The 122743-nt window shown below is 42.2% G+C and overlaps 3 protein-coding genes across 5 annotated transcripts; 1 reads left to right on the top strand and 2 right to left on the bottom strand.

Moving 5' to 3' along the window:
* The first annotated feature begins 3312 nt into the window (after positions 1-3312).
* Positions 3313-34538, top strand: mkxa (mohawk homeobox a). 2 transcript variants are annotated; one of them, XM_020507372.2, is made up of 8 exons: positions 3316-3859; positions 4764-5065; positions 7907-7957; positions 8160-8319; positions 10712-10865; positions 12493-12834; positions 30846-30879; positions 31905-34538. In XM_020507372.2, the coding sequence occupies exons 2-8, from the start codon at positions 4881-4883 to the stop codon at positions 32098-32100; spliced, it is 1122 nt and encodes a 373-aa protein (XP_020362961.1). In that variant the 5' UTR covers positions 3316-3859; positions 4764-4880; the 3' UTR covers positions 32101-34538. The 2 variants fall into 2 exon arrangements, with proteins under 2 accessions (XP_031652788.1, XP_020362961.1); XM_031796928.1 differs by lacking the exon at positions 7907-7957 and having other exon boundaries at positions 3313-3859.
* Positions 34539-59121: 24583 nt separating this feature from the next.
* On the bottom strand, positions 59122-72388 carry rab18a (RAB18A, member RAS oncogene family). The gene is made up of 7 exons (XM_020507369.2): positions 72165-72388; positions 69366-69421; positions 65532-65593; positions 65035-65107; positions 64345-64463; positions 62201-62267; positions 59122-61137 (listed from the first exon to the last, which is right to left on the bottom strand). The coding sequence occupies exons 1-7, from the start codon at positions 72230-72232 to the stop codon at positions 60965-60967; spliced, it is 618 nt and encodes a 205-aa protein (XP_020362958.1). The 5' UTR covers positions 72233-72388; the 3' UTR covers positions 59122-60964.
* Positions 72389-74069: 1681 nt separating this feature from the next.
* Positions 74070-117285, bottom strand: LOC109909598 (integrin beta-1-like). Of its 2 annotated transcripts, XM_031796380.1 has the most exons (16): positions 116927-117285; positions 97680-97746; positions 89791-89876; positions 89299-89518; positions 88656-88826; positions 88156-88394; positions 87514-87669; positions 86485-86580; positions 85634-85723; positions 85246-85386; positions 84824-85026; positions 84338-84576; positions 83800-84022; positions 82467-82696; positions 81187-81353; positions 74070-75593 (listed from the first exon to the last, which is right to left on the bottom strand). In XM_031796380.1, exons 2-16 carry the CDS (start codon positions 97744-97746, stop codon positions 75528-75530), a joined length of 2394 nt encoding a protein of 797 aa, XP_031652240.1. In that variant the 5' UTR covers positions 116927-117285; the 3' UTR covers positions 74070-75527. The 2 variants fall into 2 exon arrangements, with proteins under 2 accessions (XP_031652240.1, XP_031652241.1); XM_031796381.1 differs by lacking the exon at positions 89791-89876 and having other exon boundaries at positions 116927-117258.
* Positions 117286-122743: the final 5458 nt, after the last annotated feature.

A 122743-nucleotide genomic window follows, 5' to 3' on the forward strand; every position in this document is an offset into this window, starting at 1 on the left:
TTCCCTTATCTGCTTGCCTTGGCCTTGTTGCAGCTAAACTCAAGTGACTTTTCTTTTCTGAGTCCATTGTCTGTGTAAGATCATGTAGAAGTGTCAGTGACATTGGCTTAGAGGAAGGTGAGACAGTGTAATGGTGAAGGTTAGGCCCCAACCTTCTATATGGACCATTGGAGTTCAATTGCATGAATGTGAAAATCTAAAAATATTCAACTTTGCCAAAAAAACAGAGGCTTTATTGGGGATCTTGTAGGTTTAGAAATAGTGTTGAAAGGAGGAACAACTATACATGTTAATGTCAGGGGGGATATGTTGACCTTTAAAGGTGAGTCCTAAAGGTCATAGGTCATACCAGGAGCAGGTAAAGTGAGTTACTTGACCAAAACCTTAATTAAAGTTATTACATGAGAGACTCATTCATAGCGTGTTTGCATAAACTATTTGCAAAAGTTCTTCACCCCCATTAAATGAAAATAAACACAAATAAACGATAATTACATGGGTCTCTAAACCTGCATATAGGTTTGCTGCTTAGTCATATACAGGGAATCACTACCTTGGATAAACCCGAAAAGGACACACACAGCTCAAGAGCTCAGCAGTTCTGACTCAGGCAGAATGGCCTTAAAGGGGAAATCTGGGATTCAAACAACAACAAAGTGGTCTCCTGGTTTCAAATTCAAAACATGTAGGTACCAATTACAGATTGCCCCTTTAAAAAGCGACAACTTGTGCAATTACAGTAAATGAAAGGGTTCATCAGTGGTAATCAGTGGTAGGCTATCTATAAAAGCACATTTTTCCTGAACTCCTTACCGCAAATTAGGCCTAACAGAGAACTCTTTAGATATGCTATTTCAATTAATTGATCTGTTTTTCTTCAGCAGGGCTGCAATGGTGACCTTGTAAAAAAGAAAGGAGCATCTTAGGTCACCTAAAAATAGTGTTTCCAAAAGTGATAAAGGTTGAAGTTATATTTAAGCATATTTTGTTAAAAGTACTTTTAAACTTGGTTAAGCATAGCCCTAAGCTATACTCTAAACATAAACACTCATCTGGAGGATCGTGAGTAAAATGGAAAATGCTCAATAAGAGGTGATGTCTGGAACAATTCATGTCAAGGCCATGATTGTAAATAACCTAGCGTTTTACGTGGGTAAAATCACTGGGGAAGCCAGGAAAAAAAGGCATATTACAACCTATGTGTTGTGACAATTGCATTGTTTGCTCTATAATCTGTTAGTTTATATGCCCTGTGACTGTGATACAGAGGCCTAAAGGCTGCGACAATAAGAAGACAGTGGCAGAATAAATTCAACCAAATCTTTAGTTTCATCACAAAGCCAGAGAGCAACATCTGTCCTGTGAAATCCACAAAACATAGGCCTTATTGCATGTAACAAACAGTTACATGACCTACAGCTGATGTTGGGCAATTAGGCCTGGCTCGCAGTCGGCGTTCCAATTCATCCCAAAGGTGTTCGATGGGGTTGAGGTCAGGGCTCTGTGCAGGCCAGTCAATTTATTCCACACCAATCTCGAAAAATCATTTCTGTATGGACCTCGCTTTGAGCAAGGGGCAATGTCATGGTAAAACAGGAAAGGGGTTTCCCCGAACTGTTACCAAAAAGTTAGAAGCACAGAATCTTAGGGGGCTAGCTAGCACAAACCATGTAAAACAGCCCCAGACCATTATTCCTCTTCCACCAAACTTTAGAATTGCCCCTATGAACTGGGGCAGTTAGCATTCTCCTGGCATCCGCAAAACCCAGATTTGTCCGTCGGACTGCCAGATGAAGCGTGATTCATCAATCCAGAGAACACGTTTCCACTACTCCAGAGTACAATTGTGCCAAAGCTTGGCATTGCGCATGGTGATCTTAGGCTTGTGTGCGGCTGCTCGGCCATGGAAACCCAATTCATGTAGCTCCCGATGAACAGTTATTGTGCTGACATTGCTTCCAGAGGCAGTTTGGAGCTTGGTAGTGAGTGTTGCATCCGAGGACAGACGATTTTTACGCGCTTCAGCACTTAGCTGTCCCATTCTGTGAGCTTGTGTGCCTACCACTTCGCGGCTGAGCCATTGTTGCTCCTGACGTTTCCACTTCATAATAACAGCACTCACAGTTGACCAGGGCAGCTCTAGCAGGCCAGAAATTTTCCGAACTGACTTGTTGGAAAGTCACTGATCTCTTCAGTGTGGGCCATTCTACTGACAGTGTTTGTCTATGGAGATTGCATGGCTGTGTGCTCAATGTTATACACCTGTCAGCAATGGGTGTGGCTGAAATAGTCAAATCCATTCATTTGAAATGGTGTCCACATACTTTTGGCCATGTAGTGTACCAAAAAACAATTTAGTCCAATCAACGTAAGCTAAACATGATGTGGCTGTCCATGGTTTTGATTTCTGTGCGTGTGTGTGTACGTGCTTGTGCGCTCATGCAAGTAGAAAAAACATGTTGACTCACCCTACTTGTAGAGAAACACCAATACCATCCTCCTCTCTCTCATGTTAATGAAACGGTCTATCACTCTGTCATACAGTACACTTTTATTTATTTTTTGTCCTAGGCTACCTGGCTAAAATGCTTGCTTGCTAGCCTAACTTTCCTTCATGGGCATTGTTAGCTAGTTAACATTAGCCTTCTACATCTACTGTAGCTATATATTGAACTTCCATCCTGTCAGGCCAGGGGCATAATGTAGTAATTAATGGTTGGATCAGACTCACCATTATAACCATTGGCTAGTACGGATGATTAAGTCCAAATCTCTATCTCCATCCATGGCTAATTTAGGAAAGGGTCAATTTTAGCAAGCTAACTAGCCACCGGAGGACAACAACACAACGAGATGCAACAATTCAATGTTTTTCTGTCATTGAGGTATGCTCTCGATTTGATAGGAGTGATGCCAAATCCAAACTGGCTTCCCTTTACCCTTTTTTTTTGGTGCGTCAGGACCATTCACAGTTGAGCTCACTCAGTTGAGCTCAACGCTGAAGGGCTATTATTTTATACGTTTTTTCATCAAGGTAGGCCAAACGCTTGCCACATCCCTTGCATTCAATGCTATGGGCGGCAACAATGTCATACTCTTTTGGACCAGACTGCATCAGATAGATGGCCTACAAATACAGAGACAGAGGGGCGCTGTTTCGCTTGCTCGGATCCTTAATCCTGTGAGACACTTCAGCCTCTTGCGAATTGAAGGGAAATGATGAAACACAGAGAAAGTTAAATTATTTCGTTTTTTTCTATTTTTCTTGGTAATTTTTGGGGGGGGAAGCCTAGCATCCCTTGGCATCCAGGAATACACGCCAATGTGTTTTACAAGCTCCAGATGAGTGCAATCTATCACTAAACACACGAGCACCTGCACAGAGTCAATTGACCAAACCAGGGAAACGTTTTTCGGTGAGATTGTATTGCATCAGGTCAGACTACTCCGCGCTACTTTCTCAAGAAAACGTGCGCACACACAATGAAGCAAGCATCTAACTGATATACAAAGCAAAGCACAGAAAAGTGGTATCGTGCAATAATAGACAGATGGAAAAAGTCCAGACGCAAACTAGCAGTGAACCACTGCAGCGCTGTATCCCTGATGCGTGCCGCGGAACAGGCATAGAGTATTAACTTTATGTTCGCAGGCTGGGGCTCTGTGCTAGGAAACATGAGAAGGGTGACATATTCAGCTTCTGGGGCTGAGAATCGGAGGCCACTGAATAAAGCAGAGAGGCGACTGCGGTTCGTGTGGTTTTAGCTCAGGAACTTAGAACGGGAACATGTGAGCAGGGAATGGACAACTGGAAGCAGGATTACAAACTACACCGAGAAGCAGGCGGGCTGCCGTACAGGTAACTGAGAATGAGATATCGTTTGATGTGGTTTCTTACGTGTGACTACAATGGCAAAACTACTGCCTTAACTTTAAAGCGCATAATGCCTCAGATGGGATATATCTGGCAACATTGTTCCACGCTGATGGCACAGTATATCCCTTGACTGGAGTTATGATCATGTTATGACATATTTTGCGGTATGACAGTAGGCTATTGTAACTGTAGCTAAATCATAAACATTACCGATTTGAACCAAATAGAAGAAGAACAATAACCCAACTATAGCCGAAATATTTTGTCTGTCAGAAAGTGCGCTCAATTGCACATCTGACATTTCTATCGAAGCTCTAGAAATTTCATGGCAACACGCAGTGGTGTGGAATGCATTATATATTTTTTTAATCTGGGGAATAAGGGTGTTGGAATCACATTATGCACGAATGAGCCCGTGCGACTGTGAACCCATTTATCGTATTGGACCGTATTTTGTCTCGATGTATTGAGATGCTCTGTATGGTGAGGTTGTGTTGTCATTGTTGTCAATCTACAGTGGTAGCCTAGTGAGTAAAATATGAAAATATCACTCACAGGAATGCCTATTGGATGCATGGTACCGCACCGCGCTGCAGACTGTTTTTTATTGAGATTGCATGAACTTCATAGTGATCTTGGAGTATAGTCAAGAGCACTTGGTAGAAATCACCCTTCTGCCTTTGTGGTTTCAATCAGGCTTTCGCTTGGTGCGTAAATTGATCCACCATATAATGAATTAGGATAAAATACAATGAATGCACCTTTGATTTTGGCGCATCGTCATAATTACAAAATCATAAACCCGACTTTAGCAAATGATGTACATCTGAATCGGGTAACCCCAGCTGCATGACTTTCTCATCTCCGTTTTCCACTTGTTTTACAGGAGACTCACCGGGACACGGGTGCAGCAGCAGCTTCAATAAGAAGTCAAGTGCAACACTTTCGAGAAGACAGACAGACTTTTACGCAGCAGATCATACGGAGGAATACCGAACCAAAGATGAATACTATTGTGTTTAACAAATTGAGTAACCAGGTCCTCTTCGATGAGAAGGCGAAGGAGGCCGAGAGGAGCAGTAGAAATTATTTAGAGGTAATAGATGGACAGCATCCGGACCTTCATCCAGACCTGCTATCAAGCAATCATCAAGTTATCAAAGACAACAACGGCATCAGACACAGGAGGTAGGCTATGTCACTCATTCAAACCTAAACAACAACAAAAATCAGACAACAAAACTTGCAACAGTGTTTCGATTTTTCCATTATTGCAATTTGATTTGCATTGTATAGTCCTATCTGGGTAATGGGCCCACTGAAGACGGAGTGATACAGACTGTGTAAAAGGTTTAAAAGTCGATGCTGCAAATTTAAATTGTGCATATGAGTTTCTTAGATTATAGTGACCCCAAATAACCAAGTGTGCATAGTGCGTAAGTATGCGTTTATAATGCAAGTCGTAGGCTTTTTGAAAGCAATGTCATCTAATAATATTTTGGATATGTTCTAAACAATAATCTCAATTATAAATTCAGACAAAAGGTTGTCTAAAAACAATCTAAGCAAATATGACTATCATTGCACCGAATGCAGCCGAAATATTAACCAAATTAGGAGGTTTTACATGCATATTTCATTTTTCCATCAGTGCAATATGATCTTATTGTTTTAGGGAAATTGCATGATATGTATATCTGCTATTGCAACCTGGTTTGCATTTTAGTGTTGATATTCACATAAAATCTACAGATGAATCAATCAACTCAAATTGTATTGGTCACATACACATGTTTAGCATATGTTATCGCGGGTGTAGCGAAATGCTTGCGCATCTAGCTCCGACAGTGCACTAATATCTAACAAGTAATATCTAACAATTTCACAACATATACTCAATACACACACGTCTAAGTAAGGAATGGAATTAAGAATATCTAGGCCGTCCGTGTTCAGTAGCATGTTTAAAACACATCCTATTCTGTTACTAATAGCCTATATAAATGTGCACTTGGTTCAACTCTGTGGTCTGGTAGTCAATATTGGCATTTTTTTAAAGACAGCGAGTAAAATGAATCATGTCAGAACTCCTGATTGTCCCCTGTACTGTTACAATCGATTCAACGCGCATTTTATTTACAGTAGTCTGATATATGCGTGGATGGGCACCAGCATCGAATGGAACGGTAGGTAGCCTAGTGTTTAGAGCGCTGGGCCAGTAACCGAAAGGTTGGGAGATCGAATCCCCGAACTGAGAAGTAAAAAATCTGACGATCTGAACAAGGATTTTTAACCCACTGTTTATAGGCCGTCATTGTAAATAAGGATTTGTTCTTAACTGACTTGCCTAGTTAAATAAAGGTTACATTTTTTTTAAATACAAAAAACTCGATGCTGTGTGAAACACGAATCCATTTAAGCAAACATCCTACACACCGACGGTCTCCATCTGCGCTGGAGTTATTGAACCTCTGTGTGTAAGGAGAGACCGAGGGATAACACAATGACAGTGAGGTGCCGCTTCCGGGGGAATATCTTTACTAATTAAGAATATTAAAATAAATACGAGGTGTGTGTCGCCAAAATTCAGCACAGGGGAGTAAATGTTCTTTAGGTTGTTCATACAGATCTAGATTACAAGGAAAATATTTGTAGAACATGAACCTTACTTTAGGCAGACTTGAGGTTAGGAGAAAATATGTTACATCTGCAGGGAAGCTTCGGAGAAATAAGACAAAGCAGGAATATCGCAGCGCCATAGTGACATCTACAGGTTTAAAAGTCATAGGCAGCACATTAGAAGTATCAGGAACAAATTTATCTCATTTGGAATTCCTTTAATGATCAATGAGAATTTGCTGTTACCAAAATACATATTGCTCAATGTGCTTGGCTGAAACACGCCATTGCGTGTTGGTGAGTAGACTTGACAGCACTACTGCACCACACGACCATAAAAGTTAGCCCTACTTGAGGCACATCTCCCGTGGGTGTAAAATTGAATGTTATTATTTGTTTCATTGCGACGTTTTCGTGCTTTGAGTAGAAAACAAGCAACCAATAAAACGCTTCTCTGCCCCAGCTTAATTATAGCACATTTTGGTGACAAAATTACATAGGCCTACTTTCCAACGGTCATTTTACGTGTCATGACTCAGGATAGCCATTCTTCTTCAAGTAAGGTTAGAAAATGAACGGAACATCCACTTTAGTCACACTTAGAAAATCCACTTTAGTTAGATACTATTACATTTGGTCATGTGTAAATAAACAACTATATTCTCTGTCCATTTTCTGGGACAAAGTCAAATAGCATTTTGGCTAGAGGGTTATCCTAGGAACCAAAAATGGAGAAACCAGAGGAACCTTTTATGTTTCATATATTCATTATGATTAATAATAGTAATAATATTAATGACAAAAATGCTATTAACAATAATAATAAAAACAACATTGAGTGGCAAACTTGTAAAGTCACACTTGACACGTTTTTAAAAATGAATTTATTAACTTTACATCAGAAGTCAAAATAAATATGCAGTCAATAAATAAATAACGACCTTTAGCACATTGTCAACCATTGATGGATGCTGATATTGCTCATATACATGTCTATCTTGTTGTCACAGGGTGCGTCGCTTCTTAACAACCTGTAGGCATCGTTAAAGTGCAGGTGGTTTAGCTAAGCTCAATGTTATTCATTTGTGTTGACCAATAGCGTCCGTGTCCCATTGCCTTCCAGTAAAACCACAACATTATATTCTATAGAACTATTATCCCTCAAGTAGTCCACGTATGCACAATGAATGAAATCCTTAATTAGACCTAAATGTAATCATATTACCGAATTAGTCTTGAATAATAAGAAGTGTAAAAGTTGTGCGTCACTGATCAAGTCTTGGTCAACAGCTTTGCACAAAGGGAAAGAGAAAAAAAGCATTTCCACATGTTACCAACAGTTTTCATTAAAGCAATGTTTTAATAGTTTCTCTAAATTCACTATTGTTTCATTATGTCAATTTCTTATAGGCCTACAGTCTGCAACCTTGACAACTACGTTATGAAAACAAAATCTGAAAAGTATGTACTACTATTCCCCATAAATTCCACATCAAGAATGTATTTTGTTCTCAGTAGGTTTGTTTTAGAATTACATTTTTGTATGTGCATGGGCCTCAATTCAAATTTTCGGCCTATTTTCTCTAGAGCAATGAGTGACACACTTGTTGCTCTCTCTCTCTCTCTCTCTATTTCTTTCTCTCGCTCTCTCTCGGTTGTGCAGGGGCCGTCAGAACGGTGGGAAGGTGCGACACAAGCGCCAGGCTCTACAGGACATGGCTAGGCCTCTGAAGCAGTGGCTCTACAAACACAGGGACAACCCATACCCCACTAAGACAGAGAAAATCCTGCTAGCCCTCAGCTCTCAAATGACCTTGGTCCAGGTATTTATTTTCTCTTATTTTTAAATATTTCAGGAAAGTTCTATTTAGAACAACCGTTTAACCACGATGACATTTATAATCTGATTGTTGTTGAGTTGATATTGCATTGAAATTAAAATACTTATATAGATAAATAATTATAATAGTGAAAAGGCCTCATTACAATGTAGCCTAAATCATTCTAGTGTACCTACGTTTTAATTTGTCACAGAATTAATTCTGTATAACTTCGCCATCTCTATTTAACCTTATGGTTTTCATTATGGACAACATTGACCTTGGCATCATCTCCTCAAGTTATAGCCTACTTGTCTTTGAAAATAGGCAGCTTGTACTTAGGTGGCCTTTTAGTTTTATGAGTCATAGTGCATGGTGTTCCTCTAGATTACTGGGTTTTCATCATAAAGTGACAAACCCCAGAGAGAGAGAGCCAGAGAGAGCCAGGGAGAGCCAGAGAGAGCCAGAGAGAGCCAGAGAGAGCCAGGGAGAGCCAGGGAGAGCCAGAGAGAGCCAGAGAGAGCCAGAGAGAGCCAGAGAGAGCCAGAGAGAGCCAGACAGACAGACAGACACAGACAAATAGAGAGCAGCAACAGTAGGCTACAACTGTCAGATGTTGAGCTGAGCTCCTCCCTACAGTATGTTCTGTCTGACGTGGGACTATGCTGCTATATCATCTGGACACAACACAATGTCATTCATTTGAGAGAGAGAGAGAGAGAAAGATGGGGAGAGAGAGGTCTGTCTCTGCGTCGGTTGCCTAATCTGTTTTTAATTTAGGTCCTAATGAAGCCGTTTGTTTTGGGAGTGTGAGCACATCACAGAAGAATGCTTTACATGGAACACACACACACACACACACACACACACACACACACACACACACACACACACACACACACACACACACACACACACACACACACACACACACACACACACACACACACACACACACACACACACACACACACACACACACACACACACACACACACACACAGGCCCACCTCACTACACACCCCATACGGGCGGGGTGAAAAGTCAGGCTATGTTCACTCTGTCTGTGACCAGTCTGTATGCCACAGGGCAGGAACAAGGAACAAGGTGATGAACCATGTGGTGGCATAACACTGTGTTTGATGTCTGTGGTGGGAACCCCGGCATTCTGACTGTGTGTGCGTCCAAAAATGCCCCCTTATCCCTACATACTGCATTACTTCTGACCAGAGCCTAATGGGCCCTGGTCAAAAGTAGTGCACTATATCGGGAAATAGGGTGCCATTTGGGATGCGAGCCACCCACCCATCCTCCCCCAGTCTCAGTCTTAGTGACAGACATCTTTTCTTGCAGGCTCATTAGCCTCAGACCTCTATGCTCTCTTAGTGCTCTCTCAGTCTCTCTCAGCCCTCTCCAAGCCACATGTGGATGCTTCAGCTTAGGCCCCTGGTGTGACGTGCCCTCGGCCAGAGACAAAGGCGCGTGGGACTTGATTCGTTAACGAGAAACATGATACTGGAACACAGGAAAGATCAGAAAAGAAGTAGTCTAGCGTACTGCCGGTCCAACTCTTTCATAAGTCGCTTGAAGTGTATTGAGCATGAAAAGTTATTCCAGTATAACTTGTAATGGTCTCTGGTTCTTGTGGAATGAAGAAGGCAGGGTTGAGTATCATTTTATTGCATTAAAAAAAAGTATTATTAGAAGGAGTTTGGTGGAATCCAGAATAAGCACGTAGGACTGGGTATGTTGGGTTGGAAATAACTTGATGAATCTTTCCATTTGCTGGGCCTGTCTAGCGTTTAGGGTTGTTGAATGGTTGTGAATGGCATTTTGAAAGCCATTGATATGGACTAGAGGACTATAGAGGACTAGACTAGATGAATGTTGCAGTGTTTTCTTGCTGATTTTTCTCGATCCATTTCCCCTGCGTGTCTGGGATGTCTCAGAGACTTCTGCTTCTGCGTTATTATGGGTATCGGGGTCCGCCGTGTTGCAACCCGACTCTGTCTCTCCGCCTCTCTCGTACCCAGGGTAAGGCCGGCCGGAGGGAGGGAGGCACAGCAGACATTTTCCTAAAGGATAGTCTTTGTTTTGTCATGGATGTGGAGGTGTTTTGTATCCAAACAATAATAGCGAGTTCTATTTTTCTTCCCTTTTCTCTCTGTTCTTCTCTCTGTTCTTCTCTCTGTTCTTCTCTCTCTGACTCTCCTCCTTGTACTTTGCTCTCTCTCTTTGTTTCTCTGTCTGTCTCGGTTCCTCTCTTTCCCCTCCCTCCCTCCCTCCCTCCCTCCCTCCCTCCCTCCCTCCCTCCCTCCCTCCCTCCCTCCCTCCCTCCCTCCCTCCCTCCCTCCCTCCCTCCCTCCCTCCCTCCCTCCCTCCCTCCCTCCCTCAGGTGTCTAACTGGTTTGCCAACGCAAGGCGGCGGTTGAAGAACACAGTGAGACAGCCAGATCTGAGCTGGGCACTGCGCATCAAACTCTACAACAAATACGTCCAGGGCAACGCAGAGAGACTGAGTGTCAGCAGCGATGACACCTGCTCAGAAGGTAGGCTAACGCTCTCCTCGCCGCCAACCTGTCGTATTACAACATCGTATGTCTATCTCATGAAGACATCACCCTCAATGTCAGTGCCCACTTATCACATATCTCATATCGTGTCTCTACCTCGGGAAACGAGGTCAGCCCAACACAACCATTTCCGTCCTCCTTACTACTGCCTCGTATCTGACAGCTCCAGCGCCGAAGTAGGATCCCGTTATGCAGGGACATGCACTGGCGTTTATAAATGGCCTGTCTGTGGCTGTTTCTCAAATTGCACCCTATTCCCTATGCAGTGCACTACTTTTGACCAGGGCCCATCTCATTTGGGACACACGCCGTGTGTCCTGGTAGAAAGATGCTGACGCTCAGAAGCGGTGACACACTGTCATTAAGACACCCTACGGGACTAGCAGGGCTGAAGACTAGCTTCTCTTCAGATCCCAGCCTGCAATTGGTAATGAGAGGCTCTGTCATACGTGTATTTATTGCTCTCTCTCTCTCTCTCTCTCTCTCTCTCTCTCTGTCTCTCTCTCTCTCTCTCTCTCTCTCTCTCTCTCTCTCTCTCTCTCTCTCTCTCTCTCTCTCTCTCTCTCTCTCTCTCTCTCTCTCTCTCTCTCTCTCTCTCTCTCTCGCTCACAGCTCTTTTCTGTGACACAGAAAAACACCCATGCACTGTAATGTGGTGTCACTCAGTCCTTTAAGCCCTAATTAGGTTTGTTCAGGAGGAGAGACACAGTGTGGGCAGGGTGGAATGTCTTTATTTTGCAGTCTTCAGTTTGCATGGCGTTGTAATAAATTGTTTATATAGGGCTTTGGTCAAAAGTAGTGCACTATATAGCCATTTGGGATGCACGTACTGTTGCTCCGGGTGTTAGTGATGTGACTAAGGAGACGATAACCCCAGTGACCCTGTAACCACTCAGTCAGTCTCACTGTCAGGATCTCGCTGTGAGACACGTCACCTCAGTGTCAGCGGGGTTGCCATGGCAACGTCTCAACAGGAAGGGGTCAGGCTGAGGGAGGTTAAAGGTCACCTGTAGCTCAGGTTTATGTCTGACATGAAAGAGATGTCTCAGGCTTAAAACCTGAGGATTTCAACATCATTTTCAGATGTACGATGTACACCTCGAATATACACCTGAAACATCTACCTCGGGAAGCAGGGGAAGGAAAGCAAATATGTTCATGTGGTTCTGATATAAGTTATAATTATAATTTAGCCCAGATTGAATCCTAACTCAGACCTGCCCGAATCATTTTCAGTGGCCCTCCCTTGATTTCCCCCCTCCCGAGAGGGGATCTGTTTTTCAGCACCGTGTTATATTTTCTGTATTTTTTTCATCAGGTGGGGGCCAATATTTTAATTCAATCTCGGCTGCAAAGAGCTCCCTGGAAATTATTTATTTCTGCAAAGGATAACAGCAATGTGCTTTTGATAGAGAGGAAATGGGCTACCATCCGTCATGGTTTGGTAATGCCTTGGTCTTAAGCTGACGGCTGAGGTCTTCACTGTAGCTGGTTGAAGCCCTGCCAACTGGAGGGCGTACAGACAGAGGAACTAAATGTGTTTTTCATTTATTTCGCTCTTCGTTGTCTGGATTCTCCCTGGTGGCGCCCCCTGGTGTTGCAGACGGGGACAACACTCAGCGGATGCAGACGAGCGGCGGCGAGTTCAGCAAGCCCATGTACCAGAGCGTCATCAAGAAAGAGGGTGCCACCATGATGGGGACGGGGCTCCGAGCCGCTGACGCCGCCTCATTGGCCGAGGACTACGTGACTCCGCCTCCTAAGTACAAGAGCAGCTTGCTTCACCGGTACCTTAACGACTCACTGAGACACGTGATGGTGGCCAACGGCGTCATGGACGCCAGGAAGAGGAACCACTCGGGATCCTTCAGCTCCAACGAGTATGACGACGATCTCCTCTCCCCGTCGTCCTCAGAAACCGAGGCAAACTTTGTTTATCGAGCTGGTAAGAATCCGACATTCCTTCTCACATTCTTTCCCTAATATTTAGCTTCTGCCTCTCTCTTTTTCTCCTTCTCTCTCCTCATCTGCACATTTTTGATTTAATTCTCCTGCCCTCAGGCCCATTTGGCCCGTTCATTGTGAGGAAGACGTTCTTAGGCGCTGTGACGGTGTTCCATTGCTGTTCCACTCCCTGTTGTCTTGTTTCACCAGCCTGGTTCTGGTTTTCCCCTTATAGAAAAAACAATATGATTTCATGTGAAATTTTTTTGCACGTGTGAAACTGTGTTTTTGGAACACTTCACGTGATGATATTTCATATCACCTTTCTCGTGGGTTACATTTTTCACTCGTGAATATTTTTCACTTGAGATTTCCCAGGTGATGCCCTGAAAACAAAAAGGAGTCATTCGTATGCACACACAAACAGTGCTTTTAACATACAGATGTCCCCGGAACATCGCACAGTCAGTGGTTTTAACATACACATTTGACATACATGATTACATTGTGAATGTTTATTTATACAGTAGGTATTATTCAACATGTCCTCACCTGGGTTTTGAACTCACAACCTTTTGGTTCACGGCACTCTGATCTTCCTGCTACGCCACCATGTCTGATTTCACCTGTATTCCAATACTTTAGAAAAGTAAAGTAAATCTCAACTTTGTTAAAAATACACTCAAGGAAAACGATTATATTTATCAGGGTGATTCAGGAGTAACATTAAAACATGTTAATATGCCTCACCAACAGACTATACAGAAAACCTACAAATTGTTGAAATAAGTCAATTAAATCAATAATGAGAGAATAGTCAGAACAACTGTTAACTAAAACAGCAGTGCAAATGGTATTCTTTCGCTAAGTGCAGAGATGTATTACAGACTTTGCGATGCTGCAGAAAGATCAGTGTTCCCCAAATCCAGAGGGTGTGAGTTCAAATCCCAGGTGGGGTCATATTGAAAAGCTAATACTAAGTGATAATGTCATATGCAATCATATTGTCATTGATTAAGAAAACCCATAAACTATTTGTGCTATTTTTTACATGTGAAATAGCTGTTTTCACATGTTGTGCTAAAACGTTCACATGTGGAAATCGAACTCTCCCATGTGGAATTGTATCTTCACAAGTGAACAACGTTTGCATCCCCATGTTGTCACATTTACTTCACATGAGCTCATGTTTTCACGCGTGCCCAAATGTGTAGTTTCACGGTATCACATGTTGAAATTTTGCATCCCCACGTCACATGTATTTTTTCATGTGTAGTTTCATGTTATCACGTTGCGTTCACATATGATCCCATGCAATCACAAGTGATCACATGTTCTCCCTTTATTCTCACACTCTTCTTTCATTTCAGACGTGTGAAAGTTAATAAGGTACTTGTGGCTACTGAAATGCACCTCCTAGGTAGCTATGGCATATGATTTCCCTTTTATTCAAAGCTTTCTCTCTGTTCACCATGCACCTGCAAAAAGATAGCTCTGATGTGGGAGTGCCTTTTAGTATGTTGGGTATGAGGTAACAGAATATTCACTTTTAAAAGTGATATTTTCACAGGACGGTAACTTTAAGTCCATGTTGCAAGTTGCTCCCTATTCCCTACTTAGTTTGGGACCTTACCTACGTCTAATATACCGCTCTCTATGTGTTCCGTTCACACCAACAGAGATAGCCTGGCCTCGCCCTCTCTTAGGTTTGCCTCCTAATGTCAAGTACACTGTGGAATTCCCCCGAACTCCCCTTCTCCTCTAACTGGGTTTTAGGGTTTAACACTAGAGACACAACAAGACCATGTGTAACATGCTCACACTGACTACTGTTTGGCATGAGTGAGAGAGAACTGGGAAGACGTGTGTGTGTGTGTGTGTGTGCGTGTGTCAGCGTGCCAGCGCGCGCGTGTGTGTGCCAGCGTGTGTGTGATCGTGAGCAGGGGCTCAGTGCAAATAAAACAAAAACCCAAGCTAAAGTAATACAAACCAGTGGCGAGGTAGATAAACGAACAAGTGTGCGTGGGAGTTTTCTTCTTGGCATATGCATTTTTCACAGTGCAGTCCCTTAACCCCTGGTTTTGGTGCCTGTGGGTTGGCCTTGGATATCAGAACGGCTGTTTGTGCTGCATGTTATGAAGGGTTCATGGTGTCATGGCGTTTCAGCCACAGCTTGCAGGTGCTGTTACCAATCAGACCTAATCTCACTGCATGGAGTTCTGACAGTTCTTCTTCAGTTCTAGAACAACTGGGCCTTTGTTCCAAAGAAGACTTCATAACTGATAATAATGTTTTCACTATTCTGTGTATACAGTTCAGTATTAAAAAGTGCCTGTAGGGAATTCGGATTGAGGTGGAGGAGTGGGGGGGGGGGGGCTAAACGTGTTTTGCATTATCTCTGTGCGAAGGAACGGAGAGGAATTTGAAGTGATGTATAAGCCGGATAGGGGAGGCTGTCCAATGAAACAGTCCACCGATCGCGACTGTTACAATCTTCTGTCCCGATCAGATCCTTACAACTCCCTGACCCGAAACATCTCTGTCTTTCACTAAGTCACCTGCTGAGCACGTCAGTCACCAGCCAGACACAGACCGAGATAGGCCGAGAGAGAGATAGGGACAGACAGACCGACAGACAGAGTGGCTTAGCTTAGGCTTCATCACAGACACCCCAACCCACCCCTCCCTCCCACCCAACGATTTAATAAGAAATAGTAAGAAGGAATCATTTACCTGGCCCGCATAATGTTTTAATAGAAAGTAACTATTTTATCTCCATGGTAAATATAATGTCTTGGCTCTGACGTCTTCCTCTTGGGTTTCTGGGCTGGCCAGCCAGGCATTATTGTGAACGGTTTCTCTTCTGTTACATGCGAGAAGAGAAGGGAACTTGAATCCTAACACATGGAAAGTTCCCGGAGGCGTGGTCTCAGGGGAATTTTCACGCGAACACCTGCTAGCCCCTCTTCATTAGTGAGTGAAAGAGAGAGTGAAATCGAAATAGCTGTTATTGTTTGGATTCAAAACAACTCCACAAGTTAAGCTCCAGTTTGCATCATTTCCTCTGGAGATTTTCTCCCCTGTCTGAATATTCCAGATTTTTTTTGTAGTGAAAGAATCCCTCAGCTTTTTGACAATTACAGAGTGTCTGAAATATCAGGCCTGAGCTGAGCTTCCCGGGCCGTAGGTGTGTTTGTGCGTCAAACCTAGGCTGTAGGAGAAGGAGAGAATTAACTCTCTTGAGTTCTTGGCACTGGCACATTCCTTATAAGCCCCTACCTCAGCCTCACTTCTGATTCGCATAAGCCAAAGTGCCGTGCCCACCGATTGGGATCCCGTTGGATAAATGTCCATTAATGGGACAATTGGTGGATGTCTGGCATCAGCCCTGGGATTTATCTATGACTTCAGAGAGCATTCGAACGTGGCAGGAGATGGTGAGTGTAGATTTACTCTGTCTGCATTCCAAATGACACCCTATTCCCTACACCCTGGCCTATTCCCTATGGGCTCTGTTCAAAAGTAGTGCACTCCATAGATAATAGGGTGCCATTTGGGACGCACATTGACTTTGTCCCGTACTTAGTGGAAAAACCAAGCCTTTTTATATTTTTTTGCTTGATGATAAAAAATAAAAGATCTCTGTAAAAACCCTGTTGGTAATATTATTGAAAACAAGAAGCAGTAGAATTCCAATGCACATGCCAAGGGTTTCATGCCAAATTACCCTTTAATGGCATATTAAATGGCATGAATCTAGCTGAATGTTTTTCTTATTGCTCACTGCCAGATTTTGCCCTGTCCGATATGATATAGATCATTATACGGCAAATCATTCTCAACGTTTCTGTGAAAGGGGAGAGAGAGAGGTCTGGGGTAGAGATTTTTCAGAGGTTTGACAGTGGTACATTTTCTCAGGTTCAGTTCTGCTTGGGTCTAATGTACTGTACAACTAAGCACATATGATATATCACCAACATTTGACTTAATTTGTGCTTACTTAGTTTTTTTTACTAGTTGGTCTCATTAAGATAATGGTGGTCTTTTTTGTTGTTGTTTACTAAACACTTGGTTTGTTCAGCCAAGTTTCCTAAAAATGAGCTTTTATAGGTTCTGTTTTAGATTAGATAAGTGGATCGATCAAGAAGAATAAAATGATAAATTATTGTCTATTTCCCTAATTGTGTCATTTCAATTTCAAACTCTCTGTGTTTGGATTTTAATACCATGACAGCATTTGACTATTAAATAGTGATAAATATGTTTTATGTGTTTGCGATATTTCAGAGGGCCAAAACGTCTCAGTAATTTCGAGAAGAACACACTTTTTCCATTCGCCCATTTTCTCAGACAGATAGGTTGCTCAAGACGTTTCCAGGACACACACGGCGTTAAGATTGAAGCTCACCTGTATTTTATAGCATTAAAGTGACTTGTTACAAATGCTAGCAGGCAACATTTAACGATTACAAAATATGTTAAATGAAAACAGTAGTGTTTGACAGGACCCCGGGGACTCATAGAGGGTTGTTGAATTAGGTCACAGCAATGCAAGACAGTTATTCAATCCAGGAGAATTGTACGGTAGTCTATGTGTGTATGCTGTTTAAAAATCTGTTTAAAACGCACTTATGAATCCCATCTCCCTAAATGGAAAGGGTTAGTAGTTTAGTAGCTTAGCTACCAGCCCGACTCGGGAGGTGCTTTAGAATGATGACAGAGAGAGAGTCCACCATCTGTAATGTTTACTGTTTCACACCGTTTAGGTTATATCAGGAAAGAAAAAGAAAAGGTCATCATTATCAGTGGAGCTGGTCAGCTTTTCATCTAGTCTATTGAGCTATAGTACTGTATATGCAGTTTGAATCCTCCATTCCTCTCAGCTCGTTTATAAAATAAGCAAGGTACTGTAATGCTTTATACAACAGCAGTACAATTCCGTTGAACGGGTGGAAATTCGGAAACATTAGATTTTTAGAAAAGAGAAACGCCACGGAATGTTGCATTCGTGGAGTGATGGGACAATATGTCATTTAGATGAAGCTAGCGTTAGGCGGCCACAGCGAGCTGAGAATACAATACTTTACTGGGTCTGCAGGGTGACAATAAGCCTCTGTGTGACATTGATGGATGTGGATTCCACTTGCAGTAGATGAGACTCGTCTTAGGAATCCAGCTAGCGCAGGCAGGGACGGGAGGACTGGCCACAGATCCTTCTTTCCACCCTTTCGTAATAATAAAGGAGGGATGAGGAGGGAGGAGGACAGAGGCTGTTCCAAAAGAACAACCCAGCAGCCAAGACTCACTAAGGTCGTGTGTGTGTGTGTGTGTGTGTGTGTGTGTGTGTGTGTGTGTGTGTGTGTGTGTGTGTGTGTGTGTGTGTGTGTGTGTGTGTGTGTGTGCGGGCGAGCAAAATATCTTAACTTTTAGAATAAGTAGAAAAGGGGGGATCCCATCCCTCCATCCCTGGCACTGACCTTTCTCTCTTTATCTCTGTCCATCAGTCAGTGGTTTTCAGTTGAAAGGCTGGAATGAGTGAGTAAGTGCTGATGTGTCCGGTAGAATACAGCCTTTTCCACACAAAGACTAAACCATCTCTTCTAGAACATTCATAATGCGATGTTTAAGAAGTGAAGTAAATCAGGTCCTCTCCAAAAAGCAGGGCCTGCTGTAGTGTAGAGAAGAGAATCTACTGTAATGTAGGTGTTTGCATCATTGTATCTCTGTGGGCGTGGTGGGTAGTGCTGATGGTGACAGACAGAAGTGGAATCCTGGCTAGATGCTGATCTTTATCTTGGCTTGATGTTGTGGGTGTAAGAAGGGGTGTGTGTGTGGATAAGTACATGGAAAGAAATGGAGGGCTGGGTTCGGTTGGGTTGGTTTTATATTTATGAGATAAATGTTAGCCGCCACCAACTAGACAGAAACTGGATGTGATGCTAACAGAACAGAAGAGAACAGAACGAGCCTGGTTCATTCAGACTGGAACAATCGGTTGCATCGAGAAGTAAAGTGTGAACGGACAACCATCACCCAGGCTCTGTTTATAGTGAAACTCATAACATAGACGTCAGGAGTGGAGATTAATGTGAGAGGCATTTCTCAACATGATCGTTTTTAAGTCATCAGCGTCAAGGTTTGAGAAGCACCCAAATACACGCAGGCAGCAGAACCCAACAATCAGCAGATCACAAAATACAGCTGGGTTAACTGACTCACTCACTCCGAGTCCACACAAAACACAAATTGGTTCTATTTATAAAAAAAAATTAAACAACCTCATGTCTAAAACAATTGTCCACAATAGTGTTCTCATGGGACGGCTGCGGAATCTTTTTAATGACAGAGTAGAAGGTGTGACCAGGAGTGGTCTGAACGGTCAAGGCTCTCTCATGGACATACCACACACACACACACACACACACACACACACACAAACAGTGTGTGTGAGGGCCTTGAGTTTCAACCCACTGTGAGGAAATTGCAACGTAATGATGCTGAGAGTGCACAGCAAACATATCATTTGTGTTCTAACTCCAGAATGGACTATTTTAGTCCAAGAAAACACTTAAAAATCCCAAGCAAATTGTGTTTACACAAGAGTTTGGTGTACATTCTTATTTATTTTTTTTCTGTGTTTTTTTGTGTACTGCAAACAACTTCTATTTGTCTTAAAGGACCAGGATTATTGAGAAAGACTTGGAGCGGAAATAACTCCAGCTCTGTGGTTCAGAGCATCGTGTTGTTTTGCATGTACCTGTCCAACCCAACAGTGGATAATGATAAGGCATCTGTTGAATAGTTTCACCATGAGGCCCGTTCTGAGACTCACCTCAACCACTCGCTCAACGTCATCGGGGGATATCGTTACCATATTCATGCGACCCCAGCGACCCATACTCCTCTTGTAGTTGTTCGGTCAGTGTTTTGAAGTATGCACGTACTGATCCACAGTTATCAGACATGGCTCTGATAGAGCTCGTGTACAAATCTAACCTCAATCTCTAACAGCAGGAAGAGTGGAGCTCGCTGACGTGATGACCGTTTCCATGCCAACCATCTGCGGCAGGCAGACATGTATGAATCTCTGTCACGCTCATCCCTGCCCAGGTTCTGATCTTCCAAGGTTCTGATGATGATGGTTGACGTTTCTCTTTTAGTTCACATTGCCTGGCAGCACACACACACACCACACAAAAGGAGCACTTTAGTTAACAATGTATTTACTCTCTGATTGAAAGGCGCTTCTCTCGAACCCTCTCATTTGGCTGGCGATGTGACTCTGATTAGCTAGTGTTTAAGCCACTGGTAAACACTCAGACTCTCTGAGACACAGCCATGTTTAAACACACCAATCACTTAGTATTCATTCATCTCCAAAGACAAAGTGTGATTCCCATTTTGGGTATGTTTTTATCCCCCCATCACTGAATGATGCATCGTGCCGTGGTCCGTGTCATCTGCTTCGCAGACGTCGTGGAAAAAGGACAGACCAAGCTATACGAAAAAGGACAGACCAAGTTATACGAAAAAGGACAGACCAAGCTATACGAAAAAGGACAGACCAAGCTATACGAAAAAGGACAGACCAAGCTATACGAAAAAGGACAGACCAAGCTATACGAAAAAGGACAGACCAAGTTATACGAAAAAGGACAGACCAAGTTATACGAAAAAGGACAGACCAAGTTATACGAAAAAGGACAGACCAAGCTATACGAAAAAGGACAGACCAAGCTATACGAAAAAGGACAGACCAAGCTATACGAAAAAGGACAGACCAATCCGTTTTAAAAGAGTTCTACAGGGAGCATATTTCTGATATTATAGTTGATGTATCTAGCTGGATCTGGGATTGTTAATGTCTATTACATCTAAACTCAGATAGCCTGGATGTTATTACTACTACTATGTTATTAATAGGTACCTGTTATTGCATGCACCTACCTACAGCAAGATCTGTGGTTCTTACCAGAAAGAGGACAATAATGTAACATTTACAAACTAGCAAGTATTGTTTACAGTGACTTCTGACCTGAATCCAGGCCTGTGCTCCAAATGGAACCATATTCCCTATATAGTGCACTACTTTTGACCAAAGTCCTATGGGCTCTGGTCAAAAGTAGTTCATAACATAGAAAATAGGGTGCCATTTGGGACCATTCCTCCCAGTACAATGGCTCCTCTGTGGCCATAAAGTGACGACTTACCAGAGGATTATTCAACTCAGCGACATGCTGCAGCCGTGATAGATTTATGGGCTGAAAATCTGAAACCTAGAGTGCATCCCACGCAGCAGCTTATTCCCTATATAGTGCACTACACATTAAAAAACAAATGGTTCTCAATTGTGCCAAACAATGTTTATTTGGCTTGTAACCATAATGTAACCCTTTTTGGTGCTATATGGAACCTTTTTTTGAAGGTTCTATAAAAAATCATCCTCATAAGGTTCTAAATGAACCTGTATGCTATAAAGAACCATTAATTGTATTTAGCACCAAACAATGGTTCCTCTATGTTTACCACCCTTTTTGGTGCTATATTGAACTGTTTTTTATGGTTCTTTGTTGAACCAAACAGTTTTTGAAATTCTGATCCCAACAGATTAGATCGACTGCAATGACACACTCACTCACTGTTACACAAAAAGAGCTGTGAGAAAACCACGCCCCAAAATATTATAATCAGCCGCCGCCTCCACATTAGAATGATCACTACAAGAGGAAGGAACCATTTTCTGAACTGCAAAGAGCCATTAAAGGGCTTCGGGTCAGTGTGGTTCCACATAGAACCATCACCCTTCCCAAAGAACCCTTGTGGAACCCTAGTGTGTACTTTACTGTGGACTTTTGATCAGGGCCCACAGGGCTCTGGCCAAAGGTAGTGCACTATGTAGGGAATAGGGTGCTATTTGGGATGGATCCCTTGAAAGGTGAAACGGACTGGTCTGGTTTGAATGCTAATACTCTGTAATATCGCCTGCTAGTTTGGATTAATGTACTGTACCTCACTGGAGTATAAAAGTTTATGCAAAATATAAAACAATAGGATGCCATATTTTTTTAATACCTCTTTTGACCTTAGTCACTGGTTTTGTGACCTTCTTTAATCATTTACCATTTTTTAAAGATGTAATTGTATCTTGTATAAATACAATACAAAACATCCACATACATACAAAGGACAACATTGTAGAAACATCTACTACATCACACTTACCCAGACCCACAAGCAGTCACCCCCATCTCCAGCGCCAGCATGCCTTTCTGCCACATGGCCTGAAACTGCACCATTTTCTTTCTCTCCGTAGCCGACGCACTTTCAATATTTTCCATTGTGTTAATGAAACTCGATTTCCAAGTTTTTAGTGTACGATTTTTCAAGATGAGTGATAAGAGAATCGTCCAGCCCATCGGGTATCCCATTACACCCCCACATGCCATATCTTGAAATATGCAGACAGACGGATTAAAAGTAAGTTTACATTGTAATACTTCTGACTGCCAACTGTCTAGCTCCGTCCACAACTTCCGGACTTCATAGCATTCCCAGAAAGCATGGATTATTGAGTCATTGTTAATTCTACACTTAAGACATGATTCTTCCGTTGAACTTCCTTTTTACGATGTTAAAGTTATGAACTTAAAGCCAAGGCATTGTAAGCTAAGTAGGCAGTGACGGCTAATTTTCCATAATCTTTCTCTATGTCGGAGTGTAACTGTCTCAGTGTGCCCCTGGGCCCTGGCAGGCCAGCCCAGTGCCAGTAAGGGCCCATGAATCCCCAGCCTCGGAGTGGATCGTTGCCCCAGAGAGAGGCAGGGAGAGAAGGAAGGAGGGAGGACCAGAGGAGTGCCAAGACATCCCTAACTTCATTCACAGACTCCCCTTGACATTATATAAAAAAGAAGAGACCATTTGAAACCACCAGGAAAAGAATAGGGAAAGGCCAAGCCCTCCACCGTGTCACTAGTGACAGTCTATACAGTATGTCTGTCTGTGTTTGTCTGTCTTACTCCCTTTCCTTCCTTGTTTGTTGTTTGAGAAGAAAGGTAGGGTCCATATAGTCGTTTTTTAATGTATGGGTAGAGGAAGATGTATTTTTCCAGCTCGGCTGCAACAATCATGACTGGACAAAGTATTTGGTAAATTGTTATCTGTGCAAGAACTCCTATTGTCTGCACATTCACCTTATTGTAAATGAACCGAGAGTTAGGTTGTCCCATAATGTTTCCTATCCAGTAAGTTGTGCTGAAAGATTGGTTGTGGTCTGAACCGTTTCTTCTCTCTTCGAGATGGGAACAGTCAGAGTTACTCATCTCTATGCATGCTTCCCAAATAGCACCCTTTTCCATATGTAGTGCACTCCTTTTGCTTTGGTCGAAAGTAGTGCACTATGTAGAGAATAGGGTGCCATTTGGGACAGAAGCTAATAATGTAACTCCTGAGTCATAGCTCACTGATTGGCCTTCTCCAGTCACCAGGGTCACATAATTGGGTGATCATTGGGCTGTCCAGCTCTCTATTGGTCAGTTGACCTCTTGGCATCAGTGGGGTGTCTGTGATTGTGTCCGTCCCATCTGAGATGTGTTTCTCGCTTCTCTTTCGTCTGGCTGTCGGGAGCCGAAGGGGGAATAGGCTGAGCTCATTGACTGCGTGTGCGTGAGCGTGTGTTTTTTTTGTCTCCTAATCTAGCGCAGCCTTTGGTTTGTGCACCAGGGGCCAGTGTGGTGTGTTTATTGTTGTGTGTTGCTAACAACAGCAGCAGCTGTTTGTGATAAAACATACCCATCCTCTCTAAGCAGGTGTACTCTATTCCCTCTCTCATTTGTCAGTTCGTTGTTGCTTGTTTTTGCTTGTTTTGTTTCATGTTTTTTCACTGTGTTCAACCTCCTCTATTGCCCACCATGATGTTAAGTGAGCAAGTGTTTTTGGACTTGAAACCATCACTTCAGTATAACAGAAAGGTAGCAGCAAAGTAGACTGCATGACTTTCGGTTCCTTAGCAAAGCAGGAGAAAAAAGTCCCAAAAGAAAATACAAATAAATAAAGGTTCCACTATGATTTATTGACAATTTATAGTTTCTTTGGCACCGTTTTTGTTTTAAAAAATCAGAGTTTTAGATGTTTTAGGCAAAGGCGGTTGGAAGTGTGCCTGCTCTGGATGTACTCTGCTCTATTGTACTCTGGCCGGGTCGGGGTCTCAGGGGGGATTCTGGGTAGACGACGCGTGCGACCACACCCTCCGCTCTGCTCCGAGGCTGCAGGAGGCCTCACACAAACATGTTTTTTTTTTATGGGACATTGGGGGGATTGAACAGCATCTGGACACTGGCTGCCCTGCTCTGAAACATACTGAACTGGAACCCACAGCCGCTTCACAGCCTTGCTGCTCAGAAAGAGCTCTGCAGGCCAGACCCGGTACTGCATCTGCTTGATTTGAGTGTGCCTGTTGCAATGGAAACAACACAAAAGACAGATTAAAGAAACTATAAGACAAAGATATCTTTTTATTTTATTTATCACTATGACACCCTAGTATTGTTTTTGTTGTCTTTTTGTTGTCTGTTGTATGGCTTGTCGTCATTGGCAACCTATCAATAGGCCTTCCCTGACTCTCTGACACGATAGCAAATATTGAGCTGATATTTCAATTCAGTAACATAACAACCTCCAACACATGAATACAATGTAATTGGGATGTAATTGCATAGCTGTTATTATACAAAATGAATAAACGGAGCATATTTGAATCGGTCTCAATCCTGTCTCTAGCACTGGTATTAATCCGAGAGAATAGATTGAGATACATGGAATATGCTGGAGTCGACAGCACTAGCTAGCTACGTACATTAGCTTAAGCAATTGACACCTGAGCAATAGAGCAAACCAAGTGCCTGCTCGCCCACTATCAAAATAGGGGAAGCAAGCTTATGTTATTGTGCCTCCACTGTTTCTAACCAGGAAATTATCGAAATCCATTGGGAAATTTTCACTAAGTAGTAATGTAGAGTAGACCACTGCAAATTCTTGTCATGTATTACACCAGTCTATCAAAGTAAGAGAATGAGGCCTAATATTTGTCAGATAGAGTCAGATAAAGTCAATCTGGTCAGAAGTCAGAGAGCTAGAAAGGGAGAGGAAGGAGAAGAGGGGGAAAAAACGCTGTTATAATTTCAAGGCTTTTAAATGGCCTGTGACGCCGTGGAAGAAATGCTAGTTCTTGACATATAACAGATCTAGTTTTTCCTTGTGAAATCAAAGGGAGAAACATAATTGCATTTGTTTTGGCTGGACTGCTTGAGAAGGGTCAATCTGAAGCACCTTAAATCTAGCGTGTTACTGCAAGTCACTTCAGTCAGAGGAAAGACAGAGAGAGAAGGAAAGAGAGAGAAAGAAAGAACACCGTTGAGACTGATAAAGAGAGACGGAATGAGTGAGAGGGAGCGTGAGAGAGAGGAGGAAAGGCGAGAGATGAAGCGAGAGATAAGAACCAAAAGAGAGAAAGGAAAAGAAGGAGAGAGAGATTTGGCCTGACAAGTGTTTGAGGATTTTTCTGGGATGTGCTAAAGAGTTGAAACCTGAAATCCAAGCGGTGGTTTGTTCTATTTCTAATCTCTCTCTATTTCTAGATGTTCATCTCCCTCTCTATCTCCATCTCAAATCAAATTGTATTTCTGACATGCGCCGAATGCAACAGGTACCGTGAAATGCTTTACTTACAAGCCCTTAACCAACAATGCAGTTTTAAAGAGTTAAGAGTTCAGAAAAAGTTTTTAAAAGTTACACAATAAAATAACAATAACGAGGCTATATACAGGGGGTACCGGTGCTTAGTCAATGTGCGGGGGTACAGGTTAGACAAGGTAATTGAGGTAATATGTACATATAGGTAGGGGTAAAGTGACTATGCATAGATAATAAACAACGAGTAGCATCAGCGTAAAAAAAAAGAGGTGGGTTCAATGTAAATTGTCCGGGTGGCCATTTGATTATTCAGCAGTTTTATGGCTTGGGGATAGAAGCTGTTAAGGAGCCTTTTGAACATAGACTTGGCACTCCGGTACCGCTTTCCGTGCGGTAGCAGAGAGAACAGTCTATGACTTGGGTGGCTGGAGTCTTTGGCCATTTTTAGGGCCTTCCTCTGACACCGTCTGGTATAGAGGTCCTGGATGTCTGTAAGCTTTGGCCTCAGTGATGTACTGGGCCGTACTCACTACCCTAGTAGTGTAGCGCCTTGCGGTCGGATGCAGAGCAGTTGCCATACCAGGGGGTGATACAACCAGTTAGGATGCTCTCAATGGTTCAGGTGTCAAACTTTTTGAGGATCTGAGGACCCATGCCAAATCTTTTCAGTCTCCTGGGGAAGTTGTGGGTGAACAGAGAGTACAGGAGGGCACTTAGCACGCAACCCTGAGGGGCCCCCGTGTTGAGGATCAGAGTGGCAGATGTGTTGTTGCCTACCCTTACCACCTGGGGGCGACCCGACAGGAAGTCCAGGATCCAGTTGCAGAGGAAGGTGTTTAGTCACAGGGTCCTTAGCTTAGTGATGAGCTGTGAGAGCGCTATGGTGTTGAACGCTGAGCTGTAGTCAATGAACAGCATTCTCACATAGGTGTTCCTTTTGTCCAGGTGGGAAAGGGCAGTGTGGAGTGCAATAGAGCTGGCGTCATTTGGGGATCCGTTGAGGCGGTATGTGAATCTGGAACAGCTAGTGTTCTCATGCATGCTTTAGTGTTGCTTGCCTCGAAGAGCGCATAGAAGTAATTTAGCTCGTCTGGTAGGCTCGTGTCACTGAGCAGGTCGCGGCTGGGCTTCCCTTTGTAGTCCGTAATAGTTTGCAAGCCCTGCCACATCCGACAAGCATCAGAGCCGGTGTAGGAGGAGGATTCAATCTTAGTCCTGTATTGAAGCTTTGCTTGTTTGATGGTTTGTCAGAGGGCATAGCAGGATTTCTTATAAGCATCCGGGTTAGAGTCCCACTCCTTGAAAGCAGCAGCTCTACCCTTTAGCTCAGTGCGGATGTTTCCTGTAATCCATGGCTTCTGGTTGGGGTATGTACGTACGGTCACTGTGGGGACGACAAATCTGGTGACTGATGTGGAATAGTCCTCAATGCCTTTGGATGAATCCTGGAACATATTCCAGTCTGTGCTAGCAAAATAGTCCTGTAGCTTAGCATCGCGTCATCTGACCACTTCCGTATTGAGCGAGTCACTGGTACTTCTTGTTTTAGTTTTTGCTTGTAAGCAGGAATCAGGAGGATAGAATTATGGTCAGATTTTCCAAATGGAGGGCGAGGGAGAGCTTTGTAAGCGTCTCTCTGTGTGTTGAGAAGAGGTGGCCTAGAGTTTTTTATCTCTGGTTGCACATGTGACATGCTTAAATCCGTTTGACCTAATGTCTATAAGTTTTCCTGCATTAAAATCCCCAGCCACTAGGAGCACCGCCTATGGATGAGCATTTTCTTACTTGCATATGGCCTGATACTTATTGTTGAGTGCGGTCTTAGTGCCAGCATCACTTTGTGGTGGTAAATAAACAGCTACGAAAAATATAGATGACAACTCTTGTTAAATAGTGTGGTTTACAGCTTATCATCAGATACTCTACCTCAGGCAAGCAAAACCTTGGGACTTCTTTTAATATTAGATTTCGCGCACCAGCTGTTATTGGCAAATTGACACAGACCACCATCCCTTGTCTTACCAGAGGTAGCTGTTCTGTCTTGTCGATGCACGGAAAACCCAGCCATCTGTATATTATCCATGTCGTTGTTTAGCCACGATTTGGTAAAACTTAAGTTATTACAGTTTTTAGTGTTCCATTGGTAGGATAGTCTCGAACGGAGATCATCCAGTTTTTTCTCCAGTGATTGCACGTTGGCTAATAGGACAGATGGTAGAGGCGGGTTACCCACTCGCCGAAGGAATTCTCAAGGCACCCGGACCTGTGGATATTGGCCTGGTCCGGTATCAGCAGTAAATCCTTTGCGTCCGACACGTTAAAGAAAACATCTTCGTCCAGTACGAGGTGAGTAATCACTGTTCTGATATCCAGAAGTTATTTTCGACCATAAGAGACGGTGGCAGAAACATTGCGTACAAAATAAGTTACAAACAACGTCAAAAAACACATTAACTAGCACAATTGGTTAGGAGCCATCCCCTCCGGCGCCGTTCTCAGGTGTCCAGCCAAAACTGAAAAAAAAATAAAAGTATATACTGTATATAAAATTGAACATCGCTAGCAACAACATCATTTAAAAAAATTACATACCTTCAGTAGAAAAGAGGAGAATATCTTCTTTCTAATAATGTCAACTTTATTTCTCAACTCCTAACATTGAGTAAATTACAGTCACTGGAGCCAATTACACTCACTGTAGTATCTGACAGGCTTTGAAAAAGCACCCGTGAATAGGCTACTTGTGTGGCAAGTGCCGCTGGCTGCTGGTAGGTTTTATTGACTTGGACGTACATTTTTGCCAACACATGGCTAACCTTTGTTTAACCTGCTAAACAGCTGCTCTTAGTGAAAATGTGTTTAGAGTTACCTTTCTAGCTAATAGGCTACGTTAGAGTTTACACTTCCTCTTCCAACTCTAATGTGGGGAGGTCAAAATAATGAAAAACTATCTACCAAATCTATGCATTTAAAAAATATTGATTACTTCTCCTTGCCATTATCATTCACTTGATGGTACGAAAATATGTGAAAATGTCACTTTGTATGATGGGTGGTATGTATGATGGGGGGTTCCTGGGTCGCCGGTTTGCCTGGGAGGGGGTTCCTTCGGCAAGAAAACTGTAGCATTTACTATAGTGGTTTTGTGGACATTATGGAAGTATTTACTGTAGTATTTCTGTTTTATTATCTTTGACATGAAGTGGGGTCTTTCCCCTTGAGGAAACCTACCTGACAAATACAGAAAGAGCTAATGTTCCACAACTTATAGGAAGGTAGATAGGCCTGGGGTCTGAACTAGCACAATATCGTCTATACTTGGTATGTAGGTTTCTCACTTATGGGTGGCACAAATTGGGATATGCGGGAGGGGAATGGGCAGGGTATATGCAAATTAAATACTGTAGTATTACTACAGTTAAAGAATGTTGTTTTGTGGACTGTAGTGTTCCTGTAGTATTCACTACAGTTTCTTTTTAATGTTTGTGGGGGGGGGGGGGGGATACTGTGGCCCTGCAGGATTCTGTATTCCTTGTCTAGACTCCACCGCGTGTCCTTTCTCCGGTGTCGGCCAATGAGGTTCTGAGACCCTTGCAGGAAGAAGCAAGGACATGGTTTTCCAGCTCTACAGCTGTGTAGGAGAATTGACTTTCTCTAAGTAACCTAATAACTCTGTCCCCACCCGACCCTCCTTCCCTCGCCACCTATAAGAAACGTGGGTACAAATTCCAGCGGCAAATGTGTGGCTGAATTTTCATTCGCGTAAAAAAGAAATGGTCAAAACACCCAGTCGGCGATGATTTGCAGTGGTGGCGGTACGAGTGGCTGCTCGTTAAAGGGACTCGTACATGTTACGAACATTTTCTTTACGGGAAATGTGGTGCGAGGCAAGCGTCTGTCTCTCCTCCCTGCCTCTGTGTCTATAGGGCAATCTGGGAGGGCAATCATCCTGAATGAAAGCAGCTGGCGTCAGAGAGAGACACAGAGGGAGAGAGAGAGAGAGAATATTACATCTTAAATGTCTGTAATCTTTTGGACCTTTTGTGAGTGTAATATTTACTGCACATTTTTTTATTGTTTATTTCACTTTTGTTTATTATCTATTTTACCTTGCTTTGGCAATGTAAACATTTGTTTCCCGTGCCAATAAATCCCTTAAATTGAAAATGAGCGAAAGAGAGCCTTACCTCACCTCCAATCAGTCGCCTGGTTTTGCCTAATGCTCAGCTCAATTATAATTATTTTTTACCTTTAATTAACTAGGCAAGTCAGTTAAGAACAAATTCTTATTTTACAATGACAGACAGACACTCACAGGTTGCCTCTTAGTTTTGTCTCCTTGCACGCTCCCTCCTTAAAGCAGCTCATTGGCCCTGGCTGTATGTTTTTCGAAGGGTGTGCCTGGAGGCTTTATGAGCAGGAAATCCAGATCTCTTTTAATGGAGGGTGCCAAGCCAGTCATCATCATCACTGGGTTCACCGCTAGGCAGAGGCTGCTGTAGCCCTGAGCCCAAACCTGCCCCCCTCACATCACCACTCTACCCACTGCCCCCTCTCGAAGCTCTCTGCAGCTTGGCAGGTGGTAAGAGTACAAGAGGCCTTCTGCGGCTGTGCCACCATTACCTCAACGCACGCGCACGCATGCACACACACACACACACACACACACACACACACACACACACACACACACACACACACACACACACACACACACACACCACCATAACTGCCCTTCTACCTAAAGGTCTGGCTGGTGAGAACACAGAACATTAGATGGACCTGGTTTTCAACAGACTGGTTGAACTGAAAGCTTTCATTGTTTACTGACTTTGATGTTTTATTCCTGACCAATGCTTTTTCTATGAGATATAAACAGCTCCTGTGTCTGAATGTGGGAAGTCTCTTTCTTAATTACTTAGCTTTTTCTCTATTCCCCCTTTCTCCCTGTCTCGTTTTTATTCCTATTTTCTCATTTCTATCATATTTTCTCAGTCTAATTTGTTTTCAAATGAAAATACAAGTATATGCAATTTGATATAAAAAAAAGATTTAAGAAAGTGCAGTTGTGTTATTCATGTCAAAATTTGAGTGTTAACGGTGCCTTTTTAGTTAAGATTTGGCCATTATTACATGGCTACTATTTGTTTTGCATCTGAATCAGAAGTGGAAACAGAGAAACACATGTTACTGCAGCACAGATTTGACCCCACACACACACCCCCATGCACTCCTCACCAGCCCTCAAACTAGGTCCTTAATTAATCCTCATTGACCCCAAGGTGTACATCGTTAAATGAACCTCTTTTTCTGTTGTGCTTTCAGAAACCATGGACCATGGATCAAGTAAATGTGACAAGTGAGTGTATTTTACAGATTCCTTCTGTATGTTTTCATGCTCCTTCGGACATCTCTTTTTCTCTTTCTATGATTATTAACTACTTGTAGAGCTCCCTCTCCTCCTTCAACTCTGCATTTGTTCTCTCTCTCTTCTCTCTGTTTGTTCATCTCTCTCTCTTCTCGGTGTTCATTCATCTCTCTCTTCTCTCTGTTCGTTCATCTCTCTCTCTCTCTCTCTCTGTTCATTCATCTCTCTCTTCTCTCTGTTCGTTCATCTCCCTCTGTTCGTTCATCTCTCTCTTCTCTCCTCTGTGTTCGTTCATCTCTTCTCTCTCTCTCTTTTCTCTGTGTTCGTTCATCTCTCTTCTCTCTGTTCGTTCATCTCCCTTTCTTCTCTCTTCTCTGTGTTCGTTCATCTCTTCTCTCTCTCTCTTTTCTCTGTGTTCGTTCATCTCTCTCTTCTCTTGTTCGTTCATCTCTCTCTCTTCTCTGTGTTCGTCATCTCTCTTCTCTCTTTCTCGCTCTCTTTTCTCTGTGTTCGTTCATCTCTCTCCTCTCTGTTCGTTCATCTCTCTCTCTCTTCTCTGTGTTCGTTCATCTCTTCTCTCTCTCTCTTTCTCTGTGTTCGTTCATCTCTCTCCTCTCTGTTCGTTCATCTCTCTCTCTTTTCTCTGTGTTCGTTCATCTCTCTCTTCTCTCTGTTCGTTCATCTCTCTCGCTCTTCTCTGTGTTCGTTCATCTCTCTCTTCTCTGTGTTCATTCATCTCTCTCTCTTCTCTCTTCTCTGTTTGTTCATCTCTCTTCTCTCTTTTCTGTGTTCGTTCATCTCTCTCTCTCTTCTGTGTTCGTTCACCTCTCTCTTCTCTCTGTTCGTTCATTCATCTCTCTCTCTCCTCTCTTCTGTGTTCGTCAATCTCTCTTCTCTCTCTGTTTTCTCTGTGTTCATTCATCTCTCTCTTCTCTCTCTCTCTCTCTCTCTCTTCTCTGTGTTCGTTCATCTCTCTCTAACTCTGCGTTCGTTGTCTCTCTGTGTGTTATGTTCAGTGGGGGTGTTCAGAAGGAGAAGGTGCGGGGCAAAGACGAGACGTACTGGAAGGAGATCAACGCAGCCATGGCCTTGACTAACCTGGCGCAGGGAAAGGACAGCGGCGGATCAGGGACGACCAGCTGCATCATCCAGAAGTCCTCTCATATATCAGAAGTAAAGACTGTCAAAGTGCCTCTGGTGCAGAAGTACTAGCGCCTATCACGGAGTCGTGTGTCTCCAACTCATCTTCCCTTCTGCTCTCTATGCAACACCAACCTTCCCTCTGAAAATTCACTCGGAAGAGACAGTCAAAAACAAGAAACAAGTACTCTCTTTTTTCTGTCTGTAAAAATGCAGCAGAACTGAAGACATCCTATTTCGTGTGTGGGTTGTGTTTTGACCTGCATCACATGCATTAGACAGGTGTTGACATGATCATCGTTAGCTGCATTGTTCAGTTCTGAACGAGACACTTTTGTTATGTTAACTTATTTGATGTATCTGAATTTCATTTTTTTTTTTTTATACTCCGAAATTTGTATTGTACTTTTGCCAAAGTGCCTTTTTGGAAGCAAAGCATCACACCCGTTGTGGTTAATAATGTACAGAGTGCCTCTGGGAACATAAAGGACTATCTGAAGAGGCAAAATAATATGGTCTTATAAGCTTCTTCTGAAGGACTCCCTCCCTCCATGATATGTGCCTTACAACGTGAATGAATTTAGCTGACCTTAAATAATATCTGTACTGTTCTAATTTATCAAGACACACACAAACACACACACACACACACGAAGCAGTGTGTGACTAAATTAAATGAAACTAAACAGACAATAACTGTGAATATATATATAAAGTCCACTCCAGCCAAACACACTAACACCTAGCACTTGAGGGTTAGAATGGATAGGATACCAGCAGATCTATTGTGCTGTCGTTAGTCACAACCACCATCATGTTTTCCACAGCTCGGCCTTGGGAGTTTTATTTCTGAGAGGGGATGGATCCTTATCAAGGTTTTTAAACTGGAAAGCGCAAGCAAATGTTGACCTAGCACCAGCACACAGGCATGCTCACGTGTACACACACGCAGGCTGACACACACGCAGGCAGACAAGCAGACAGACGTGTACACACGCACACGCACACACACACGGTCGGGAGGTTTAGTCGGCACAGTGCTATATCTGTTTAATCAAAGAGGGCTGTGAACTAAAGGGATGTTTTTCTGTCTGTTATCAGTGTAGTATTATATGAAGTACCGTGTTGCTCCCTTACATGTTTTCGTTTAGAACAAGGTACGTCAACAGTGTAAAAAAAAGACTAGGAGGTCAATTTAATCCAACCCGGATTGCAGTATTTATGCAGTGGTTATTTTTCCAATGGTCAAATGAATTCACAGACTGGTCTTGGGTTATGTATAAAAACCTACAACTACGACCAGGGTGCCCCCCCCCCCCCCCCCCCACCCCTCCCCTGGGATGGATATTGTACATAAAGACACTGAGTAAACATTGCTAAGGCGGGTTTGATTGAATCCCGACCTAGCTCACCATGCCATTTAATCCTACACTCTTTCCTGCTTAGCTGTTCTAAATCACACTCAATGTGCTGTTTACAAGAAGCCAGAGAGAGAGAGAGAGAGAGACTTGCTCAAAAAATGACAAATAAATAGCCTTTTCAGTATTATCTCTTTGTCAGCCAGCAAAGCAATTGTTCAAGTATTTGTTATTGTGAGTTTGTTTATCGCAGTGGTTGTTCTGCTGTATCAAAGTTTTACTTAACCGTAACGCATTGTGTTCCTTTTTGTGACCGAATGGAAAGAATCCTCCTTAAATACTTCTAAAGTATGTTATTTACATTGTAGCAACCCAATGCCAAGTACACAACTGAGAGAAATCAAGTTGGACTGTTATAGTAACTAGTCAGCCATTTTCTGCCGACTCACTAATTGTTTGTATATCTTCAAGGTACTGTTTATGTGTCAAAATCTACACTTAAAAAAAAATAATAATCTCTGTGCTGTTTGGGCCCATTGTTTGACAACCTAGACTGTGCTTGTGGTCAAGGGGTGATTGAGAAGAGCTGAACAAAGCTACTTGTAGCCATGACTCTTATTCTTGAATGTGCAAACTGTTAAAAGCTGCACTTTAAACTCTCTGTTCTCCAGTAGGAAGAAACAGAAGAAAAGTGGTAATTGAGAAGTTATGGGATGGATTTGAAGGAGGAAACAGGAGGATTCAGAGGCACAAAACAGCCATTGTTTTACCTGTACACCCTGTAGGGACACAGAATCAGTCGGCAAACTAAATGTACCCCGAGTCTTCGGTCCTGTACTGTACATTTGTTTCTGTGCAGAAACTCGTGCTTTCAAACAGATGCTGACAAACGGAAAGCAATTCACTTTTGTCATATTTTAGAAAAATCTATAAATTATTAAGGATTGTAAAAAAATAAGTTGGTGAGAATAGTCTGTTTTTTTTATTGTTAAGTTATGAGTTAAAACATTTTGATAGAGACTGGATTGTTATCCAATGACCAAATGCATAATATCTCATTGTATTGTCTGATTTTGCTTTTATGTAAACATTTATTTTGTTAATCTATGGTTACTTCCACAAAACAATGAATAAACCTTGGTAGAAATTGTATGATATTGATATTTTTGCTCAATTTGGGACTCTATAAAACATACAGTATATATTCATGGGAATTATATAAACTTTTATGAATCATTTTTGAACCATTGAGTTATTTTTCTATCAACTTTAACACATGAGAAAAAAAACTCATTTCGCTTTTACTCTGATCAAAAATATGAAACTCTTGCATCACTATACCAAAACTTTACATTAAAAGATATATTTTTTAAACAGCACTTGAAAATAAATCGGAATTCACCACAGTTTGGTTTTGCAACATTAACTCCTCACTGTTACCTGCTAAAAACACATTTAAACCTGTACTTTTGGCATTCTGGGTTAAAGAGGTCCTTCCCAGCCATGTGTTTGTTTGACTGGATAATTCCCGCAACACAAAGCCTCGCAAAAATATGATGTAGCAATTCATCTCTGATTGAGCCTCTGTTAAAACAGAGTGTTGACGTCTTTCGCTTTCTTCTCAGAATTATTCTGAATAGGTCACCCCATTAATTACGCTAAATACAATTGTCTTTGGTTTCTGTTTAGTACATACTGAAACCCAAAAGACATACAAGCCCCGAAATAGAAATAGATTTAAGGGACTAGAGCAGGAATAATGTAATGTAATTTCCTTAGTGAAAACACGTCACCCGCCCGCTGTTGTAAAGGTCTTAATTCCGATGATTAGGTCACAAATGGCATGCTTTTCCCTGTATAGTGCACTACTTTTGACCAGGGCCCCAGAAGCAGCGCAGTAGTGCAGAATAGAGTGTCATTTGGGATGCAAACCATGATTCAACAGCAGAAACACAAACAGCTCCCAATGTGAGACATGTTTATTTACAATACAGGAGGGGTGTGGCTTTCTAAAGAGCATTTTCAGAGCTAAACCAACAAATCAGACAACCCCTCTTTTACAGCTCACTGTTTACATCAGTGGGATGTCTCTGTCGCCGCAGATTTGCAGTTGAACTGGGCCCCTGTGTTTGGTATCAGTGGTATTTTTTGACTTCATTGGGATTCTCAAACAGTGCCTTAAGACAGTTGTGTGTTCTTTGTGCATTCTGCAAATCGACTTATTACAATATGGACTAATGGAGATCTGGTTTCTCTATACAGATCACAGTGACTAACTGTGGCGTTGTAGTTGTACAATGCTTTTGATACAGTGTGCACAACCAAGCCTTTGTGCAGGGATCATGCAATAAAGTTTGTCTCCCCTCCACAGTGAAGTTGGAGGAAGCATGAATTCGTGGCAAGAGACGCTAGGTGTGTCCTTGTCCTCAGGCTTTGGTGTTGGCGGCAGGGCCTACACCCTCTCCTCGGCTCTCCCCTTTAGCTTCTATTAATGCCTCTACCATGCCATCGCTCTGCTCGCCACCCTATCCTGAGCCCTGCCGCGGAGCCAAGGCCCTCTCACTCCAGGGACGGCGCGCGAGAGAGAGGGGAAGAGAGGGGAGGTAGACAAAGGGAGATGACATAAAGTAAGAGAGAGAAAGAGAGAGAAAGAGAGACATACAGAGAGAGAGAGAGAGAGAGAGAGAGAGAGAGAGAGAGAGAGAGAGAGAGAGAGTATACAGAAACATAGAGTCCAACGGAGTCCTTCCCAAGCCAATGGCAGTGAACACAACACCACAAACTGCATGATGCTGCCTGGCCCTGGAAAGCCCTTCGCCGCACGGTCCATCTATCAGTCAGGACCAATCAGGCCAGGGCTCTTTGAGGGGCCAGCGGCTCAGCAAGGGACCACTGGGGATGTACTGGATCCCTGAGCCAACTGGAGCACAGCGCGCTCTCTCTCCCCCTCCCTCCATCCATCCCCCCTCGATCCATCCCCCCTTCCCTTTCTCTCTTGTCTCTCAGGCAGCTATCCCGGACACGTCCCAAAATAATTCTATCAGGTGTTTTGACCCGTCTCTCTGTTCTCATCTCTCATTAAGTGGCCTGGCAAACATCCACATCTGAGCAATAGTTTCCATCGAAAATATTAAGCGATATTCCATCATGTTTTCTTTTTTTTCCTGATAAGTCCCAAACGGCACCCTATTCCCTATATAGTGCACTAGTTTTGACCAGGACCCATAGGGCTCTGGTCAAAAGTAGTGCACTATGTGGGGAATAGGGTGCCATTTGGGAATCAGGTTTGGTGTTTGTCTGGAGGATTTGAAGTTGAAGACTCGCATTTGCTGAAAGATTTGAAAAGCGTTGCGGAACTAAGAGCTGTTATCTCGGAGCGCACGATCGAGAGACGGACAAGTGAAGAGATGTTAGACGCTTGGCAGACAACTTTACTTGACAGACTCCAGATCACCTTGTTTTTACCCAGCCAGAAAAGGAATGGAACTCAGAGGAAAACCACACGGGATGAAATCCAAGAACCAAAGACTTTATTCCTGAAAATCATTTAAAAACAAATTGTAAAGTATTTCTTATTTGATGAGGGACTCTAACCTTCACCACACTGAAGTAATTAGTTACCTTGCAGAGGAGAGGATGCTTCAACAGTACGTTCAGTAGAGTCAGTCCTTCTCTGCATCCCAAATGGCCCTGTATTGCCTATATAGGGCTCTGGCTAAAATAAATGCACTATAAAGGAAATCGAGTGGCATTTGGGACGCAGGCCGTGTTGTGTTTCCACTCATACACAGTATGCTTGGAGACAAATCTGAAGAAAAAAGTATTCAGCTTGTTATTCAGAAATTCCTCAACGAATTGATTGATTAAAACTGTCCGGCTTTGCAATCTTCTCAGCAATGGGACCGGTACTGATCAACTGCAGGTGCATGTCACAGGAGGTTGGTGGCACCTTAATTGGGGAAGATGCGCTCATGATAATGGCTGGAGCGGAATTAGTGGAATGGTATCAAATACATCAAACACATGGTTTCCATGTGTTTGATGCCATTCCATTTAATCTGTTCCAGCCATTCCTCCCCTCAGAAGCCTCCTCTGCTGCATGGGTGTTTTGCCATTTTTCAATGTGCCTTTTTAAGCGTTTTTACATCATATAAAGGTGAGGAAGCTAACAAAGCCATGTAAGGTCACACAGATACTGTTGTAGGAGTCTCAGCTCTCATGATAAGGAGTGTCGACAAGACACACAGGAGTCAATGGGTTAAAAAGGGTGATGACATTTCAAGGATGTGTCCCAAATGGTTCTATTTTCTATATAGAGCACTGCTTTATTACCAGAGTCCCATGGCCCTGATCAAAAGTAGTGCACTAAATAGGGAATAGGGAGTCAAATTGGGACATAAACAAAGTCTTTAAACTGTTGAAACAGACTGTTATGCACTTACCTAAAGACTAAATATAAGGGCTCAGACACACCAAAAGCGTTTGCTGGCCCGAGAGTACTTCCGAGCATCATTTGCAAACCGAGTGTGTTCGTCGGCAGTCAGATGTTTACACAACAAATTTACAATCGGAATTTTAACACCCAAAGTGCTAAATGTAATACTTTATTAGTAATTGTATAATTATAAGTGTTAAACTAACATTTTTCAAAGTATTGATAAACTAACACCCCAAGAGTGTTGCAAATTCCAACTTAAGTGAACACTTTATTAAAGCTGTTGTTACACTTTCTCACTGTTAGGGAATTAACACCTGTGGTGTCACACTAACTCATTGTTGGGTGTTGTTTTCTATCTGGTGTAAAGCCTTATTTGTATATTTATTTCCCAGGGAGCCTTTCGAGTGAATTTTAGATGTACCAATACCACGCATGACTGTGTTTGCATTCGAAGGCTTTCAGTCCTGTAGCTCACCAAGTGAGTGCAGAAGTGAATATTTTATCCTAAAAATGTAATTATTTATGAAAATACAGAATTTGTTTTTGACAATACCATACTTCGACAGCTAGTTTTACCCTAACACAATAGTCTGACACTCCTGGTTTGCAGGCCACATTGGCAAATCATATTATGCTGGCTTGCAAAGTGTTACATAATTCCTATTGGAATCCAGCCAGAGTTAGGATAGCCAACAATTGGAACTTTTAATCCCCCGCAATCTGCATTTAGAATGACATGCCAAGGTAGGGAAGAGAGATAAGAGACTACCTGAGCCATCTAAACTGGCATGAACACTTCAATAAAGGGTGAAAAAAGTGCTATTTATCTTTGTGTAGTATAAGATCAATTAATCAATCGATGCGCATGCAGAAACATAGATATTAAAACAAGCTCATCTAAAAAGGAACCCCAACTCTGAGAGAGTTAACGGAAATTAACTCAACACTGTCGAGTAATGAGATGTTAACACCAGCAAATCTGATTCGTACAGCAGGTGGTCCCTAAAACACAGCGTGCTGAGCGATCAGCAGATCCACATTTGGTGCGATGTATGCGAGCCACATCTCACCGAATCACATAATTACAGAATCACATCAAGTGAATCACACAGAGCCAAAGACTCCTTACTATAATAAATGAAGAGTTCATTTAGAATCATAAAGGAATTATGTAATATATGAATTGTTATCTCAGTGTGATACTTCACTTCTTAAACTAATGGGGCAGGATGACTGTTAAGAGTAAAACACTGAAAAGGTTTATTTTGTTATATTATATTGCTTAATGGATTATTTCCCTAAGGTATTTTCTATTGGTCTGAGTATGAGGGATGAATACTGGAATTGTTTTGTCTCCATCATTTTGTTATTGTTTTAAAGCCACAGATGTTTAACTCTTCTTCTGGTTCCAATGCTGATGTGAGGCTGTGAGGCTGTGAGGCTGTGAGTGTGTGTGAGAGAGAGAGAGACAGAGAGACAGAGAGAGAGAGAGAGAGAGAGAGAGAGAGAGAGAGAGAGAGAGAGACTTTACCTCCAACCATTCATGACTAAATATCAGCATCTACTGTAGATATAATACATCATATCTCTGACAGTTTATTTTCCACTATAAAGTGTTGTAATGCAAATGGCCTTTATTTTCCCTCAATGCCCCACTGAACTCTTTGAGATGATCATTATATAACAAACGCCTCACAAGTCCTCAACTGGCAGCTACATTAAATAGTACCAACAAAACACCAAGAGGCTGACCAGGAGGCTGGCCTTCTAAGGAGAGTTCCTCTGTCCAGTGTCTGTGTTATTCTGTCCATCTTAATCTTTTATTTTTTTTGGCCAGTCTGATATATGGCTTTTTCTTTGCCTCTCTGCCTAGAAGGCCAGCATCCTGGAGTCGCCTCTTCACTGTTGACGTTGAGACGGGTGTTTTGCAGGTACTATTAAATGAAGCTGTCAGTTGAGGACTTGTGAGGAGTCTGTTTCTCAAACTAGGCACTAACGTACTTGTCCTCTTGCTCAGTTGTCCACCGGGGCCTCCCACTCCTCTTTCTAGTAGTACACAGATCTTCAGATCTACAAGATCTTCAGGCAATTTCCTGCATGGAATAGCCTTCATTTCTCAGAACAAGAATAGACGGACGATTTCAGAAGAAAGTTCTTTGTTTCTGGCCATTTTGAGCCTGTAATCAAACCCACAAATGCTGATGCTTCAGTTTTATTGCTTCTTTAATCAGAACAGTTTTCAGCTGTGCTAACATAATTGTAAAAGGTTTTCTAATGATCAATTAAACTTGGATTAGCTAACACAATGTATAAAATGCTAATTTCAATGAAAAATGTTAACAGTAGTGCTAACACTAGCGGGAGTTAGCTAACAAGATCAACACATTGTAATTGAACACAATAAACAAAATGTAGCTCAACATAACATGACGCAGATCTCAAGGCATTTACGTTTAGATGCACGCACAATTAAACATCAGACATACAGGGATTCAGTCCACAGGAGGAAAAGTTCAGCAGGAGAGGAAACTGTGGAAATGCTCTTCAGGATGGGGAAAGCACATTTCTGACCACACAGCATGCTGAGGTCATAGACCAACTGAAACTGAAGTCCCGGGAATCAAGGCTGCTGATAAGCTGAACGAGATGTGGTAATAAGTATTTGGCATGACCTTGACCAATAAGACACTAACAAAAGTGGGGGTCCTCTGAATAGGAGACTAAGCTGCCCGACTAGAACTTACCAGAAAGGATGGCTAGAATCAGCTGACTGAAGCTAGCCGTTTTAACACTAATCCTAAAACTAACCCTAGCCCCTAACCCTAAATCTAATTTGAACCCTAACACTAATTCTAACCTTAACCCCCTAGAAATAGCATTTAGTTGGTCAAACTTTTGTTAGTTTACTATTCTTGTGGGGACTTCTGGTCCCCATAAGTATAGATAAACATGTCCACAGTCACACACACACACACACACACACACACACACACACACACACACACACACACACACACACACACACACACACACACACACACACACACACACACACACACACACACACACACACACACACACACACACACACACACACACACACACACACAAACAAGGTCTGTAACATTGCAAGAAAAAGGCAGGGTTAGCTTTTTCCTAACCTTTTTCCTAACCCTCAGCTGTTTCCAAACCTCCATAATCCCCTCTTTATAACTAACCTGCTGTTGTTCTCCTGAGACGGACCTGGCGAAACAGCTGCTACAAACAAAGACAACTTCCAATGGGATTGGGGGTAATAGCCAATTTATGCACGCAAGCACACACGCATGAGCACATAGGCACGCACATAGGCACGCAAACAGGAACACACACACACACATACACATCTTGCCAACAAACAGCAGATGGCTAAACCCACATTATTGATCACTCTTAACAACATGGTTTGGCTGCTCTTACAGTATCTCCTTTCATAAACGATGATCAATTTGGCCCAATTATTGTCTTCACCTCACCAAGCTGGCCCAAGGTCTTAAGACTATGTATACTCAGTGGCCAGTTTATTAGGTACACTACCCCCTTCACAAAAATGGATTGCTCCTACAGAGACAGTGAGTCACGTGGCTTGCTATATAAAGCAGGCAGACAGGCATCGAGGAATTCAGTTACTGTTCGACTGAATGTTAGAATGGGCAAATGAGTGACGTAAGCAACTTTGAGTGTTGTGTAATTGTTGGTACCAGGCACCCCGGATCCAGTATCTCAGAAACGGCTGCCCTCCTGGGCTTTTCATGGACGGCAGTGTCTATAAGGTTTCCCGAGAACGGTGAGACAAACTCAAAACGTCCAGTCAGCGTCAGTCCTGTGGGTGAAAACAGCTTGTTGATGACAGAGGTCGAAGGAGAATGGCAAGAATCATACAAGCTAACAGGCAGGCCACAAACAGACAAATAACAGCGCAGTACAACAGTGGTCTGTAGAACGGCATCTCGGAAACACACAACTCATCGTTGTCATGGAAGGGCTATTGCAGCAGACGATCACACCGGATTCAACTCCAATCAGCTAAATAACAAGAAGTAGCCGCTCCAGTGGGAACACGATCACCAACACTGGACAACTAAGGAGTGGAAAAACATTGCGTGGTCTGATGAATCCCAGTTAATGCTGCGTCGTGCTGATGGGGCGGCAGGTAGCCTAGTGGTTAGAGCGTTGGACTAGTAACCGAAAGGTTGCAAGATCGAATCTCCAATCTGACAAGGCAGTTAACCCTGTTAACCCCCAGGCTGTCATTGTAAATAAGAATTTGTTCTTAACTGACCTGCCAAGATAAATAAAGGTTTTAAAAAAAGTTCATGTGGAACATTTCTGGCTTGTAGAATCAATGTCCTGAAGAATTCAGGCTGTTCTGGAGGCAAAGGGGGGGGGGGGTCTGACCTGGTACTACATGGGTGTACCTAATAAACAACAGCTATAACTCAGTAGAACTTGGTTGTTGAATGTCATTTTCTAAGGTATAACAGAACCTATGCCATCAGCAAGACCAATAATTGAGTTCAGTGTACTTTCCTCATTCTTTCAACTTCCCATGTACTAGTTATTCCCAGTTCTGTCTATTCTTCAGGATTAACTCTTCTCTGTCTTGTATCCATGGTATAATGGTTCTCTGCTACAGTTTCAAATCATGTATTCCATTCCATGTCCACAGACAGTTGTGTTAGGTCAGAAACATTGTCCATGTCCCACAGACACCAGTCCAGCAGTAGCAGTAGCATAACCCCTCATAATATAATGACAGCTGTGGGATCACAAATAAGGAAAAGAAGAGAGAAAAAAGGTTGGGTCTATGTTTCTGTTCTGTAATATTTCTTAAGAGAAAAGTTGAATAAATTCCTGACTACAGTCAAGTGAAACCACGTCAATGCAACAGATGTAGAAAAAAATGGCAGCTGCCGTAGGAATGTGGCTTGGCAGGGACGAGGATGGCCGGGGAGACTGTGGCCCCGTCCCAAACAACACCCTGTTCACTTACAATGCACTTCTTTTGACCAGAGCCCTGGTCAATGTAGTGCACTATATAGGGAATAGGGTGCTATTTGGGACGGGACATGTAAGGTCCTCTCGCGTTAACACATTTGTGTTTGGAAGCACAAAGATACATTGTTGATGGACGGAGTTTGACTCTCCCTGCTTGAATCACATATCTGCATGTACAGGGTATCACATCTCATTGACTGGCACATGAACAAATTATACACAAAGGCTTCCATGTGTCCAGACCATATGCCCAGGGTAGTTTTCTATGAAATACTATTAGCAATATTGAGAGTGAGTAGATCTACTATTATGGCACTGGACACACACAAACACGTATGCAAACACGCATGCACGCAAACACGCACTCACGCACTCTGCACGCACTCTTACGATGCATTCTGCAAGGCCATTCTTATTTACTGCCCTGAAATGTTTCATCCAGCCGACAATATATTCAATATTACCCAACTTAGGAGTGTGTTCACAGAGAGCTTACCTATCAAGAAGCACCTTATAAACTCATTTGATAATGGAGACATTGAATGAAAACCCAGGTCAGGTTGGGTCAGCAGAAAATTAAGGATATACGTGCAAATGAACCAATAAAGCGAGTACTGTATAGAGCAGCTGGAAATATAAACAAAAAAATAAATGTTCTCTCACTGTCAACTGCGTTTATTTTCAGAAAGCTTAACATGTGTAAATATTTGTATGAACATAACAAGATTCAACAACTGAGATATAAACGGAACAAATTCCACAGACATGTGACTAACAGAAATGGAATAATGTGTCCCTGAACAAAGGGAGGGTCAAAATCAAAAGTAACAGTCAGTATCTGGTGTGGCCACCAGCTGCATTAAGTACTGCAGTGCATCTCCTCCTCATAGACTGCACCACATCTGTGAGATGTTACCCCACTCTTCCACCAAGGAACCTGCAAGTTCCCCGACATTTCCGGGGGGAATGGCCCTAGCCCTCATCCTCCGATCCAACAAGCCCCAGACGTGCTCTATTGGGTTGAGATCCTGGCTCTTTGCTGGCCATGGCAGAACACTGACATTCCTGTCTTGCAGGAAATCACGCACAGAACGATGGCTGGTGGAATTGTCATGCTGGAGGGTCATGTCAGGATGAGCCTGCAGGAAGGTTACCACATGAGGGTGTAACACTCATTCCTTCGACGATAAACGCGAATCTGACCATCACCCCTGGTGAGACAAAACCGCGACTCATCAGTGAAGATACACTTTTTGGCAGTCCTGTCTGGTCCAGCGAAGGTGGGTTTGTGCCCATAGGCAACATTGTTGCCTGTGATGTCTGGTGAGGACCTGTCTTACAACAGGCCTACAAGTCCTCATTCCAGCCTCTCTCAGCCTATTGGGGACAGTCTGAGCACTGATGGAGGGATTGTACGTTCCTGGTGTAACTTGGGCAGTTGATGTTGCCATCCTGTACCTGTCCCGCAGGTGTGATGTTTGGATGTACCAATCCTGTGCAGGTGTTGTTACACGTGGTCTGCCACTGCGAGGACGATCAGCGGTCTGTCCTGTCTCCCTGTAGCGCTGTCTTAGGCGTCTCAGTACGGACATTGCAATTTATTGCCCTGGCCACATCTGCAGTCCTCATGCCTCCTTGCAGCATGCCTAAGGCACGTTCACACAGATGAGCAATGACCCTGGGAATCTTTCTTTTGGTGTTTTTCAGAGTCAGCAGAAAGGCCTCTTTAGTGTCCTAAGTTTTCAGAACTGTGACCTTAATTGCCTAACGACCGTTCCACAGGTGCATGTTCATTAATTGTTTATGGTTCTTTGAACAAGCATGGGAAACAGTGTTTAAACACTTTACAATCAAGATCTGTGAAGATATTTGGATTTTTACAAATTATCTTTGAAAGACAGGGTCCTGAAAAGGGAACGTTTTTTTTTTGCTGAGTTCATAAGAGTCTCGAGGGCTTCAATTGTATTAAAGAGTGTGATTGATTAATCCGCTTCACTGAATCAACATTGAATTGATCGCTTTACAAGTTTCCGTTGTATTCCAGTGGCTACTGCTTTGTCTGTCTGTGTGTCTGTCTGTCTATGTGTCTGTCTGCAGGCCAAATCTATAAAAGGCCTGAGAGTGATCTACTTAGGACTTATGCCCAGACGGTTGGACGGCCATGGTTGCGTCCCAAGTGGCACCCTATTTTCTGTCAAGTGCACTACTTTAGTCCACGGGCCGTAGGGCTCGGGTCAAAAGTATGGCTCTACATAGGGAATAGGGTGCCATTTGGGACATCACATCCCCATGTACTACATGTCATCCCAGACCCAGATGCTCTGGCATTTGTCAGGGTTGAGTTTTGCGTCACTGGGTCCTATTTAAATGACTGCTATTTAATCATCATATACCGCTCATCTCCTTCAGAGGAGTCCTCAGTTATAGATATAAAGTTCTACTGTAGGTAGGTTTATTATATGACACCCATACACAGAACCCCACAAACCTAATCTAACCAATGATCTCTAACAGTCTTTTATGTACCTTTTGAGAATGTAGTCCATGTGTTATACTGTTATAATACATGCCTGGTATTTGTTATTAGAATGGACCTAATAAAACTAACATTGTGGGGGAAATGAGGTTTCAGAGAACATTTTAGCACCTCATCCGGTCATATGTTCTCAGACAAATATATGATGGTATCCTGGTTCTGACCCCTGAATGGCTGTCATTTCAGTTGCAGTTCTTTACACAGAAGAGACAGAGAAAATAAATCAAGGAGAAAACAGAGAGACCACTGAAATGTTCCAAAAAAGATAAGATCAAGTTCTGAAACCTAGATGAAGATCAACTACCTCAAAATATTTGAAGCTCAGAAAGAGACAGACAGAGGAGGAGGGGACAACATCAATAACTGTCCACTGTGTGTGTGTGTTATACTCCGTGATTCGGCTCTGTCCGGGAGCACACTATGAGCTACAGTACCCTGGAACCCTGGAAGCTCTGCGGTGGGAGTGGGAGGCAGCACACTGATGACCTCACTGAAATATATGCGCTACTGTCTGCCGCTTGATTGGACGAATGTAAATATTTGAACTCTTGGAAATGTGCCTGCTGCTATCCAACACCATGCATGAGTTCGAAGCCACTCAGGGTCTGTATGGTGAGGAGCCAGGAGCCAATGCACAGACAGACACAGACACACACACAAACACACACACCTTGACGTTGGTAGCCAGGAGCCAAGGCATGCCCCAAGCCCCAACCCAGCACTGTGGGGAACCTAAACCATTGTTACTGTATCTGCTTACTTAGGAATGGCAGGAGTGTGTATGTGTGTGTGTCTGAACATATTGTTTGTGAAAGCTGATGTAAAATTAGATGTGTAGAGTTTTTAGAGCCGGTGCCAGTCTATGTTAAGCCAGGCTCAGGCCCAGCAGGTTACTAACGTCCTCCACATTACGGCCTTGAGGTGGGTGAGAAGTAGACAAAACAGCCAAGCCTAAAGGCCCCCGGCCCGGGCGAGGCTGTTACCATTACAAAACACACACACTCCCACACAAACAACACACGCACACATGCATACACACACATACATGCAGACACATGCGCAGATGCACGCACACACACACAGTTTTCCAGCTTCTACATCTGCCACTAACTAACAGTCTGCATTCCAAATAGCACCCTATTATTCCATTTTGTCCTGGTCAAAAGTAGTGAACTATAAATGGAATAGGGTGCCATTTGGAACAAATCTATAAAGTACAGGGTCTCTTTTCTCCAGTACCACAGTAAACTGTCCCACTATTGTAAATTATACCACTGTATCAATAAAGTATTCCAAATCCAAAATATATTGATTTCCAAAATATTATAAAAGTATAACAACATCTATAAAATGTACTTTTTGGATCCAAATCTATCGTCTTGTATTCAATATTAGTCTAAAAAGTGATAAACATCTGTGCAATGAAAACATTTTCCAACCATTTTAGTATTTTTGAGTCATAAATCTTTGAGGTCTTTCAGATATGGTGATATTTTTCAAAATATTAAATATGTGATGACAAGGAATTCATGAAATTATTATTTTTCCATTCGCCTGTATATAATTCTTAGACAGAATACGAAAATACCAGTCATAAATATAACCTAAACAAACAGCCTGGTTTCATAGACTAGAGGTAACATAGTAAATGTAAATCTGGGACACTCAAATTAGTATATGTTACGTTTGGCATGGTTACATAACACAGATTGTTACTTAAGGCAAAAATGGGGGTGGTTGGGTGGGAGTATAACGCAAACGTCTACCAACACAAGTTTGAATCTCATCATGGACAACTTTAGCATTTGAGCTAATTAGCAACTTTTCAACTCAAATCAAATCAAATCTTATTTGTCACATACACATGGTTAGCAGATGTTAATGCGAGCGTAGCAAAATGCTTGTGCTTCTAGTTCCGACCATGCAGTAATATCTAACAAGTAATCTAACCTAACAATTTCACAACAACTACCTTATACACACAAGTGTAAAGGAATGTATAAGAATATGTACATATAAATGTATGGATGAGCGACAGCAGTGCAGCATAGGCAAGATGCAGTAGATGGTATAGACTACAGTATATACATACGAGATGAGTAATGTAGGGTATGTCAACATTATATAAAGTGGCATTGTTTAAAGTGGCTAGTGACACATTTATTACATGCATTTTTCATTATTAAAGTGGCTAGAGATGAGTCAGTATGTTGGCAGCAGCCACTCAATGTTAGTGGTGGCTGTTTAACAGTCTGATGGCCTTGAGATAGAAGCTGTTTTTCAGTCTCTGGGTCCCCGCTTTGACGCACCTGTACTGACCTCGCCTTCTGGATGATAGCGGGGTGAACAGGCAGCAGCTCGGGTGGTTGTTCTAAAAAGGAACGCGAAGCGAGGCGGCCTTCTCTGTCGGCGCCAGAAGTTGTACTTACTACTTAGTCTACTTCCTACTTTTCAACATGTTAGCTAACTCTTCCCCTAACCTTAACCCTTTAAGCTAACCCTTCCCCTTCCCCTAACCCTTTAACCTAAGTCCTATACTTAACCCTAACCTTAACCCTAAACGTTAGCCAGCTAGCTAACGTTAGTAACCAAGCCACCTAGCTAGAATTCGTAACATATCATACATTTAGAAGATTCGTAAAATATTGTACGTTTTGCAAATTCATAACATGTTGTACATTTAGTAAATTCGTAACATATAATACAAATTGTAATTCATAATATGAAACAGTTGATGGACATCCAACATATCATACAAAACGTAACATAAACTGTATGACCAAAAGTATGTGGAACCTGCTTGTCGAACATCTCATTCCAAAATCATAGGCATCAATATTGACTTGGTCACCCATTTGCTGCTATAACAGCCTCCACTCTTCTGTGAAGGCTTTCCAATAGATTTTGGAACATTGCTGCAGGGACTTGCTTCCATTCAGCCACAAGAGCATTAGGGAGGTCGGGCACTGATGTTAGGGCGATTAGGCCTGGCTCACAGTCAGCATTCCAATTCATCCCAAAGGTGTTTGATGGGGTTGAGGTTAGGGCTCTGTTCAGGTCAGTCAAGATCTTCCACACCGAGCTCTTTGCATTTGGCAGGGAGCGTTCTGGCATCCGGCAAACCCAGATTCGTCCGCCATCACTCCAGAGAACGCATTTCCACTGCTCCAGACTCCAATGCCGGTGAGCTTTTCACCACTCCAGCCGACGCTTGGCATTGCGAATGGTGATCTTAGGCTTGTGTGCTGCTCCTTGGCTATGGAAACCCATTTCATGAAGCTCCCAACAAACTGTTCCTGTGCTTACGTTGCTTCCAGAGGTAGTTTGTAACTCGGTAGTGAGTGTTGCAACCGAGGATGGAGGATTTTTATGCGTTACAAGCTTCAGCACTCGGCGGTCCCATTCTGTGAGCTTGTGTCACTTCGAGGCTGAGCAGTTGTTCCACTTCACAATAATATCACTTACAGCTGACCGAGGTAGCTTTAGCAGGGCAGACATTTGATGAACTGACTTGTTGGAAAAGTGACATCCTATGACGGTGCCACGTTGAAAGTTACTGAGCTCTTCAGTAAGGCCATTCTACTGCAAATGTTTGTCTATGGAGATTGCATGGCTGTTTAATAAATGTATACACGTGTCAGCAATGGGTGTGTCTGAAATAGGTCGACTCCACTCATTTGAAGGGGTGTCCACATACAGTTGAAGTCGGAAGTTTACATACACCAGCCAAATGCATTGAAACTCAGATTTTCACAATTCCTGACATTTAATCTGAGTAAAAATTCCCTGTCTTAGGTCAGTTAGGATCACCACTTCATGTTAAGAATGTGAAATGTCAGAATAATAGTTGAGAGAATGATTATTTCTGCTTTTATTTCTTTCATCACATTCCCAGTGGGTCAGAAGTTTACATACACTCAATTAGTATTTGGCAGCATTGCCTTTAAATTGTTTAACTTGGGTCAAATGTTTTGGATAGCCTTCCACAAGCATCCCACAATAAGTTGGGTGAATTTTGGCCCCTTCCTCCTGACAGAGCTGGTGAAACGAAGTCAGGTTGGTAGGCCTCCTTGCTCGCACACACTTTTTCAGTTCTGCCAACAAATGTTCTATAGGATTGAGGTCAGGGCTTTGTGATGGCCACTCCAATACCTTGACTTTGTTGTCTTAAGCCATTTTGCCACAACTTTGGAAGTATGCTTGGGGTCACTGTCCATTTGGAAGACCCATTTGCGACCAAGCTTTAACTTCCTGACTGATGTCTTGAGATGTTGCTTCAATATATCCACATCATTTTCCTCCTCGTGATCTATTTTATGAAGTGCACCAGTCCCTCCTGCAGCAAAGCACCCCCACAACATGATGCTGCCACCCCCGTGATTCACGGTTGGCATGGTGTTCTTCGGCTGCAAGCCTCCCCCTTTTTCCTCCAAACATAACGATGGTCATTATGGCCAAACAGTTTTATTTTTGTTTCATCAGACCAGAGGACATTTCTCCAAAAAGTACAATTTCTGTCCCCATGTGCAGTTGCAAACCGTAGCCTGGCTTTTTATGGTGGTTTTGGAGCAGTGGCTTCTTCCTTGCTGAGCGGCCTTTCAGGTTATGTTGATATAGGACTCGTTTTACATCTTCACAAGGTCCTTTGCTGTTGTTCTGGGAAAGATTTGCACTTTTCGCACCACAGAACGTTCATCTCTAAGAGACAGAACGCGTCTCCTTCCTGAGCGGAATGACGGCTGCATGGTTCCATGGTGTTTCTACTTGCGTACTATTGTTTGTACAGATGAACGTGGTACCTTCAGGCGTTTGGAAATTGCTCCCAAGGATGAACCAGACTTGTGGAGGTCTACAAAAAATGTTTGAGGTCTTGGCTGATTTCTTTTTGTTTTCCCATGATGTCAAGCAAAGAGGCACTGAGTTTGAAGGGAGGCTTTGAAATACATCCACAGGTACACCTCCAATTGACCCAAATGATGTCAATTAGCCTATCAGAAGCTTCTAAAGCCATGACATCATTTTCTGGAATTCTCCAAGCTGTTTAAACGCACAGTCAACTTAGTGTTGACTAACCCACTGGAATTGTGATACAGTGAATTATAAGTGAAATAATCTGTCTGTAAACAATTGTTGGAAAAATTACTTGTCATGCACAAAGTAGATGTCCTAATCGACTTGCCAAAACTATAGTTTGTTAACAAGAAATTTGTGGAGTGGTTGAAAAACAAGTTTACATGCAACCTAAGTGCATGTACACTTCCGACTTCAACTGTACACTACCTTTCAAAAGTTTGTGGTCACTTAGAAATGCTGCATACATTTCTAATGTTGGGAATAGCTTCTTATAGCAATCTCTGAATGGATTTCAGACGCCATCATTCAACAGTATAGTAGTGTAGTGGGTGAGGTGAACTCGATCTTCAAGGTCATGTCTCGATCTTCAAGGTCATGTCTCGATCTTCAAGGTCATGTCTCGATCTTCAAGGAGCTTTAACGAACAAGACATCAAAGCTAGAACCTTCTCTGCACCAGAGAGTGACTTAGTGGTAGCATGACCTGAACTAAACGAAACATGTAGATCGCATACACTTCACTATGCCTGCGTGCCAAATGGCACTATCCTTTATAGTGCACTACCTTTGACGAGAGCCCAAATGGTAGTGCACTGTAAAGGTAAATAGTGTTCCATTTGGAACTCAGCAATGTTTTTCAGAGTTTTGCGTGACTGTTAACATAGATGTAACACAGAGATTTGGTTCTGGGTTACAAGATTAGTCAGATAGACTATTGTTTTCCTTTTGAATCTGATTGAAATGAATTACCCAAAAGAAGTGGATACAAGATGTTGACTGGGATTAGATCAAGCAAAACTCATGTACAGTACTTTTGATGTGTCTGTCTATGTGAAACTCATCTATAGTTTCTTTATAGAGCAAGAGCTGTATTCTACTTAGAAGGAGAGGGAAAGAGAGAGAGAGGAAGACAGGGAGAGAGAGTGAGAGCGAGAGAGAGAGAGATATTCTACTTGGCCAGTGGGAGGGTGGGAGTCGAGAAAGAGGTAGAGGTTGAGGTCGGGGGCCCGTCTGTGTTTTCAATTTCAATTGTCCGCCGTACATCTTAAAGAACCTGAGCTTCCTGTGGTTCAGGGTAATAAACGTAACCTCAGGTTACATCCTGAGCACAATGGAACAGACATGTTGGAAAAACATACATTAAGTAAGAGGTAAGCTGCAGGGCAAAGGCACTATGCTGTGCAAACACCCTGCAAAAATGGCAAAGCAACCAACAAAAGTGGCAAAACTACCAACTCAAATTAAGTGGCAAGGGTTTACTACCATTGAACTACTTGTCAGGTCAATACTTTCTACTGCTTCTCTTAAACACCCCCTATTCTCTCCAAGGTGGCACGCCTATTCAATGTTTGAGGGAAAGTAACCCTGTTTCCTCCCCACCCTGACAGACCTACACGCCTCATCAATGCCAGTCAAACTGCAGGGACTTCTGGTCTTTGTGGTTTGTAATGAATTCACTAGTACAGCCCTGAAAACCAGATCATCCTGGCAAAGGAAAATAAGCAGCGCAATTATAACACAGAGCAGGATTATTTATACAAAATAATGAATTTGTTTCTATACATGCCAATCATGTAGACCAAAGGGAGTTTGATAATATATATATTTTTTTCAAGGCGGGTCGAGATAGAAGCATAGCAGTAAAACATGGATGAAAAAAGGGTTTCAGGCATGTGGAAAGCTTACACCCAGCCCATGTTGACACAATGTGATTAGTTTATTATAGAATCCAATAAGCTTGGGCCTGTATGGATATTTGCTTCCATGTTATAGTAGCACGAGTCCAGATCTGACCGGAGGGCTTTTTGTGACAAGCGGTCGGGTGGTGTGGGTGAATGACAGCACAGCTAAAGAATTCTGGGGAGAGCCAGAGTATGCCAGAAATATGCCACAGGAGAGTGGAGCGGGGAGCGCAATAAACAGGGGAATTATGGGTAGATGGATGATGAATGGTGGTACTCATCCTTTCATTTGGTTTCCACAGGATGGTGGGGTGGTACGTGTGTGTGTGTGTATGTGTATGTGTATGTGTGTGTGTGTGTGTGTGTGTGTGTGTGTGTGTGTGTGTGTGTGTGTGTGTGTGTGTGTGTGTGCGCGTGCCCCGGTCAGTCCCTCTCTGAGCCCTGTGCTTATTAACACAGTAACCTGAGGCCAAGATGAAAGACTGCCCTGTAGAGAAAGGAGCTTCCGCTGTATGGGTGTGGAATCACTTGAGTCCCTCTCCCTTGCTTTCTTTAGGGACCTTTACATAGGAGTCTGTGTTTTCCCAAATAACAAATATAGGTTACAATACAATCACTTAGTTTCAAATCGTGAGGAAACTCAATTACAACTGAATTACAAGTCAAATTGAATACTCGAAATTAGGCCAAGGGTTCGCACCAAGCAGGGGTAGAGGTTTCCTACTCACAAAAGGTCAGGGATTATTCAGTTATGGGGCTGCTCCAGTCTGATTGATAGGTGATCTTGTAGGCCTGTTATCTCAGAGGATATGATCACACCTTTCTGAGGAGGACAGAATCTAACTTCAGTGGGCCCTACACTACTCTAACCCTGTCTTAACATTATGTCAACATCAACAATATCTCTGTTCATACTGTTTCAGGACACAATTTCAAAAAACAAGAGACTGTGATCTGGAATGAGAGGGAGGTAGAGAAAGAGAGTGAGAGATACAAAGAGAGAGAGGAAAGTAGAGAAAGAGAGTGGGAGGGAGGTAGAGAAAGAGAGTGGGAGGGAGGTAGAGAAAGAGAGGTAGGTAAAGAAAGAGAGAAGGAGGTAGAGAAAGAGATTGATAGGTAGAGAAAGAGAGAGGGAGGTAGAGAGAGAGAGAGGGAGGTAGAGAAAGAGAGAGGGAGGTAGAGAGAGAGAGAGGGAGGTAGAGAAAGAGAGAGGGAGGTAGAGAAAGAGAGTGGGAGGTAGAGAAAGAGAGGAGGTAGAGAAAGTGAGTGAGAGGTAGAGAAAGTGAGTGAGAGGTAGAGAAAGTGAGTGAGAGGTAGAGAAAGAGAGTGAGAGGTAGAGAAAGAGAGTGAGAGGTAGAGAAAGAGAGTGAGAGGTAGAGAAAGAGAGTGAGAGGTAGAGAAAGAGTGAGAGGTAGAGAAAGAGAGTGAGAGGTAGAGAAAGAGAGTGAGAGATAGAGAAAGAGAGTGAGAGGTAGAGAAAGAGAGTGAGAGATAGAGAAAGAGAGTGAGAGGTAGAGAAAGAGAGTGGGAGGTAAAGAAAGAGAGTGGGAGGTAGAGAAAGAGAGGGAGAGGGAGGTAGAGAAAGCGAGTGAGGTAGAGAAAGCGAGTGGGAGGTAGAGAAAGAGAGAGGGAGGTAGAGAAAGAGAGAGGTAGAGAAAGAGAGAGGTAGAGAAAGAGAGTGAGAGGGAGAGAAAAAGAGAGGGAGGTATAGAAAGAGAGGGAGAGGGAGGTAGAGAAAGCGAGTGAGGTAGAGAAAGAGAGAGAGAGGTAGAGAAAGAGAGAGGTAGAGAAAGAGAGAGGTAGAGAAAGAGAGTGAGAGGGAGAGAAAAAGAGGGAGGTAGAGAAAGAGAGTGAGAGGGAGGGAGAGAAAGAGAGAGGGAGGGAGAGAAAGAGAGAGGGTGGTAGAGAAAGAAAGTGAGAGGTAAAGAAAGAGTGAGGGAGGTACAGAAAGAGAGAGTTAGGTAGAGAAAGAGTGTGAGAGGGGGTTGAGAAGATCGAGGGAGTGAAGGAGTAGTATTATAGGACAAAGGGAGGGCCATACATCTCCGAGGGACCACTGAAATTGTGAAACAAGAAGCTCCTGATGAAATAACAGGTGACAGAGTGTAAAACGACAATCTAAACAGGAGATTCAACCTAATTAGTGTGTTTCCACCTGCATTGACAGTCTCATCAGTCCTGGGGCTGTTGGTTGCATTACCTCAGAGGCTTCTGGTACAGAGAGAGGTTGCTTTCCAAATCACACCCTATTTCCTTAATAGTGCATTTCATTTGACCATGGCCCATAGGGATCCGTTCAAATGTACTGTAATATATAGGGAATAGGGCGCCATTTGGGACGTACACGGGGTAACCTAAGAGAGGAGAAGGCCAGGGAGCTTGGCTGAAGCTGGAGCTTACTGACTTCAGAGGGTAGGGAAGGAGGATGGAGGGGCATTTTCCTCTACCTCACTTCAGAACGTTAACACTTGAAAAGTTTGCAGATGCACAGGTGCCTTACAGGCATGGTTGGGTAGGTTACTTTCTAAATGTAATCCGTTTAAGTTATCAGTACAAAATTGTGATTACTTTCTTTTGGATTGTTTTTCCCTTAACCTAGAAGACAAAAAAGTATTCATCAAACATATTTGCTGTGTCATCATAGTGGTCTCTGAATTGTGGTCAGACTCGCTGAGGTGGAACAAACTTAAAAACTTGTCATAATGTGTTTTTTTCTCGCAAACTTTGCGAAGTAATCCAAGAAGTAATCATCTAGTTCTTCAAAGTATCTGTAATCTGATTACAATATTGTTGCTGGTAACATAACAAATTACAGTTAAAAAATAATACGTTTTTAATCAGATTACATGTAATCAGTTACTCCCCAGCCCTGCTTATAGACCACCCTTTTCACACTACTGAGCTGAGCCGAACCAAGCCGTACTGCTCCGGCCTGGCTACCCACCCAACTCCTGGAACTGTGTTGCAAGGGACAATGTGAATCAGAGCCAGCACGGTACATACGGCTTGATTGAAGTTGGCACAATAGTGTGGCAGAAGTAGCTTTATAGACAAGGCCTGTTGCAATGTCGAGTCACCAGTGCTCCCCATCACTTTCACACACAACACTTTGTGGGCGCCGAGCGGAGAGGAGGCTATCCTCATGGTTAACCTATTAGCCTTAAGGCCCCCGATAACTCAGATCTCTCCCAGCATCAGTAACAGAGAGCGTGCTCCTTTCAATTGTTCTCTCCCCCATTCTTTCTTCTGGTCAGCATGGCAAAACAATTAACTGATAGCAGACCGACAACGAGCATGACAAACTGAGTGACGTCTGGGAACCCGACACCTTATGAAACGATGCCCGACGTCTCGTAACATTTTTACACATGACAGCATGACGGCTCTCCTGAGAGGCTCGTCTGAGCTAGCGCTAACCCAAAACCCATACGGCCTGGCGGAGAGGAGCCCGTGCTAATGAGACACAGACCCACTCTGTTAGCTTAGCCCGGCTGGCCACTCAGACTGTCTCACTCCAGTCCCTTAAAAACCTGACTGTGACTACACATTTTCTGTGACACATATTTTTTAACGTAACCTTTATTTAACTAGGCAAGTCAGTTAAGAACAAATTATTCTTCACAATGATGGCCTAGGAACAGTGTGCTAACTTGTTCAGGGGCAGAAGGACTGATGTTAACCTTGTCAGCTCGGGGATGCCATCTAGCAACCTTTCGGTTACTGTCCCAACGCTCTAACCACTAGGCTACCTGCCACAACCTGGTCAAAAGTGGTGCACTATGTAGGGAATAGGGTGCCATTTGGGACTTCGACATACTGTTATAATACTATACTATTGCTAGTACAAATTTGAATAGTGTTAAGTGGAAAGAGAATGCAATGGGACGTGGCCGTAAGGTGGCAGGCAGTGGCATACAGTGCATTCGTAAAGTATTCAGAGTCCTTGACTTTTTCCACATTTTGTTACATAACAGCCTTATTCTAAAAATGGATAAAATATTTTTTTCCTAATTTACAAAAAATGAAAACAAATAATTTTACTAAAGTATTTAGACCCTTTGCTATGAGATTGAGCTCAGGTGCATTCTGTTTCCATTGATCATCCCTGAGATGTTTCTACAACTTGATTGGAGTCCACCTGTGGTAAATGTAATTGATTGGACAGGACTTGGAAAGGAACACACTTGTCTATGTAAGGTTCCACAGTTGACAATGCATGCTGACAGAGCTTGATAGGATCTGCAGAGAAGAATGGGAGAAACTCCCCAAATACAGGTGTGCCAAGCTTGTAGCGTCATACCCAAGAAGAATTGAGGCTGTAATCGCTGAAGTAAAGGGTCTGAATACTTATGTAAATGTGATATTCCTGTTTTTGCTTTATCATTATGGGGTGTTGTGTGTAGATTGATGAGAGGGAAAAACAATTTAATCCATTTTAGAATAAGGCTGTAACGTAACAGAATGTAGTCACGGGGCTCTGAATACTTTCCAAATGCACTGTATATCCCACTGGTGGGCAATTGTCAGACCTAGGTTCAAATAGTATTTATTTCGTTTCAGATAACTTTGAGCATTAGATTGAGGTCTGCAAGATGAGCAGAGTTTGCACCTTGTGCTAGTCGATTAGATCCATTGCGCCAGGCAGGCTCAATCAAATGTAGCTGAAGTATTTGAACCCAAGTCTTGAGTTTTGGGTTGGTGGTGGTTGAGAATCCTCTGGGAAAATGTTCCTTCTAATGTACTTTCTGCACTGACAAACCTCTGGTCTGTGTAATAAAGCAGATTCTCAATATAACAATGTAGTGGTTAGATCGGTTGATGCTAGAGACATTCAGTTATGTTGTAGGTCTGTGTTTTCAGATTAACAGCCTTCGCTGAGCAGCAAGGAAAGACTGAGGGTAGTGGGTTAAGCCAGCCCTTTCATAATGACACAGGACTGATGCACATCCCAGTCAAAGCCACCGCACCAAGGCAAAATACTAGTGGGGGTTTCCTGACCAGCTGGCCATAGGATGATTTAGAAATCACAGGGAGCTGTAAGGAGTCCTCGGACAGTGTTTAAACCAAACACATACAGTGGGGCAAAAAAACTAGTCAGCCACCAAATGTGCAAGTTCTCCCACTTAAAAAGATGAGGCCTGTAATTTATCATTAGGTACACTTCAACTATGACAGACAAAATGAGAAGAAAAATCCAGAAAATCACATTGTAGGATTTTTTAAATGAATTTATTTGCAAATTATGGTGGAAAGTAAGTATTTGGTCACCTACAAACAAGCAAGATTTCTGGCTCTCACAGACCTGTAACTTCTTCTTTAAGAGGCTCCTCTGTCCTCCACTCGTTACCTGTATTAAATGGCACCTGTTTGAACTTGTTATCAGTATAAAAGACACCTGTCCACAACCTCAAACAGACACACTCCAAACTCCACTATGGCCAAGACCAAAGAGCTGTCAAAGGACACCAGAAACAAAATTGTAGACCTGCAACAGGCTGGGAAGACTGAATCTGCAATAGGTAAGCAGCTTGGTTTGAAGAAATCAACTGTGGGAGCAATTATTAGGAAATGGAAGACATACAAGACCACTGATAATCTCCCTCGATCTGGGGCTCCACGCAAGATCTCACCCTGTGGGGTCAAAATGATCACAAGAACGGTGAGCAAAAATCCCAGAACCACACAGGGGGACCTAGTGAATGACCTGCAGAGAGCTGGGACCAAAGTAACAAAGCCTACCATCAGTAACACACTACGCCGCCAGGGACTCAAATCCTGCAGTGCCAGACGTGTCCCCCTGCTTAAGCCAGTACATGTCCAGGCCCGTCTCAAGTTTGCTAGAGAGCATTTGGATGATCCAGAAGATTGGGAGAATGTCGTATGGTCAGATGAAACCAAAATATAACTTTTTGGTAAAAACTCAACTCGTGTTTGGAGGACAAAGAATGCTGAGTTGCATCCAAAGAACACCATACCTACTGTGAAGCATGGGGGTGGAAACATCATACTTTGGGGCTGTTTTTCTGCAAAGGGACCAGGATGACTGAACCGTGTAAAGGAAAGAATGAATGGGGCCCATGTATCGTGAAATTTTGAGTGAAAACCTCCTTCCATCAGCAAGGGCATTGAAGATGAAACGTGGCTGGGTCTTTCAGCATGACAATGATCCCAAACACACCGCCCGGGCAACGAAGGAGTGGCTTCGTAAGAAGCATTTCAAGGTCCTGGAGTGGCCTAGCCAGTCTCCAGATCTCAACCCCATAGAAAATCTTTGGAGGGAGTTGAAAGTCCGTGTTGCCCAGCAACAGCCCCAAAACATCACTGCTCTAGAGGAGATCTGCATGGAGGAATGGGCCAAAATACCAGCAACAGTGTGTGACTTACAGAAAACGTTTGACCTCTGTTATATACCCTTTGTTGGCAATGACAAAGTATTGAGAAACTTTTGTTATTGACCAAATAATTATTTTCCACCATAATTTGCAAATAAATTCATTTTAAAAAAATCACATTGTAGGATTTTTTTTTTAGGAATTTATTTGCAAATTATGGTGGAAAATAATTATTTGGTCTACAATGTGATTTTCTGGATTCTTTTTCTCATTTTGTCTGTCATAGTTGAAGTGTACCTATGATGAAAATTACAGACCTCTCATCTTTTTAAGTGGGAGAACTTGCACAATTGGTGGCTGACTAAATAATTTTTTGCCCCACTGGATCTACCTCTCAATCTGTAAATGTGTGGAATTCAAAAACAGGCTTTTAAGATAAACCCTTTTTCAGTTCTCACCAAAGGATGACATTTCCAACATGGTAAGTAGTCTAGGTCTTTTTTCTGTGAAGACTTCTCAGATGAGGTGAAGTACAAGTACTGTGTGAAGATTTATACTAAGTTAATAGGATCTGGCCCTTTGTTTTACAATAGGAGAGGGCTCCATAGCTCGGGCCGGAATAAGCATTAACTTCAGAATCCTTTAAAAATTACTTTATTCACTTTAATACATAGGGCGGTTTTATAATTGTAGTATGTATACATTCAAATTTTACAATCCACACAGGAATTATACATATTTTCATAAGTATTCCTAAACACACACATGAATTTACAATGTGTTTATATGCTGTCACATATAAACAGAAAAGAACAAGTTCAAGAGTTAAAGCCTCTGTCATTTCAATCATAAAGCAGACGTCTAGTTCATTCAGGACAAATAAAACATCTCTATGCAGTCTACTCGAAACCCTGTGTGCAAGGTCCTGGATGAAGGTACATTTAACTCAATTGTTGTGTATGTGTGGTTCATACAGTCCAGGTTTGTGTCCGAGATGGACCCTAATTCTCTATATAGTGCACTACTTTAGACCAGGGTGGTTGAAAGTAGTGCGCTATATAGTTAATAGGGTGCCATTTTGGGACATAATGCAACTGTCTCTGCAAGGCATTTATAGAACAAACATGAAAAATTTAAAAGAATTCTACATGCAATTAAGGATAAGAAATAATTCTATTCTGATTAGACATACTGTAAAGGCATCCGTGTCACTCCTGACAAATATACCATAGGTACGGTCACCCAAAACTACATTTCCCAACACATTCTTCCTGGCTCTCAAGAACTACAGGCAAGGTCTAAGGAGATCATTTTTTTTTTTTTTTTACAGGTCTTACACCTTATTTGATTTCAATGCCAACACCCATATGACTCAATGTATTCTGTAATATGGAAAACGTTGGGTCTTTTTTCCATATAGGGATGCATTATGAAAAGCTGAAGCAAGACTGACGCTAGCGCTGATACTGACATTAATATTTAACTGTCCGAGTGGCAGATAACCAGGCTGGTCACAGCCCATTAGAACAACCAACATGCAGCGTTGGTTCGTTTAGTTTCTTTTTCATAACACACACAATGGATAGCCAACCCTCCTGTGCCAATCTGTTTGATTTATAAACCCTTCAAGAAAATGCTGAAAGTTTTGAGTCCAAGTCAGGAAAAGTTGTGAAACTTTGTTCCAAAAACATGGTGACTGTATAATTTTTAGAACAAAAGAGGCAGCTTGTGGAAGAGAGACAAAAAGAGAGAGAGAATACATGAAGGCTTGGCCTGACAAGAAAATCAACTGCGGCACTGTTAGGAGGGCGAGCACTGGAGAACAAGGTTGCATGATCACACAGGGTAGATGCACACGCTGGAGAATCATCTCTGCAGCCAACACACACTAGCTGTCAACACACACTAGCTCACCTTGCTAAGAGGAACAAAGTGTTAAAGGAGAGAAAATAGGGGGGGGGGTGGATTCTACAAAGAAAAAGTGTTGAGGGGGGGGGGGGGGAGGACAAACAAAACTCGATACAACCGTAAATGAGAAATGGTGATAGAAAATGATTTTCTAAATGAAAATAATACCCCCATCTGCTATCCATGGTACTGTGCCCCACCTCACTATTCCACCAAGTCATACACTAATTTCATTTTCAGAAAGACCGACAGTATCTTTAAAACAGAATTATAGCCATGATAACAGGAAGTGTGCAAACAGCAACATCCCTATGAATGATCACAGCCAGTGAGCGGAGGGTGCTGGTCAGGAGCAGCCCTGCCTCACTCCACACCTCAGGGGCTGATGTGGGAAATAGTCTGAAAACTATAGCTTTCATAGTCCTCATCGCAGGACATCAGCCATCAGTGTGAGTGTTTGGTTGGGTGTGTCTTTCAAGTGAGTGTGTGTGTGGGGTGCGTTTCGTATGTGTGTGTGTGTATGAGTGTCTATGCTTCGTATGTGCGCGCGTTGCGTGTGAATGTAGTGTGGGTCTATACCAGGGAGCAGTAACCCCCACAGCCACCCCCTGCAGCCTGGTCCTGCCGGCCCAGCTGGACCCCTCGGCCCTGCGTCTCGCTCTCCCACAGTCCAGGGGTCTGGATGATCTTCTCAACCAGCTCCTCAAACGCACACTGGACCCCATCACGCGTCTTAGCACTGGCCTCTGGCCCAGAGAAAGGGGGGGGGGGTAGGAGAGAAAGAGAGGGGGAGAGGAGGAAGAAGGGATACAGACATAACAACTGTCAGTGACTGGCTGCTCCTTCATGTCATCTAGCTTCTGACCTCCACAGCTGCATTTCTCTGAAACTAGACAGGGTAATTCTCCTGAACATTGTGTGCCTCCGCTGCGTGTCGGACCGAACAACGTCATTTACCTGGGACTATGTTTATCACAGCCTCTTGTGCGTTATTGCTTAGCTAGAATGTGCTCTCCCAGTGCTACAATTTGAACAAGTTGCTCAAAATAGCCGTATCTATTGATGAAGTTATTTCTGTTCAGATTGCTGATTGGAATAGCAAAGACTCGGACAAAGACTTAATACACAAAGTTTATCTTATGAAGGTGGCAGATAGCCTAGCGGATGAAAGCATTGTGCCAGTAAACAAAAAGGACACTGGTTCGAATCCCTGACTAGGTGAAAAATCTGTTGATGTGCCCTTGAGCAAGGCACTTAGCCTAATAGCTCCTGTAAGTTGCTCTGGATAAGAGTGTCTGCTAAATTACGTAAATGTAAAAATGAAAGTGGTCAAAATGGTTGTTTCTTAAATTGGAGAGAAAATAAAGTAGTTGACACGGTTCCTAAATCAGTGGTGCCTCTGGAATGGCAGAATACACTTCTATTCTGAGTCAATTATGTATGAGTGTTGGTCCCACTGCTCTTTAACACAGTGTATATTTACCACGTAGTTATCATTAAAATTATCTCAAGTGTTATACTAAATACAGGCAAAAACATAGTAACAATAAACACAAAAAAATGGTTTAAGTCATTAAATTGCTTATTTCAAATAAAATCAGACAACTTTGTCCACATAAGTAGAGGGGTTTAGACAAAGTGAAAGATGTTAGAGGATATTAAAATGAGAAGGCTAAGAATAGAAGCAGGCAGACATTCCAGTTCAGGTATGACAGGTATTTAAAAAGCTGTTTCCCCCGCATAACGGTGGGCCATAACTCATGCCCCGAGTCGCATCCGAGAGGGGAATCCTCCCAGCTCCCGACTTACCTATAAACAGCATGGAATGTTTTCTTGCAAACTTCAGGCCTTCGTTCCTGTCTAGTTCATGGTTTTCCTAAAACAAAGAGTAATCTTTTATGAGGTCTGTCCAGTTTACCTGTCAGCTACTGTGAATGTGACTGGGCTGGGTACACGGGAAACATACACTACATGACCAAAAGTATGTGGACACCTGCTCGTCCAACATCTCATTCCAAAATCACGGGCATTAATATGGAGTTGGTCCCCCCTTTAAGCTATAACAGCCCCCACTTTTCTTGGGATGCTTTTCCACTAGATGTTGGAACGTTGCTGCGGAGACTTGCTTCCATTCAGCCACAAGAACATTAGGGAGGTCGGGCACTGATGTTGGGCAATTAGGCCTGGCTCGCAGTCGGCTTTCCAATTCATCCCAAAGGTGTTTGATGGGGTTGAGGTCAGGGCTCTGCGCAGGCCAGTCAAGTTCTTCCACATTGATCTCGACAAACCATTTTTGTATGGACCTCGATTTGCGCACAGGAGCATTGTCATGCTGAAACAGGAAAGGGCCTTCCCTAAACTGTTCCCACAAAGAGTCACAGAATCGTCTAGAGTGTTATTTTATGCTGTAGCGTTAAGATTTCCCTTCACTAGAACCAAGGGGCCTAGCCTAAACCATGAAAAACAGCCCCAGACCATTACTCCTCCAAGCCTTAGAGTTTGCACTATGCATTAAGGCAGGTAGTGTTCTCCTGGCATCCGCCAACCCCAGATTCGTCCGTCGGACTGCCAGATGGTATAGCGTGATTCATCACTCCAGAGAACGCTTTTCCACTGCTTCAGAGTCCAATGACGGCGAGCTTTACAACACTCCAGCCAACACTTGGCATTGAGCATGGTGATCTTAGGCTTGTGTGCGGCTGCTCGGCCATGGAAACCCATTTCATGAAGCTCCTGTTGAACAGTTCTTCTGCGGAAATTGATTCCAGAGTAAGTTTAGAACTCGGTGGTAGGTGTTGCAACCAAGGAAAGATGATTTTTACGTGCTTTGTGCTCCTAGACGTTTCCACTTCACAATAACAGCATTTGCCCGGGGCAGCTCTAGCAGGGCAGAAATGTTACAAATTGACTTGTTGGAAAGGTGGCATCCTATGACAGTGCCACATTGAAAGTCACTAAGCTCTTCAGTAAGGCCATTCTACTGCCAATGTTTGTCTATGGAGATTGCATGGCCGTGTGCATTTTTTTTGTGTGTTTTTTGTTTGTTTTATACACCTGTCAGCAATCGGTGTGTCTGAAATAGCCGAATCCACTCATTTCAAGGGGTGTCCACATACTTTTGTACATTTAGCGTAGGAGAGTCCAGTCAGTACCACAGCTAAAGACCAGTAATGTACATGATATCTACTAATGTTATATTCTCCTACAGGGTTACGAAACAACAAACAAAGGACCTACTATGGCGGAAGACGACAGAGCCAGCAGGATACATTTCAATCTAATTACAATGTTGTTGTTTTTTGTTTTTTTAAACACAGACTCAGGGAACTAAACCCAGAGATAACACTCGCATGTTCAACCAAATGTTTTCACATGGGCTCGGGATATGTTAAAATGTGACGAGCACTCTTCTCCCAGCCCAACCAGGTTGGGAGGCAATATTATTCACATTACATTCCAGCTCAATCTGTAAACTAGGAACATACTACACCAAGTATTAAAGAATGTTTCAAATATACACCAGCGCAGTGGTTCCCCCAGGATTTTTTTTCAGTAGTGGTGGCAAGGGTAGCAGGAGGGGGTTGGAAGGGGTCCACAGGTAGGCATGGTTGTTTTAACAAAGACTACATTGTGTAGTCAGTTAGATGCATTACTACGAGTTTTGTAACAAAAATAAATGTATATACAATATAATACATTTTGAATAAAATAATACAGGGGAAATACTGGGATCTAAACATTGAAAATCAAGAAAAAGGGGATATTGGTTTGGGGTAAGTCAATACAATGAATAGAGGCTAACTGAAAAACAAGAAATTCCCTGTATATAGAATGTGTTGATTCTTTGAGGGGGGAAAAGCCTTGTTACCTAGTAAGTATCAACAAACATTAACCACTGATTATAGCACAATTCTAGCCTAAGTGACACACTGTACACAAACAAAAGGACTCACCTTATCAATTTTGTTCCCGACCAGCATCTTGACAAGGTCATTCCTTGTGCAGTACGTCTCCAGCTCATTGAGCCAGTTGTCCAGCTTGGTGAAAGTATCCCGTCGTGTTACATCATACACTGAGGAAGAGACAAGAGGTGAGGTGCTCGGTCAAAAACATTGTATCTCTGTAAGCAGATGACTGCAGGACATACTGTAACTGAGGGCGGTACCTTTGACCTTTAAAACCGTGTTTCAACCCCCCCCCCCCCCCCCCGCATCACAAGAATGTGTTAGTGTTCTATCATAAAGTAGTCCTGAGCTGTGTATCAACACAAAGTATAGAGTAACAACACTGGTTCTGCTACTACTAGGAATGTGTGTGAAATGCGCCATCTCTATATGACAAAAGCCACAATTCACCCAAAATCGGGCACTTAGCCACCGGACTAAAACTGATGAGGAAATACAACACTTGTTTAGAAAGCCAGTTCTACTGCATCCATGGTGTTAGCCACACTATCATAGCCTCCGGGTATACTGTAGGCTCTGGAGGATGTCTGCTCTAGCGAAGAGCAATAATGTCAGTTCCAGAGAGTAAGGAAGAGGACAGGATGAAAAGCCGTCAGTCTTTATGGTGGCTGTCCGGACCTGCAGTGGCTGAATGTGTCTGATGGGGTAGATGTCTGAATGATGAAGTTGTTTGCTCACCCAGGATGACTCCCTGCGCGCCGCGGTAATAACTAGGTGTCAGGGTTCGGAAACGCTCCTGGCCAGCCGTGTCCTGCAAAACATAACCATAACCATTAAAGCCCTGGGCACATCAAAACGCAACAGCTCTGGACACATAACACAGCCATAACCCTCTCCGCTGTCAGGCTCTGGACACATGGGGAGGAAAATATGGTGGTGTGACTAAGACAGAACCATAAAAAGTGATGGAGGACAAGGACTAAAGCATAAAGAGAGATTTGACAGCCATTTGTCATTGGTGCTCAGAATGATGTACATCAGCACCATCTTGTGGAGGTTAAGTGAATCATTTGTTAAGTGGAAGTTAAGCAATTAGATATTTTTTTTTTACTAGCCATCCCTAAGAGTTGTCGACAACAATAACGTAGGCCCACACCTCATACTAACTCCTTTCCAGAATGTTCCAGTCAGTTTTGAAAGGGACCGTGTGGGTGTGTGTGTAGTGGACTACTTACCCATATTGCCAACTTTGCCTTGTTCCCATCCACTGAGATGGTCTTCACTTTGAAATCAACGCCTGCATAAGAAACAGAGAGAAACACACATTCAGTGTGCGTTCGTAAATTCACTCTGGCTATCTTCAGATTTCAGAGAACTCTCGCCTGTGATTGCCAGAGTGCAGAATTTTACAAATGCTCAACACCCGTTGAATATGGCCGGTGTTGGTAAATGTTGGCAAAAAGCGTAATTCATTTGTTGGCAGCAGCACAGTTAGTCACCAAAGCTCTGGTTAACATGAAAACAGCATAACCAGCTCTGCTAGGGAGAGTAAAATGGCCAGAGAGGTGTTCTCATATGTGTCTGGAAGTAGCTAACAAACTAGACAACGTTAGCCAGGATCAACCCTATTCCTAGGTCAGAGCGTCCAGTGTGCGCTCTGAAAGCATTTGCAAAACAGACAATCCGACAACGCTCTGAATGTACGAATACCCTGAGCGTTCATTGGCACTCCAGAGTGAATTTACGAACGCACCCCCAATCAAAGACGATGTCTTCATCATAAATGTGTACGTGGTGATTTGAGTCATCACACAGGTCATATACGCCAAGAATATGAATCAAGAAGACAAATTAACTTGACTCATTTAAAATGAATGGTCAAAACTTAGGCCTACATGTACCACACAATGCATGTCTGAACTAAATCGGATATTTTCACTTGTCAGAGAGGGGCGGCGCTTTGTGCACCTAAATTGATGCGAGTCCTGATTTAAAACTGTGTGGGGAATATGTGGTTGAATATGTAAAGATAAAAATAAAGCAAATTTCTATAAAAAAAAAAAACTCCACCTGTGTTGTCGCTCAGAAGTGCCATGATTCATTCTTTGAAATCCCCTTTTCTTCAGGTCGAAAATACATCAAAATAAAAGCGTCGTGCTCGTCACACATGACGAGTAAATCTCTATGGCTTCTTTCAGCGCACATAGCATGAAGGGTTTGGCTGGACGTATTGTCCATAGTTTTAGCACACACTGAAAGATTTATCAGGAAAAACGTATGCTTAAGATGGGGTTGTTTTTATGTCTGGACCAGGCTCCAGACAAGAGCCAAAACAGAGAGGAGTGAAGACAAGAGGGACTCATCTCCTCACCCTGCCCTCCTCCTACACCCAAAAGAGTGTCAAGCATGTCCTCTCGCTCTTTGTTTATCCCTACGGAGCATGGTATTTAGCACCCACTACAGTGTAGACAACAGTACAGTCATTGCCATAATGCAGCATCTGGTTCATACATTACCAAGCCAACAATAACTGACAATCACAGTGGTGTAGTCAAGGTAGGGCTGTTGTGCTGCGGACTAAACTCTTTCTGGGCGACCTGAAACGTCCCGAGTACATCTGACAGAAACTGGAATCGGCAACTCACTTAAACATGGTTTGTTTATTAATAAAAAGGTACGTGATGTAGCTCTTTTCTTCGACCCTGCAACCCACTAAATGATGTGGTTTTGACTTAAAATAATGCGCGAGAAGCCTGTGTTTGGAGGATACATTGGCATGGGTGATAGGCCCGAAATGAAGTTGAGGGCCGGCAAACCGAGCCAATGTATCCTCCAACACCGGTTTCGAGGGCATTATCACTTGTATACAATGGGTTACCAACATATTTAAATAATGATTGACATTTTCATTAAAAAAAACGTTATTTTGATGAATTTATGGATACCATTTCATCCTTCCACAAGATCTAGTCCAGACACAAATCTGGACTAGATGGCTGGTCGTTCGTTCTATCGGTTTGGTTGCTAGAGAAGCGACCCAGTCGCTCAGTCTTTTTGTTCTATATCTATGGACGAGACTCTAAATGTTCCATTGCCATACTGGCTGACAACGTTCTTATCCCTTGCTTGTTAGCTTGCCAACTACAGGTAACTTACGTCACGTCAAAAAGTGCGATCTCGCCTGGCTTAGAAAATGTGCTTAATTGTCAGGACACTGTTGTTCAGAGGAGCTAGCCAATAACACAGCTCACACAATCACTTCTTTGAAGATGGAAAGACCACAAACTATCTGCACTTCGTTTCACCTTTTATCCCCAATTTACATTTCTTTGTATAGATATATCGATAAAAATGATGCCAGCCGATTCATGATTTCGACTGGCTGATAAACGCTGCCTTCCTGTGTTTGTCTCATCCCGAAACGTCCATTAATGGGACAGCTGAAGATTGAAACAATGTTGCAAATGTCCGAGAGGCAGACAGTAAGGCAGACAGCAAGGTTTATACAAATCTCCGCTGTTGAAACTAAATGTTAGTCTAAAAGAAATGTGAGATAATGTCTAGATGCTTTTCATAGTGGAGATCAAGCTTAGAAAGTGCCTGATGAGACAGTGGATTGCGCAGTCAGACGGAACAAAGTAGTCATTTTAATATAATAGATTTAGCCGCATATGGTAATTTGTGGAATATACACCGACTGGAATGCGGTTTTAACCAATCCGCATTAGAGCCACCCGTTGTATAACACTCGATAACTCACACAGACAGCACACTAAGTACAACAACCACATGCACCAAAACAGTAGTAGTGGCAAAGCATTTTAACTGATCACAGACGACCCGTGTCCTCAAATCTGAGTCTCTGTATTTATTCATGAGTACCGGTACACCTGAGCCCGAAGTTTCTTATCGCCGTATTTAAGAGAGAAATGGATGATAGGGAGGTAGTTTTATTTGGATGGCTCGGTTTAAATGTCAAAGGGGCGCTACAAACCACATGTTCCGATACAGATTTGTAACATGCTGGCACAGAATTACAGCAAGACTCAAATAAGAGACCACGGTATGCTTGTGCTAATATGACAGATATTGACAAGTGTAGATTGAACTTTTACTTTATACAAAGGAAGAAAGGAGCAAGCAGGAATTGAGGGATACCAGTGGTTTTCAGACCACAAATCACAAGGGACTTGTGTCAATGTGGGGAGTATAGCTAAACTTCTATGGGGACATCTGTTTGGCAAAGATATTGAGTTGGCCAAGTAAAATAGGAGCGAGGCATGCCTACCAGAAAAATTATTTTATTACGTCGAACTTTCTCTCTGGGATTCCACAGGCACGTATGGTTGTTTTAACAAAGACGACATTGTGCAGTCAGCTATAAGAACTTCTTATTGTAGAAAAAAACAACACTATTCCGTTTGTGTCTCCCATTCTAAGTAATCAATAGCGCTATGAATTTTGAGCCTGTCTTTCACTAAGACTCCTGGATGTTAACTGTCTCAAGGCTACCTAAAATAAATAATAGGGGTGTCCTTGAAGAGTCTAATGTTTAATACAGTTTTGAATTCTGATATCATTTGCAGATCCTGGAAGAAAAGGAATTCTCCATTTCCCAAACCATGCATTTCACCACCAGTTGAATTAACTCACTCAATGTAGACCGGGCTGTATCTCAAATTCATTCCGTTAAATTTAGAAAGTAGATTATTGAAATAGTTGGGATATTAGCTATACTTTTCATTCAGAATACCAGTCAGTGAGTTAGTTATTGTTACCTGGTCTGTTCACACTGTTGATACCCATATGAGCCTAGTACAGGACTGACCAGGTCAAGCTACTCTGTGCTTAGCTCAGATAAGAGGGGTCCTGTCCAGTACTGTTTGTGTGTGCTCACTGTTTGTCTTTAATTATTGGGCATGTCTTAATGAGACAACAAGGGCTCCTAGTCCTAGCTAATCCGGGATCAATCAGTGGAGCTGTCACTAAAACAAGATGATACTAATGATACTGACTATTATGTGTGTGGGTTATAGAGGGCTAGTGACACTGCCTTCAGAAAGTCTTACCTATTGTTGCTGCTAGTTCTGGATCAAATGTGTCATCTGTGAATCTCAAGAGAAGACTGCAAAAGAGAAAAGGACAAATACTTTATCATTTGTATCATTTCCATTTTAACCTTGCACAATTACAATGGTGTCGTTTTTACAGTACTGTACAACACATTTGAAATGAGGGCAACTTCCACAAAGGCAAATAGCCATGAGCACATAGCTATTAGCCTACATATTAAATACACTAACAACCAGATGACATCATCGGTTGGTGTTCAGAGGGTCAGGGTTCAGTTGAGTCACTAATCAAGTGCTAAGAACTGAATCACAGGGCTAATGATGTAGCTAGCTAATCCTTATTTCCAGTCAACCCCAGCACAGATAATAGACCGATACTCTAATTTTCTTATTCAACCATACACTCATTTTCTTCATCCACATGGAAATGATTTATCAGATGGAATGTCAGAAGAACGACTGGTCATAGTTTTATGTCAGTATCCTGATACCTCAGTAGCAATGTTGTTACTTAGCCTACATAATAGCAGTGCAACAGACCAATTTGCCAGGTAAAATAAAACCCATATTCTCTGCCAGAGAGATTTCTAATGATTTGAAGACCTAGGAAGAGAGGGGGGATATTTGAGAATGAGATCATGCATTCATTTAATCAATAAATGATTTAAAAAAAAATATGGACATAATGTCAGTAATGAAGATTGAGTAATCATATGCCATTACATTTTAACAATACTTCAATTCAAGGTTGAGGCAGTAACCCAAAACGGGCAGATGAAACACTAGCCTTGGCCAACATTATTCATAGCTAACGTTAGTGATGAAGTGATGAGTTGGAGGTGTTGCAACAACAAGGATGACTGCAGAGTTATTTTCACACAGCTAACGTCTTAATATGCCTTAAGTCACTTCAGTACAAGTGAGTTTTGTAATAAATCAGAACAATCATTTTGCTGATAGTATACAAATATTTAAGCTACTGTTTTCTTTGGAAAAGTGTTTGATTCAGTCAATTCAGGTGTTAGATGAATTCGATCAAAATTTAACATTTGACACATCCAATATGACAGCAGGGTTTAGCTAGGCCTTTGTGTCCAGAGTCTGATATATCTTAGGCCTATGCCAAGACCTTAGCTATAGCTAAAGAGTTTGGCCAACACAGCTGAGAGTTAAATGGGTGCAATGATGGCACCATAAGTTCCAAGAAGAAATTCCAGGCCGTCCTTGTAAATAAGAATTTGTTCTTAGATTGAGTCGACCTGGATAAATAAAGGTTAAATATATAATTTTTTTTTTAAGATCCTTCGCATCTCATTGCTAATCTCGCTAAAATACAAAAAAAGGCTTGAAAAGGCTTAAAATCTTAGAAAATAAGTATTTGTCCCTTGATGCAGATGCACTTTGGGAGTGTCTCAGGCCAGGAAGGAATATCCAGTTTTTTAAATGTTTTAAATGTAACCTTTATTAAAACTAGGAAAGCCAGTTAAAAACACATTCTTATTTACAATGACGGCCTACCCCGGACGACACTGGGCCAATTGTGCACCGCCCTATGGGACTCCCAATCACATTTGTGTGATACAGCCTGAATTTGAACTGTGGACTATAGTGGACTCTTGCACACAGCCTGGATTCGAACCAGTACCCTTGCACTGCAGTGCCTTAGACTGCTGCGACACTCAGGAGTTGCAGTGAGTCTGTTGGTCTTTCTTCAATTAAAAAAACACATTTATTTGATTATTTTGAGAAACTGAAGGCTGTCTGGTCTGAACCAAAGGCCTTAAATGAAAAGTACATCTGACTGCTGGGTCGAGCAGTGCAGGTGCAATAGTCCTCATGCTTTAGTAATATAACATAGCCCTACTATTTGATGGTTCAAGGCTCACTCAGACATACCAGCATTCTTTCTAGCAGTCTAGAGACTAAAGCCAGAGATATACACAGCTTGGTAACATTCCATGACAATAACATCCTACTTTGCCATATTTCTAGAATTTATTCTTGGAACTTGTTGCCATCATGGCACCCATTAAGATTCAAACTCTCTCCGCTGAGTTGGCCAAACTCTTTAGCTATTGCAAAGGCATTGGCCTTGACATAGGCCTAGATAAACCTTGCTGTCATATTGGAGGTGTCAAATGTCCAGTCGTCTTGATTAGATTAATCTAACATAACCCGTGAATTGAATTACACTCAAATTGATAACTTCACTGATACTTTTCATATAAAAATATATTTTTAACTTAGCAAGTCAGTTAAGAACACATAGGAACAGTGGGTTAACTGCCTTGTTCAGGGGCAGAACGACAGATTTTTACCTTGTCAGCTCAGGGATTCGATCTAGCAACCTTTCTGTTACTGACCCAACGCTCTAACCACTAGGCTACCTGCTATTAAAGCATTAACCTAGTTATTTGTATACTACAATCAAAATGATGGTTTTTCATTTAATCTTAATCTTACTCCTACCGAAGTGACTAATAAAAGGCATATTAAGACGTTAGCTGTGTGAAAATGCAGCCATCCTTGTTGCAACACCTCCAACTCATCACATCGATTACGTCACCCGTTCCACATCGTAAGCTAGCTAACGTTAGCTAGCTGATGTGGCACAGCAAACGATTGTGTTACATTAGCCAGTTTACTATGATCTAACAACATGTTTTATTTTGTTGCTTGGTTAACACTCAAGCTATCTGGTTAACAGACACAGCACGAAAACATGGTCACTTTTTAACGAGACAACAGGGCTCCTAGCTAATCGTTCCAGCTACTGTTAGCTACCAGCATTCTTACCTGGACTTCCCAACGCCACTTTCTCCAATTATTAATATTTTCAGTGTTGTTAAAACGTCGTCTTCCATCTTCCTATGCGATCTATAGACTATACTTGTACTTCAACTGAGAGTTGTAAAAATACACCCTAGAAGAGTTGTCAGCTAGCTAATGAGACTTCTTCTTTAAATTTGTATTGGCGGATCGCAACCACCTCAAAGAGCCATGGACCGCCACCTACTGTACTGGAGTGAGGCAGGTCACATCCTCCCTATATAGAGCGCCACGGCATGAGTCATACCCATACAACCTAACGGGCTAACAGGGAAATGGTTCCAATCGTTTTTCCACCATTGCTTTTTTAATAGGCTATTTTAGAAACACTTCAAATGAGGGCGGTGTTTCATGTATGCTTAACCTGGTGTGACGTTTTGATAACTGTAAATCTCTCTCAGACAACATGCCCTTTATCAATATATTTGCCTGTATTCACCCCCCCCCCCCCCCCCCCCCCAAAAAAAATGAAATGCTAATCACCTACTTATGTGGGTATCATACAGAACTACAAATTCCATGATGATCTGGATGAGACTGGCAAATCGAGGCAAAGGTAAGAATCTCTGGATTAACTATCTAATGTTAGCTAAATGTAGTAATGAATAAATTGGCTACATTTCTTTAAATTGACAATTCTGTCAACTGTTTTGGGCAAGTTTGAAATTTAAAAACAATACCTGTTTGCAAAGGTGAAAGCTAGAGATTACGTGCTGGAGTTTGCAGAGATATGTAGTCTACGTTGATGCTAATTAGCATAAATTAAATAGAGCCGAATGTATTGATAAAAGTCACCTTGTCCGAAAGAGATTTACATTTATCAAAACGTCACACCAGGGTAAGCCTACACACAACACCATCCTTATTTTCAGCATTTCTAAAATCCCCTATAGGAAGAATAAATGGTGGAAAAAATTATTAGAACTATTTCCCTGTCTGACCGCTAGGTTTTTGGGGTATTATGAGAGGGCCACTGTGGGGCTCTATTAGTAAATGTTGTCTTATCCATCCCTGTGTTTCCACCTACTATTATGGAGTGGGAATTCATTAGACTTTATAACAGAAAAAGTTAGAAAATTGCCCTACCAACTAACCCTACACCCATTAAAAACCTCACCACTATTCCGCTACTTGGCCCTATCTGATCCTACACTAGGCTGGAGAATAATAATACTTCTTCTGTGGGGTTTTACGGTGGACTACATCCTATTATGGTGTATTGCCGCCACCTACTGAGTGGGGTGAAAACTGACGCTTTAACTCCGAAAAAGAGGAAAAAACATAAACAAAACCAAAAATATAACAGTCTGTCTTCCTACTCAGATCTCTACACAGCCTCTGGGGCCTGAGAGGGGGGGGGACATCTTCAGACAATATTCCCTGCAATGTCTTGGCTGTGAAGTCCTGAAGATCCAAAAACCTTTTAGGTTTCACAATGTCCAGTTTCTTAGATTTCTTGGTTGTTTGGCCAGTACAATGAATCACCAGCGCAATTAAATGCAACAAAATCCACTACTTAACAATCTGTGTTTCAGGATCCTTTAACTGATGAACGACTTTCTCAGCAAGCTGCGGGGCATCCACTACCATGTCATCCTCATCTCCATTTCCTCCAACAATTTCCACTGCCTCCACATAGGAGACCCGCTGGACAGCTACCTCGACCTCCTTCACCCTGACAGGGCACCCCGGGGGACTCAAGAATGTGATTCCCACCACAATTGCAGCATTGTACACCCTCCGAATCTTCAAAAACATTTTTCTTCATCCTGCACACACTTGACATGTGTGTCCAAACTTTTTAGAATTCTGGAATAACACTGGAGACTTTTGCACACTTCCAGTTTAAAAAGTCACTTTAAAAACAAGATGTGGTATTTTGAGAGATTTTTGTATTTTAAAAACACATTCCAAGAGGCCTTTTACTTCAATACTGATTTCACACAAACACTGTTACAGATGAAAGGCCCAGTGATTTCAGAACAAAGGTCACCATTTTTAACATTGATCAACATGAAACACATTGGTTGAATCAACGTTGTTTTCATGTCATTTCATCGAAATTACATAGAACCAATGTGGAATAGATGTTGAATTGACGTCTGTGCCCAACGGGAAGGCTTTGCAATGAAGCCATATTTGGCTTTGCTTGGAATGAGCACAGAAAGAATGAGTAATGAATAATGAATAATGAAATCTTTTAGAATTTAACTATTATACTAAAAATAAATTAAACTTCAAATTTTGTCACATAAAGACATGTCAATTGATTCATTGATTTAGATTATTTTATCCCATTAATACAAGTGGTTTTCAATCCCTTTAAAATAGACTTGATGACAGTCTTATGACATAATGTATACTTAGTCTTTTCAGTCCTTTCGCAATGCAAACTTGTACTCATCAATAGTGCAATGATCACTTTTAAAACATCAATGTAATAGCACTTCTTCACACATTATATGTTATGTTATCTGATGACAAGGTTAGAGTCAACCAATGGTTTTCTATGATTGACAATTATGTGATTGATGTGCTAAATTCATCTTTAAAAACTGCTCTCAATGATAAATCCAGATTCTTGTAATCCTGCTTAATGGATGACTATTTTATACACAAATCAATGTGTTTACTACATATATACTGTACCCTTTGGCTGAAAAAAATACTTTATAACCACAATGCAAAAGGTATGCTTTAGCCTCAGGTCATGTCTGAAACTCGATTTCTTCATTCCAAATTTCTCTATTTCCTATATACAGTAGTTAACTACTTTTGATCAGAGCCCATTGGCCATCGTTAAAAGTAGTGCACTATAAAGGGAATAGGGTGTCATTTAGACACAGACAATAACACATTAACATCAAGTCCATGTAGAGAATGAGAGCTCTTTGTGTCCATATGGGTATTGTCTATTTCTGCTTCCTTAATGGCATCCTATTATCTCCTTTATAGTGCTACCAGAGCCCCATCGGCCCTTGTCAAAAGTAGTGCACTATAAATGGAATAGGGTGCCATTTGGAGTACATATGTTGTCTTTGAAAGGTAAAACCCTTTGCCCATACCAGTTCTGTGGCAAAAACCTTCATTTCAAACAGTGGTTAAAGAAATGAAATAATATTAAAAGTATATACACATAACTGTACTTAAAAAAAGAAAATGCATAGAAAATAAAATGTTATATTGGCCAAATGTAATGTTATAATACTGAAGCAACAAAAAGAAGAAATGACAAAATACATACAATGAATCCCCCCCCTCCCATGCCACTATCCCTCTCACCCTCGATACGCTATAACTATTTTTGCATACAGTGTTTTTCAAGCTCCATCATTTGCCTTCATATTTGGGGTTGACCACTGTCGTAACAGCACTCTTGTAGATAGGGTTTTCGCCCTGGAAGGCACAAGAGAAACAAGGAGAAAATGTTATAATTGTCATGTACAGTCAGTCATAATATCTGTCACATGTGAATATGTTGCTGTCATTGTGAGTGAGCATTTGTGTTGTCATCCAGGGAACACTTTTAGAAGAAATATCAACAAACGTCACAGTCACAACATGCCATTTCCATCATACTGTAGCATTAAATATGATATAAATACTAGACTTAAACTGAAGTGTACTGGGCCTACACGTGACCACCTGTTAATACTTACCTCCATTTAAACTACTAACAGACGGGACAGCTTGTGTTGACCAACAAAACAATAGATATTATTGTGGGTTTTAATATCCCCTCATATGGATCATTCTGCACAGTTTCATCAACTGTCTTATTTGGCTCAAAGAGACCAAATGAAAGACAGAAATAATGAGATGGATGAAGAAGTGACAGTTTACAGTAAGTTGACAAACATTCATATAAACAAACTGAAACGCATGCAGGAAAACAGAGGAGGGAAAGTAAATACAAACTTATAGAACCACAGCTTTATATCCATAGTTTGGATTCTGGAACTTAATAATATGGCTCTTGTAAATGGGATTCTCTTGCTATGGGTTGAGAGAGTGGGACAGACAATTAAGAACAGGAAACAGAGAATGAAATGAAAAGCATGGGTGAAGACAAATGAGAAGGAATGAAACAATAATATGACAAAGAAGTGAAAAAATGAATCCCCTGAAAAAGGGATGTTTCTACATCCGGATCCAAGACTCAGAGTTTTTACAAATTTGTACCTTTATTTAACAAGGCGAGTCACTTGAGAACAAATTCTTATTTTCAATGACGGCCTAGGAACAGTGGGTTAACTGCCTTATTCAGGGGGAGAAAGACAGATTTTTTTACCTTGTCCAATGCCCTAACCACTAGGCTACCTGCCGCCCCAGGTTGATCATCTCCCTTTGAAAATCATCTTACAGTGCTGGGTACATGCCCCTTTTATACAGTACCAGTCAAAAGTGGACACACCTACTCATTCAACGTTTTTTCTTTCTTTTTTAAACAATTTTCTGAAATTTGTGAAGACATCAAAACTATGAAAACACATATGGAATCATGTAGTAACAAAAAAAGTGATAAACAAATCAAAATATATTTTAGATTCTTCAAAGTAGCCACCCTTTGCCTTAATGACAGCTTTACACACTCTTGGCATTCTCTCAACCAGCTTCACCTGTAATGCTTTTCCAACAGTCTTGAAGGAGTTCCCACATATGCTGAGCACTTGTTGGCTGCTTTTCCTTCACTCTGCGGTCCAACTCATCCCAAACCGTCTCAATTGGGTTGAGGTCGGGTGATTGTAGAGGCCAGGTCATCTGATGCAGCACTCCATCACTCTCCTTCTTGGTCAAATAGCCCTTACTGGATGTGTGGGTTGGGTTGTCCTGTTGAAAAACAAATGATAGTCCCACTAAGCGCAAATCAGATGGGATGGCGTATCGCTGCAGAACGCTGTGGTAGCCATGCTGGTTAAGTGTGCCTTGAATTCTAAATAAATCACGCACAGTGTCACCAGCGAAGCATCTTCACACCACCTCCTCCATGCTTAAGGGTGGGAACCACACTTGTGGAGATCATCCGTTCACCTACTCTGCAACTCACAAAGACACAGCGATTGGAATCAAAAACCTCAAATTTGGACTCTTTAGACCAAAGGACAGATTTCCACTGGTCTAATGTCCATTGCTTGTGTTTCTTGGCCCAAGGAAGTCTTCTTCTTATTGGTATCTTTTAGTAGTGGTTTATTTGCAGCAATTAGACCATGAAGGCCTGATTCACACAGTCTCCTCTGAACAGTTGATGTTGAGATGTGTCTTACTTGAACTCTGAAGCATTTATTTGGGCTGCAATTTCTGAGACTGGTAACTAACGAACTTGTCCTCTGCAGAGGTAACTGGGTCTTCCTTACCTGTGGCGGTCCTCATGAGAGCCAGTTTCATCATAGTGCTTGATGGTTTTTGAGACTGCACTTGAAGAAACGTTCGAAGTTCTTGAAATTTTCCGGATTGACTGACCTTCATGTCTTAAACTAATGATGGACTGTTGTTTCTCTTTGCTTATTTGAGCTATTCTTGCCATAATTTGGACTTGGTCTTTTACCAAATAGGGCTATCTTCTGTATACCACCCCTACTTTGTCACAACACAACTGATTGGCTCAAATGCATTAAGAAGGAAATCAATTCAACAAATTTACTTAACAAGGCACTCCAGGTGACTACCTAATGAAACTGGTTGAGAGAATGCCAAGAGTGTCCAAAGCTGTCATCAAGGCAAAGGGTGGCTACTTTGAAGAATCTCAAATATATTTTGTTTTGTTAAACACTTTTTTGGTAACTACATGATTCCAGATGTGCTATTTCATAGTTTTGATGTCTCCACTATTATTCCAGAACGTAGAAAATCGTGAAAAATAAAGAAAAAAAACCCTTGAATGAGTAGGTGTCCAAACTTTTGACTGGTACTGTATCAAGTCAGGTCAGTCTGCTCTCTCATACAGTCATTTAGGTCTGGTGTCTTCTCCATGTACCATAATGAGAGGGTCCAGAAGCCTCAGTGCCCTGCCCATGTTACCAGACCAGAGAGGCTATCACATGTGGTGGGTCTGACTGGGAGTAATCAGGATGAGCTGAATCATTAAGCATTTCAAACCCTGCCAGCTGTCTGGAATTGCTGCTGCTGTGTGGATAACACGCCACTAGGTTGAAGCATAACACAGAACAAACTAAGCCGCTTGTAGCCACTCCCATGAAAAGACAGATGTGTGTTCAGACCTTTGCATTCCAGAAAGGATTCATTTTTCATAGCTGTATTTTGCACAGAGATGACTTAAAACTACAGGGTTTTATGAACATTTTAAACAAACTGTTGGGTAGGACTGTGGAAAAATGTGTATGTCATCTTACGAAGTCATCGTCAAAAGCAACAGGTCTGTCATAGTCATCAAAGGTTAAAAGAAAGTAAAACATTTCCAATTCTGTGTTCCTTCAGGAGTCTGTTCTCTGTGTAAGAGATTCACACAGTGGCCATATCTATAACACCAGTTTTTCACATCTCAATCAACCTACTGAAATTACAGTCAGGGAGAATACAAACTAGGACCTGCAAAAGTACATCATCATCATCCCCATTATGGGCCATAACGAATAGTTCTCCAACATTGTCACGCCTTGGTCTTAGTGTTTTGTGTTTTCGTTATATATTTGGTCAGGCCAGGGTGTGACAGGGGTTTACGTGTTGTATTTCGTATTGGGGTTTGTTGTATTTGGGTCACCCACCACACCCACCACACACGGACCGAGCGGCGTGGTTACAGGCAGCGACCGCAGGAGAAGCGAAAGGAGGAATGGACATGGGAAGACGTATTGGATGGCAAAGGTTGTTACACTTGGGAGGAGATACTGGCTGGAAGAGATCGCCTCCCATGGGAACAGGTGGAGGCACTTAGGAGAGCAGAGGCAGCCGGAGATAAGAGCCGACGTTATGAGGGAACACGGTTGGCAAGGAAACCCGAAAAGCAGCCCCAAAAATGTATTGGGGGGGGGGCTCAGAGGGAGAGTGGCTGAGTCGGGTGTCAGACCTGAGCCAACTCTCCCTGCTAATCGTGAAGAGCAGTTGCAGTGGGAGAGGCTGCATCACTTGGAGAATTGGACATGGGAGGAGGAACTGGACGGAAAAGGACCCTGGGCTCAGCCTGGAGAATATCGCCGTCCCAAGGAAGAACTAGAGGCGGCTAAAGCAGAGAGGCGCTGGTATGAGGAGGCAGCACGGCGACGCGGATGGAAGCCTGAGAGTCGGCCCCAAAAATGTATTGGGGGGGGGGGGCTTACAGGGAGTATGGCTATGCCAGGTAGGAGACCTGTGCAAACTCCCTGTGCTTACCGGGGGGGCTAAAGAGACCGGGCAGGCACAGTGTTATGCTAGTGAGCGCACGGTGTCTCCAGTGCGGGTGCATAGCCCGATACGGTTCATACCAGCCCTTCGTATTGGCCGGGCTAGAGTGGGCATCGAGCCAGATAAGCTTGGGCAGGCTCGGTGCTCAAGAGCTCCAGTGCGCCTGCACGGTCTGGTCTATCCAGAGCCACCTCCACACACCAGTCCTCCGGTAGCAGCTCCCCGCACCAGGCTTCCTGTGCGTGTCCTCGCTCCAGTATTACTAGTGCCCGCACCACGCATCAGGCCTACAGTGCGCCTCGCCTCTCCTGCTCTGTCGGAGTCTCCTGTCTGTTCAGCGCAGCCAGCGTTTTCCTCCTCTCCTGCGCTGTCGGAGTCTCCCGCCTGTTCAGCGCTATCAGAGCCTTTCTTCTCTACAGCGCTGCCGGAGCCTCCTGCCTGTTTGAAGCAGCCTGAGCTGCCAGTCTGCAAGGAGCTGTCAGCCTGCATGGAGCAGTCAGAGCTGCCAGTCTGCAGGGTGCTGTCAGTCTGCAAGGAGCTGTCAGTCTGCAAGGAGCTGTCAGTCTGCAAGGAGCTGCCAGTCTGTAAGGAGCTGCCAGTCTGCAAGGAGCTGCCAGTCTGCAGGGAGCTGTCAGCCTGCATAGAGCAGCTAGATCCGCCAGTCAACCAGAATCTTCCAGATCTGCTAGTCAACCTGAATCTTCCAGATCCGCCAATCAGCCAGGATTTACCGGAGCCTACTACCTACCTGAGCTTCATCTCAGTACTGGGCTTCCTCTCAGTACTGGGCTTCCCCTCAGTTCCGGGCTTCCCCTCAGTTCCGGGCTTCCCCTCAGTTCCGGGCTTCCCCTCAGTCCCGAGATGCCCCTCAGTCCCGAGATGCCCCTCAGTCCCGAGATGCCCCTCAGTCCCGAGATGCCCCTCAGTCCCGAGATGCCCCTCAGTCACGAGCTGTTCCTTAGTTCTGTGGGGTTGTGGGTGAGGACTATTAGGCCATGGTCGGCGGCGAGGGTGGATTATCCCAGGACGCGAAAGGGAGGAACGAGGACATTAATGAAGTGGGGTCCACGTCCTGAGCCGGAGCCGCCACCAATGACAGACGCCCACCCGGACCCTCCCTTTGGTTTTGAGGTGCGTCCGGGAGTCCGCACCTTGGGGGGGGGGGGGGGGGGGGGTTCTGTCACGCCTTGGTCTTAGTGTTTTGTGTTTTCGTTATATATTTGGTCAGGCCAGGGTGTGACAGGGGTTTACGTGTTGTATTTCGTATTGGGGTTTGTTGTATTTGGGATCGCGGCTGATTAGGGGTGTGTCTAGTTAGGTTTGGGCTGCCTGAGGCGGTTCTCGATCAGTCAGGTGTTTCTTGTTGTCTCTGATTGGGAACCGTATTTAGGTAGCCTGAGTTTCACTTTGTATTTCGTGGGTGATTGTTCCTGTCTCTGTGTAGTGTTCACCAGATAGGCTGTAATTAGGTTTCACGTTCCGTTTGTTGTTTTCGTATTTATTTATTTATTTTCATGTATCACTTTTTCTTCATTAAAGAACATGAGTAACCACCACGCTGCATTTCGGTCCGACTCTCTTTCAACGAACAAAGAACGCCGTTACAAACATGGCTTCTTGCATCCTGTATCTACCATCTCCACTCCCTTACCGTGTCCCATTTAGCATTCATCTTCTCCTTCTCAAACTTGGCGAACTCTCTCCTGTCGTGGATGATCATGAGCAGCTTCCAGATGAGAAGCAAAGCCAGGCCGATCAGGACGATGCCCGCCACCACGCCAGCCACGATGGGGATGATGTCAGGGCCCGCAGGGCAGTCTGGAACACAGGCAGGAACATTCAGTTATCCCAACTTGTATTTATTTATTTAACCAGGCAAGTCAGTTACTGTAAGAGCAAATGCTGATTTACAATGACGTCCTGATTTGCATTATATATAGGCCCAGCTTACCTGACCCTGTAAGCTGACCAGGAAGAACTTCCGGCCGGAGTACTAGGCCCTAGTACCATTAGAGCCAAGAGTTTTTCCTAGTCAGGGCAAAAACTCCTAGCTCTAATCACAAAACGACTCAATAGACAAATAAATAACCTCCGTTTTCACTGTAATATCCTCAGTCACAATGACATAGTAGGCTGTATGTAATATCCTCAGTCACAATGACATAGTAGGCTGTATGTAATATCCTCAGTCACAATGACATAGTAGGCTGTATGTAATATCCTCAGTCACAATGACATAGTAGGCTGTATGTAATATCCTCAGTCACAATGACATAGTAGGCTGTATGTAATATCCTCAGTCACAATGACATAGTAGGCTGTATGTAATATCCTCAGTCACAATGACATAGTAGGCTGTATGTAATATCCTCAGTCACAATGACATAGTAGGCTGTATGTAATATCCTCAGTCACAATGACATAGTAGGCTGTATGTAATATCCTCAGTCACAATGACATAGTAGGCTGTATGTAATATCCTCAGTCACAATGACATAGTAGGCTGTATGTAATATCCTCAGTCACAATGACATAGTAGGCTGTATGTAATATCCTCAGTCACAATGACATAGTAGGCTGTATGTAATATCCTCAGTCACAATGACATAGTAGGCTGTATGTAATATCCTCAGTCACAATGACATAGTAGGCTGTATGTAATATCCTCAGTCACAATGACATAGTAGGCTGTATGTAATATCCTCAGTCACAATGACATAGTAGGCTGTATGTAATATCCTCAGTCACAATGACATAGTAGGCTGTATGTAATATCCTCAGTCACAATGACATAGTAGGCTGTATGTAATATCCTCAGTCACAATGACATAGTAGGCTGTATGTAATATCCTCAGTCACAATGACATAGTAGGCTGTATGTAATATGCTCAGTCACAATGACATAGCAGGCTGTATGTAATATGCTCTCACCTAGTGTTTCCACCACATGGACCTCCTTCTCTGTCTTGTTGACAGCGTAGGTGTAGTAGAACCAGCAGTCGTTGGCATCCCTCTCCTTACAATGCATCAGGGGGAAGGCCTGTCCTGGCTGAGGCAGCTTGTCTCTGTCCTTCACCTTGATCAGGTTGAAGTAGCTACAGTCTCTCTCACACGTGTCCTTCTTCTCCCCCGTCCCAAAGGCCCTGCACTGAACACACTCCCTGTGGAAGACAGGACATTGACATGTAACTCTGTACAGATGGAGTAACACACGCAGGTAGTCTCACATTGTGATGCTTGATAGACTTGTGACATATTCACTAGTCTACTTGAATGCAAGAAAGCTGGATATTGAGGTTCCACTCCACATGCAGGTGTTTGTAGTGGACAATGCTGTACCCTTGCCACCACTACTGGTTTTAAGATATCACAGTTGTGTCTAGACTTTTCATTGGTCCCCTATCTTGGAATTATCAGAAGAAAGTAAACAATGGTCACAATAATAATTGAGGTTCAGACGGATAAAGGAAGATATCTCTTTATGCCTAATTTAAAAAGGTTAAGAGGCATTAAACTCAGGTTGAGGAAAGAGACAAGGTACCGGTCCCTCAGATAATAATACTTTAAAAGAAAAAGCAGAATTCAATTAAAAATTCTACATATACATTTTCAGAAACGTTAGCTTTTATTGTTTAAAGAAATTCTGAAAGAGATTGGTGCGTTTTTTCACTATCGAATCATGGCACAGGGTTGATCAATGACCAACCATGTGTTTGTTTAAAAACTATCATGGTTTCATTTCAGAGAGACAAATAATCATGTTTTTTTTAAAGAACTGTTCAAATGATACATTTGTGACATCAGAAATCTACACAGTAATATGAGATCTGTGTAATAAAAAAAAAAACATGTAGTCATTTAGGAGATACTGTTAGTCACTTTTGACATGAGTAAGTGAATTCATCTTAGGATTGCTAGTTGAGACAACCACATATCACAGTCAAATATACAGGATGCGAACATTCCATTCCAGCTAAACAATGGACAGACAGGACCTGAGACTAAAGCATACATTTTGCAATGTGGTTTACAAAAATGAAACATTTTCAACTAAAATCTATGACTAAAAACATCAGAGAACAGTAATATTTTACACACACATGAAGGTACCCATAAGGAATCATTTCTGATGTAAAAACACAAATGTGCATTTTTTTCAATATAGCGTTTCGGAAATAAACTTGTTGTATATTGTTGTTTTCTGCATAGTTAAAATAGATTAAAAAAAACAAATACAATTCATCCATTCCTTTATTCAACTCACTTGTGTTCTGCGCAGACCCCTGGACAGGTAGGACAGATCTCACAGCTGGGGCCCTGGAACTTTGGGTTAGTACACTTGCAGGTGCCACACTCACAGGTGCCTCGTCCGTTACAGATCTGCTTGTTTGAAGCCAGGCAGGTCGTGGTGTCCAGAGAACAGTCACAGGCACTGCCTGTCCAGTTGGCATCACATATACACACCCTGCACTCACAGTGACCATGTCCTGCCACAACACACAGGGTCAGAGATGATCCTCTATAGTTCAAACATCATTTCATACTATAGATAATATTCTAGATTAGAGATGAAATTAAGATAAATTGAACACGGGAAATCTAATTTCGTAAAAGGCCATGTCTGATTTTATCAACTGATCTCTAATTTAATTGGGAAATCACCCATTACGCCACAAACACTAGAGGTAGTTTGTGTTCTGAGGAATATGTTCCACAGGTCTTCAGATGTAACACAGGTATTGACCGTCATTTCACAGCAAACAAAATCTTTACTGATCATCCAATGAACTGAACTCGCGTACCTCCACAGAGTTTGTTGTTGGAGCGGTCACAGTTGAAGTTGTCACACTCGCAGAACATCCCGCTGTAGCGCTCCTCTGGGTTCTCTCTCTTCTTGCACTCACAGGTTCCACACACACAGTCTCCGTTGTTGCTGCAGATGTCTGTACCGTTGTCTTTACGGCAGCTCTTATCCAGGTCTTCGCTGGTCACCTCGTTGGTGCTGCACTCACACTGTCTACCAATACGGCCCTCATTGCACCTGACAGATGATAAAGGAAATGTAATGTTATTAACAACAAGGGAGGACTACATAAAAAATATTCACATACAAACAGATGCAATGCACTTAAACAGTCACATGCTAATGGCCAATAGAAATAGATTTACAACACATTATATATACAGTCTCAAATATCATGATGTATCTCTATGCCATGGAAATTATTACAATATGGAAGGTGAATAAAGGGTTAAGATCTTCTGCTAGTGAAACATTAGTGCCTTACCTGCAGGCTCCACATTCATATGTCCCGTTGCCGTTGTGGCAGATGTCACTGTTCTCAATGCCATCTTTGTGACAGTCACACTCGCAGATGAAGTTCAGAGTGATCTCCACCTCCTCATTGAACCCTAGGGGTTTGATCTTGATGGTCTCTGGTTTGCCCATTTTAGGACACTGCTTAGCTGTGATGCTTATGGTGAAAGACACCTACAGATCAGGGATGAAGGGATGCATTCACACATAAGGCATAATAATCACATTTTGTAATAAAAACAATGACCTTGACACCTACAGATACGGAAAACATTATATTTACTTGATCAGAAAGCTAAAATAACTAAACCTGAATTTAAAAGAAAATCTCAAATAAATACATATGTATTTGGAATAGAAAACATTCAATGTCATGTTGTTTTTGTTACTCACGTCGTCACCGATTGAGATATTGGAGCATTTTCTTCCCATCTCTCCCTCACCAGTCACTCCGTTCTTGCAGCGTGACTGATACATTATGGTCACTCCCTCTGGTAGCTTGCTGTTCTCCAGAATCACCTCTGAGGAAAGAGACTAGCACATAAAGAACAACAATTAGCCCTTTGTACACTATATACAACATTTTCAGTAGGCTTCAGTTTTACAAAAGCAGAAATGCATATTTTTGACTATTCCCATAGAAAGATCAGTTCAGAAAGAGAAATGTGATGACTTAACAGTAGCAGCAGCATGGTTTTGCCAACTATTTTAAGGATGAAAGTTAGATAGTGTGCAGAAGTAAATCTTCTCCAGTAACTAAACCAATCCAATCTATACTTACATTGTAGGCATCAATAATGAGGTTGATAACATTGCTGGAGTTAGCAGAGAGTATCCCCACTGCAGATTTAGGAATGAGATTCTTTAACTCCTGAGAGAGAAAACACAATACACTAAATGATCATGTACTCGTATGTCAATTGGAATCCTGTCAATCTCTAAATACTCACCAGAAAAGTCTAGAGCAAAAAGGTTTTGTCATGTTTTGCCTGACCCATTAAGATTGCTGAGTGGTTTGATTGTGGTCTGCATCACATATTGGTAAAGTCAATCTAAAGTTCCAACTTTTTGAAGTGTTGTGAGGTTCTAAATTCAGAGATCCAAGGTTGTGTCCCAAATGGCACTCAATCCCTACATAGTCCTCTACTAATATCGGTGCCATTTGGGACGCATCATGTAATCAACTAAATGAGAACGCCATTCTACAGAGGTTGACAGATTGCAAATATTGTCCAAACATTGGACTGATGTGGATATGATAAAAGGTCATTACGGAACTCCAGGCAGACTTCTAATTGGCTTGAAAAGCACTAGAGGGCAGCAGGGAACATTCAAAGGCTGCTGCCCAAATGGAAACCTATTCCCCACAAAGTGCAGTACTATTGACCTGGACCCATAGGGATCTCGTCAAAAGTAGTTCACTTTTTAGGGAACATGGTGCCATTTGGGGAACAACCAGAGATCCAAAGAGATGCTACTGGTAACAAGGAGCAGATGCTGCTCTTCAAAGAGTTGGGCTTTTTGACAAGCACAGGAAATTGAAAGGAATTCCACACACACACACACGTCTACACACACACCCACGTACAAACACGCACAGACACAAACAGTGTAATGGAACAACTGACTGACCTTGTAAACAGGCTGGAACTCCTCTGTGATGGCAAAGATCGTCTGGATGTTGTTGTCGCTAAGTTTCTGAACCAGGTGAGCGATGGAGGGGTAGTCCTGTTACAGGGAGACAATGAGGAAGTACAGGTATCAGGTATGCCCTTTGATGACATCACTAAGGGCAAGTAGCCCATTCTCTTCAAATCTTGTCATATTCAAAATGCAGACCACACAGAAGACTAGAAAGAAAAGTCACAATACATACAGTACATAGGAGTGCATGATTATACTACATAGTGTATTATTATACTACATAGTGTATTATTATACTACATAGTGTATTACTATAATGCATTACTATAATACATAGTGCATTACTATAATACATTATTATACTACATAGTGCATTACTACAATACATAGTGTAATATTATACTACATAGTGTATTACTATACTACACAGTGCATTATTATAGTGCATGATTATAGCGCATATTGTATTATTATACTACATGGTGTATTACTATAATGCAGTGTATTATTATACTACATAGTGTATTATTATACTACATAGTGTATTATTATACTACATAGTGTATTACTATAATGCATTACTATAATACATAGTGCATTACTATAATACATTATTATACTACATAGTGCATTACTACAATACATAGTGTAATATTATACTACATAGTGTATTACTATACTACACAGTGCATTATTATAGTGCATGATTATAGCGCATATTGTATTATACTACATGGTGTATTACTATAATGCAGTGTATTATTATACTACATAGGGCATTATTGTACTACAGTGCATTATTATACTACATAGTGTATTATTATACTACATAGGGCATTATTGTACTACAGTGCATTATTATACTACATAGTGCATTATTATACTACATAGGGCATTATTGTACTACAGTGCATTATTATACTACATAGTGTATTATTATACTACATAGGGCATTATTGTACTACAGTGCATTATTATACTACATAGTGCATTACTATAATGCATAATTATACATACATAGTAGTGGCTCATTGTGTACATGTTGTTCTCCAGGTGACATTTCCCATCGTTGGGCAAAACTATCCCTCCCAGTTTCCCGTCTCCAGCAAAGTGGAAGCCAGCGTCAGTGGAGAACACCAGCAGACGGGTGACGTTCCTCCAGCCAATGTGCTCCTGGGGAAGGGAGGGAGGACTATTAAAACTTGTAAAAATTAACAACATACAGAAAATGGACACAGCCTACAGAAATACCAGAGAACAAAATTACAAGACTTACAAAAGATTCAGGATGTTTATATCAAAAACTATGAACAACTATGTGAAAGGTTACCCTCCTAAAATAGCAGTTTAGCGCCCTAGTGTGAATGAACTTTCAAACGTTTTATAAAAAGGCCTTCTCTAAGCATATACACATTAAGCCTTGACTCCAGCCATTCTCAAATGAGAATAGGGTCTTGAGGTCTGGTACCATGAGAAAGTCAATATAAAGCCCTGATAAAAGTATTATTGGAACTTTATGGGCTGGTTTTCTGGACAGATATCGAGCCTAGTCCTGGAGTATAAAGTAAGCTCAATGGAGAAATCTTTTCAGTCCTGGACTAGGCTTGATCTATGTCCGGGAAACTATCCCTAAATATGATATAAAAACATATTACTTACACCACACACAGCCACTTGCATGATGGCATCGAAGCCTCCCTCTGGTGAGTCCAGGTTTCCAGAGATATGCTGTTGTCCCACCAGGGTATTGAACTCCTGTCCATTGCTGGTCAGCTTCAGGACGTTCTTGTAGCTGAAGGGACTGGTGCAGTTCTGGTCCCCAGTACAGGGGTTCAGCAGCTTGGCTGGGGTGGTGCTAATGTAAGGCATCACTGTCTTTTCTACAAAGGAACCAAAACCTAGAAGAAGAAGATATCCATCTCATATATAAACGGTATAGTTAAGGAGACGGGACACCAATTTGTTAGCTTCAAAACATCTTTACTAAGATCAAACCGGTTATCTTACATGTGGCATTATGGGTATTGTAGTACAGTGTAACTGCAATATGCACCCAACCTGAACTGAAAGCAGAAGAGATCAATTTGAAGTGGAGAAGAGGTTCAAATAAATATGGACATCCTCAATCCTCATACAACCAGGCTGATTCTCAAGCTCACCGATTTTAAAATCAGTTGTGATCTTTGACATCTCCAGCATCAGATGTGTTCCCAGGTTCTTGACGTTTTCCAGATCGTCCTTCATGGAGTAGGACAGGTCCATCAGGTAGTAGAGGTCAATGGGGTAATCCTCGGCCCGTTTGAACTTCAGGTTAAAAGACTGGGGTTCACCTGCAGTACACAGACAATTGGGCAAGGTTAAGCCGGGGACTACTGACTTGCTAACTCTGGCATATTTACATTGATGTGAACAATGAAATCTTGATTCATGTGCACCTTCCCTGTCAAATAAGGTGCTGGCCTTCACAATAAAGAGTATAAGGAACAGTCCTTCCAAATCATAATAGCTAAAACACTCAAAGAAAATGGAGGCTACTGTAACTAATCAACATAACAGTGAAAGACCACGGAGGAACAGCAGGATAAACAAAAAAGACCCTCAGCAACGCTGCATCAACAATGGTTGTCAAGCAAGATGTTTTGTCTGAAGCAAAGTTAACTAAGACTGCATCCCTAATGACAACCAATTCCTAACATAAGGCACCACTTTTGACTAGAGCTAAAAGTAGAGCACTAAATAGGGAAAAGGGTTCCATTTGGGATGCAACCCAATCAAAAGTAACAGTTCCATTTAAGTTTTTACCAGATCTGAGGCTGAGGGTGAGTTTCTGTGGCTGGACCTGTGTGATGTCCTCTGGTCGGAGTTTTCCTTCTCCCTTGTTGCGGTTGGTAACAGCCTTGTTCTTCAGGACCCGTTGGCTGCCTCGGGGGTTCTCTACCTTGGTGGAGCTACAACCTCTCTTCCTCAGGGACCCCAGCTCGTCACAGCGGGTCGATGTGGCCTCACCCTGCTTCAGGAACCCCTGGGAGAGAGGAGGTATAAGTATTATGAAACATTGCATTATGGCACTCAGAGGGAATCCACCCAAAATGTAAGGTCCTTATTTTCTGAAAATGTATTTCCTACTCTCCCAAGCAGGTTATAAAGGTTACAAACAATATTGCCCGACATTCTAGTGTTTTAATTCCAAGGAACAGTTTAGATTTTTAAAGTTGTGACGCTGAGTCAGTTGATATTAAGGTTGTGTAGCATCAACGCAGCAACAATGTTATTGGCAAATTCATATCCACGTACGTGGTCCATGCACCAGCCACATTTCGCTCCCACTTGAATACACTCCCCACAGGATTTGGCATTAGCCTTGATGCACTCGTTCCCTTCTGGAATGGAATGGAAAAACAAAGGTTGAAAAGAAGCAAACTCATCATAGACTCCTAAAACCTAACCAGGTAATAAGCCAGAGTGTACACATTGTGTAATTTGGAAAACTGTGTGGCTCAGAGAGAACAGTAAACTGAGCCAGAGACAGAATATTCCGCTGTTCCATGATGTCTTCACTACTATGCTCAAAGAAACATACACTGTAAACCCCAGTGTGATGTCATTACACAACTTTTAAGGAAACCTGTTGCACTTAATATATCTGAGTACAGTTACTCAACAAATCAATACTAAGTGATTTGTTGTCATTACTCAAACCAATAGAGTAACTGTTACCCTGTAGGGGGGTTCAGATTTGAGTTGTATCAGCTTGAAAAACTTTTGCAATGCCCCCACTAATCCACACCTCCAATATAATTTCCCAGTGTGCCTTGCCTTTTCGAGTGAGTCCTCTGGCCTTCACCAAGTGAGTTCCTAGGTGAATGTTATCATTATAATTAAACTCTTTATGACAATACATTACATAACTCAGATTTTATAGAATGGCGCCGGAGTAGATGGCTGCCGTTTTACGTGCTTCTAACCAACTGTGCTATTTAGTTATTTTTTTGGCGTTGTTTTGGTGGTATTTTTTTGGCGTTGTTACCTATTTTGTACATAATGTTGCTGCTACCGTCTCTTATGACTCAAAATAACTTCTGGGCATCAGAACAACAATTACTCACCTCAAACTGAACAAAGATTTTTTCCAAGTCTGACGCGAAGGACATACTGCTTTCTCGGGAACGTGAAGAAAAGACAGAGAAAAAGGGGGCGGAGGTCAGGCTGCCTTCTGACAATTCGTAGGCGAGTGAGTAAACCTCCACTGCCATCCGTTCTATTGGCCAACATGAAATCATTGGAAAACAAAATGAATGATATACGATCAAGACTGTCCTACCAACAGGACATGAAAAACGGTATTATCTTATGTTTCACCGAGTCGTGGTTGAACGAAGACACGGATAATATACGGCTGGCAGATTTTTCCATGCATCGGCAGGACAGAGAAGCTACGTCTGGGAAGACGAGGAGCGGGGGTGCATGTCTATTTGTCAATAACAGCTGGTACGCAATGCCTAATATTAAAGAAGTCTCGAGGTATTGCTTGCCTGAGGTAAAATACTTTATGACAAGCTGTAGACCACACTATCTACCAAGAGAGTTCTCATCTATATTATTTGTAGCAATCTATTTACCATCACAGACCGATGCTGGCACTAAGACTGCACTCAACCAGCTGTATAAGGCCATAAGTAAACAAGAAAATGCTCACCCAGAAGCAGCACTCCTAGTGGCAGGGGCCTTTAATGCAGGCAAAATTAAATCCGTTTTACCTCATGTCTACCAGCATCTCACATGTGCAACCAGAGGAAAAACAACTCTAGACCACATTTACTCCACACACAGAGAAGCATACAACGCTCTCCCTCGCCCTCCATTTCTCAAATATCACCGTATTTATATCCTTCTTGTTCCTGCTTACAAGCAAAAACTAAAGCAGGAAGTACCAATGACCAATGACAGTACCAATACGGAGGTGGTCAGATGAATTGGACTGTTTTGATAGCACAGACTGGAATATGTTCCGGGATTCAGCCAATGGCATTGAGGAGTATACCACCTCAATCATCGGCTTCATCAATAAGTGCAGCGACGACGTCGTCCCCACAGTGACCGTACGTACATATCCCAACCAGAAGCCATGGATTACAGGCAACATCCGCATCGAGCAAAAGGCTAGAGCTGCCGCTTTCAAGGAGCGGGACATTAATCTGTACGCTTATAAGAAATCCCGCTACGCCCTCAGACAAATCATCAAACAGGCAAAGCATCAATACAGGTTTAAGATTGAATCCTACTACACCGGCTCTAACACTTCTCAGATGTGGTGGGGCTTAAACTATTACAGACGCGAGCCTAACAGACGAGCTAAATGCCTGTTATGCTTGCTTCGAGGCAAGCAACACTAAAGCATAAATGAGAGCACCAGCTGTTCTGGCTCTCGGTAGCCGATGTGAAAAAGACCTTTATTAAACAGGTCAACATTCACAAAGCTGCAGAGCCAGAGGGATTACCAGGACGTGTACTCAAAGCATGCGAGGACCAACTGGAAAGTGTCTTCACTGACATTTTCAATCTCTCCCTGACCGAGTCTGGGATTCTTCCGATGACATTGAAGAATACACCACATCAGTCACTCGCTTTATCAATAAGTGCATTGAGGAAGTCCCACACACAGTGACTGTACATACATACTAGAGGTCGTCCGATTATGATTTTTCAACGCCGATACCAATAATGATTATTGGAGGACCAAAAAAGCCAATACCGATTAATCGGAAAATGTTTATTTTTATTTATAATAATGACAATTACAACAATACTGAATGAACACTTATTTTAACTTAATATAATACATCAATAAAATCTATTTAACCTCAAGTAAATAATGAAACATGTTCAATTTGGTTTAAATAATGCAAAAACAAAGTGTTGGAGAAGAAAGTAAAATTGCAATATGTGCTATGTAAGAAAGCTAACGTTCCTTGCTCAGAACATATGAACATATGAAAGCTGGTGGTTCCTTTTAACATGAGTCTTCAATATTCCCAGGTAAGAAGTTTTAGGTTGTAGTTATTATAGGAATTATAGGACTATTTCCATCTATACCATTTGTATTTCATTAACCTTTGACTATTGGATGTTCTTATAGGCACTTTAGTATTGCCAGTGTAACAGTATAGCTTCCGTCCCTCTCCTCGCTCCTCCCTGGGCTCAAAACAGCAACACAACGACAACAGCCACCATCGAAGCAGCGTTACCCATGCAGAGCAAGGGGAACAACTACTAGAAGGCTCAGATAAGATACGTTTAATGCTAGCTAGCAACTTACCTTGGGTTACTGCATTCGCGTAACAGGCAGTCTCCTTGTGGAGTGCAACAAGAGAGAGGCAGGTCGTTATTGCGTTGGACTAGTTAACTGTAAGGTTTTAAGATTGGTTCCCCAGCTGACAAGGTGAAAATCTGTCGTTCTGCCCCTGAACGACACAGTTAACCCACCTTTCCTAGGCAGTCATTGAAAATAAGAATGTGTTCTTAACTGACTTGCCTAGTTAAATAAACGTATAAAAAATTTAATAAAAAAAAAAAAAAAAAACGAAAATCGGCACCCAAAAATACAGATTTCCGATTTTTATGAAAACTTGAAATCGGCCCTAATTAATTGGCCATTACGATTAATCGGTCAACCTCTAGTACATACCTCAACCAGAAGCCATGGATTACAGGCAACATTCGCACTGAGCTAAAGGGTAGAGATGCCGCTTTCAAGGTGCGGGACTCTAACCCAGAAGCTTACAAAAAATCCCGCTATGCCCTGCAACGAACCATCAAACAGGCAAAGCGTCAATACAGGGCTAAGATTGAATCATACTTCACCGGCTCCGACGCTCGTCGGATGTGGCAGGGCTTGCAAACTATTACAGACTACAAAGGGAAGCAAAGCCGCGAGCTTCCCAGTGACACGAGCCTACCAGATGAGCTAAATCATTTCTATGCTCGCTTCGAGGCAAGCAACACTGAGGCATGAATGAGAGCACCAGCTGTTCCGGACGACTGTGTGATCATGCTCTCCGTAGCCGACGTGAGTAAGACCTTTAAACAGGTCAACATACACAAGGCTGCGGGGCCAGACAGATTACCAGGACGTGTGCTCCAGGCATGTGCTGACCAACTGGCAGGTGTCTTCACTGACATTTTCAACATGTCCCTGATTGAGTCTGTAATACCAACATGATTCAAGCAGACCACCATAGTCCCTGTGCCCAAGAACACAATGGCAACCTGCCTAAATGACTACAGACCCGTAGCACTCACGTCCATAGCCATGAAGTGCTTCGAAAGGCTGGTCATGGCTCGGTGCTTAGTCCCCTTCTGTACTCCATGTTCACCCACGACTGCGTGGCCAAGCATGACTCCAACACCATTATTAAGTTTGCTGACAACACAACCGTGGTAGGCCTGATTACCGACAACAATAAGAGGAGGTAAGGAGGCAAGAAAAAGTATGTGAACCCTTTGAAATTACCTGGATATCTGCATAAATTTGACAAAATTTTATCTGATCATCTAAGTCTCAACAATAGACAAACACAAGGTGCTTAAACTAATAACACACAAATTATTGTATTTTTCTTGTCTATATTGAATACATAATTTAAACATTCACAGTGTAGGTTGTGAAAAGTATGTGAACTCCTAGTCTAATGACTTCTCCAAAAGCAAATTGAAGTCAGGAGTCAACTAACCTGGAGTCGAATCAATGACATGAGATTGGAGATTTTGGTTAGAGCTGCCCTGGCTGATAAAAAAACACAAATTTGAGTTTGCTATACACAAGAAGCATTGCCTGATGTGAACCATGCCTCAAACAAAAGAGATCTCAGAAGGCCTAAGATTAAGATTAAGAATTGTTGCCTTGCATAAAGCTGGAAAGGGTTACAAAAGTATCTTTAAAAGTCAGTCTACGGTAAGACAAATTGTCTATAGATGGAAATTTCAGCACTGTTGCTACTCTCCCTAGGAGTGGCTGTCCTGCAAAGATGACTGCAAGAGCACAGTGCAGAATGCTCAATGAGGTTAAGAAGAATCCTAGAGTGTCAGCTAAAGACTTACAGAAATCTCTGGAACATGCTAACATCTCTGTTGACGAGTCTACAATATGTTAAACACTAAACAAGAATGGTGTTCATGGTAGGACACCATGGAAGAAGCCACTGCTGTCCAAAAAAAACATTGCTGCACGTCTGAAGTTCGCAAAAGAGCTCCTGGATGTTCCAGAGGTACTGGCAAAATATTCTGTGGACAGATGAAACTAAAGTTGTGTTTTTTGGAAGGAACACACAACACTATGAGTGGAGAAAAAAAAGGCACAGCACACCAACATCAAAACCTCATCCCAACTGTAAACTATGGTAGAGGGAGCATCATGGTTTGGGGCGGCTTTGCTGCCTCAGGACCTGGACAGCTTGCTATCGTCGACTGAAAAATGAATTCCCAAGTTAATCAAGACATTTTGCATTGAAGCTCAACAGAAGTTAGGTGATGCAACAGGACAACAACCCAAAAGACAGAAGTAAATCAACAACAGAAAATACTAATTCAGGAGTGGCCTGGTAATTTCTGACCTCAACCCGATTGAGATACTGTGTCATGACATAAAGAGAGCAGTTCACACCAGAAATCCCAAGAATATTGTGGAACTGAAACAGTTTTGTAAAGAGGAATCGTCCAAAATTCCTCCTAACTGTTGTGGAGGTCTGATCCGCAACTATAGAACATGTTTGGTTGAGGTTAATGCTGCCAAAGGAGGGTCAACCTGTTATTAAATCCAAGGGTTCACATTCTTTTTCCAACCTGCAATGTGAATGTTAACACAGCATGTTCAATAAAGACATGAACAATTTGAATTGTTTGTGTGTTATTAGTTTAAGCAGACTGTGTTTGTCTATAGTTGTGACTTAAATGAAGATCAGATATAATTTTATGACCAATTTATGCAGAAATCCAGGTCATTCTAAAGGGTTCACATACTTTTTCTTCCCATTGAATATGCTACGCGGTGTCAGTGGAAAGCCCAAATAATTGTCAACGACTCCAGTCACCCAAGTCATAAACTGTTCTCTCTGCTACCGCACAGCAAGCGGTACCGGAGTGCCAAGTCTAGATCTAAAAGGCTCCTTAACAGCTTCTACCCCCAAGCCAGAAGACTGCTGAACAATTAATCAAACGGCCACCCGGACTATTTACATTGACACCCCCCCATTAGTTTTTACACTGCTACTACTCGCTACGTATTATCTATGCATAGTCACTTTACCCCTACCTATATATACAAATGACCTCGACTAACCTGTTCCTCCGCACATTGACTCGGTACTGGTGTCCCTTGTATATAGCCTCGTTATTGATATTTTATTGTGTTACATTTAATTATTTTTTACTTTAGTTTATTTGGTAAATATTTTCTGGATGCTTTCTTGAACTGCACTGTTTGTTAAGGGCTTGTAAGTAAGCAATTCACAGCATTGCACCTGTTGTATTCGGTGAATGTGACAAATAACGTTTGATTTGATTTGAAGGCAGGGTTCATCAAATAGTTCAGCATTGGGGCGATTTTATGTTTGAGAGGATGATCAGAGGGCCGGAACATATTTGAAAATATTTTTTATACTGCAAATTGACTGCAAGACTGATATAATATTTTACTAAAACTTAATCATTTCAAACCTTGCTTACATTTGTATACGATTACATAGTGCCTTCGGAAAGTATTCAGACCCCTTGACTTTTTCAACATTTACATTACAGCCTTATTCTAAAATGGATTAAAAAAAAGAAAATCATCAGCAATCTACACACAATACCCTATAATGACAAAGTGAAAACATGTTCGTAGAAATGTTAGCAAATGTATTTCTGTTTTTTTATTTGTAATACCTTACTTACATAAGTATTCAGACCCTTTGCCACGAGACTCGAAATTAAGCTCAGATGCATCCTGTTTCCATTGAACATCGTTGAGATGTTTCTACAACTTGATTGGAGTCCATCTGTGGTAAATTCAATTGATTGGACATGATTTGGAAAGGAACACACTTGTCTATATAAAGGTCCCACAGTTGAGAGTGCATGTCAGAGCAATATGTAAATGAACTTATGTAAATATAATATATATTCTTTTACTTTGAATAAATTAGCAAAAATGCATAAAAACATGTTTTTGCTTTGTCATTATGGGGTATTGTGTGTAGATAAATGAGGGAAAAAAACTCTTTAATCAATTTGAGAGTAAGACTGTAACCTACAAAATGTGGAAAAAGTTAAGGGATCAGAATACTTTCGAAAGGCACTGTATATCTCTCTATCATTTATCTTTGTGCAGCATATAATTAATCAATCAATCCCTCAATGTACATGCAAAAACACAGATATCACATATGTTTTTGTATCTACCTGCAGTAGAGCATGCTGGGGAAAAAGTTCATTTGTTTTCATAACTTTAAAAATGTAGTTGATGTGACTTCCCATTGTCCCCCACGATGAAATCGGGGAGGGAACTGTGGATCTGTCTGCGTCTGTTCGTTCGTACGTCATACTCGATATCTCAGACAGCACTGGTGACAAAACTTGGGTGAATGATGTGTCTTGCCATAGAAATACGGCATTTACAAAATTACACCGATTGGCCCAAGGCGGGAGCTATAGTAATTAACAGAAATTTGTTAGTCACACACAATCTCAATTTGCTCAAAGTGGGGTGCTGTATCATTCATGGGGGACGACACGTTTACTGTTGCCTTGTTTAGTTGAGTCAGGACAACTTAAACATTTTCAAGAAATAATGACGACTTTTCATTGACTTTGAGATCAACTTACTTGAAGTATTTGAGTAAAAATGTCTTGGGGTTTACGGTGTAGGCGGCCAGCCGACTTCTTCTTTTGGCTAATGACATCATTACATTACAGCAGCATGCTCAGTTGGGGTCGGCTCACCCTTACAGGACATCAGGCAGTTAATCACTATTCTGTACATTTATGATGCGGTTTAGTAGAAATATATTATGATTAGATGATGTACTGTGTAGTCAGTGTACAGATACAGAATACTGGTGTTACTGTTGAGGGTTGATTTGGTCTAACAAGGTGGAAGTTACAGTAAGTAAATCAGAAACTTGAGATAAGATGGAGAATAATCTTACCTTGCTGAGCACTGCTGTAACAAATGACTCCTAACAACGTTGAAATCAGAAGTAGTTTCAGGTCCATCTGAAAAAAAGAAAATGTGTGAAGATACAGTAAAGGTGGAGGTGAATACTGTGTTTTGTTTACATTTCAGTACCATAGAAGGCATTTGGTTTTGTGAATGTATTTACATTTGTAGTACCATAGAATACATGAGGCTTGGTAATCTAATGCATACATTCTTCCTTCTCTTGACAAAAAGGACCAGTTAACTGATATTGTCAAGCTTCCTCGTGGCACCAGAGTGCGGCAGAGGCCGCCCTAGAGACTTTTATTGGACTCCGGTGTCTTATGATTTCATGATTGTGTCCCTTTAAAAGGGTGCGTTTTCTGCAGTCCTTTGTAGAAACTTGAATGGTTTGCTGTGTGTGTTTGTTTCCTGAGTGAGTTTGAGACTTGGCATTTGTTGTTTTTTCAAGTGTACTGTGATAATGTGGCTACCGTATCACAGTAAAAATATTATGTTTATCCTTAACCACTGATTCCTTGTCTGGTCTCTTCTCTGCACCTGGGTCCAACCTTACCTCATCACAGCAAGTTTCTGCCACAACATGGACCCAGCAGAGATCCCCCAGATCTGGAATGTGGTAGCTCACCAAGGAGCACTGTCAGGATGGCAGCTAGAACAGCTCTCCCATATCTCCGGGACACTTCGGGCACTTGCTGAGTCCCTCCAACTATGGCATGCCCCCACCCCAGGAGGAGCCAATGCCCAGGTCTCATCGCCCAGTGCTACAGCTGTCGCCTGTTGGTTACTCCAGGGAACCTGCACTGGGAACCCAAGATGCCAGACCCAGAGCGGTATGACGGCCATCCGGGAGGATGCAAGGGATTCCTCACACAGTGTTCTCTGGTGTTCGAGCCACAGTCCTCCTCGTTCCAAACCGATCGGGCCATGATCGCCTATATCATCTCTCTACTCTCGGGCAAGGCCCTGGCGTGGGCAACGGCAGCGTGGCAACAGCAGCCACCATCTTGCAGATCCATTAGGAGCCTTCACTGGCAAGCTGCGACGAGTCTTCAACCACCAAGTCGGCAGACAAGAAGCGGCCAGCCGACTGTTCAACATTCGCTAATGGGCCAGACCAGTGGCTGACATCGCAATTGAGTTTCGCACCCTCGCCGGCGAGAGTGGGTGTAATACGGAGGCACTGGTTACCGCGTTCCACCAGGGTCTGTCTAAATCCATCAGAGATGAACTGGCCGCTCGGGAACGGGGAGAGAACCTTGAGTTCCTGATAATGCTGGTAATCAGGTTTGACAACCGCATCCGGGAATGGGTGAGACAGCGCCCTTTTGACACCACTCCAGCATTCCGGTTTCCTGAGCTCCCAAAGCCCACTGAGCCCAGCATAAAGGATCCCATGCAGCTGGGTCGCACACGTCTGAGCCCACAGGAACGTGCCAGTCAAATCAGCGAAGGCCGCTGTCTCTGCCATCTCGGTGCTACCTGCCCAGAGCTGACAGGAAACATCCGGGCTCGCCAGGACAGGGGGAGACCCTGACGAGCTGTGCAGTTACCTCCCAGCTACCCAGTCACCATCTGTTACTACCTTCAACCCTCCACTAGGACAACCATCAGCACGAGATTCAAGCCTTTGTGGACTCCGGGGCCGCAGATAATTTCATTGATCAAGACTTCGCCAGAGTTCCAGATTCCCTGTGTGAAGTGTCCCATCCCTCTGCAGATTCAAGCCCTCGATAGACGCCCCATTGACTCCGGTCAGGTGGAATATCCAACCAAGCCCATTCTACTGCATGTTGGGGTGAACCACTCTGAGACTCTTAGTTTTCTGCTGATCACTGCTCCCGAGAACCCCATTATCCTACAGTGGTTACTCCTTTAAAAGTTGCATCATACTGCAGCACACCCTGCTTGCTGCTGCAGCATTCTGTGGCACGTCTTATAATTCTCAGCCATTTCTTCTGTTACTGCAAATTTGACCACCAGAGGGCATCTATGAGAAGCATTTGATAGTATTCCGTATTGTCATTACCAGAGAATTTAAAACCTTTTTTGCAATTACATAGTATAATGGGATTGATTTGAAAGAAATGTGGCTTAATTAATTTTATTAATATTATGGTGTGTCCATTCAGAGAAATTCTCAGTTTGTAAATTCAGACCCTTTCGCTCTTGGAGTGCAGTAGGGTTGATTTGAGCGTTCTGGTCTTACGCCCAAGTTAACATTGGCTAGCTACTTCCAGACACATGAGACCACTCTGACCATTTTACTCGCCCTAGCAGAGCTGGTAAGGCAGTTTTTGTGTTAACCAGAGTGACTGTAAATGTGCTGCTGGAAACAATTTGAATTACGCTTTTTTTCCCGACGTTTACTGACACCGACCATATTCAACGGGTGTTGAGCGCGCTAGTAAAGTCATTATTCTGCACTCTGGTAATTATTCTGCGCTCTGGTACACTCGGACGAGAGTGCTCTGAAATCCATGTAGATAGTAGGCTGGACACATGAAATTTAACAACGTTCTTTTCTGATAAAAAAAAAAAGAGCTGCTTGCTGTGGTTTTTAAGTCATCGTGAAAAAACAAGCTTTATTTTAGTGCATTTTTCACCCTGCCAGCTCCTATTAGTTCTATTGAGCACCGTGACACCAACTCGCCTTCCGAACGTTCTATTCCCAGTTTATTGTTCAACGTCACAATGCCTGCTTCACTATTGTTGGTAATGAGACCTGCTCACTCGCTCTGAGACCTTGAGTAGTTGTTCCCTTGCCCTGCAAGGGCCCCGGCTTTTGTGGAGCAATGGGTAACGATGCTTCGAGGGTGGCTGTTGTCTGTGCAGAGGGTCCCTGGTTCGGGGCAAGGAAAGGGACGGAAGCAAGAAACTGTTACATGGACACCATTTGAATCCGGAGAATCTCCTCTTTGTAATTATGTAAGTCTGGGCAGCGAGCACGTTTGTCATTGATCGCTAGACCAGAAATGGTAAAAAAAAAGAAATTCTCCATACTTTTTCATTACGTGGACATAAGCACAGGTGACACCATCGCGGCGTGGGTGTTTACTTTCTACACAAGTTGTTTGTTTCCAGTTTTGTCCGACGAACAGATTGTAGTGGTGAAATAAAAAGGGATACATTTTTTAATGGAATTCTAAGCATCATTCCAGTCAAAACAGGCTCTGCGAACGTTCGATTCCATCAATTTGCTATGGGCTCGTAATAGTGTTCCAGTATAGCCAACGTTCTTTAAGCCGTTTTTCAGCCTTGGGTGAATTTGAACTCGTTCTATTGTCCAGCCTATAGATAGCCAGAGCGAATTTACAAAAGCACCCAACTGTCCATTGAGAGAGCACAACGACTACCATTTAGCTAAGCTAATAATTATGAGAATAATCAAATCAATAAATGTTGGGTAGTTAGATAGCCTATAGTTAATATACTGGCAAGTTTGCTGTATAACTACTAACGTTAGGTAGCTAGCTAACATACCGGTACTGAAAGCATAATGATATGCTATGTGGTTCGTAAAGGACAGTGTAGCTAACAAATTGTCAGCCAACATAAAACTTGTAAGGTAACTTATTTGAAAAGTCATTACTTTATTACATTGAGTAGCAAGCTACCCATTGGTCATAGGGCAAATCTGGTCTGTGATAGGAGGGGGGGATTTTCACACCTAGCTCAGCTATTAGACTATTCTTTAGTAAAGGTTGAATAGTCTATTGTTCAGCTATTAGCCCTCATCATTCTGCTCCTGAGTGGCTCTCTTGTGGATGTGCTGGCAGGATATGGCAGCATCTTCGGTTGTGTGTCAAGAATTCTGCATACAGTAGCACGTTTGTATGAAGGTATGGTTATTCACAGGCAAATTATTATATGCTATGGAGGTACATTTGTTTATTTTTGTCGAGTAAAACATTTTTTTTTTCCCGACAAAGGAAGTCAAGCGGACACCGTCTTGACGTATCCTAAAAATGACATCTGCTTTAGATTGAACGGTCGTATCTCAGTTATTGTTTTCATAGCTATAAAAAATAAGCTCGAAATTGGTCGAAAATGTAGATATTGCCAGATGTTCACTGTCCGAGGAACAGGCCGTGGAAGCTTTATTGCTGGCAAAAGTATCCATAACCAGAGGTAATTAAAGTGTTCTGTGTTTTTCGCCATCTATGCCTGTCTTGTTGTACATGGAACCTGTCTTACATGCATTTAATTAAAAGACCTTTAAGTTGTCAGCTGCTAATTTTCAGATTTACACCACATGAAGACAGCCATTTTCACTGGACTCTGTTGCTGCCAAGTCATGAGTTCCCTGGGGGTTAGCCTTGCAATAACCAAGTGCTGAGACACACAGCCCCCTATATTTAAATGTTTTAGGTACACTTCGATAGGTGTCTGCGTCACATGCAGTATCTTCTATTGTTTATCCTCATGTGTCTGCTTTTCAGCATAAAGTACTCTGTAGCCACTTAGTGTGGACACCAGATGAGACCACACACAATAACAGTCTCTCTTCTTCACTTCATCCTTCTCCCTAAATCCTTTAGGTTATATCAGCTGTTTTGGTGAACCCCTCCCACATCTGAACAGGCTGACAGAGGGCACATCATGATCATAGGTGAGATGTCACTTGGTCGGGTCAACAGGAAGTATTAAAGATGCTTTACATTGAAATAAGAATAAATTAAAAGAAAAGGGGCTTAATCATGCTCTCTCTGTCACTCGACTGCAGGTATGTTTTGATGTGAGATAGGAAGCCAGTCCCGTCATCGCCACCTCACCTGCTCTTAAGATAACCTTCGGGCCAACTGGGGGGCCCACGGTTGGTTAGGAGACACTGCAATTGTGATGAACTGAGAGAATATTAGGGTAGCACTGTACTTCATGAATCATATGCTGTCTGCCGCTGTTCTTACCTTTCCCTTTCTGTCTTCTACACCTCTCTCCCCACCTTGTCGCTCTTCCTCATTTTATAATGCACACCATATGTGCATTGAAGTACAGATTGAACTTGTATTTATAATATTACAATTATCATAATAATGTATTTATAACACCTGGATAATTAACTTTTTCAATAAAGCGTTTCACATTCTCCACTGCTTGAAATTAAGTATCTCATTGTAATACAATCTATCCTGTGTCCTCAGATTCTAACAGATGGCGTTAGATATGCAGAGTTTTTCTGTATATATGAATTACAAATCAATCATGTTTCTAGTCTATTGCATAGTTAATGTGTAATCATTGACGTCCCAGGAGCAGGAGTGGTAAACACTATATAATTGTAATGCAGGCACAGCATCATTCAAATAATGGAGTTTGATGACTGAAAAATAATGTCTGAGATTCATACCTGAATCGCACCTTTATTTGCCAAGGAAGAGTACATGATCAGTGAATATATTCAATGTACAGGCTACAATGTGGGAATCTCATGTGGTAATATCTACAGTACGTGTGTAAACGGCCCTGCAAACCCTTTGTCCCAGATAGAATAAACATCTGTGATCTCTGGACAGAACCAAAACCACAGCCTCTGTTGGCCCAGCACAGAGTTCCAGGGAACCATTATGTGTGAAACTATGCCTGTAAAATGCCAGCGAGGGGTCAAGTTAGAAAAACAAAAGGGCTGCTTCTATTCTATGAAGCTTAGCAGCTGGTGACAGGAATGTTCTTCAAGTCCTCCACTGTCAGAGGGAAAGGGACTAGTGGACAGAACGATATGTAGACCAACACACTGGTACTGTCCAACCCCTTATTGAAGATGAGAACTGTACACATAACTTAAGAATTAGTATCTTCTGGCCAGATCTTTCACTGGGCAGATATGCAGCACAGGGGCCAATGGGCTGGTGGGAGGGACTGAGACTGATATGGTAACTTGACTAAACAACCAAATTTCTCAAGTATTTCCCTTTTTGGAGGGCAACATAAATCTGAGATCTTCAGTAAACCTAAACTATGTCCAAAATTAGACAAAAATCACTGGTCTGTAGACAGCACAGTGCAGATTCCTTAAAACCATCCAGGTGATAGGATATACTGTCAACCACACACACCCTGAACCCCCCCACCCACACACCCTGAACCCCACACACCCTGAACCCCACCACGGTCTCTGACCTCCTCCCTATAGGCTGTCTGTGTCATCTGAAAACTTGATGATGGTGTTGGAGTTGTGCCTGGCCATGCAGTCATGAGTGAACAGGGAGTACAGGACGGGACTGAGCACGCACCCCTGAGGGGTCCGTGCATGCTTGGAGTACACGTCCTGGTAATCCAACTGGACCTGCGGCCTTGTGAATGTTGACCTGTTTAAAGGTCTTTACTCACATCGGCTACGGAGCACATGATAACACAGTCATCCGGAACAGCTGTTTCTCTCATGCAAGCTTCAGTGTTACTTGCCTCGAAACTAGCATAGAACGAATTTAGCTTGTCTGGTAGGCTCGTGTCACTGGGAAGCTCTGCCTGTTGGATGGTTCGTCAGAGGGCATCCCACTCCATGAAATCGGCAGCTCTAGTCTTTAGCTCAGTGCGAATGTTGCCTGTAATCCATGGCTTCTGGTTGGGGTATGTATGTACAGTCACTGTGGGGATGACGTCATCGATGCACTTATTGATGAAGCCAGTGACGGATGTGGTGCACTTCTCAATGCCATTGGAAGAACCCTGGAACATATTCCAGTCTGTGCTAGCAAAACAGTCCTGTACCTTAGCATCTGCTTCATCTGACCAAGTCACTGGTGCTTCCTGCTTTAGTTTTTGCTTGTAATGATTTGACAAATGGAGTGCGAGGGAGAGCTTTATACGTGTCTCTGTGTGTGGAGTAAAGGTAGTTCAGACTTTTTTCCCCTCTGGTTGCACATGTGACATGCTGGTAGAAATGAGGTCAAACGGATTTGAGTTTCCCTGCATTAAATGTCCCCGGCCACTAGGAGTGCCACCTCTGGATGAGCGTTTTCCTGTTTGCTTATGTAAATAGTGTGTTCTACAGCTTATCATGAGATACTCTACTTCAGGCGAGCAAAACCTCAAGACTTACTTAGATTTTGTGCACCAGCTGTTGTTTACAACTATACATAGACCGTCACCCCTTGTCTTAACAGAGGCCGCTGTTCTATCCTGTCGAAAAAGTTTAAACCCGCCTGCTGTATGCTATTCATGTTGTCGTTCAGCCACGACCTGGTGAAACGTAACATATTACAGTTTTTAATGTCCCATTCGTAGGATATACGTCTATTTTATTATTGATTGATTGTACGTTGGCTAGTAGGACAGATGGTAAAGGTAGATGACCCCCTCGTCGGGTCCTTACAAGGCACCGGGCCTTCGTCCTCGATACCTCCGTCTCTTTCTTCTGCGAATGACGCCTTGTCCGACTCGTTGAAGAAATAGTATTCCTCCAGTACGGGGTGAGTAATCACTGTCCTGATATCTAGAAGCTCTTTTTCGGTCATAAAACACGGTGGCAGAAACATTATGTACAAAGTTACAAATAATGCAAAAAAAAAACATACACAATAGCAAAATTGGTTATGGGATCGTAAAACGGCAGCCATCTCCTTCGGCACCATTAACAGCTCAGGAACAGCGATGTTCCTGAGCGGAGTAGAGCTGCCATATTTGGACAGGCACCAGCTTTCATGCCCCCTCTCTTCTACCACAACCTCCCTCCCCACCCCCTACCCTACTAGTGATGAGAGAGAGAAAAAAATCATCACAGTTACATTTCGGAATATTATTTTTGACGATATATCGTATTGTTTTGCCAACATCACAATATTGTTTTTGAGCTAGTTGGCTTTACATGCACCAAAACTCCAATTTGTTATCAGCACTTTTATTTCCAAGACTGATCAAAACTCGTTTTGCTCGTCATGCTCTCGTGTCTCTCTGCAGCAGACATATTGTGAGCAATATGTTACATCAAGGAGCAATAAAATCACAGTATTGAATCGCAATACACACATATCATATTGCCTCCGTACTCAACTGGCGGACCACGGAACGGATCCAGAACGGGGTCAATACGGACCAGAAAAATTCAAAATATCATATAAACACACAAGACATGAAAGAATGCATAGAAATGCAGGAAAATTGCTCTGAAACTGCAACATTTAATCTCTATAAACAAGAGGGGTGTGAACAGTTTGGGGGAGCATAGGTTGTGAGGTGGGGGTTTATTACCACACCAATAAATTACATTATCCATCCGGACCTTTGCCATCTAGAAAAATTGTGTGACCGGACCTTCTCAAATAGTTCTTGAGTACCTCTGTCATATCGGCACCTGAGTATTGTGATAATCTTGTATCGTGAGGTCCCTGTCAATACCCAGCATTACCCCCTACCTAATAATTTCCCATGATAACCACCCATTTCCTTCTAAAAATACACAGCCCACTCTGACCACTCTCCCTGTTATTTTTATTGAGCTGCCCTCTTGGCCCGATCGCCATTATAAAGAGGTCTTCTGACCTCAATAGGACTTCCTGAATACATAAAGGTTAAATAAATAAAAATGCAGACCAACTGTGTATAAAGTCAGATGGGTTAAACACAATCTCTTCCTGTCTAGTGTAGATTGTTAAAACGGCTGAGCATCAGATTCAGATTGAGTTGCACTCGCAGGTCTTAGTCACAACTGAGTGAATGGCTTTATTTATTTAGGGGCTTCCTTCCTTTAGAAATATCTACATGTCAGCGAATACTTCCTAGCAGCAGCAGCAACAGTAATATTACAATCACAAACGCTAAGCTAGCTGCTTTTCTGGGTAAAACAGAGAGAGAACTTGGCAGTACTCCACTATGACAGTGCTCCAGAGAGAGAGAGAGAGAGCGAGAGAGATTACGTCCCAAATGGCACCCTATTCCCTATATAGTGCACTACTTTTGACCAGAGCAAACAGGAAAATACATCTCAACTGAAATTATGCTGAAATATAAATCAATTGCAAGATAAGTAATCTCTCTCCCTCCCCTTCCTTGCTCTATTTATGAATCACTCTCTCAATTCATGAATCACACTCTCAATTCAATTTCAATTCAATTTAAGGGCATTATTGGCATGTTTACATTGTCAAAGCAAGGGAAGTAGATAATAAACAATAACATTTTTACTGTAAACATCACACGTACAAAAGTTCCAAAAGAATAAAGACATTTCAAATGTCATTATGTATATGTACAGTGTTGTAATGATGTGCAAATAGTTAAAGTACAAAAGGGAAAATAAATAAACAAATATAGGTTAGGCCCTTTTCTTGTGGCAACAGGTCACAAATCTTGCTGCTGTGATGGCACACTGTGGTATTTCACCCAGTAGATATGGGAGTTTATCAAAATTGGGTTTGTTTTCTAATTCTTTGTGGATCTGTATAATCTGAGGGAAATATGTGTCTCTAATATGGTCATACATTTGGCAGGAGGTGAGGAAGTGCAGCTCAATTTCCACCTCATTTTGTGGGCCGTGTGCACATAGCCTGTCTTCTCTTGAGAGTCAAGTCTGCCTATGGCGGCCTTTCTTAATAGCAAGGCTATGCTCACTGAGTCTGTACATAGTCAAAGCTTTCCTTAAGTCCCCCCCCGCCCCCCCCTACTCATGAGTCAGGTATAAAGCACAACCATGATATCATATATTCTCAAATATGGGGTGAGTGTGAAACATGGCTGTCACTGTGTTGAAAATAGCAGGACAGTGTTAACTATTTCTGACTCATCCACATGGTTAACACTCAGATAATAATCAACAGTCTCACAGACTAGTCCTATGAGAATTATTCAGGCAAGGGGGAAGAGAGAGACATTTAATATGAATCTTAGCTAACTGCCACCAATCACTTCCATACAAAATATTTCCTGTTGCACACGACCCCAGATTCACCCGATGAACAGCTGAGCTATGATATTAATGAGTTCAGCTGCACTGAGAGATAAAATAGGAGAGATGAATACTATAAGCCTATGGGCTTGCTCTCTGAGCTGGAGTTCAGACAGGCAGCAGCAGCGGTAGTCAGACCTGGGTTGAAATAGTACTTGAAATTAATAAAATACTATTCTATTGGTTAATTAAGCCAGGCAAGCTCAGTCAAGCATGTTTAAAATGATTTCAAATAGTATTTGAACCCAGGTCTGGCAGGAGTACAGTGAGTCGTATCCCTAAGCGTTGGTTTGCTGACTTGGCCCTTCCTTTGTTGGAACACAGGAAGCTCATCTCAATCACACAGGAAGCCAGCCGGCGTGCTGCCTGGAAACGGGCCAAATCCCCCTTTAAGGCCGGCGCATAACGTGGAGATACAACTGCAGGGAGGCCAGCCTCTGTGGACGCTGGAGAGGAGAGTAGCAATCCAGGGAAGCTAGTACACACACACGCACACTCACACGAACCTTTAGGGTGGAGAGGAGAAAGCCTCAGTAGTGGCTGAGTAGCAGACACAGCCAACAGCCTCTGTGGAAGCTGCATGGAGACTGCAGGGGAGATGACTCCTATGGTAATCAACACCATAAGAGTTAACAGCTATGTTTTAGGGTTATAGGTGAGAGAGCCTCCGGAGGAAGGGAGGCCAGGGGAGCCAGTTACGCCACATGACTGTCTATGTGGATTGACTGTGTCTGACCTGCTCCTTTAAATCTATCCATCCCAAATCATTTAAGGTCTGGGAAAACACGGCAATACCGCAACAAGCATATTCAGAGATACCACAACCAAACATTGCGTATCCTTAGCTAGTAGGTAATAACTTGGATAGCTAGTAGATAATAACTTGGGATAACTAGTAGATAATAACTTGGATAGCTAGTAGAAACATCACAGCGAAAAAGACGACCATTAAAACAAGTAAATATTTACAGTGAGAAGTGACTGATCAGGCTCTCAGAGCCTTGGTGTTGGAGTAGGATCAAAACCGACGCTCAGAGCTTTAACGAGGTCCCTCAGCCTGCTGTAGGAAAGTCTGCTAACTGCCCACTACCGTGCTCCCAGTTGAGGTACGGACTCATTTACTAAAGCTGTCTATTACCAGTAATAACAGAAGTTCTGTGTTACGTGAGCCCTTGAGGGCAAAGATACCTTCACTAAGTGCATTGTGACGTCTACAGTCAAGCTGTTTTGTACAAGTGTTATGCCTATAGAACGCAGCCCATTTGAACACTCAACTCACTCTATTAGGTCTAGGTTGAGGACTTACTGCTTGGCTTTCTCCTGACAGCAAAGTTAAAGTAGTGTTCTAATCAGCCTTGTAATACTACAGTCGTTAGCTTTATAGGGTCAGCTGTGGACACCTTTAGGCCGGTTAACGCTGTAAAATTGGCATTAGGTTGCAGGCTCAACACTTGAACAAGAGGGCCTCCATTTCTCCCTCCAACAGCAGGGTGAAATCTCTGCAGGCAGCAAACAGTCATTACTACACTACTTTCTCCAGGGATCATTGGGGAAATAAATTCATTTCCATGTAAAAGGACCCTGTAAAATGTAAAAGGAGCATGTAAAATGTAAAAGGAACCTGTAAAATGTAAAAGGAACCTGTAAAATGTAAAAGGAACCTGTAAAATGTAAAAGGACCCTGTAAAATGTAAAAGGACCCTGTAAAATGTAAAAGGACCCTGTAAAATGTAAAAGGAACCTGTAAAATGTAAAAGGAACCTGTAAAATGTAAAAGGAACCTGTAAAATGTAAAAGGACCCTGTAAAATGTAAAAGGACCCTGTAAAATGTAAAAGGACCCTGTAAAATGTAAAAGGACCCTGTAAAAGGAGCATGTAAAAGGACCCTGTAAAATGTAAAAGGACCCTGTAAAAGGAGCATGTAAAAGGACCCTGTAAAATGTAAAAGGACCCTGTAAAATGTAAAAGGAACCTGTAAAATGTAAAAGGACCCTGTAAAATGTAAAAGGACCCTGTAAAATGTAAAAGGACCCTGTAAAAGGACCCTGTAAAAGGAGCATGTAAAATGAGCATGTAAAAGGAACCTGTAAAATGTAAAAGGACCCTGTAAAATGTAAAAGGACCCTGTAAAATGTAAAAGGACCCTGTAAAATGTAAAAGGACCCTGTAAAATGTAAAAGGAACCTGTAAAATGTAAAAGGAACCTGTAAAATGTAAAATGACCCTGTAAAATGTAAAAGGACCCTGTAAAAGGAGCATGTAAAAGGACCCTGTAAAATGTAAAAGGAGCATGGAAAAGGACCCTGTAAAATGTAAAAGGAGCATGGAAAAGGACCCTGTAAAATGTAAAAGGACCCTGTAAAATGTAAAAGGACCCTGTAAAATGTAAAAGGAACCTGTAAAATGTAAAAGGAACCTGTAAAATGTAAAATGACCCTGTAAAATGTAAAAGGAACCTGTAAAATGTAAAAGGACCCTGTAAAATGTAAAAGGACCCTGTAAAAGGAGCATGTAAAAGGACCCTGTAAAATGTAAAAGGACCCTGTAAAAGGAGCATGTAAAAGGACCCTGTAAAATGTAAAAGGACCCTGTAAAATGTAAAAGGAACCTGTAAAATGTAAAAGGACCCTGTAAAATCTAAAAGGACCCTGTAAAATCTAAAAGGACCCTGTAAAAGGACCCTGTAAAAGGAGCATGTAAAATGACCCTGTAAAATGTAAAAGGAACCTGTAAAATGTAAAAGGACCCTGTAAAATGTAAAAGGACCCTGTAAAATGTAAAAGGACCCTGTAAAATGTAAAAGGAACCTGTAAAATGTAAAAGGAACCTGTAAAATGTAAAAGGAACCTGTAAAATGTAAAATGACCCTGTAAAATGTAAAAGGACCCTGTAAAAGGAGCATGTAAAAGGACCCTGTAAAATGTAAAAGGAGCATGGAAAAGGACCCTGTAAAATGTAAAAGGAGCATGGAAAAGGACCCTGTAAAATGTAAAAGGACCCTGTAAAATGTAAAAGGACCCTGTAAAATGTAAAAGGAACCTGTAAAATGTAAAAGGAACCTGTAAAATGTAAAATGACCCTGTAAAATGTAAAATGACCCTGTAAAAGGAGCATGTAAAAGGACCCTGTAAAATGTAAAAGGAGCATGGAAAAGGAGCATGTAAAAGGACCCTGTAAAATGTAAAAGGACCCTGTAAAAGGAGCATGTAAAAGGACCCTGTAAAATGTAAAAGGAGCATGGAAAAGGACCCTGTAAAATGTAAAAGGAGCATGGAAAAGGAGCATGTAAAAGGACCCTGTAAAATGTAAAAGGACCCTGTAAAAGGAGCATGTAAAAGGACCCTGTAAAATGTAAAAGGAGCATGGAAAAGGACCCTGTAAAATGTAAAAGGAGCATGGAAAAGGAGCATGTCAAATTGGGTGTCAAATGAAGCTAAGAGTCTATATTTTTTTGAGAAGTGAAGGCATATATAAATTGTTGAACCATTTTACATCGCAAAAATTTGGAATAAGCTAAGACTTTGATTCCTGGTTAAACAGATGGAAAAGGAGTCTAAGAAAACATCTACCAGAAACATCAACACATATATATTTTATTTTACCTTTATTTAACCAGGTAGGCAAGTTGAGAACAAGTTCTCATTTACAACTGTGACCTGGCCAAGACAAAGCAAAGCAGTTCGACACATACAACAACACAGAGTTACACATGGAGTAAACCAAACATACAGTCAATAATACAGTAGAAAAATAAATCTATATACAATGTGAGCAAGTGAGGTGAGATAAGGGAGGTAAAGGCAAAAAAATAAGTAAATACAGTATAACAAGTAAAACACTGGAATGGTTGATTTGCAGTGGAAGAATGTGCATAGTAGAGCTAGAAATAATGGGGTGCAAAGGAGCAAAATAAATAAATAAATACATTAGGGAAAGAGGAGGGTCCCTGGTTCGAACCCAGATTGGGGCGAGGAGAGGGACGGGAAGCTATACTGTTACATTTAGTTTTGGATCATCATTATTTCTGCATTCTGTAAGTTGATCAAACATTGCCTTGTGCCTTGAAATTCCATGACCAAAAACCAACAAAGTATCTTTCAGATATTTTCTATTTTTATGAGGGAGGATAATGAAAGTTCACATAGTAACCTATCAAATAGTTATGGTGTTTTTATTGATATCAATTTTCATTATGAATTGATAAGTGATTCAAACTCAAAATGTGGTAACAAAGTGTCTACAATTGAATAGGCTACAATAGGAAATCATGGTAGTTACAAACCACAGTTGGGTTCACAATAACTTTTAACAAGGCACACATGTTAATTGAAATGCATTCCAGGTGACTAGCTTATGAAGCTGGTTGAGAAAATCCCACGAGTGTGCAATGCTGTCACCAAAACAAAAGGTGGCTACTTTGAAGAATCTCAAATATAAAGTAGATTTCAATTTGCTTAACACTTTTTGGGTTACTCCATGATTCCATATGTGTTATTTCATAGTTGATGTCTTCACTATTATTCTACAATGTAGAACATAGTAAAAATAAAGAAAAACCCTTGAATGAGTAGGTGTGTCCAAACTTTTGATCGGTAGTGTTTGTTTACTTTCTTTTGCCGGCTGTCTTCACAGTTGCTAATAAAAACGATCTTCATTGTCAGCCTCCTCAGATCATCCCAATCTACTATTTACCAACAATATAAGGAGTTTGTCCCGTTTTCAACACCAACCTCTTATAGCATTGCAGAGGTCACCTAAACTAAGGCTGCATCCCAAATGGCACTCCTATCGGGCTCCGGTCAAAAGCAGTGCACTACATAGGGAATAGGGCACAATTTGAAAAGCCTAAACCACCCCATTCCTGTATGTGGTTTTGATGCTGTTTTTAGACCTGGATGTGGAGTTGCCATGAAATCACAAAGTGCCTCTGAGTCTGAGGGTCGAGGGGAGTGGGAGGGCAAACCTCCATATAAACTACTGAGCAGGTTTAACCAAAACCCAACACAATTTCAACTTAAAGAATGACAATTCCATCCTCGACAACAGAGACTTTTGAAAGACCGAAACTGAATCTGATATAGGCTTGACCATAGAGATCCTATAATTCAAGACTATATGTAATCCTATGTGCTAAACACAGTAATCAATGACTATAATGTTTACATAGCGTTATCTCATTCATATACAGTACCAGTCAAACGTTTGGACACACCCACTCACTGTAGAATAATAGTGAAGACATCAACACTAGGAAATAGTGAAACTGGCTCTCATGAGGACCGCCACAGGTTTTGATGTCTTCATTATTATTCTACAATGTAGAAAATAGTGCAAATAAAGAAAAACCTGGAATGAGTAGGTGTGTCCAAACTTTTGACTGGTACTGTACTTTGCAATAGAGCACATTTGATTCCTAACATCAGCACAAGATGATTTCATAATTAGACTGGAATAATCTTGTGATAATCAGGATGAGGTCTAAAACTCTTATTTTTCCACTCTCACACAGTTGAGGAAAGTCCTTAGGGAATTCCATGATGTGCTAGTTAGAGCAGACAGTGATTTACTGACAAACAAAACCTGATAACCACACTGTGATCATCTGTGGCCTCTCTTTGTTACGGGCTCATACTACTCCTTGTTGTGTGGTCAGGGTAACATAATGGTTGTAACAGGCAGTCATTGTACTACTTGTTTTCTACACAAATCGCCCCTTTCAGTACAAACAATGTGTTTGAGTGACAGCCGATTCATCACTTCCGCCACAGAGGGACAGGAGAACACATATGGTCTGTGTCAGACAGAGTGACACAGACCAGGGTGGGGCCTCCTGTCAATCAGATGAGAAGCCAGCTCTTCAACCGCTGTTATCTGGTGTTGGAGGTCACATCCATTCAGCTGGTAACTCCCCAACATAACGTATCCGACCTACCGTCTCCTACCTCCTAACACACCACACACACACACCTCCTCTTCTCCCTCAATTAGCCCTACCCCCTTCTCCTCATCCCTCCTTCCCCTCATCCCTCCCACAGCTCTATCCCCTTAATTAAACTCTAGCAACACCGAGAAGTCAGCTCGACTCGGACTCCCGTATTTACAAGGTTATTGAAAACGCACACACATTATATCTTCACTGAGAATAAATGGATGGCTTCTTCTGGAGGACGACTTCTGCTGTGCACATCTCTATTCTCCCTGGATATTGACATTATAAAGGGCTATTGATGTCTGCAAGCCAGACACTACAGTGTTTGTGAGCAGACGGGATTGGTGGGCGATCGAATAAAATGACATTGACTTTATCAGGTGGAAGAGCGCGAGAGAGAGAGGGAGAGAAAGAGAGAGGCTGAGATGTTCTTTGGGACACTCCTAGCCCTGATGTTATCTTTAGGTCATGACCCCAACACACCCCCTCATTGTACCATCTAAACCGCTGTGAAATATATTTCCCATAACCCAAAATATTGTGTTTTCAGCTACTACTGTGAGTAAGTGACATGGAGAAGGGAGGGAGAGACAGCAAACAACCAAGCCGACTCACACTATAGTAGAATAATAGCTGCCATAGCTGGGTTATTCATCATCCAATATGATAACGTAGTACCTGTCCTGACTGTATCAAACCGAGAGAAGCTAGTTAAGCTAGCTAGCTAGGCTAATTGAGGCCTCATGTGCTTTCTCGTGCTACACATTTACAAACAACAACTCCATTCAGAATATTAAGTAGAAGCCTACCTGTTGGCTCTTGTTCGTTGTAACCTATCCTCTCCTCCTTTAACTTTTAATTCAATCATTTTAATTCCATCTTCCATTGATTAGATATCTCCTATCTTTTGCCACACACGGCTGTAGCCTACTGCCACTTTGATGACTTATGATTGGCCAACAACAAGCTACAGTTGAAGTCGGAAGTTTACATACACTTAGGTTGGAGTCATTAAAACTAGTTTTTTAACCACTCCACAAATTTCTTGTTAACAAACTATAGTTTTGGCAAGTCAGTTAGGACATCTACTTTGTGGATGACACAAGTCATTTTTCCCACAATTGTTTACAGACAGATTATTTCACTGTATCACAATTCCAGTGGGTCAGAAGTTTACATACACTAAGTTGACTGTGCCTTTAAACAGCTTGGAAAATTCCAGAAAATGATGTCATGGCTTTAGAAGCTACTGATAGGCTAATTGACATAATTTGAGTCAATTGGAGGTGTACCTGTGGATGTATTTCAATGACTACCTTCAATCTCAGTGCCTCTTTGCTTGAGATCATGGGAAAATCATGAAAGAAATTGTCCAAGACCTCAGAAAAAGATTGTAGACCTCCACAAGTCTGGTTCATCCTTGGGAGCAATTTGAAAATGCCTGAAAGTACCACGTTCATCTATACAAACAATACGCAAGTATAAGCACCATGGGACCACGCAGCCATCATACCACTCAGGAAGGAGAAGCGTTGTGTCTCCTAGAGATTAATGTACTTTGGTACAAAAAGTGCAAATCAATCCCAGAACAACAGTAACGGACCTTGTGAAGATGCTGGAGGAAACAGGTACAGAAGTATCTATATCCACAGTAAAACGAGTCCTATATTGACATAACCTGAAAGGCCACTCAGCAAGTAAGAAGCCAGTGCTCCAAAACCGCCATAAAAAAAAAGACTACAGTTTACTACTGCACATGGGGAAAAAGATCGTACTTTTTGGAGAAATGTCCTCTGGTCTGATGAAACAAAAATAGAACTGTTTGGCCATAATGACCATCGTTATGTTTGGAGGAAAAAAGGGGAGGCTTGCAAGCCGAAGAACACCATCCCAACTGTGAAGCACGGGGGTGGTATCAACATGTTGTGGGGGTGCTTTGCTGCAGGAGGGACTGGTGCACTTCACAAAATAGATGGCATCATGAGGTGGAAAATTATGTGGATATATTGAAGCAACATCTCAAGACCTCAGTCAGGAAGTTAAAGCTTGGTCGCAAATGGGTCTTCCAAATGGACAATGACCCCAAGCATACTCCCAAAGTTGTGGCAAAATGGCTTAAGGACAACAAAGTCAAGGTATTGGAGTAGCCATCACAAAGCCCTGACCTCAATCCTATAGAGAATTTGTGGGCAGAAATGGAAATGCGTGTACGAGCAAGGAGGCCTACAAACCTGACTCAGTTACACCAGCTCTGTCAGGAGGGATGGGACAAAATTCACCCAACTTATTGTGGGAGGCTTGTGGAAGGCTACTCGAAATGTTTGACCCAAGTTAAATAATTTAAAGGCAATGCTACCAAATACTAATTGAGTGTATGTAAACTTCTGACCCACTGGGAATGTGATGAAAGAAATAAAAGCTGAAATTAATCATTCTCTCTACTATTATTCTGACATTGCACATTCTTAAAATAAAGTGGTGATCCTAACTGACAGGGGATATTTACTAGGATTAAATGTCAGGAATTGTGAAAAACTGATTTTAAATGTATTTGGCTAAGCTGTATGTAAACTTCCGACTTCAACTGTACATGCGCCACTTTCCTGAAAAGCAAGAGCAGTAGCACAAATGATACAATTTCTTTCTCGCTCTCTCTTAGCCATGGGCCTTCTGAGTCTTTTAGGTGATCCGAAACATTTGGCTTCGTTCGCGTAGAAGACCTTGCTCATTTGGATCCCAAACAGCTCTTTATTCAAAATGCTTAAAAATCTACATAGAACCATGAACAAAATGTAAATCTCCAATGTTTTAATGATTAGATGATGCAAATTACTTTTACACACTGTAAATATCACTGTGGGCCAGATTGACACGCTCTTCCCGCTGTTCAATGTTTCTGCAGTGAGGATTCACCCTCTTTAAGGAATTATTTTGTCATTTATCTGCAGAAAAAACTTTGGAGCCTAAAAGCAGCGGTAGGAGTATGCAAATCTGGGAGCCAACGGAAATGCAATTCGGTTTTGACGTTCACCAAAAAGAGCCTTTCAAAAAGAGCCATCGATCACTACTCCCTCTCTACTGCAGCAGCCGCATTCCAATGTTTATGGGTCCTTCCGGACAAGTCAGATATACCCAAAACCCATGACAATCATATCAGATCCAGACCTGTGACAATATTTATCATTCTGGATCTGGACCCGCTCATGTCCCGGGTATCAGGGTACAGGTGGATCCAGGAAGACCTCTATAGACAGGGGTGTGTTTTTTTTGACACCACCACCCCTCCAGTAAATGTCGAACTGTCCTTAAAATATCCATCATAAAAGTCTTTCACTCATGTGGAAAATTCTTAGACTTATTGGAGAGTAATCAATAACGGATGAAAAACAGGATTCATACAATTATCAAAATATTTATATTTACCTTATCGGCGTGATTTATTTCCGATGCAACATACGTAAATAAATGTATGCTCTTAAAAATCCCCGTTGTGATCCGCTAAACACCGTAGACACAGCAGCAATTGCTTTGTTGGTAACAGCTTTCTCCTCTGCGAAAAGTCACGGTCGGGTCACTCCTTATTCAGTTACTTCATTGAGAAAGGGAAAAATGCTGTTTAGTTGTAAAAAAAAAGTGTTGGCGTATGTAATATATATATATATATATATATATATCAAATGTAATATATATATATTTAGCATATTCCCCTGGCCGCGTGAATTTATTTTTATTTTCAAAATTAGTCCGCAGGACTCTCCTCTGAATCTAAGCTCCGCCTCCACAGGAAATTCCACGTGACGTCATGCGTTTAAGACACGCCCATATTCTATTACAGTGAATATTATGACATGCACGAGAATAATGAACATTCTACCAAAGCTAACACTGGAATAGCCTCTTCTAATCAGATACATTTGCCATGTATGGATGGGTTTGTGATGTGTATCCTTTTAGGGTCATGTTCAGTCTATATCCCTTATTGGTTACCCTCTTTTTAATGGACATTGTATGCTTTTTTAAAATTACTTTGCAAGAGGTTCTTGGGAGAATTGCTGACATCTAGTACTGCTATAATACATATTGCTGAGTGGACTGACTGAGGGGTTGACAACAGTTTCCATGTGGATGTTAGAGTCTGGTTAGTGTGTACAGGTTCCATTGAAGCTGCCCAGGTCTGACTGGGACACAAAGACACTGTTTGTGCTTTACAGAAAACCTTACTGTATCAAAGGGCGATTCATTCTTTCTCATATTTGGACTACTCACGCTCACACAACAACTTAATTGGCTACCTGTAATTGTACTGCTGTTCTGCATGGTTTTGGGTTTGAACCCAGTCCAGCCTCTTTTCACTGTTCAATCACCACTTTCATTTTGTTTATGTTAAAAAAAATACTTTGACTGGTCACCTTGCTCCTTACCAAATGTGTTTTGGTTGGATTTGACCAAAATAAAAAAATGCAAGCAAGAAAGTTATTTTGTATTCAACTATACTTCTTGTATTTAATTTATTTTTCTTTATTAAGAAAATATTTATTCTTCAGGATGGAAGACATTGGTGAACTTTCCAGTCAAACAACCACTGGTGGATTTACCATTAGGCAAAAGTGCCTGCCTCAGGCCTCACATCATCAAGGAGCCTCCTGAGCTGGGAAAAATAATAATGTATATATATATATATATATATATATATATATTCTCTGCTTGAAAATACATTTTTACAATATGGCCAAAGTCAATTATTTTGTGGCTGTGGTAACTAGTGACAACCGGATTGTCAGACAGGATGACATTCCCGAAAATTGGTCTTCTCTACTCTATGGAAAGGTGAAACTCTCACGAACACGATGGTGTTCTCCGTTTGAGGGACCACAATGGAAAAAAGCCCCTGACTTTATTGCGCAATCCTGGTCACTTTTAAAAAGATTTGTACTGTGTGTATATTTGTACTGTGTGTACATATACCGGTAGTCTGAAGGTATGTACCGTGTGTACATATACCTCTAGTCTGAAGGTATCCGGTACAGGGCATTCCCACGTAAAAGGTATACAGGTAATTCCACTGAATCTTTTAATTTATTTTCCAGATTTTTCTTATAAATCTCAGATATAGGACAGACACTTCAAAACTTAGTTCTTTATGATTTCATTTCAGACAAATTTCTGTTTTTCCATGAATGAATCTGTTATTCAATGCGTTTCTATGGGCTAATATCAATAAGGCCAAAATCAATGTTTTATCAAATCGTTTTTTATATATTTATTTATATACCTACAGGAGTTGAAAATCAAATAGCTAAAGGATTTTTCAAATGACCATCTTAAAACAATTCCATATGTTAGCTTAGTAGAAACCCAGCCCCAGGCCCTTAGACTCTAAGGGGATGCAATACGCATTTCTCTAGTAAAAAGACAGTTGCTGCTGATAATACTGCCATCGTCGTTAAGGTAAGAGACATGTCTGGCCAAAAAGAGTATGGCATATCACTAACTGTAAGTTGCTCTAGATAAGAGCGTCTGTTAAATTACTATTATGTAAATATACATGGGTTACATATAGTCCTAGTAAGACAGAAAGACGCTGTTTCGCTCGCTCGGATGCTTTCTCCAGTAAGACAGTTTCAGCCACTTGTAAATTGAAGGAAAGTTGACGGGTGCACAGTACGCTGTTCGGATGCTGGAATTATTTGGATGAACGTGCAAAGGTAACCTACTTTTTGAAGGGATTTGTTTGATAGTCAGCTGAAAACATCATGACTGGTTGTGTTCATGACACATTAAAAGGTAATACAATTTTACATGTCTTCACTATAAAACCCATATATTGTAAACCCATATAATATACACTGTATTGTATGAGCAACAATAGGACGGGTGGGGTGGGATGGGCGTCAGACTGGCCTCTGTGACTGGAGCCTCCAAATCACTAAGTAGCCCATGCATCCAACCAAAACATCAGTCCTGGTAGCTTGACTTTTCCTGTTTAAGACCTCTTAAGGATAGGACCTGTTTTTTCAATGTTCACCCAAATCTTTCAGGACCAATCTTTCCTGACTATGACTATGATAATAATTCACAACTGTGGAAATGTTGTACTGTACAGAATTTTAGTCACATTAGAGAATGATTTATACAACTCTTTATAAAACTTTATTCAACTACAAGGGGATGGATTTTATTGTCTATGTTTTGTAATCAACTGTTTGTCATCAGATTTCCTTTAATCAAGAACATTATCAGGTCTTGATTGTATTTATATATCTAAACAGTAGGCCTTGTGGAACTTTCTTCCAAACGAAATACAGGATAAATAGATAGAAAATGAACCCCAGGCAGTATCTTTTATCAGCTAAAGCCAACCAAGCACATCTATAAGAACTGCCAGGTGTTTAGTACCTGTGGCCAAGTTTGCAGGCCAAGGATTGAGCTTGGGAAACAATCTATGCCTGAAGCTATCTGGTATGCAGACGTGAAGATTCTGGCTCTCATTTCCTTCTTATAAACTCAGCAAAAAAAGAAATGTTCTCTCACAGTCAATTGCATTTATTTTCAGCAAACTTAACACGTGTAAATATTTGTATGATTATAACAAGATTGAACAACTGAGACATAACCTGAACAAGTTCCACAGACATGAGACTGATAGAAATGGAATAATGTGCCCCTGAACAAAGGGGGGGGGAGATGCAGTGAGATGTTACCCCACTCTTCCACCAAGGCACCTGCGAGTTCCCCGACATTTCTGGGGGCAATGGCCCTAGCCCTCACCCTCTGATCCAACAGGTCCCAGACGTGCTCACTGGGATTGAGATCCGGGCTCTTCGCTGGCCATGGCAGAACACTGACATTCCTGTCTTGCAGGAAATCACTCACCGAACGAGCAGTATGGCTGGTGGCATTGTCATGCTGGTCATGTCAGGATGAGCCTGCAGGAAGGGTACCACATGAGGAGGATGTATTCCCTGTAACGCACAGAGTTGAGATTGCCTGCAATAACAACAAGCTCAGTCCGATGACGCTGCGACACACTGCCCCAGACCATGACGGACCCTCCACCTCCAAATCGATCCCGCTCCAGAGTACAGGCCTCGGTGTAATGCTCATTCCTTCAACGATAAACGCAAATCCGACCATCACCCCTTATGAGACAAAACCATGACTCGTCAGTGAAGAGCACTTTTTGCCAGTCCTGTCTGGTCCAGCGGCAACGTTGTTGCCGGTGATGTCTGGTGAGGACCTGCCTTTAAAAAGGCCTACAAGCCCTCAGTCCAGCCTCTTTCAGCCTATTGCAGAAAGTCTGAGCACTGATGGAGGGATTGTGGGTTCTTGGTATAACTCGGGCAGTTGTTGTTGCCATCCTGTACCTGTCCCCAGCTGTGATGTTCGGATTTACCCATCCTGTGCAGGTGTTGTTACACGTGGTCGGCCACTACGAGGACGATCAGCTGTCTGTCCTGTCTCCCTGTAGCGCTGTCTTAGGTGTCTCACAGTACGGACATAGCAAATTATTGCCCTGGCCACATCTGCAGTCGTTATGCCATCTTGCAGCATGCCCAAGGCATGTTCACGCAGATGAGCAGGGACCCTGGGCATCTTTCTTTTGGTGTTTTTCAGAGTCAGTAGAAAGGCCTCTTTAGTGTCCTAAGTTTTCATAACTGTGACCTTAATTGCCTACTGTCTGTAAGCTGTTAGTGTCGTAACAACCGTTCCACAGGTGCATGTTCATTAATTGTTTATGGTTCATTGAACAAGCATGGGAAACAGTGTTTAAACCCTTTACAGTGAAGATCTGTGAAGTTATTTGGATTTTTACGAATGATCTTTGAAAGACAGGGTCCTGAAAAAGGGCTGTTTCTTTTTTATCTGAGTTTAGTTTGAGTCTTATCTATATCCCTTTTTATCATATCTAATATATCATCAGTGCAAATTCACACCTACAGTATATGCACAGATTATTATGAGCTGTAATTCAGCATTGTGTCATAGTGAATGAATCAAAGGCAAAAATACAATGATATAGTTGTTTATACATTTTTCCTCTAAACTTACATGTTTCTACTCTGTTGAGTCTCCTCGTGGCCCTGTCAGTCATTGCACAGGGGAACAGCAACATATGCCAAGTTATTGTTGCTTTTTGAAAACTCCTGATTTAGTTGGTCTATTCTTTAATCCTACTTTTTGCATAGTAAAAACACAAATGAATACCTGCCATCTTGTCTGGATTTTGAAGCCAAACTACTACAGAGGCAATTGACAATGACCCAGGTCACAATCAAATGGAAATCATGAGAAACATATTCAGAAAGACATTCAGTAGCCAGGCTCAAGCCCCCACAGTGACGTACGTGTTGCTTTTGGCAGTGTGGATCTTAAGGGTCTATCAGAGTAACAAAGGTGTGTATGCACAGCAGTCTTCTAGAATATTGGACCGTTGGCATTCATACTTGTAAACTGTCAGTGCAGCTCATTTTATTTCTCCAACTGTCAACACATTAAATTGAACAGATGTGTACCGGTAGATTTTTTGGTTGGTAGGCTAATTGGGGGGAGGTGGGTGTTCGGGCTGTGCGTCCCCCAAAGATGGCGGTCTGTGAGCTGGTACCTATGTCACAATGGGACACTGGACTATCATGTCTCTCGGGGGGGGGGGGGGGGGGGTATTTCTGTCTGCAATAAAGCCCTTTTGTGGGACAAAACTAATTCTGATTGGCTGGTTCTGGCTCCCTAGTGGGTGGGCCTATGCCCTCCTAGGCCCACTGATGGCTTCGCCCATGCCCAGTCATAGGAAATCCATAGATTAGGGCATCATTTATTCATTTAAATTGACTGATTTCCATACATGAACTGTAACTCAGCAAAACCTTTGAAATTGTTGCATGCTGCGCTTATATTTTTGTTCAGAATTGTACCGGATCGGACCCTTCTTTGCCTCCAGAACAGCCTGGATGTTTTTTGGTTGTCGCACCATTTTCAGTAAACACTAGACACAAGCCCAGAAGGGCGGACATTTCTGAGATACTGGATCTGGCGTGCCTGGCACCGACGATCATACCACGCTCTAAGTCGCTTTGGTCACTCGTTTTGCCCATTCTAACGTTCAATCGAACAGTAACTAAATGCCTTGATGCCTGCTTTATAAGGCCACGAGACTCACTGTCTGTATGCCAGCTTCCTTTGCTATTGCACCTGCCGAACACCTGCTCTCGCCACCGTTAACAGAACTTCAGGAAAACAGTGCCT

Source organism: Oncorhynchus kisutch, linkage group LG18 (assembly GCF_002021735.2).
Source record: "Oncorhynchus kisutch isolate 150728-3 linkage group LG18, Okis_V2, whole genome shotgun sequence".
Taxonomy (NCBI): domain Eukaryota; kingdom Metazoa; phylum Chordata; class Actinopteri; order Salmoniformes; family Salmonidae; genus Oncorhynchus; species Oncorhynchus kisutch.

Bases quoted from the DNA above. Each gene is read 5' to 3' on its own strand.
- mkxa (XM_020507372.2), top strand. From the start codon at position 4,881: ATGAATACTATTGTGTTTAACAAATTGAGTAACCAGGTCCTCTTCGAT. The intron at 8,320-10,711 runs GTATTTATTTTC...TCCCTCCCTCAG, and splicing joins CTCAAATGACCTTGGTCCAG to GTGTCTAACTGGTTTGCCAA. The intron at 12,835-30,845 runs GTAAGAATCCGA...TTGTGCTTTCAG, and splicing joins AAACTTTGTTTATCGAGCTG to AAACCATGGACCATGGATCA.
- LOC109909598 (XM_031796380.1), bottom strand. From the start codon at position 97,746: ATGGACCTGAAACTACTTCTGATTTCAACGTTGTTAGGAGTCATTTGT. The intron at 85,027-85,245 runs GTGAGTAACAAA...CCTGATCTGTAG, and splicing joins ATATCTCAATCGGTGACGAC to GTGTCTTTCACCATAAGCAT. The intron at 75,594-81,186 runs GTAAGGGAGTGG...TGTGCCTTCCAG, and splicing joins TGAATGCTAAATGGGACACG to GGCGAAAACCCTATCTACAA.
- rab18a (XM_020507369.2), bottom strand. From the start codon at position 72,232: ATGGAAGACGACGTTTTAACAACACTGAAAATATTAATAATTGGAGAA. The intron at 69,422-72,164 runs GTAAGAATGCTG...TCTCTTTTGCAG, and splicing joins AGTGGCGTTGGGAAGTCCAG to TCTTCTCTTGAGATTCACAG. The intron at 62,268-64,344 runs GTGAGTCCTTTT...TCTTTGTTTTAG, and splicing joins TCGGGAACAAAATTGATAAG to GAAAACCATGAACTAGACAG.